Below are 121,060 nucleotides of genomic sequence, written 5' to 3'. Positions count from 1 at the left end.
CAGGAGAAGGGGGCAGTAAGGTGCAGGGTTGGGTTTTGCCCCACTGCCTCCTTGGTTTCTCTCCCAGGCTTGGGAAGCAGCAATTCAGGTCTTGCTTTTCTTGTCCATGTTGCTGGCAACAATACATTGCTGAGGAAATTATTACAGAGAGTGGGGGCTGCTGTGGGCTGAGTGTGGGGGGGCCGGCGCAGCCCGGAGCGACGGGCACCGGGCGTCCTGGGGCCGGCGCGGCCCGGAGCGACGGGCACCGGGCGTCCTGGGGCCGGCGCGGCCCGGAGCGACGGGCACCGGGCGTCCTGGGGCCGGCGCGGCCCGGAGCGATGGGGACCGGGTGTCCTGGGGCCGGCGCGGCCCGGAGCGATGGGGACCGGGTGTCCTGGGGCCGGCGCGGCCTGGAGCGACGGGCACGGGGCACGTTGGGACGGCCCATCCCAGCGCCCTGGCGAGGAATGTGCTGTAAGAGAAACTGGCCCTGTGACAGGGAGGCCCTTTAAATATGAGAAGCCACGACGTCTAATGCTCCTAACTGTTCCATGACTCACAGCTACACCCACCTCTGCCCATCCTGCTGTGCCCCAGCACCCCTGTGGAGCTGCAAGGGCTGAGTCACTGGGCATGCAGTGGTGGGGGCTGGCTCCAGCTGCACTGGGATTGACACCCTGGTTTTGCCCAGCACCCATGCGCTGTGTGGCACGGTGTGACTCTGCCCTGGCCAGCAGATGAGCATTTCTCCAGACAGCAGGGTCACGGCTAGGCAAGGATTCCCTCCCTCTTGGCTGTACCAAATTCTCCCACTGCAGGGAATATGATCTGGTCTGTGGACTCCTGTCCGTGGTCTCTCATCCCCTCCCTCCCCCTCGCCTAGGCTGCCAGTGCTTCGCTCATTCTGCCCCCCAAACTCCAGGGCAGTGAACCCCCCAACTAGCAGAGGCTTGCCCCAAACCTTCCCATCCCTGGCCACCTGCTTTAGTGCTCTCCAGAGAGACTCCTCTTCCAGGCCTGTTTGGAGCCACAATGCTACCCAGTGACCACTGCAGGAATCCCCAGGATGTTGGGGGGACCTTCCTTGGGGAATCCCACCATCTGCTGGGGAATCCCACTCTTAGCATCACCAAACTCCCCTTCGCTGTCTGTCCCCTCTCCTCCCCTCTTCTCATAGGAAGAGCCGAGAATAGAACCCAGGAGTCCTGGTGCCGCTGTCTCTTACTGTAAGCATATATCCCATATCCCTCCCTCAGCCCCCTTCCCCCAATCCTCTGCTTGAGCAGTTCCCCTCACAATGTTCCTCCCTCTGTAATTGAGAAATCTGGCAGGACTAGCAAAGAGCCCTGTTGCTTCCAAAGACAATGGCAGTGGGCATGGGCCTTCCTTGGAGGATCATGAATATCCATCCAAGGGTTAGCGCTTCTTCTCATGCGCCATTCCTGGGCTCCTGGGAGTGGGGCAGGGAGTTTAGGAACCTGGCCATTCATTCAGGGGTTGCAGAGGGTGCAGGCCAGGAGAAAGCACAGAGTGCTGCATGTGTGGATCCCGTGCAGGTGTGACACATGGGGAGCTGTGCGTGAATCCTGGGTGGGGGATCATACAGGGACATACTTTCTGCCTGCCCACCCCACTGCACAAAAGCCAGAAGCAGGGAGCCAGAAGCAGCATAAAACTCTCATGCTCTTTGTTGAGGCTTCCCTTCATCGACCTCGCAGCACTTCAGAAAGGTGGTTAAGTCGCATTATCCCCATTTTACAGATGGGGAGACTGAGGCACTCAGCTGGGACGTGACTTGTGCGCAGCCAGCAGGTCTGTGGTAGAAATGGGCAGAGCATATTTCCTGCCTGCCCCTCCCATGTCTCACCCCCTTGGCCACGCTGCCCCCGGACCAAGATTTCCAAAAGTGATTCGGGACTCCGGGTGCCCAACTTCAGACACCTTACAGGGGCCTGATCTGCTGAGTGCTGTCTGGTAATCGGGCTCCTTTAATGTGTCTAACGCTGAGCACCTCAAATCACTAGTCCCTCGGGTCCTTTCCCATCCGACACTGCATTGCAACAGTGGGGAATGTTTTCAAGGCCCACTTTGGAGTCCCATTGACTTTCAACAGGACTTTACCCCCTGAGGTGCCGATCCTCAAAGGGATTGAAGCGCCTGACTCCCACACACTTCCCGCTGAGGCTCTGGGCTTTGGAAAACATTCCCGCTCCAGGTGCCTGCTCCAGTTGGCTGCTCACTCCGTGGCAGGGCCGTCGGAGGAATGTGGCGCGTACAATGACGTGTCCAGTGCTGACACCCACCCACATTCCACAACGGCAAAGCCACTCCCAGCAGGGACTTCTGACCCCTGGACAGGAGATAAGCTGCAGGTGGGTGATAACGTTTCCAATCTCCGTGGAGTCAGGAGCTATAAAAGAAGGATAATTACCCACCGGTATGAAATGAGAGAGTCATATAAGAATTCAGCGGAGCATAAACTCTTGGGAACTGCAGCTCCATTGGATTTCGGTTCCCAGTGCACGGGTCCAATCCATCCCTGGAGTCAATCACCTTACACCTGCTGACCGAGGGACTCTATGAGCAGGTCAGTGTCCGTGCAGTGAAAAGCCTGTGGGAGCCATTCAGACCTGCTAGAAGCAGAGGTGGCTTCAGTGCCAGTGCATTGCCCCAGCTTTCTCCAGGTGTTGAATTTGACCCTTTCACCTGGGGGCAGGGGCTTCCCAGAAGCTCTGCAGAAATGGCTTCCGAACGCGTCTGAAATAGCTCCAGGGAGTCTTCTGCTCGGAGCAGATGTCCTGCACCAGTCACGCAGTAGGAAGGGCTGCAGCTACCATTGCCAGAGAGGGGGTGTTATAGTTAGAGTAGGGGACTGAGAGTCAGGACTCCTGGGTTCTCGTTCAGGGAAGGGAATGGGGGGTAGTGATTAGGAGCGGGACTCAGCTCTGGGAGGAGAGTGGGGTCTAGTGGTTAGAGCAAGAGATGAGCCTTCCTGGGTTCCATTCCATACCCTAGTATCTTGCGCTAATCTGTCAGTCTATTTCCCCCACTATAAAATGGGGTGTCATAATATTTACCTAACCTCCAGCTGTATTTGTAAAGCACTCAGCTCCCGGGAGGAACGGCTGTGCAAAGTTCTCTAGTGGCTGGCAGAGCCCTTCCTCACATAACTCAAACATGAGGCTTGTTGCTTCTTCATGCCTGACGCGTTTAAACCCCATGCAATGGCTAGCCTTAGCAGGTGACACCATATTACTGACCGCAGCGACGTCACAGCTGGGAGAGATGCGGCCGCATCAGAGCAGCCCTTTCATTGAGCTGTACAAGGCATTACAGGATTCAGTGGCTGAAAGCTGAAGCTGCAGGCCAGAAATAAGTGGAAATATTTAAAAGTGAGGGGCATTAATCATTGAAACAACTGACCTACGGCGCTGGGGGATCCTCCAGCGCTTGAAGTCTTTATATCAAGACAGGGTATCTTTCCAGGAGTTGCTGGGTGAGTTTCTCTGGCTTGGGTTATACAGCTGGTCACACTAGGTGATCCTAAGGGTCTCTGATGGTGTCAAGACAGGGGCGTAGCCAGGTGGAGGGAACAGGGGGAGTGAGAAAAAAAAAGGTGCCACCCGCTGCGGCGCTTTTACTGATGGGGTGGCGCTCCGGATCTTCGGCAGTACTTCGGTGGCGGGACCTTCACTTGTTCCGCGGGTCTTTGGCGGTACTTCGGTGGCGGGACCTTCACTCGCTCCGCGGCTCTTTGGCGGTACTTCGGCGGCGGGACCTTCACTCGCTCCGCGGGTCTGTGGCGGTACTTCGGCGGCGGGACCTTCACTCGCTCCGCGGGTCTTTGGCGGTACTTCGGCGGCGGGACCTTCACTCGCTCCGCGGGTCTGTGGCGGTACTTCGGCGGCGGGACCTTCACTCGCTCCGCGGCTCTTTGGCGGTACTTTGGCGGTGGGACCTTCACTCGCTCCGTGGCTCTTTGGTGGTACTTCGGCGGCGGGACCTTCACTCGCTCCGTGGCTCTTTGGCGGTACTTTGGCGGCGGGACCTTCACTCGCTCCGCGGGTCTGTGGCGGTACTTCAGCGGCGGGACCTTCACTCTCTCCGCGGGTCTTTCGTGGTACTTCGGCGATGAAGCTTCAGTGCCGCCGAAGACACTCAGAGCTAGTGAAGGGCCCGCCGCTGAAGTGCCGCCGAAGACCCGGAGCGCCGCCCCCATCAGTAAAAGCGCCACAGTGGGTGGCGCCTTTTTTTTTGCTCCTGGGTGAGTAAAATTAAAAAGGCGCCACTTGTGCTCGGTGGGGGAGCGGCCGCTGCCCCCCCCCCCAGCTACGCTACTGCGTCACGAGCCCATGAACCTTTAGTCAAGGTTGTGAAGAGATGTTGTGAAGGCCAAGACTATAACAGGGTTCAATAAAGAACTAGATAATTCATGGAGGACAGGTCCTTCAATGGCGATTAGCCAGGATGGGCAGGGATGGTGTCCCTAGCCTCTGTTTGCCAGAAGCTGGGAATGGGTGACAGGGGATGGATCACTGGATGATTCCCTGTTCTGTTCATTCCCTCTGGGGCACCTGGCACTGGCCACTGTCTGCAGACAGGATACTGGGTTAGATGGACCTTTGGGGTGACCCTAGGGTGACCAGATGTCCTGATTTTATAGGGAGAGTCCCAATATTTGGGGCTTTTTCTTGTATAGATGTCTATTACCCCCCCACCCCCCGTCTCGATTTTTCACACTTGCTGTCTGGTCACCCTAGGTGACCCCGTATGGCCGCTCTTACGTTCTTCTTATGTTCAAGGTGCAATATACTTACTTTGAGCCTGATGCAAAACCTCCTGAAGCTATTTCTATTAACTTCAGTGGGCACTGGATCAGGGTTTTACTTGATACATGTAATCCTGTCTCCTTCTAGTGTCCCCAGCTACTATAACAGCTGGCTACTTACTACCCCTGGATGGAGCGTCCCCTTTAGCTCAAATGGAGAACTCTGGTTTTGGTGCTGAACGGTTCGATTCCTGCTAACGTGCGAGGCAAGGCTTGTTACATAGATACATTGGAATCCCAGCCATGCCCCAGTACATAAATGAACGCACTGCGTAGATATCTATGGAGCACCCCATCCCTGAGACCTCTGTGCTCCACTAACCGAGCCAGGATGCAATATAGCTCCTGCAACGACAAGGGAGGTAACTGCTCTACAGTCATCGGAGGATCAGCATAGACTCTCCTGCTGCTGTCGCCACCTTCAGCAGGTTTCATAATGAACAATTGGCATGAGACGGCATAAAAGCCAAGGTCAAGGGCTGGAATCTATTTCTGTTTTGCACGATACTTGGGTTAAAGTTCACTGCATTTTATGAGCCGTTGAACTGTGTTTATGAGCCGCACCCTTTCGATCATTTCAAATATATATCCTAGTTGCTGGCACTTATCTTTCCCTGGCTCGAGAGGGGGAAATCAGCGAGAGCTATAAAATGTGAACGCTAAATGACGTGCTTTTTCCATCCACAGTTTCATTCCCCTTTGCTGTCTGAGCTTGGTTGTCTTTCCCTGCCTAGGTCTTCTCTAAATACGATCCCCTCCCCTGGTGGGATTCTGTGGCCTGCGTTGTGCAGGAGGTCAGACTAGATGATCATAATGGTCCCTTCTGACCTTAAAGTCTATGAGTCTATGATTTTATGATTTCTGAACATCCTGTGTTCATAACACACCCATGGGCTAACATAATCATTGTGCTAAGCACCACAGCCACAGATAACTTTACAGCAGTAGAACGCAGATCCTCCTGCTCCAGACACACAGGTCTGTAGCACTGAGCTAAAGGAGAATCCCTTGTGCCAGCAATGTAGAGCCTATGACACATAGTTGAGCAGTCCTGATTCTCTCCAGTAGAAGGCAGTGATGCTACATACACACCAGCCACTTCCTCAGTATGTTTTCATCATATGGTGCCCCAAAATACCTTCCACAGCATTATGTGGGTTATGGCAGCTGTCACCAGGTGCCGCTGTTCCAAGTTCTGAGTGTGCGAGCAAGTTTTGAGTCTTAAGAAGATATGTACTGTTGTTGTTAGTTTTGGCTTATGCAAGGTTTTTGTGTAGGGGCAGCTTCAGGCGAGAAGGGGCTGTGAGAGCAGCACAAGAATTTGCTGCCTGCTGTGGACTCTGATTTTAGGCAATTCTTGATGCAGAGTTGCTCCCAGGGAAGCAGACATTAGTGTTGGGTTGAGATTCCTGGAGGATTCCCCTGCATGCTCTTTGACCACCTCTGTTTGGGAACTGCTGTATATGTGTAAATAAGACAAGTTACGCTTAGAATAGATCCATATTCTGCATTGCTGATTTTGCCTCCACTAGGAAGCTGACCTGCATGGCCCTGGACATCAGCTGCTGATCAGCAGAGGAGTAACTCTGGGATCAGAATGGAACACTGGTGTCAGGAGAATGAGCAGCATTTTCATACTCATTTGTGACTTCTGCTCCTTGTGTTTCTCTCTAACATGTGACTTCTCTCCCGCTTTAGGGACAGCAAAACGTCTTTCATGCGGAAGGCCTTCAGGTGTATGAGGAACCCGCAATTAACCCCATAGGTGAACTGCAGCTCAGAGTCCAGGAAGACGCTTCTGAAGAGTTGACTGAGGAATCGCCCCAGGAAATGGACAGAGTCACCAGAAACCTGATCTTCCATATCCCTCACACAACTCCTGAATGCAACACTCACCAAGGCAGCTCGTCTGCAGAACTGAGAGCCGAGAGCAGCGATGACATGTTTGCTCCCTACAGCCAGGGCAACCGGACGGCTGAAAATGGCCACGACTGGAGACCCAGCTATCTGCCAGAAGACAGCTCTGAATTAGCAACAAATTCCCTGGCTGCTGGAAGGGATCTCTGGACTCCACCTCCAGACAGAGAGTCCAAACTAGAGCTCGTGAAGTCGGGGATGTTGTATGATGTCAGGGCTTATAAAGAGGAGAGGAAGCCATCCAAGCTGTACTCGGATGATGAAGAAGAGCTGAATTACCCGCTCACCCATTTGGACATCTCTCCTGAGAAAGCAAAAGAGCTCGAAGAGGAGAGGAAGGAGGTCATCCAAAGCCAGGTGGTGAGGAGAAGCTCCACCATGGCTGAGAAGCGGAACTCCGTGGAGGAGCTGGATTCTCTAAGCACAGGCTCAGCTGGTAGGCATGAGGCTAAGCAGGGAGGAGGCTATGCCACCAGCTTTGCCCTTTGCTTTGATAGCCCTTCCCCAGCGCAAGTGAGGACGCCCGTCGACCCTGAAAACATAGACAGGGAGCAGATCAACTTTGCCGCTGCCCGGCAACAGTTCCTCACGCTGGAAAAGACTAACCCGCGCCTCCTCTTCAGCCCAAGGCAGCAAGTTATGTCTCCAAAGCCAGAATCAACTCAGAACACCTGTGAGGGAGAGTGGCACAGCGCTGAGGCTGTGGTGAAGATGTTTATGGACTATGACGATGCCAATGCACCCAGCCAGAGAGAGATCAACGGGTATGATGTGGTGTACAAGACACCCATGGCTGAGGAGCTGTATGCTCCCAAAAAGGCTGGTATAGAAAGGGAAGATCCCAACGGGAGAATGGCCAGCTTGACCAAAGCATCTTCCAGAGATGACCTGGACTCCGGCTTGGGTGAAATGTCCAATGAGTCCAGCGCAGGTTACATTAGCGATGGAAGCATGTCCAATGAGGTCTTCGACACTCAGCTGGATTTCAAAGCCAGCAACCAGGATCCCGCCAAAGAGCTGAAGGCCAGGAATGAGACGCCCATTGAACGGGAAATCCGCTTGGCAATGGAGAGGGAGGAAAGCCTACGGAAAGAGAGAGGGATCCAGAGACAGAGCAGCAGCAACGAGCTGGTGGAAATCCAGACCAAGCCCCTCCTCTCCACATCTCTATTTTCCTCCAGGAAAGTGAAAGACAAAGGCCGTGTTTCCTTCTACGTCCAGAGGGAGATCGAGCAGGAAACCAAGCGGGAAGAAGATCTGAAGAAGGAAGGGAGGCTACTGGGGATGTATGATAAGGGGACGCAGCAGGAACTGGGTGAGCGCAAGAAAGTGTTCGAGCAGGAGGATGCCTTCCCGGCCCCACACAAAACAGCGTTTGCAAAGAAATCAGAGGATCTAACGGGGCCCCTGAACGGCAAATTTGCAGTACAGCAAGCCATGGATGGCAGCTTCGGCCCCACGGAGAGCACCACGGATGGAAAGAGAGTCCCTAACCACAACGTGAATCTAATAAGCTTCCAGGTTTATCAGCCATATTCTACGCTGAACACCAATAAGAGAAGCATGGCGGATGAGCTGCTGTCATGCAATCAGCCGTCTGGCAGCTGCAGCAAATTGGTGGATGAGGATTCCTTCGGGGCGAGGTGCCCCAGCACTACAGAGAGGGCAGATTCCACACCGAGTCCGGAGGAGAGGGTCAAGGTGCACAAGGAATACTTTGCCACTCCGTTCTGGAAACCCAAGATCTCCTTTGTGAGTGACCAGGGGACACAGGGCCTGCTCGGAAAGGAAAAGATGCTGGAGCCAGCGGGCGCCCAGGAGGACCAGTACACCCTGAAGAAGTGCAAGCCCCAGACGTCTTGGCTGATCGAGGAGGAGATCCGGAATGCTCTGCAGAGGGAACAGGAGCTGCAGGAGCAGCGGAGGCACAGGCTGCTGACTGACAGCTTCTCTCCAGCCAGCAATGACAGCTCTGCCTGGGAGAAGGGCTTCCGGCCTCAGCTTTCATCTCAGAGTTCAGGTGAGGCGAGAGAGACAGAACTATGGGGCTTCGCTCCCCTGGGGTGACACTCACCCCGCTGCAGAGGGCCAGCGTGAGTCCTATGCACCACCAATGTCCTTATGCCCCGGGATTCTTGGTAACAGCAGGGCCCCTTTTATCTGCCCTGACTGCATAAGGGGGCCTTAGGGTGAGTGGAAACAGCCCCGGGAGGATTTTTGCCCCCCGAACACACTCAGGTGACCTCCCCGGCTGGCCCAGTTCCCAGTGTAGCAGGTGGAGCCATGGCCAAGATCTATTCTGTGCTTCCAAAGGCCCCTAGGGGACCATGGGAACCATTGGGCAGGTCCCTGCACAGTCCCAGAATTGGGGGAGCACAACCAGCCTATCTCACCTTCCCCCACCTCCCATCCTTGTCCTAAGCCCAGGAATGGAGTAACTGAGAACCAGGCCTTTAGGCTTTAGATGGTGCACACAGGTGGTGCTGGCCCCCTGAGCAGAGAGGAGTTTTTCCCTCAATGGATATCCAAGGAGCCTGCAGCTTAAGAGAAGGGCTCACAAGGGGTTATGCTCTGGGCCCAAACTGGGACCCCAGATCCTTGTTCCCCTATCCCACCCCACCGCTTCCCACGTTTGAATTCAAATCCAGAACCAAAGTTCCTGGCTCCAGCCCCATCTCCGGCGAACAGGCATCTCCCCAAGAAGCGCCTCCTGGTCTGACTCAGGCAGATGCCACGCCAGGGCACCTTCCCCTGTTTGCTCATTCCTCTCCCGTGTCAGCCTCCCACACCCCTAGGAATCCAGTCACGGCTTGCAAGCTGCCCAGCTGCGAGCAAACAAACAGAGTAAAGGTTAAAAACGCCACGTCCCCTCCACACCTCTGGGGCAAACATCCCTGAGAACGGGGGGGGGAGGGGGGCAAAGAAACTCCTCCCTGCAAGGACTTGCTCAGCTCTCCAGTAGGATCCTGTTAGCAAACAACGCCTGGTGTCTCTACTACACTTAACCCTCCTTAGGCAGGGATTCCACTCCTGCAGCACAGAGCGGCTCGATCCAAAGCCATCTGACGTCCCTGAGAGTCTTTCCGTCGATTTCAGTGGGCTTTGGATCCAGCCCTGATTGCCTGGGCGGAGGCTGTGCTGGGGTGGAGAAAGCGTAGCGGACGGTCTTAATAGAATTAGGGATGGGTCAGAGCAGGAACGTCCACCCAGGACTCCTCTGGAATCTGGGGGTGTTCAGCTGCGGTCCGAACTCTGGGCCCAGACCAAAGGAAAACTCCTGAGACCTTGCTCCTGGTTTTTATATCCTATGGGCCCAGTGACCTCTGAAAACGCACCCCCGGTATCTGCTCCCTTTGCACGTGTATCTTTCTCTTTAAGCCGCCTCGGGCATCGCTGACAGCTACTGGGTGACTGAATCCCCCGTCTCTGTCCCTGCCTCGCACCAGTCAGGGACGCCGGGGTCGGCCTCTCCACCTAACGTGCCCAGTCCCTATCAGGGCTACACGGGCAGACACGCCTCTGAAACAGCCCATGACGGTCCCACGGGGCCCCCGCGGGACGAGAAGAAGCAGCTGAAGCTGAAAGAAGACAGGAAGGTGAGCGCCCCGGGGCCGGCCTGGATCACAGGCACGTTCTAGCAGTGGGCAGGGGGTGGGAAGCATGGCCATGCAGTTGCTCAGGTATAAAAGGCCATGAAATTTTGTCGCCGTTGCGCGTGGTGCTGGCTGTGAGAGGAGAGGCTGAGCCTCCCATGCTGCCCTATGTCACCTGCCACTTGGATGGTCGGAAAAGCTGTAGGTTAAGGCACCAGGCCAGGGCTTCGGTGACCTGGGTTCTGTTCCAGGCTCTGCTGCGGATTCCCTGGGTGTGACTCAGCTCAGCTCCCTGCCTGTGAAACCTGCCTACTTCCTGGGCCTGCGGGTGCCCAGATCCTGCAGGGAGGGAGGCTGGCTAGAGGGTGCAGCAGCTGCGCTGCCTGAGGGTCTGTCTGTGTCACAATCAGAGGGGTGATTGCACACGGAGACCTACCCACGCTAGCTTTGATTTCACTAGCAATAGCAGTGAAGCTGTGGCACCCTGGGTTAGCCGCTTGAATACATCCCCAAGGGGCTGGGCGGGCTTGTACCAATGCTGCCATGTCACACCTATTGTTCTTGGAGCTAGGTAGAATCATAGAATATCTAGGGTGACCAGCTGTCCCAATCTTATAGGGACAGTCTCGATATTTGGGGCTTTTTCTTATAGAGGATCCTATTACCCCCCACCTCCTGTCCCGATTTTTCACACTTGGTATCTGGTCCCCCTAAGAATATCCGGGTTGGAAGGGACCTCAGGAAGGGATCTAGTCCAACCCCCTGCTCAAAGCAGGCCCAACCCCAACTAAATCAGAGCTAGATCAGAGCTAGCTTGGCTACGTCCACCCATGCTGCCGTCATGCCTCTGATGGCAGCGTCGACACACTCTTAGCCACAGTGGCGGTGTGGGTTCCCCTCCGCACCCAGCGAGCGCTGCGGCTGGAGCTGTGCCTGTGCCCTGTTCCTCCCCACCCACTTTGGGAGGGCTGGCAGTGGGTGGGGTCTGTGCTCCTTTCGTCTGACCCTTTTTTCCCCCTCTTGCAGTATGCGAGCATTGAAGCAAGCGATGACGTCAACGCAGAGGTAAATAGATCAGACACTTAATAAGCCTTGACTCTGGATTTCCCCTGTCTTCTCAGACCCACCTCCCTCCCCCCAAATACCCACTTGGTCCAGACCACGTCTCGGCCCCTTCTAGCCAGGAAGATTCCAATCACTGAGCAGGCCTCCGAATGTCACGTCCCGCTCCAACAGGCACTTCAGGAAAGAGAACTGTGAGGGCACCTCCGTGTGTGGCTGTGGAATGCAAAGGGCAGGGAAAGGGTTAACAGCCTCTCCTTGCACAGTGTAGCTGCTTTGTCTGGCTTTGCATGGAGGAAGTTATTCCATTGTGAGAGGAATAGAATAGAAGTTTTTTTTCTAGCCAGTCTCTCACTCCAAGGTCAGACTGTGCTAGGAGCCAGCCCCAGGCAGGGTGAAGGGAAACTCCAGTGGGTTAACACTAGTAGTGAGTTCATTAGAAATAGGCCCGATCCAAATACCCTCTAGCATTGGCGAACATCAAATGGGAATCCAGCCCCCAGAGGCCGAGAGCCTTCTTGGCCGAGTCCGGGTCTCTGAACGACTTTGGGAAGTCCTGATCTGAGTCTCAATCCAACTCTAGGTTTAGTTTTGTGAGCTCAGGCTGTGGGGAGCTTTCATTTCTTGGTCCTCATGGGCACGCATCGCAAAGGCACGTCATCCGATGGAAAAGGAATGTTACTGAAATATACCCGAAACAGACAGGGCCTTGAGTCTCTGCTGCTCTGCACCTTGTGCTGTTGTTGTCGTCTGTGCCAAAGGGATGTAAAGGGCTGCTCAGCCGGAATGGTAGCAGATTATACCCGTCGGCCACTAGTGCCAGAGACAGGGCCACCAGAGACAGGGGCAAGAGGGGCAATTTGCCCCAGGCCCCGCAGGGGCCCCCACAAGATTTTTTCGGGGCCCCTGGAGCAGGATCCTTCACTTCTTCCGCTCTGGGTAGCCATCAGCAATTCGGTGGTGGGGGGTCCTTCCGCTCCGGGACCCGCCGCCAAAGTGCCCCAAAGACCCGCGGCAGGGGATCCTTCCGGCACATTGGCGGTGGGTCCCGGGGCGGGTCTTCGGCAGCAATTTGGCGTCGGGGGCCCCCCACCGCCAAAGACCCCAGGCCTCCTGAATCCTCTGGGCAGCTCTGGTCAGAGATGGCACAAGGTGCTGGGCAGCAGTGAACCAGGCCTGAGGTGTTTGCTGCCTGTCCATGCAGTGGCTTAGGCCTGACGTACGCTGGAATGTTGCAGAGAGCTGGTCTCTGCTGGGGATGGAAAATTCTTCTCCAAACTTCATGGATTACTAAAGAGCATCTTCAAACAGCTGAATTGGGCTGACTAAACACAGCACTTAGGCAAGAAAGATGAGAGAGGGGCCTCAGGGGAGAGAGGAGTGGGCTGACAGAGACACATCCAAGAGTGAACGCTCCCGGAAAAGAAGAGGAAGGACAGTCCGGTGGTTAGTAGCCTGCAACTTGGGAGTCATGGAGTTTAAAGCCAGCGTGGACCACTAGATCATCTTGTCTAAACTCCTGTATATCACAGGCCAACACCAACACCCGCACACTAACCCAACAATCGGAATGAGGCCAAAGTATTAGAGCTTACAGGAGATTAGACTGGTACGTGCCACAAGCAGAGAAGGAGGAGCTGAGGTGCGTCAGTGCCTGAGGCCCTCACAATGGCAGGGAAATAATTAAGTGAGACTCAGAGTCAATTTCCTTTCTGCCACAGATTTCCTGCATGTCCTTGGTCAAGTCACTTTGCCTTCGTTCCACATCTGTAAAACAGGGATAATAGCACTGCCCTGCCTCATAGAGGGTGTTGGGATGATAAATACATTAGAGTGTGAAAAGCTTAGACACTACAGTGTCCAGAGGTTTATAGATACAGTCACAATTATGCTGACCTCACTTGCTGTCAGTCCGTCTGCCCTGTGCAGTAACAGTTAATAGCAGGGTGGGAAATTATTGTGATTAACCCCGTGGATGTAGAAATGTGTAACTAGCCGGTCAGTCTGGCAGATGTGCCTGCTTCAAAAGCAAAACTCCCACCGATTTCAATGGGAGCAGGCCTGGCTACCTTATCTCCGCCTTCCTCAGTAAGGGCCTGATGTTGGGGATTTTTAAAAGCAGCTTCCAACTTAATTCTCAAGTGCCCAACTTGAGTCACCACGAGTCACATTTTCCATGAGCTGTGGACGGTCAACTCTTCTGAAATCAAGACAGAAATGTGTCAAACTGGGCACTCAGAACTTAAGACAATTCAGATCAGTGTGTGCTGCTGAAAATGTTAGGGCTGAGATTCTGGGGGGAGGGTGGGAGGAAGAGAAGGTTAAGGAACAAACACAGTCTTATAAAAATAAAAAGCCAGTGCATAGGCATCAGTCTATAATTTTGTGTTTAATTTTAGATTTTAGAAAGCACCAGAGTGACTCGCCACAAGAATGCCATGGCCAAACGCTGGGAATCAGGACAGTTCTTCAACAAAGATAATGCCTGACGAAGCTCTCGCAGCCAAGGGAAGAGCAGTGACCCTGCCAGACTTTGCTTTGTATTTACATTTACTCTGCTTTGGATTCGATCTCTGCTAAGTACAAATCATCCAATTGTTTCTCCACGTGATGATTGTTAAGACTCACGGACTTCTGAAAATTGCATACGTTTAAATCTAAAAAGGCGACTGTTTAAAAATGTTAGCTTGTGCTTGTATCCCCACCTGCCAAAGGAATATTTTTAAGGTGGCGAAATGGATCACTTTAGTTTAATCTTCTCTGCAAGTAGATACAGGCAAGATGAAATGAAACGCGGACTGTAATTTAACTCCGAGCTGTGTCTCCATGGCTGGCAAAAGAAGTTATTTCTGAAGCTGTCTTTAGGTGCTTAGCTACCACGCCATTAGAACTTCCCTTGATAGAGAGATGTCTTTGGATCTTCACAAGCATCGAAATGGGAATCAGAGGAGAAGCTGATATGATCTGCGGAGATGCAGTGCTATATAAAATATATATATTAACGCTGTTGTTTATTTTGCTAATAATTTATTAAAGAGTCATACCTCCCCTCATTCTTCCCAGCCTGTCTTGTCAGTAGAGATGTTCAGGTGAAGTTGTGTTGGGGATTTGAAAGTGTGCGTGTGTTTAGGGAGAATGGCGGGAGGGGAGGGAAAAGTAGGGGAAAGCCCTTGAACTGCAGGGACAAGCTTTCCTGGAGAAAGGGGTCAGTAGGAATTCCCTGGAGGCCTCTTTGTGTCCAGCCCAAGGCATTCAAAAAGCAGAGGTGCTGCCCCACTCACAGGAGTGGGAAAATACAAGCAAACCTCAGGCTACTAACTAGGGCTGTCAAGAGATTACAAAGAATGAATCGCGCAATTAATCGCGCTGTTCAACAATAATAGAATACTATTTCTTTAAATATTTTTGGATGTTTTCTACGTTTTCAAATGTATTGATTTCAATTACAACACAGAATACAAAGTGTGCCGTGCTCACTGGATATTTATTTTTGATTACTAATATTTGCACTGTAAACAAAAAAAAGAAATAGCATTTTTCAGTTCATCTCCTACAAGTACTGTAGTGCAACCTCTTTATCATGAAAGTTGAACTTTCAAATGTAGAATTACGTACAAAAAATCACTGCATTCAAAAATAAAACAATGTAAAATTTTAGAGCCTACAAGTCCACTCATACTTCTTGTTCGGCCAATCACTCAGGCAAACAAGTTTGGTTACAATTTGCAGGAGCTAATGCTGCCGGCTTCTTGTTTAAAATGTCACCTGAAAGTGATAACAGGCGTTCACATAGCATTGTTGTAGCTGGCATCGCAAGATATTGATGTGCCAGATATGCTAAAGATTCATATGTCCCTGCATACTCCAACCACCATTCCAGAGGACATGCGTCCATGCTGATGACGGGTTCCACTCAATAACAATCCAAAGCAGAGCAGACTGATGCATGTTCATTTTCATCATCCGAGTCAGATGCCACCAGCAGAAGGTTGATTTTCATTTTTGGTGGTTTGGGGTCTGTAGTTTCTGAATCAGAGTGTTGCTCTTTTAAGACTTCTGAAATCATGGTTTACACCTCATCCCTCTCAGATTTTGGATGGCACTTGAGATTCTTAAACTTTGGGTTGACTGCTGGAGCTATCTTTAGAAATCTCACATTGGTACCTTCTTTGTGTTTTGTGAAATCTGCTGTGAAAGTGTTTTAAAACGAACATGTGCTGGGTCATCATCTGAGACTGCTATAACATGAAATGCAAGTAAAACAGAACAGGAGACATACAATTCTCCCCCAAGGGGTTCAGTCACAAATTTAATTAATGCATTTTTTTAACGCGCATCATCAGCATAGAAGCATGTCCTCTGGAAGGGTGGCCGAAGCATAAAGGGGGCATATGAATGTTTAGCATATCTGGCATGTAAATACCTTGCAACGCCGGCTACAAAAGTGCCATGCGAATGCCTGTTCTCACTTTCAGGTGACATTGTAAATAAGAAACAGACAGCAGTATCTCCTGTAAATGTAAAAACAAACTTGTTTGTCTTAGCGACTGATTGAAAAAAAAAGTGGGACTGAGTCGACCTGTAGGCTCTAAAGTTTTATGTTGTTTTGTTTGAGTGCAGTTATGTAACCAAAAAAATACATTTGTAAGTTACACTTTCACGATAAAGAGATTGCACTACACTACTTGTATGAGGTGAACTGAAAAATACTGTTTCTTTTGTTTATCATTTTTATAGTGCAAATATTTGTACTCAAAAATAATATTGTACGCTTTGTATTCTGTGTAGTAATAGAATAAATATATTTGAAAATGCAGAAAAAAATCCAAAAATATTTAATACATTTCAGTTGGTATTCTATTGTTTAACAGTGCGATTAATCACGATGAATCTTTTTAATTGTGATTAATTTTTTTTGCATTAATCGCGTGAGTTACCTGCGATTAACTGACAACCCTAATACTAACATAACTGCTGGCATGTCCATCTTCCAGAAGAAGGATCCCAGTGTGGTGGCCTGACTGTGTTATGTACATTCCACTAGGGGGCTCCAGAGCAGAAGCAAAAGCAGGATTTTCAAGAAGGTGGATGCATTTCTCGAAGCAGCCACAGTAGGGAATTCAAGGGCAATAGTAAAAAGTATCCTTACTTAGGGTGAAATTCACCTCTGTGGAGACGGCCCGGTGACAGACTCGATCTCTCACTTGGCGCTGTGTAAATGACTACACACAGCCCAGAGTAATGGAGAATGGGGCCTGTGGCCCATCCACCAAATTGTCTCACCAGGGAAGGGAGAGAGTGGAACAGGCAGGAGAATTCAAGAGAACTCCTACTGAAGCACTGGCTTGTCACCACTAGAGATTTACATCCAAATTCTGACTAGGGGTAACATTTTCAAAAGCACCCGTGTGATTTAGGGGCCTAAATCCCATTGGTTTTCAATGAGATTTAGGCTCCTAGGGCCCAGATCCTCAAAGGTATTTGTGGGCCAACTCCCTCTGAAGTCAATGGGATGTCGCTGCCTAATACCCTCCAAGAGCCTATGCAGCTTTTGAACATGGGACTCAGGCTCATGTTACCGGACATCACAAGTGAAATGAGCATGACGTTCTCATTCAAATCAACGTTGCTCCATTCTCTCAAGCCCACCATGCAGCACGACGCTGGCTCTGTTTCCGAGGCTCTGGATGGAGCTGCTTGGAGGTCAACGGTAGAAATGAATGGGGGAAGCCAATACACCATCTGCTTGGATGAGCCTTTGTCTAAGCCAGCGCTGTCAACGTCAGCTCTAAAGTCAGGCAGAAATTGACAGGGAAGAACAGACTCATGTGGCTCAGTTACATTGTGTAACCACTGAGGGCGAACATTCCCTTCTTTCACTGCCTCTTCTGCTTCTCGAGTCTTAAAAGCCGCACCCGGGAGGCCTTGTTTTATTAAAAGCCGCACACACAAAAAGAGGAAGGGAAGCTGAGTGTTGCCTGAACTTTTGGGTGTTCTGCTGCAAAGAATGAAATTGTTGTCTCCATTCTGCCCATGTTAAACTCAGCAGGGCTCAGAGTGGTAGCCGTGTTAGTCTGTACCAGCAAAAACAACGAGGAGTCCTTGTGGCACCTTAGAGGCTAACAAAATTTATTTGGGCATAAGCTTCTGTGGGCTAGAACCCACTTCATCAGATGCATGCTTGCCTCTCCTCTGAGCCAGGAATATGTGTGACCAGTAGGGGGTGTCAAGCCCTATTTATATCTTGCTCCACCACCTATTCTTCCCCACACAACAGCTAGGAAAGCACTGTGTGAATCCTGTTCCGCATTGTGTGCAGGAGGCTATGTGACAGATCTTTTCTCCATCAAATTCTTGAGCCCTGTGATTGGGAGGGAGCCCAGTCCAGTGGCTAGGGAACTAGATGGGGAATCACAAGACTTGGGTTCTTGTTCCAAGTCTACTACTGACTTGGGCAAGCCAGTTCCCCTCTCTGTGCCTCAGTTTCCACATTTGTAAAATGGGGAGAATGACACTGCCTGTGCTTTGAGATCTCTGTATGACAAAGCAGCTGTATAAAAGCTAATTTACTGTAAACATTCCCAATTTCCTTTACAGTCCAATATTATAGCATTTGTTTCCTTTTTGGATATGTGAATTATACAGACCGGAAGTACCGACAATTACTCAGAACAGTGTATCACTACAAATCCCTAATCTTCTCTGTTTAGGAGGTGGGCAGCTAACAGGTGCAGCTTGTCTGTCTGTAAGCCTATCAGTTCATTTGGGATCACAGTGTATCCTGAGAGAGAAATGACTGCATCATAGCCTTGCAGTATATGGATGACTGGCTCATTTGCAGATCAGAGGTGGAAATATTAGAAAGCTTCAACACCGCAAAGTTTTTCTTTGGAACTATTAGTAGGATGGACCACTATTTATATTTAGGGAGTCAGTGCCCTAAAAATAATTTTTGAGACATTTGTACTTCAGCCACTTTAATTTGCAACTGTGTACAACTTGGCATGCAAGCAGGTATTGCCTTTTTTAATTTAGATGAGAGCATTTCAGTGATTTGTGTTTTGTTTTTTTAAACACACACAAACTAGAGGGAATTAAATAGACTTTTCAAAAGAAAATAAGGAAGGTAAATTTAATTCTGGGCCTCATAACCCAGTCTGAGTCCCTTTAAACCTGCATCCTCATTGTTCCCCTTAAAAAGATGAACTTTCATCAGCCAATGAAACAGAAAAAAAAATCCCCTGTAATAAATTAAATTTCCTCCTGGAATTCCTCTAGCAATCCTATTAGTGGATCACAAGGATACCCAAATCACCTGTTATCCAAGTACTCTGATTCTCTACATATTGTATGTAGCTCAGAGGCTACCTCTCCTGACTGCCTGGTGTCTGATAGTTCCCCCATCCCCTCAAAAGCTTTAGGAAACCAATATGGGGATAACTGACATCACTTTCCAGTGCAGGTAACCATTTGTAAACATTCTATCTTGTGTGCACAGAAATCCCATTGATGTCAATGGACTAAGGATAGAATGTCATGCCCTAAAGAGTAATGTGGTGGAAAGTCTGGAGGTAAGAGATGGTTTGAACAGCATAATGGTTTCTTAGGTATGAGATACAGTATCTGACTTGATTTACTCTGGATAGAGCAATGGAGAACATCTGTGCAACAATCTACAAGAGAATGATGTTATTTTGGTCCCTCTGTGTATTCAGAATTGGATGTATTGACATAAACAAATGCATTCCTTTTGCTTAACTTCTTATTCCCTTTAGTCTACAGAGCTAAAACAGCTAGAAGAGTGACTTGGAATTCATTATCAGAGGGGTAGCCATGTCAGTCTATAGCCACAAAAACAATGAGGAGCCTGGTAGTACCTGAAAGACTAACTGATTTATTTGGGTCTAAGCTTTCGTGGGTAAAAACCCCACTTCAGATGACTCCATGCATCTGAAGTAGATTTTTTTACCCACAAAAGCTTATGCCCAAATAAATCGGTTAGTCTTTCAGGTGCTACTAGGCTCCTCATTGTTTTTTTTTTGTTTGTTTGTAGGGCTGGAAAGGACTTTGAGAGGTCATCAGTCCAGTCCCCTGCTCCTTGCTTACTCAGTACCAATCAGTAAATTCACTGACAGCACTGAAACTGCACAGGTGCTAAGTGGCTTAACTGGATGTGTGAATATGCTTATTTTCTCTTCTACAACAAGTAGCAATTCAGCAAATCTAAACAGAATGTGACCAAGGCATGTGAAGTGCACTCAACTAGATGTTTAGTTTAAGAGCATCATGAGGCTTGAAGAGATGTGATCTGTGACAATCTATATACAACTGCTAGCATATGGAATCAGAAGAAATAAGCTTTGTTAAATGAACCAGTGCTTCTTTCACAACCCTAGCTCCTTTTTGCTACTTCTAGGGCTCTCTTTATGCAATGTTTCCTGCACAAATTTTCTTGCCGATAGAAGTATAAATTATGAAATTCCCATAGAGGTTACTATACTGCCCCCATCACTGGTGTATCTGAGTGCCATCCAGCCATTCATTAAGTGACGTGACTGACATCTGCCACATATGGTTTGTTCTTTCTCTCATCCCATCCCCCAGGGGAGGTTTGTGTGTGCAATGTTTGAGGTTTTTTATATGAACATGCTGCTCTGTGTTTATACCGGAGAAGATAAGGTCAAAGTGCATCTTGCTCTTGGAGCAGAAGTTTGTGATGATCCTCCAAAAAAAATGAATGATCTTTGCTTTCTAGAGCCTTTCTCTAAGTTACCTGTACAGGCTGGCAGTGACTTGTAACAGCCTCCTTTGTTAAGTATTGATTTGGCTGAGAAAGGGTTAAGTGGGCTCTGATGACTCATTGCCCCACCTGGATGTAATGGAGGTAGGAGTGGCTCTAGTCAATAGGGAGCGGCTATGGAGCCTGGGGGAAAGTTTTGAGCTGCTCTTTATCTTGTTGTTGGCTTTACTTTATTAATAAAGCCAAATCCCCCTGGAAAAGGGGGAGTTTGGATTTCACACTGTGGTTGCAGAGCAATTTGGCAAAGGTCCCTGGTTACGCTGCCACGTATATAGAATCTATATATATTAATTTATGTTGATGAGATACTAAAAATGCTCCACACTCCCTTTTTTTTTTTTCTTTTCAAAACTAAAGGGGTCGAGATTCTGCCATAATGACTCTCCCATCAATACTGCAGGCTAAGCTCTATAGCATAAGAAAGTTAGGAAATAGGGGATATACCCCAAGCTCTGCCACTGATTAGTTATGTACCTTTGGGCAAGTTAGTTCAGTTCTCTCTTTCAACCCCTGTAGAAAGGGAAGAGAAATTCTTACTCAGCTTTGTAAACTACTTTGAGATCTATGGCTTAAAAGCTGCTACGTAGAGGTCTCGATGCTACAATGGGATCCACCCACACAGATCATCATGCCTACGTAGAATCCCACTGCAGTCAGATGGACTTCATATGGCTAGATTCCTTAGCGGGATCGGCTCCCGAGTACAAATAATTGTTAGATATTGACTTTTCTTCAAGTGACTGATTACTATTAAAAATAGTGATTTGAATGACAGAAAAGAAGCGATACCAGTTCTGGGTTACTGGTTTCACCTTCTTGGAACAGACTGACAGCAATGAACTAAAATTTTGTTTATTATGAAATGCCAACAATTATGACTGGACATTAAGAAAATACATCTGTTAAACAACTTTTGAACTGAATTACAGAATTTGACTACTGACTCTAATCCTCTACGGACTATGGTTATCGCACAGAGGAAAATAGCTTCTATAAAACTTTTCAGTGCTATTAACTGCATTTGGGGGGTTGGTAACTTACTAAAACACATTCAGAACTTCTTAAATGTAGTAATTTTTTCCTCATTTAGAAAAATAAGAATTGATCTAAACACTTATGTATAAAACATTCTAATTAGCTATAGATTAGTAGCTGGCAACTAGTGGTGATCTTTCATCATTCTTTTCATTCCCAAAGCCAGCTCCACCTGTTTATCTTTTTATTGTAAAGAGAGACAGATAAATTACACATTAGACCACAAGCTTGGTTTACAGCAGGATCAATTTCTCCCTGCCCCACCCCCACTGAACATACCTGTAATTCTCAACCAGGGTATTCAAACACAGGTTCTTTCAACATTAACATTACTGAGCTAATTCAGTAGAACATTAAATCCAGAATTCAGATTTAATTCATTAAATAGAATGTAAGAGTGAATTCTATGCTTGGTCTTTTCATTGATGGAAGTCCTCCATGTTGAAATGAAGGCAGTGGTCAATTTAATAACAAAACTTTGTAAGTACTTTGGGCAATCTGCTGAGAAGAGGGGTTCCCTCGCTACCTATACTAACTGCTGTCATTTTAAACAACTCCAAAACTGATTTAAAACATACTTATACCAAAATAGGCACAGCAGAAATCAAACTGGTAACTTATTTCATGGACTTTTTTTCAGATCCTTTAACTTGCTGGACGATGACTTTCATCATTTTCTCTATTTTGGTTTTTGTCAGTGATTTTCTACAGTACCATATTTGGTCCCATATGCAGCACAAAGGTTTAGGAGATAAGTAAAATGGATCGCGGTCATGATGCATATCCAGTGGCCTTCTCTTAGCATACTCCTTATAGTCCCTGACTGGACAGTTGCCTGGATTATCAGGTTTGGCATAAATACATAGAACTGACTCTTCTGTGCTTGCCTGTGTGTTCAGATCATCTTTCCACTCCAAGTACTCTAATCCCTCCTCGTTCTTTTTTAACACAATCTGCCCCCACCACAGATTTGGAGTCTGACTGTGTGTGTTTGTCCCAAAGCCTCGGATGATGTTTACAAGCATTAGGTGCAGAAATCCTTCGGGATGCATTCGACTCAGTATGCCCTTTTTACGAAGATCCTCTACATCTTTATCTGTCAGGTTTTCCAAAATATTCCAATCTCTCTCCCTCTCCTTCCGTGCTAGATTCTGGCATTTTACTTTTAAAGCTTCCTGAGATGCTGTGAACTCAGGCCCTTTAATCACATTATACTCGTATTTGTGTTCCTTGAGGTATCTGTCTATACTGCTCTGAAAGAAGAATAAAGAGTTAGCAGAAAACTCTGTGCCATTCTGCTTCCTGACTCTTGTATAGAAGGAGACTAGGTAATTATCAAGGTCTTCAGGCGGCAGTGTGAAGATCTCACGCGTTTCAGAAGGATAACGTGAAGCCAACCAGTCTCTGAACATTTTTATATCACCAATATTACGAATTCTCTTACTCTCCGACTTCTTCGATGTCTCTACAAGATAAGAGACAACTCCGTGGATAGAAAGAACTACAGAGGCTATCAAAGGCATGTAAGGCAATGCAGAGCCATGTTCACCTTCCTTTTTAAACCATTCAAACATTCTGGGACTATTATGATCCTGCTCCCTTTACGTTTTTTGTGATCGCATCCTCCCACCCATCCCACTGTTTTGTCCACCTGTTGCATCCTGTCTGACACCTCAACTGTAAGTTCTCTGGTGCGGGGAACTGTTGTCTTTGTTATTTTTCTGTGCAGTGCCTAGCACAGTAGGGTCCTGATGCTTGATTGGCATTCCTAGGTGCTAACACATCAAATATTTACAAACTCATAATTCAAAGGGAGCAGTCTTAGGCCTTAATGAAATTTTATACCACTCACTGAAATTATGAAATTCATCCCTATAGAGAGAGACATCTTAAGTTCTATGCCACACTTATGACCTCAAAATAGGGCTTAAGGTGGAACTTTAATTTGTGTGTTGGGAAGGGGGTGAATTTCACCCTGTATGATCTAAAAATTGAGGCCTAAGGCCACAATCTACAGCTCTTCCTTATGGAACTAGTCACATCACTAAGGATTGCATGATTGGACCTGAAATGTGGACTCTGAAACTGGAGCAATCCCAAAAGGGATAGCGTGTAGAAAAATTCCTCAATTTGCAACTATTGTCATGTGTATATTTTTATAGTTAAATAAGGCACAGTAGAGAGTCAAATTTTGTTCTGTTATGCTCAGGCAGTCCCCGGGAAATCAATGGGAGCTGGCCTGTGTGCAAATCTCAGGATTTGGCCCAATATTAAGCTGCACTTATTTTACATGTTTGATGTGCTGCACAAGCCATTAAGCAGAATACACTTCAAAGTGGTCTCCAGCGCAGAAGCTTCTTTATTAAAAAGGAGCTCTAGACATGAAACACAAATGTCAGCTGAAAGTTGGCTCTAGGGTCTGAGACTCAGGAAAAGCCCACCTGTTTAAAACGGAACAAGTAAAAATCTCTCTTAAAAAGGATTGCCAGGATTCCAGCAGGGTTTATTTCTCAGATTGTTATGGGGTTGTCACATCTATATAGTTCCATGTAGCCTAGGAAGAGAATCACTCAGGGTGAAATTCATCCCCTAGGCAGAGGGTCATCCCAAGGTCTATGCATTGCCTAACTCCTCAAGGTGGGATGGAAATGGCTTGAAGAGTAGGGAGAGGGAAAGCAATCTCAAAAAATAGTGGAGATTTTATTGGCACTCCTGTGAGTGGGTATCCCTGCCATCAGCTACACAGGCATACATCCTAGGGGGCTTATTGGAACCCTGCTGCTGCTGGATCTTTAGGTAGCACTTGGCAAGGAGGCCTTTTCTTTCAGATGCAGACCTCGCCACAGTCACCCTCACCTTTCCTACCTAACCTTCAAGCTGGATTACTGGTAATGTGCTCTGAGGAGGACACCTTGTTTAAGACCACTTGGGAACAGCAGCTAGTGCAGAATATAGCTGCCAACTTACGGAGTGGCATTTCCCATATGTAGCACGCTACACCGCTCAGATGAAGTTTCAGGTGAGTTTTCAAACCTGGGCAGCCTTAAATAGTTTGTGCTCCCACTTACCTTTCTCTCTCCTCCTATGACTTCACTTCCCACAGCCCATGTTTGATTGCCTTCAGGGTATGCTGCAAAGGTCCATGTGCTCTCCTGTGGGTTTTTTCCAGGTGTGAAGAGGTGGGTGCTGAGTGGGGTTCTGGAGCTGATGGCTGTGAATGTCTCTTGTTGGTAGTGAGTCATTTGGTACATAATTTTTGGTTTCATTACTATTGTTTCTGCACAGAGAATATGGATCTACAAACCTAAATATTGCTGCTGCTTTTTTATGAAAACTATTGCATGGTCTACTTGAAGAAATAAATGGGCTGTAAATCAATAAACACTGAGACTGCAAGCTAAGGCTGAGATTAAGATAAAATGGCTTATGACTCATTGTTCAGCAAACAGAATTCTTGCATAAATGTCCCCAGGTGCGTTTACAGTGGCTGTTGATGAGATACACTATCAAGTCAATTTCAAAAATACTCTAACAATATATTCACCAAGTGTAGTCATGCTGCAGAGTTTTAGTTTTGTAAGGGCTTGTCTAAACAAACCCCCTGCCTTAATCCAAATTCACTCCCAAGAGTAGACAAGCCTTAAAACACTGTTCCAGTACTCTGTTCAGTCAAGGGAGAATGATATCCAATCTTCTGCATCACAGAATCTTACAGCAGCTTTTTTCTGTCTTTACTGTACTAGCTAATTTAGCAATATGGACATCTACCCCCAACTGGATGAACTGAGACTCATTCAGGCATGTCATAAGCTCTAATAATGGTAGAGCTAATGACTATATTTCTCTTAGCTCAAGTGGCTGGGGATCCGTAACTCAAGAACTATCCATGGTCTATCATGACTTGCTGTCACTGGGACATCTCACCAGCCACAATGTGCAGTTTACTGGCAACCATGAACCCCTAAGGGGCTCTGGATCTACAACAAAATCTAGATATACATTTATTAAGTACCACCCTAAATTTTCGTATTGCTCTTGATGACCATCAGTCAGATAGGAGTCTTCACACCAAACAATGGTGGAAAATTAAATTTACAATCCCGACTTTTGGGACTGTTTGCCTGAACATTCAAAAGATGGATCTATATTTGCACCTGCATTTTTATATGCATAAAAGTCATTTGCATACAGGTCAGGTAGACATCCAGCTGCCTGATATTTTATGTGAAGCACCGTTTGCAAGCAACAAAAAAATCAGATGCAAATTTATTTGCTCTACTGAATCCTCTTTAAAAACTTGGCCCTTTGCTGCTGCTTTGATGTTTTTAATCACTAAATTAAATCAGTATGTGTGTAACTGGCACTAAAAATCCATTAGCCACACCTATGCTAAAATCACAATTGTGTTCTGGTTCATGTCTAAAATGAAGCAGATCCATTTATTAATGGTTTCTGATATTTGGCAAGAAGGACAGTTTAACAGTTTATACATACCCTGTACATCATCCATTTTTTTTTCTTGAACAAGGCAGTAACTGTCTTTAAAGGTACTATAATCACATGCCACATTTTAGTTATTCTTATGAGGAATCTTATGACATAGAGCACATTTTTACATGAGACAATGTTGACACATGCCATGAATGACAAGAAGTGAATTTTATTTTACAAATAAAAACGTCTGTCCGTTTTTATTACCAAAAAATTTTAAGATCCCAAATTATAACTGGATACACAAGACATAAAATTTTTAAATTAATTGCTTTAATATCATTAGCGCTTTTAAGAAAAGGGGTGAAATTCTGGGCTCATTGAAGTCAATGGGAATTTTGCTACTTATTTCAATGGAGCCAGAATTCCCCGGCAGTTACTGCACTAAATTATTTTAGAGATCAGTTCCTCTTTCTCTTTCCTGGGGAAACCTGAGTTCATACTCCTTGTTACAGTTTATTGCAGGGATCACATTTTAAGAGGTACAGTGTGTGGTGCTATTGTGGTAAAATCAACATTTAAAATGTTCCAACTTAGGTGGCTAGCTTTAGCAACCCAAATGTATATTATAGGGCATCTAAATAAGTGGCTTGATCTTCAGAAGTGCTGATTGCTTAAGGCTCCTATTATGTCCGTGGGAGATTAGGGTGTTCAGGATCTCTGACAATCAGGTGCTTTTATTTAGGTGCTCAGATATGGATTTAGGTGGCTAAATGGAGCTGCCCAAATTGTAATATTCTGGCTAAAAGAGACATATACTAAAAAAACCCACCCAGGAATAAAACTCCAGAAATTCTTACTTTTGTTTGAAGCCACAGGCAGATTGTCCTCAGAGTTTTCATTCTCCAGAGTAGGCAGGGCTAAAGAATTTGCAGCATTCGGTGGTCCTGGCCGTTTGTTCTCCTCGGTAGGTATTTCAGCATGGTTCCCAGCTAGTCCCATTCCTGATGTGGTGCAAGCAGACGGGCACAGCTGGAGCTGCTGATGGACAGCTCCAGTGAGTGCAGTGTCATAGAAAGCCAAGATTGTGGTGGGTTCAAACTGGGCCTTTGTTTCCGTGCTGGAGACAGGAAATGGCTTTAACTGTTCTTTGGATGCTGTTGATTGACAGGAATTCCCTGCTTTAGAGGTTTTGCTTTTGGACTTCGTAGGATGAAAAGCTGTTAACTTCAAGCAGTTGCTTTCCAGGCTCCTATGATGGCTGTCTTCTAAACTCTCCTGTAAACAGGGAATTACTGCAGCCTTTTCTTTAAAGACAGAAACTGATCTCTGGACCGTTGCTTGTTTGCTAATGACCTTACTATCTCCATGCATTTGCAGTTCCTCCTCAGTAGATGCTTCTTTATTCTGGAATACTCTTTCAGAATCACAATTACTTCTGCGTAGTTGGTCTCCTGTATCTGTTTCAAATTCTTCTTCATCAGAGATGTCTTGCAGGTCCTCCCTGCTTTCTGGCTCTTTATTACCGTGGTCAGTTTTGGCATGATAGTCTGTTGATGGAAGACTCAGCTCTGCAGCAAAGCATGACCTCATGGAGTAGCTGTCTTTCTGAGGAACTACGCCACTCTGCTTTTCTTTTGTCATTGTTGTATCAGAGATTACACAGAATGCGTCCTCTTTCTTCTGCATTATTTCGGGGGATCTGCTGCATGAGCCCATGTTAACTGAATCAGCTTTCTTTTTTTCAAAAGGTGAGGCTACCCTGTACTTCTTTTCACTTAAATTATGTTCCATTGACCAGGAGTCATAGCTTCTAGACCTCTTTTTCCGTTCTGCAGCTTCCTCCCTTTCCTCCTGGCTTCTGAAGTATAATGCCCCACAGGGCCAGTGATATGCATGTCCAGATTCACATATCCACAAAACAGAATTGTCCCTGGTGGGATTTCCCATATTCTGTATAATTTCCAAGCTTGGGATTTGACTGCATATAGTTCCATGAGTATGTGCCCAAGTCACTAAATTAGATAGATCCATGGCAACTGAGCTCACATTGTTGTACATGTCATCACAAATGTTCTCATTCTGCAAAAGGGTTAGAATTCTCTTCAGATACGTAAGAAAAACAGGATGATTTTAGCAACAGTTAGTGGGAGCTGTTCTCAATCCCATCTGTTTAAATTTTAAATATTAGAATAATTAGCTTGACAAAACTTGTGAAACTTTTCAAATGATTTGTTTGAACAGTTTCTTTGCTCAGCTGCAAGAGATGGAAGGGAATTTGTGGATGTATTTATTAACTTATTTGATGAATTTCACAATAGACACAACATATAACTTCCACGTGTATCCAATGATCTGAGCAAACTTATAGCTGAGGGGTTCTTATTCAATGAAATGGGAATTCTGAATGGAAGATGCATGTATTGGATGAAACCATTCAGGTTAGCATTCAGCCAGTTTGCCATCCTGAAAATAATTATACCCATTCAAAACTAAAAAATATTTTAATTTATAAATCATCCCCCATGCACCAAGGTGTTCAGTGGCCCTGTACAATAACTTCATAATTTTTATATAATATGTATCTAATTAAAAAAAATCAAAACTACTCACAAGGATAAACAGCAGGGAATTTTTACGTAAGAAAAAGGGCAAAGGATTTTTTTTTTGAGTTCACATAAATATATATATTTAAGCAAACACAGTTGAATGTGCAATTATCTATGAGGTCATTTAAAGTGTACTCACCATGCTGGTGTTTTTATTTGATGGAATATGCTTTCGATGGGGATTCAAGGGATAAATGTCTCCATATATTTAAGCAGTCCTTTCTTTCACAGAACCTAAAAATTAAGTATCATATATATTTTTACTTTTTTATTTTTGGAGGCAAGTTCCATTCCACTAAACTTTTCAATATTCACTGAGCACAAACTAAATGGTCCCAGTCCTGCAAATACTTCACTTATGTGAGCAGTACCATTGAGCTTAATGGGACTACACACAGGAGTTACTCATGCCAATTTAAAGGGAAACAAAATATTAATTATGAAAACAGAATTTTTAAAATTTAAACGTTCCTCTGGACTACTGGAAACCTGACCACAATAGCACTGTGATGGGTCTTGTTTAATTCTTCAAGCTGAGGAAAAAGCAGAAAAAGAAATATAAACAGTGAAAAGCATATTAAATTTTAATAATCTAACTTTTAATAAAGTTGCTAGCTACACAAGTGAGGAATTGTCTGTGTAATTCCTATTTATCCCAATAGACTTAGAAGAATCTCTTAAGTTGCACCTGTCTGTACATAGCAACAAAGAATCCTGTGGCAGCTTATAGACTAACAGATGTATTGGAGCATAAGCTTTCATGGGTGAATACTCACTTTATCTATACATAAGCTCTTTTGAAAATCCTAGCCTTAATTCATTAACACCTGTGTGGTGGGATGGAGAAGAGCATCAGTTAAAGTTACTGTTAGTACGTACATGGTGGTAGAGTTAAGAGCAGCGGTTCTCAAACTCTGGGTCAGGACCCCAAAGTGGGTCACAACCCTGTTTTAAAGGGGTCACCAGGACTGGTGTTAGACTTGCCTGGAGCTGAAGCCAAAGCCCTGACCTCACTGCTCGGGGCCAAAGCTGAAGCCTGAGCCCTACCACAGAGGGCAGAAGGCCAGGGGCTTCAGCCCTGGGCAGCAGGGCTCAGGCTATAGCCCCCCCCACACACACACACACTTGGGGTTGAAGTCCTTGGGCTTCGGCTTTGGCTCCTCCCTCCCACCCGGGGTGGTGGGGCTCAGGCTTCACTCCCTCCTCCTGGGGTCACGTAATTTTTGTTGTCAGAAGGGGGTCACGGTGTAATGAAGTTTTTGAGAACCCCTGGTCAAGAGGGTTTATTCATGAAGACAGGCTCTTCCTGTACTCCTTCCTGCCTACAATGGCTCTCCCAGACCTGAAGAAGAGCTCTGTGTAAACTTGTCTCTCTCACCAACAGAAGTTGATCCAATAAACAATATTCCCTTACCCACCTTGTCTCTACAATGGCTTCAGAGACCTACCCATCTACCCACGCTTAGGGGGGGAAACGAGCCGTTTGCTTTGATCTACCTCTGGCTCCTTGCTGAGCTCACTTGCCTGGTTTTGGGCAGCAGGGCAAACAGAGCTGGAAAACTGACATCAAGGAGTATTTGCTGGATAAAGGTAACACCCGCTCTAGGGTGTTTGGGGGCTGTTCAGGGGAACAAACCCGCACAGACACAAACCCGCTGTAGGGCTGAAGATGGTAAGCTGTCCTAGGCTCACCATAGAGGGTGGGGATGATAAGCCTCTAGGTAAGTCAGGCGTGTGTATAGACTATTTTACAAAACCTCTTCCTCTGATGCTTGGTTCCTCCTGCAAAGATTAAACAATACTTTGGGGTCAGAATGCAGCGTGGCCAGACTCCTGAAGGGGTACCGAACCCAGTCGGACTTGCTGGGTAAGCATGTGCGTAGTACCGTAGCCCACGGCCTGGTCTGAGAGCGGCAGAATTGCAGGATTCCACTGCACGCAAGCGAAAGGCGTTGAGGCCTGACAGCTGTGGGTGTGCCCTCACAGAGGGTTCAGAGGTGCAGCTAGCCCTGTAGTTGTGACACCCTATACCCATAAAAAGCAGGTAGTGGGAGGGGGTTGGGGGAGCCAGGGCCTCTGTGGGGAGGGGTTGGCAGAGACAGAGGAGATGGGGACAGGGGGGAAACTGGAGGGAGCCTGGGGCATCCTGGGGAGGTGAGAGGGTTACCAGGAGAGTGACCCTGGATGTGGGGGGAGACCCTGCCCCTGCTCCCCCTTTTTCAAACTGTTCCCTCCCCCACTCGCTGCCTGGACCCGGCCTCCTCCCCTCTGCCCCTCACCTCCCTGGCAGGGGCAGAGGCTGCCCTGCCAGCCTCCTGCACCTCCACACTGGCGTGGCTGGCTCCAGCCCAGGGAAGCGGTGGGAGAGGAGGCCAGCTCAGAGGCTTGCAATCCCCCTGTCGCAGCAGCCCCTGGCAGCCAGGAGGAGGAACTGAGGGGGAGATCACTGAGCCCAGCTGCAAGCCATTCCAGCAGGGCTCTGGGAAGGCGCCATTGGAGCTGCCACATGGGATGGATGTCATGCTGTTGGCCTGAGATTTGGCACAGACTGGGAACAGATGGGTGATAGCAGTGCAGGCTTCCCCACAATACCCTGCAAATGTGCTTCAAGTATGACCTGAAAGGAGCCCATGGAGGATGAGAGGGTAGCTCCATCTTATTCAGTCGTTGGCCTCTCCCTTGGGACTGCCCAGCAAGGGGCTTGTTAGTGCTGGCGAGGATGAGCGTTCTGTGATATATGGGCACCTGTCCACTGGGAACTGGACTGAGATCTACCAAACTGCTAACACTTTTTCTTTTCTTTTTTTTAAATTGCTGCCCAAATCCTATGGGGCTAAGCCCCTCAGAAGAGTGAGTAATAGATATACATTTTACCAATCTACAACTTCCAAATAACTTGGTTTTGATGCTCTCGCAGTGTAAGGCTCTGAACTGGCAAGGCAATGAAGCGCACATTTAAAGTTAAGCATGTGCTTAAGTCCCAGTGATTCAAAAATTAAGCATGTGCTTTGCTGAATTCAAGCTCAGGGCCTAAATGAGGGCAAGATCAAAAACAGTGAGACGTTTTAAAAGCCCCTTGTCACAAGGGGGGAGAAGGCTTTAAAAATGGCCTAAAACAATTAATCAAAAATAATGAGTGATCTTGTTCCAGATGATGGAGACTAGGGTTAATAACCCAATGACAAATACCTGAGGAACATTGAATGAATTCGCAGCAGCTCAGCAAGGTAACTACAGTTCTAACAGGAAGGGAAACAAAAGTGCCACTGATGCCTGTCTGCACCTCCCCAGCACATAACAAGGTGTCCCATTTAAAGTGACAGTGCCGGGTCAAATTCTCTCTTGCCAAGTTTATTTTACCGCCTAACAGGGAATGGGTAATAGTCAGGAGAACTCTTCCTGCTTAGGTGTGAAAAATCCTGTACGTTAGCAATGCTGTAACATTGCTCCACTGGGTCCCCTTGTAAAGCTCTTTTACACAAATGTATCTCACTAGTGTGTCTCCCCAGCTTTTCCTATGTATGGCTTTCCAATGATGATAGGGATAGCTTCAGCCTGGAATGCTGTTTCTAACAGGGTTTTTGCCTATGCTGGGCATTTGACCCACATGTAAGGCTAAGATTTTCAAAGGTGCTTGAGGGAGTTAGGTACCCATTCCTACTAAAATTCATTGGCTTCTTTGAAAAGTGCTGCCTAAAACATTTTAGCTGAAACCATGTTTAAACTGAGTCTTGTAGCACTTCAGCCAATGCACTTTGAACCCCAGGCCTGTCTTAATTTAGGGGAGGCATTACATTGAGCCCACCATGATCCTTGTCCCATTCTTGCCTTTGGGTCTGCTTCTGTTCCCATTGATGTCAGTGGGAGTTATGACACAGACTTTAGTGAATAGTTTCCCCCTAAAGGGCTGCGCTATCTGGACAGAGCAAAAGGAACTTCCACGTCAATACTTTGGCATTTACAGTTACTGTGGAACAATAGTAATAAAAACAGAAGCTTTGCCTGGTCATAAAGCATGGAGTTATTAACTTGGCAGCTGAACTTCTTGATTGCTATCATGTCCTTCTCGAAATTGGACCTTTTGATCTCCCTCTATCTATAAGCATGTCTTCCCTTTCCTGATCTCTCCTGAAAAGCCTTTTCTTTTGATACTTCGCTCCTAATAAAACTCCAGTGATCAGCTATAGTACCTTCAGAGTCCAGATCTGCTCTGATGTTGGTGTCAATCTGGAGTAACTCCATAGAAGTCAATGGGGTTACTCTGGATTTACACCAGTGTAACTGAGAGGAGAACTTTGCCTTTACAGTTAAATATTTACTAAATAAGAATGAGTCAGATCCTCACCTGGTACAAATCAGCAAAGCTTCATCAAAGCCACTAGAGCCACAACAATGTACCTCAGATAAAGATCTGGCCCGATACCTATAATTAAAAAAAAAAATCTTTATAAATAGCAGTTGCTGCTTCAGTATCTCTGTAACTGTGACTACTGGGGCATTTTAATGATATTCCAGCAAGCACTTCCATTTGATAATGGACTTCAGAGTGTGAAAACAATATTCCAAAGTTGTAAGGTAAATGCTCTCTTCAGATGAAATGAGCAGGGGTTAAAACTACTATTAAATAAACCCCACCCTCACAAGAAATGAATTTACATACATAAAAAGAATGAACCTTCTTAAATGGCTATAAGATTCTTACAGTCCTACTCTGAATAATTGAACAGTCAAGATGTCAGTTTCTTATTCGATAACTTTTTCCACTCAGTATTAAAGATGGCTGAGTGTCCCTAGCCTCTGTTTGCCAGCAGCTGGGAATGGATGACATGGCATGGATCACTGAAGCACCTGGCATTGATCTGACCCAGTATGACTGTTCTTATGTAAGATAATTTAGGCTTGGCATTTTCAAAGGGGCCTAAATGAGTTAGGCACCTAGCCTCTGTTGAATTTCAATACCAGTTTTGAAAATTTCATCCTTAAAGATTTTTTGGCCTAAATTTTCAAAAATAGCTAGTGATTTTGTGTGCGCGTTCATGCCCAATTCAACACATTTCAAAGGGGCCTGAATTTCATAGGGTAGGTGCTCAGTGCTTTCTGAAAATCTATCTACTGCAAGGTACCACAAAAACTGAGGCACCCAAAATCACCAATCACTTTTGAAAATGTGAAACTATGTGATTTATTCCATTTTCATAATTAGATGACAAAGTCGTTATGGTTCATAATACATCAAAGGTTCCTTGAGATCTCCTATAACAGACTTATAGTTTCTTTATTTGGCTATGCTTCTTGCATTTCTACAGATCTTAGAAACCTCCTTAAGTGACATTTGCTTTGGTTTTAGTTCCTTTTTCCCCTCCTTTCCTAATAGTCTTGGTTCTGTTTCTCTTTGGTCTTTTATTGTCTATTTCACAGTTTTAGTTCAAGAGGCAGGAGCAGTTCCACCTCCTGACAGGACAAAACAGGAAACTGGAACAATCCTAGTTAGAAAAAACAGGATTTAGAGCACTGTCCACTTAGTCCTATGAGGGTCAGCAGGTTCTCACTGCATGTGCCAGCTTTGGGAGACACTCTGCTGGTAAGTGCTACTCCACAGAAACCTCATTATGTGACTTTATATATTTTCATAGAATCAGGCAGTATTTTGTTTTTACTTCCTTCAGATCCCAGATCATCTTCCGCACAGTTTCCCTGAATTACATCTCCCTCTCAAGTGCCTGTTACAGAGACACTATTCTTGCAGTGCTCCCTGAGGGAATTATTATTTATTATTATTATTACTTTATTTTTTTAAGTATGACAGACACTAAAACAGATTTATGGGGGAAAATTAATTACAAATATCCAATTATATAAACAGAGCCTCATATTTTATCACACTGAGAAGGAGCATGAGGGAAACTGAAATTAATGGGGAACAAATTATGAAGCAGATTGTCAAACATTTTGACTAAAAACTCTCAAATGTAGAAAATAACTTCAAGTCCTGATCCTGCAAATGCTTACACATGTGAGTAACTCCATGAATATGAGTAGTTGCACAAGGGAGCAACTTGTGTTATGTAAAGTTACATGCAAGTTTGCAGAACTGGGGTTTTTTGCATAAGATTTTCTCTGGGCATCACTGTTGGAGTGTTAGGCCCCAGTCCTGTACTGTACATGAGCATACCTCCACAGTGCTCATTGCAGGATCGGGGCCTTACTTTGTTCTTCAGACCCATATATGCAAATAGTATCATAGAACTGGAAGGGACCTCGAGAGGTCATCTAGTCCAGTCCCCTGCACTTGAGGCAGGACCAAGTATTATTTAGACCATCCCTGACAGGTGTTTGTCCAACCTGCTCTTAAAAATCCCCAATGACAGAGATTCCACAACCTCCCTAGGCAATTTATTCCAGTGCTTAACCACTCTGACAGTTATGAAGTTTTTCCTAATGTCCAACCTAAACTGCCTTTGCTGCAATTTAAGCCTGTTGCTTCTTGTCCTATCCTCAGAGGTTAAGGAGAACAATTTTTTCTCCCTCCTCTTGTAACAGCCTTTTATGTACTTGAAATAATCCATCTTTCATCACTGAAGAACTGGAAGAGGGATGTCAGATGTCAAAAGTGCATTTCTCAAAGACATTAAAGGAGTGTTGTCAACTCACAATTTCCAAAAATCTCATGATATTTGATCTGCCTTAAAGCACCAGCTTCTAGAGTCATGTCCTCCGCTTTAATTTATTTAAATAAGCTTCAGTCCTTATGGTTGCAGAAAAACGCTTGAGCTACAAAGGCCATTAAAAAACCCAAAATGCATACTTTTTTTTTTTTTTAATCATGATTTTTGGGGCTTGACTCATGATTCTTGAATGCTGGGGTTGGTAATCCTGCCGTAGTAATTTTTTTTCTGAAAACAACAGATGCTAACTTAAATTTAAATTAAAGATGTGTTTTGTATTTAACAATTTAGGTGGCAAAGTCTTGCTGAAATTTACAGCAGAACAAACCTGTGAATTAACAGATCTTCTCCACCAGAGGCTGCTACATTGTTAATAATAATAGTGAAACCTGGGTAGGAAGAGCCAATTGATTTCAGTCCTATTTTAGGCTCACACCCAATCCAGACAGAAAGCATTCCGTTTGTGCAGGGTAGGCTGACTGAAAAGAGTGTTTACACATTTCCCTTTGGCCTAGGCCTAACAAGGAAAGCAATATCCTGATCCTGATTCCGAGAAAAATCTTACTACTAATCCATGGTCCACTCTTCTGCTAAACGTAAACTTTGCAAGAGTGAAAATACCCTCCCAAAATCTGTTCTCCATAGCTGCGCAAGAAAAAAAGCTTGCTATCTTAATGCTAAAACTACAATGCAATTCTAGGTTGACTAGTAGTGTTATTTTAGCTGAATACAGACGCGACTCCATTTATAATCCTTGTACGCAGGGGCAGCTCCAGGCCCCAGCATGCCAAGCACGTGCTTGGGGCGGCAAGCAGTGGGGGCGCTTTGCCGGCGCCGTGAGGGCGACAGGCAGGCTGCCTTCAGTGGGTTGCCTGCACCTCCTGCGGGACCAGCGGACCCTCCGCAGGCAAGCTGCCGAAGGCAGGCTGCCTGCCGTGCTTGGGGTGTCAAAATGCCTCGAGCCGCCCTTGCTTGTATGTGATGGGTTTGTATCTTAGTTCTTTTGTATCTGGCTAAAACTTGGCATAAAATTTCCTCAGTCTAAGACTGCAGATTTTGTCCCTTCAAAAAATCCCTTCTGATTTGGGATAGTGTGCATGTATATGTGTGTATATATAATGGCTATATATATACCAAGATATATAATGCCTACTATTCCCCCCCTCTCTTTTATTTATTTATATATATATATATATATATAATAAAATAAAATTTTCAAGGTATTGCTGAGCAAATTTTTTTTTTTCAAAAATTCATCTACAAATAGTGAAGTAACACAGGCCACTTCCCTATTAATCTCTTAACAAAGAAATTAAATGTTGCTTTATATTGGAGATAGCACTGGAATGTGCTTAGGTGACTAGAGTGGGAGCTGGGAGCCAGGAGCCCTGGGTTCTAGTCCCAAGAATATGCTGTGTGCCCTGGGGCAAATTACTCTTCTCCACCCCTCTCTGTGCTTCACTTTCCCTATATGCAATTTGTGGGTGATACCCTACCATTTTAAATGTAGTGCTACACGTCTACCCCGATATAACGTGACCCAATATAACACGAATTTGGATATAACACGGTAAAGCAGCACTCCGGCGGGGTGGGGCTGCATGCTCTGGTGGATCAAAGCAAGTTCGATATAACGCGGTTTCACTTATAATGCAGTAAGACAGCATTCTATCGGGCTAGAGAGTGTATTATAAAATGTAGCACTATTTAAATATAACTCTTATGGTCTGATTTTAAAGTAATTAAAGCAAGGAAATTCAATTAAAATAAATTTAAACTAAAATTAATTTAGCCTCCTAGAGAACTATTGTAGCACTATTGCATTGGCAAGGGCATCCTATTATCTGAGAAACCTGCAGTACATAGGTAATATGAAGTCAAAGACAGACATACACTGTATTTAAAGATACCATTTTGATTTTTTGGTTTCAATTGTTAGTTATGGTTTTGAAGTTTAATCTTACTGATCTATGCTTTGCCCACAGAACATGCACAAACATGTAATGGTATATACAAACTAGGAAGCCGATCTTACAAATGACAGTTGTGCAAACATACCAATTTATTGATGCAATTACCTAGTTTTGCACACACACAGATTAAGCCCTTATGATTGACCTTTCAGGCCCAATTCTGTAAGGTATTAAGTACCTCCTGCATGGTGCTATCTGTCATTATGTTCACATTATACTCATTGCCAGAGTAACTGAGCATCATAATATCCTCTTGAATGTTTAAGATGTTTTTCATTCCTTTGGCTGTTGAAGTCTGAGTGCCCCCAATTCCCACTGACTTTAGCATCTTGCAGGATCAGTCCTTTTGTCAATATTCTTTTAATGCTCTAAAGGTATTTTAATATGCAGCAGAATTGGAAATATGCACTACACTAACTTCAGATGAGTTAAAAATTCAGCATAAACTAAATAACAGCAAGGACTCTTAGCATGAGGTAAGCAGCAGCATTCACTTTCAGAGACTATCTGGAAATGTGAAAATAATTTAATGTGAATATATGGCCAGCCTCTCTTGCTTTAGACCCATTGTTTAATTTATTTATGACACAAGCCATTTCTCTTAATGCACTTCCATCTAGATAGTTTAATTATCAGACCAAAATTGGAACATTAGTTCTCAACATTTTTCAGCTGAAACATAAGCAAGTCCTCATGCCACAACAGAAAAACCGCATAGCTTTGGGAACGAAGCACCACTGTGTTTTTCCATGACATAACATCCTTCAGGAACATATGGGCCGGCAAATAGAAGACGCCCGCTGCATAATTATGGCACTGACAAACCAATTGAACCTCAACAGCTGCCACTGGGGAGGTTTAATTCATTCCTGGTATTCTTGCCTTTTAAACTTAAGTGGCACTGGAACAAACCCATCTTTGATCCAAGTAGGAAATCACTTGGAGCTTGATGTTTAATAGCACTTAAGATCTGGGAAAATGATGTCTTTATTAGCCTGTGTGACAATGCAGGACTCATGGCAGGCATGGTATACACAAGGGTTTGGTGTCTGAACTGAACTCTATTACTCTTTTGGACATACTTGAGTAAATGCGTTACTATGTCAATACCGAGATGATTACAATAATACATTGTGTTTCATTAGCACAAGCACTGAACATCCCTGACTCTGCAGGGACGCTTAAAGGAGCTACACAACTCTCACAACAGTGCCAGCTGACCGCTTCCAAACAAGGCGAAGACCTCCCTGTAGCCTGGACAATAGAACGGAGGGGCTGGGATAGACCTCCCCCAACCACAACTCCCTGTGGGGGCCACTTAATTTCTCCTTTTGTCTCCCATGGCAGCTCCACAAGGGTTACTACAGCATCAGGCTTAGAGCAGCTTCCATAGGACTTGTACAAAGAAGAGAGAGGGCACCAGGATCCCCATAGTAAATCATCAGGTGGGCATGGGAGATCACTGGCATGAGCTCCTCACCCCATCCAGGAATTTGAGTCCACCCCTGCCCTTTCTATGCCTGCCTAGCCATCCTCAGAATTACTCAGGGCAGTACAGAGCCCCAGTCTGGGGGGTACGACACACCCCTGCCATTTACTCTAGCAAAAGATGCTGTCAACATTTATCCCTAAGAGAAAGGTGATCTAACTTCATTTTGATGGAATGTACTTTTCGCACACAACATAAGGATGATACAGTGTGTTGCATTACATAATTCAATAATTTATGAGGTGCTTAGATACTATGGTAATGAGGGAGCATATAAGCACCTTTAGATAAATAGTCCTCCTCTGATGGACCATAGTACATAGCCTTGCGTGTTATGGGTGCATTATGATAAAAAGGAGAAAACCTGTTGTCTGTATCCTCTGTAACTATAATCTGATAAGGAAGGGCGGGATTTAGCCCTAATACCACAGCAATGGATTGTGCATTTGCAAGCCTTGCAACCATGTAGTTATTGAAAAGCTAATAAATCAGAGCCATAAAAAGACAAATAATGATTCAGTTAATACAGTTAGAGAGACCTTATGCTCAGAGTTCATTCATTAGAACAGTTCACCAGTCTCTGGTTGTGAAACATTAGGAAAGGTGCCAGTACTTCCCTTCTGAAAAGACAGTATCAAGTGTGTATTTTTAAAAATAAATTTCACTTCCCTCTTGCGTTTTAACAATATTCCACCTATGTACTTGAGACACCATTTTAAAAAATCCTAAATACATTATGTTTTCAAAATCTGCTTCAGAAATGCTGACAAGCAAGTGCCCAATCAAGCCATGATTGACCAAATTCATTGGTGGATTTAATTTTAAAAGAGATGGAACCAAGTTCTGCTCTTAATTAGTTCAACTAAGAACAGAATTTGGCTCATGTTCAGGGCAAATTTTGACATCTTTAGACAAGATAGTGAGTAGCTTGCAGATATATTTGTCTATAAAGACGCAAAATAAAGAAATTCTCTGTATAGGGCCCCAGTTTAATTTACATTTGCTGCATTCAGATCTTGAAATTAGCCTGTTGTAGTCATCTAGCATCTGTGTAATCCCCAATTAAACAGCAGATGCAATGGGAGGTGACCTGCTGCCACAAGCACACAGGTGATGAGCTAGCATTTCGGTGAATGATACTGCTATCTGACAGGTGAGAGATGGAGAGCCGGAAGAAATAATATATGAGCTTTAAGTCCGAGTTGTGTTACACTTCTTGGTGGCGGCCAGATGCTGTTTCATCTACCACTCTGATCACTTTCACACTGTCAGCTTGTGCATTCAAGTGTTGAAATAATTAATATACACATCTACCCCAATATAACACGACCCGATATAACACAAATTCAGATATAACACAGGAAAGTAGTGCTCCGGGGGGAGGGGGGGGGGCTGGGCTGCATGCTCCGGCAGATCAAAGCAAGTTCAATATAATGTGGTTTCACCTATAATGCAGTAAGATTTTTTGGCTCCAGAGGACAGCGTTATATTGGGGTAGAGGTGTACCTCCATGGCCTGCTCAGAGGTTTGAGGAAAACTGGGTTCTCAGAATGACTGAGAACAAACAAGCCGTAGGGTTCTGGAGATTGAGTTTCTGCAAGATACACAGAGACACTGGAATCCTAACCTGCACCAGGACTATTTTTTTTTTAAAGGAAATTGTCACCATCATTAGAGGGTACAAAAAAATATAATCGGTGTAGGGAAATGGACCAGAATGCTCTTTCATTTTTTAACAGATTTGCAGCCATGGGGAAGTGACTGAACTGTGCTAATCTTTAATTGAAGAATTGCCTCCTGATAAAATGTCTAGCAATGCACCGGTGCAAAGGCGAACAGAAAGAAGAATGATGTTTATTGCTCTGCCTTAGGATAGCACACTGAGATGTGCTTGCAAGGATGGATGTTTGTATAAATAAATGTTCATTCTTGACTGTGGAATGCAAACTATGCTGCAGGGTTGGAAACAAACCACTTTGTAAAGCTGAGGCCAGGGTAAGGGAAAGACACAGGGCTTGCAGGGAAGAAATTCACATTCATTTTTAGCAACTTAGGAGAGTTTCTCAAGCATTTTTTACATTTTTAATTATGCTGTGGAGTCTAGTCCAAGAACAAAAGTCATGCTTTTTCAGGGGACTAAAGGGTAAACAATTAAGAAACTTAATGCAGATCAACGTAATGGTGATGGTAGTGGTTGTGGGATGGGAAACCTAGCTTCAGCACAACTTCATATCTTGTGTTTTGTGGAGAAATGGACTTCACTATCCCTTGCATATGATTTGTACAATGCATCTGGAGTCCCAGGGAGTTAGGGCCCAATCCTGCAAACACTTTCTACTGGGATAGTAACTACTACTAAGAGTAGTCCAATTGCATTGAACAAGGCAAGGAATGGATGAGTTCATGCTGTTGCTATTTGATCAGAGAATTTCCTGCAAGGCTGGGAAGCAACACATTGCTGTGTTTACATTGGCCAAGTTAGGACCTGTAACTTTGCAATGGCAAAAGGCAGAAACTAAAATTTCTTTTTTTAGACAAAATATTTAATTCTGCTGAAAGGCATTTCCGCAATTTAAAAATCACAGAAGCCACAAGGTTGTTTTTTTTTATGTCCGTGATTTTCTACTAACCTTGCTAGTGCACCTTTCATGGTTATATCATTGAGAAGAGCATGATGGAATACCCACCCACCTTCCTTTTTGACAAAAGACAGGGAATTAGAAAATATTGTATATAATATACAAATATTATAGTTCCATCTGGCCTGACTTTGATTAGGTCTGGCATTGGAGCAGAATGCACTCCTATTTATGGCTGAGTAAAAATATTACTAAATAGTAAGAGAGCGGTCTTGCACGCACACACCTACTCTAAGTAGCTGAAGTATGTTTGACAGATGCCACATTTTGAGTGCTAACAAATAGAAGATAAGGGCTGCTGTGGGTACTTGTATAATATATTCAGTTTAATAGGAACTTTCATTCTATTACAGTTAATGGAAAGTCACAGAGGCAGTATCCAGCTCTTGTGCATGAATCAATCATTAAGGTTATGAATTATTCAGTGATAATCCACACAGCAGTGCTATATGCAAACTCAAAAAGGGCAGTATCCCTAACTCAACAATTCTATTGTTTAATTTCCTTCAACACACAACAGATGTATGGCAGGCGAGTAAACAAGAATATTTTTTTTTAAATCATAGGAGAAGACTTTAAAAGGAGCAAATTGCTTTGTAGCAACAAGGCATTATTTGAAAGAGTTGGGACACTGCAGGCTGGGGAGAACACTACTGTCAATTAGGTCACCATAGCAAGGCCAGCCTCTAGAATAAGACATTTTGCCCAAGGTAGCTTTCCACAACACAGTTATAGGGTTGCACTAAGATGAAAAATTGGGAAACAGTTGTGCAGGAAATTAAGGGTGTGGGGATGGAGATGAGCTGAAATTATGAAAACAAAATTAAGAGAAAAGAACAATGTCAAACAGAAGAGTTATTCTGGTCCATATCTAATATGAAAACCAATATCTCTATGAGCTGGACTAGTCAATAGCAAAATTAATTCCAGTGCACATAACCTTGCTGCCATTTATTAAAATAATCAAAAAGTCATTGGGCCAGATACCTCCTGTAATTTCATTTTCTTCAATGCCATTATCCTGTGGATGAATTTGGTACATCATATCTTTTTAAATGTCCTATTTGCATGCATTGAAAATGATTGGATGAAATTAAGAAAAAGTTTTGGTTCTCATGCACTAAGGTATAGTACCATTAAATTTGGATCTGTAGAATTATTTTAATTCCAACACACACAAAAAGGATACTGAAACCCAGACTGTAGGGGGCATGCTACTGATCCCAAAGCAACATTGTGACAATCTGGCAATATTACCCTTCATAACATTGAAATCAACATTCACAGTTCCAGCCTAACTTGGATGGGGAGTGTCTGACCAAACAATAGATCAACCCACTCAGAAACTTAGTGCTGACTGGTAGAAGAAGTTCCTGAATTCAATAGCCAGGAAATGGCTGGTTCATTCTGCACAGGAAATGAGTCACCCAAACGCATCCAAGAGGAGCAATGAAGACAGGAAAGAGCTGAAATAACATGAACTGATAAAGACTGGAATAGCATGGACCAGTGGTTTTCAACCTTTTTTCATTGGTGGACCCCTAAAATATTTTGTATCATGGTACGGACCCCTTTGGAAATCCTAGACAAAGTCTGTGGACACCACAGGTTGAAAACCATGGTTCTGTGGTAATGGCAGCCTTTTGCAGACCCCTTTAGACATAGTCTGCAGACCCCTAGGGCATAGACAGATAGCACTTTCTCAGTTTGTAATAGATTAAAGAGGGAAAGAAAAATAATCACTAGATTCTGTAGTTAAACTTGGAATTCTGTAGTTAAACTTGGAATTTTCATTTGTTCATTTTTATACATACAAATTATATCTAGGTTTGATTTGACACAGTTATCACATTAAAATCCAAAACCCAAAATTTATTATGGAAACACAGACAGACATTTCAAGAATAGTGCTTGGGTAGTACAATGCTTAAGGCCCTACTTGAATTGCGGGATGAATGTCAAAAAATTGTAGCTGAGTTGTGAACATGCCTTGGAAAATTGGAGAAAAGTAATAATGGACTTTATTATTTGGGGTAATAAAGTCCTTTATTACTTTTCCATGATTTTCTATTGTTGGGTGCCTGGGGCTGAGAGCCAGGGATCCTGCTGTCAGCCCCCCAGGGCTCAGATTGAGGGTCCAGGGCTGAGAGTGGGGACTCTTGCTGTCGGCCACCTAGGGTTGAAAGTGGGGGCCCGGGCCTGAGAGTGGGGGATTGGGGTTGACAACAGGGGCTCCGCTTTCACCCTCCAGGTGGCCAGGGCTCCCACTATCAGCCCTGCGCACGGTGGTGGCTCCCACTGTCAAAATTGTGGTGGAAGTCTAATATTGCAGAATCCACAATTTCCAAAATATTGCAAGTTAAGTTGCGCCTTTACAATGTATTAACTGATCCCTGAAAGAGATGTAGCAGGAAGTACCAGCATTGGGCTGTGCCACCAAAGCAGTTTCATTATAAAAGTCTATTTTAGGGAGTTGTTAGCCTGGTTATAAAAAATTAACTCCTCGTTGAAACTTAATATCAATATAAAGGTCTCAATTCCAAACCCAATTTATTTAGTAATACAGTGTTGCTACTTGTAAGATACAGTTACAGAATGCAAGCCCACTAATTTAATTTATTTTAATTTTTAATGCTTCTGTATCCCCAAATTGTTTGAACCGATGGGGAAAATCCGGCAGTTTCTATCTAGGTTGCTTCTGAATCCATATCTGAGAAATATGTAAAAAAACAACCAAACAAAAACGCAAGGAGTATTTTAGCAGGACTAAAAAAAACAGGAGTACTTGTGGCACCTTAGAGACTAACAAATTTATTTCAGCATGAGCTTTCGTGAGCTAAAGCTCACTTCTTCGGATGCATAGAATGGACTGACAGCAATACAAAGATACTTCTGCAACAGAAATACAACAGGGAGTGCTCTCTCCACTAGGTCCAGCCTAAGGATTTCCAGAGCTGCACTGTGATATCATTAACAATGCACAAGAGAATGTTCTGGCATCTTAAGTTGCTGCAAAAGTTGCAAATTTTGTTTAAAACAAAACAGCCATGTTAATTGTAGGCCCCTTTTAAAAAATAAGGGGACTATTTTTTGCCATTTGGCAGAATGATGGAAGTGCCTTGGGGATGATTTTTAAAAAAGTCAAAGGCCTCATTCCTTCAAACGCTTGCAAGCATGCATCTGCACTGGTGCACACCCTTCCACCCCCATTTACTACCGTGATTAGTTCCATTGATTTCAATGACACTAGTCACAGCAGTAAAGTTATACAAATACATGTTTGCAGGATCAGGACCTAAGAAACTATTATAAACAATGATGAGGATAAGGAAAAATAGAAAGTGACCATGTTTTTTCTATAACAAATTGTTTAGGATATTATTATCATTGTGTACAGTATATTTGAATGCAGACGACCTTCTTGGGGAGAGAAGAATTGTTTGTTTTCATTTATCTTGAAAAGCAGAGCAGCTGTCAGGAAAGCAAGGTCATGGGGGCTGCTTGTTTTCACAGAAAATAACTGCATGGAAAAATTACCTGCACAAAGCATTTTCAGTATGAAAACCATTTTAAAAAATTCACTGAGAGAGAGAGGCAGGGAAAGTTTCTGTGAAGAATGGGTTAAACTCAACAGAAGATAACACATACAGTAAAGGCTTAAAGGGGGGGGAGGGAAACCTGGGTGTCTCTCCCAAAGAACCTTCAACCGAGACATGAACAACCATAGGACTGGGGGTCAGGGAGAGGCTCTGTAAATCAAGCAGGGCTCCCTGCTGACTTGTACAAAAGAGGCTGAATAATGCTGGAGGTTAGCCCATTTTCAGTTGGGTGGCTGTTTTTTGTTTTTTGGTGGAGAGAAGGTGAGGCAATTCCTTTTTCCATTAAGTTTCCTAGGGAATGGATATTTTTAAAATGCATCATGTTCCTGCCAAAGAAAAATTGTATATTACCACATGGTATATTTACTAAATGCACTAATTTTCTCTGTCAAAAGAAAAAGACATGATAAAAAAATAATTTAAAAAAATTAACTGAGTAACTTTATTACCTGGGCAACACCCTTACCAGTACACACAGGACTGAACAAATGAGTAGCTGAGTAACCTAGGACACTGCAAAATCAGACTTTCTTTTATGTTGTCCACAATCAAGCGCTGTAGGAAGAAAGCTGGTAAAATATTGCTCAATCTGAAAATCTGTTTATCCGATATATTTCTGGAAATCTGAAGAGGAGTGCATGACATTAAATAACAAGTTTCAGTTACATTTCATTAATTCTTTCTGTTTTTTATAAACCACATCATGACCATGCGAAAGATGGCTTGCACAAGCAATAGGTTCGTGATGCTGAGTGCCTGTTTTTGTTCAAAATAAGTGGGATGTCTGCATATGCTCTAAATTGATTTGTTAATTTTAAAGTTGTCAGTAAATTGAGTTTATTTTGTATAATTAATCAGTGGATTTAGTGCTAATGAAATTTCCCTTGTTAATTTGTTGCTTCCACATCTTTCCATATTGTGAAATGAGGATAATAATCCTTTATTTTCCCTCATCCTTTGGATATGTTTATGCTACAAGCACTACAGTGGCACCACTGCAGTGCTGGAGTGGACACTAGAGTAATAGAAAGGGTTTTTCTGTCACTGTAATAAATCCCGCACCCTAGAGAGGTGGAAGTTGGAAGAATTCTTCCATCAACCTAGCTGTATCTACAGTAGGGGTTAGGTTGACCTAACTACATTGCATAGGACATGAAATTTTTCACAGCTCTGAGTGAAGTAACCTAGATTGACCTACATTTTAGATGTAGATCAGGCCTTTGTCATGTTAGATTGTAAACTCGCTGGCGCACAGTCTGTGCTTCTTATTTTTAGTACCTATAATAACAGGACTTTGATTTTGGTTGAGGCCATTAGGCGCTATTTAATACAAATAAGTATTAACAAGTAAGAACTTACCTTTTCCACACCTCAGGGGCAGCAATCAACATGGTGATCCATGTGTGAGGAAAAGTGATGGTATGTTCCAACACTTTCACAACTTTTTTTTACCTTTTCTTTCAATCTGGCAGCAGTAAAGCTTTAGCCTAAGAAATGCACTTATGGTATACCTGACCAATTTGCCTGAAGCTACATGGAATCAGCAGTCTGCAGGATTTGCCTCCAAATCTATGCTAGACTATTATTTTTATACATCTATATTTATATATCTTCTGTCATTACAGATCCACCAGTGGTAGCAATGACAGAATGGTTACTGTAGACAGAGTTCAGGCATTTCTACCACTGTGTCACTGGCACTCTTTTACCCATGTGCTTCCATTTTGCTACCACCAGTGAAGCTATGCTGGTGGAAGTGCAACAGTGAGAACTTTTAAAGAAAAATTTCTAGTGTGGGCCCAGCAAGAGAAGGAAACATGTCATACTAAAGGTCCTGTCTACAGGGCTATCAGAAACATGTAAGTTACAACAACCTTTCAAACACCCTTGTAACCAGTGCAGCCCTGATCCCAGGGTGGATGGAGCATTTAATTCAGTGCTGCAAAAGGGGATTTCAGTGAGCTCTGAGCCTTTACTGAAGGATGTGGCAGTGGTTAAGAAATGGGATTATTACAAATAAGAAGTGAAGGTCCGGCCCCAAATTGCTGCCAAAGACCCGGACGTGCCATCCCAAAAACGGACGGAGCGCTGCCCCTTTCTATTGGCTGCCCCAGGCACCTGCTTCCTTCGCTAGTGCCTGGAGCTGGCCCTGGTTGCGACCTACTTTGGGATCCTGATCCACAGGACCAGCTTTATGACCCGCGGGGCCCAACTGGAATACCCGGCGGCGGTCCAGGGCTTCGGCGCCACTTCGGCGACAGGGGGTCCGCTCTGGGTTTTCTGTGGCACTGAAGGACCCCCCACTGCCGAAATGCCACTGAAGACCCCCAGAGCAGGGCCCTCTTCGGCGCGGGGCCCGATTCTGGGGAATCGGTGAATCGGCTTAAAGCCGGCTCTGCTGATCCACAGTTTGAGAACCACTGAACTAACCAATGCAACCCATGATGGGTGGGGGTGGGTAACGAAAGGGGAGATTTTGATCAAGGAAGCTGATGCAACCCTGACTCTTATGAAGAGAATCCTAATGTCTGGACTGAGCAGATACTGTAGTTCTTTATCTCTTTCATAAAATATTATTGTGCTCACGGACACACAGAATAATTTTCTCCCCAAAACACCAACTCCAGTTAAAATAAAGTTGATTTTATTATATAATTATTAAAAAGTAAAATAATTTGATGTATGTGTAAACACTAATTAACTGCATTTAAAAAAAACCCAAATGATAAAATGTGCTAAATAGTTAAGTAGTTACAATGTACTTTTATATCAGGCACATGGGCCTTTTAGCTTCCTGTCCACACCGGTTGCCCAGTGAGTGAGGCCTTTTTGGGCTTCCTTGCCCACATTCACTATGGCTGCCTAGCGTGGTCTTTGGACTGTTTCCCCATATTTAAGATGGCTACCCCCTGCATGCGTATCCATATATAACAACCCAACAGGCGCGTTGGAGAGCTTGCCCATATTCAAGATGGCTGCCCACCATGTTTATTCCGTTCTTTGCCCCTATTCAAGATGGCTACCCAGTGTGGCCATTGGGCTTCCTACCCGCTCTCAAAATGGCTTCCCTTCACAATGCCGGACGTTCATCCAATCTCGCTGCGCACCCACTCTTCAGCCCGCCCCTTGCCTCCCTTGCAGCCAATAGACTTCGAGGCAGCCGCCCCACGCCCCTCCCCGTGAGGCGAGTGATCCCCGCCTGTGTCGTCAGGCCGACAACGGCGGCAGCCAATGGGGTGTTGGCGCGGGTGAGGCGGGCCGGACGGCGCCGCCATTTTGTGAGTCTATAACACGGAGCCGTTGGGTTCGTTCCTGCTATTCCGGCGCCTCCACTCCGTTCCCCGCGGGTCTCCTCTCTGTGCAATGGACGGGTGAGTTCCCGCTGGGCCGAGCCCTGCTACGGGCGGAGACAGGAGGGGAGTTGTTGGAGCCCTCACTGGGCCGTGGGCAACTCGGGACCTCCTGAGGGGGCTCGGGCGTTACCTGCGGGGGCGGCGGCGGCGGCGAGCGTGTGGGGGAAGGGTTACCTGAGACGGGTCCGTTGTGGCGGGGGGTGCCCGACTGGATCCCCTCCGTCGCCGCCGCCTCCTACTTCCGCCCCGGGCCCCTGGGTCGCCGTGCGGGGCCTCAGCAAGGGGGAGGGGCGGTCCCCCGATGCCTCCGCTCCGAAAGTGAGGCGAGGCCCGGAGAGCGTGCGGTGCCTCGCGCGGCCACCCCGGCGTTCGGAGCCGCGCGCGCTCGGAACTTCCCTGCTCTTTCTCTCTTCCCCCCCCCCTTCCAGCCGCCTCGCGCTCAGCTGCCCGGGCCTGATCGCCCCGCAGCAGTGCGTCCGGAGACATGATACTGGCTTCCTCGTCGGCGCGTGGCTGGGCCCTGCCCTGGTCCGTGCACCTGGGGGGACGCGCGCTCACCCCTTGTGGCGCCCCCTTTCCGTGCACCTAGGGAAGGGGGGTGGCTCTTCTTACCCCCCCCCCCCTTCCCCAAAATAATCCAGACTCCCCCGTGCGGTCGTGGAGTGGGAGGAGGTTTGCCATGTTTCCTGTAAATTGCCTGGGTGTGGGCCGTAGCGTCTGCTTGGGGAGGTGCCTGGGAAGCGCTGCAACATGCACCCACTCACCTTAGGAGCAGCAATCATTCAAGATTGTACCGGGCGGGGACTCTTGCAAGCGGCAAGATTGTGGCTTTGGACACACCCCGAGCTGCCTCAGTAATGGGTTACACTGCCATTGTCCTGGCCTTTCCACGAATGCTTTTTGAAGTGTAATTTGGCTTACACACGCTACGCTTTGAGGAGCTTTAATTCCTTCAGGCATAGTTCGGGAATTTATTGGAAGTATGGCTTCCCTTGCGTGCTACCTGGGCATCTCAGGGTAAGCTGTAACAACACAACAAGCCTTGTGGTAGTGTTTCCTTGCCCTTCTGGAGGTTTTCCAGATAAAATTTGTCTTGCTAATGATGTGGCTCCCGTAGTTTTGCAGGAAGCAACATTTGTATGCCTAGTAATGTTGCTTCTCTCGCTAATGACCACCCCATCTATTTTAGAGGCATTTCAAAATGTGATGCTTAATGACGATATCACTGAATAACCTTGTTAGTCAACCCAAAATATTTGGCACTTCCAAAGAGACAGTATTTAAGTATCCCAAAACCTTAAATTAGAGAGCCTAAATTAATGACTAGCTTCATAAAAAGTTTCATTTACAACTCTAGATCTGAAAGGGATCAGAGTCTGGTTCTTTATGTGAAGGCTACCTTAGTTTGCTCAGGAACTTCACTTCAGCTTGTTACAGTTTTAATGTAACTGCTCAACATGTTGAATTGGTATAAAAGTTATAGAAAAACTTTAATAATTTACAGCTGTAACTAATCTGAAAACCTCTTGTTTTTGTGGTGAGTATTCTTTCTACTACTCAGGGTAGATTGTAGGAAAGCTGGCTTAGTTATGTAAATTAAAATATTTATTTCGACAGTTGTAGCTTTTCATCCTCTGCAGTGGAAGTGACAATATGGGCTGAAGCATAAAATTTTAATTATTCCATGTCAGTTAAAGATCCCAGGACATGGTTCACTTTCCTTTCAGAGCCTAGCTGCTATTTGCTGGGCTTGTGATAAGATGTGGGGAGTTTCTTTCTTCTGGAAATTGTTCCACTTCTGCATAGCTAACTGTCCATGACCTTTCATCAGTATTTCTCATGCTTACAATCCTGCTTAGTTGCATTTTTTCTTAAATTGTTTTTGGTATAAATTGTCTTGTTAAATATGCAAGGGGGCTTGATATGGCAGAGATTGCATATTAGAAAATGGCCCAAAAGTATGTCATCCCAGATCATACTTTCAATTTTCTGTCTATTATTCCAAAGTAAATGGTGTTCTTTCTATGTGAAATTAAATTTTGCTAGAATTGGTGGCCCATACTGCTAAACTAGGAGAAAACTTGGTAACTGATTTGGTTGCCAGGACCAGTGAAACTTGCTTGAGAAACTGCTGTTTAAAAGTGTATTCAAACTGAAAATTGATGGCATACTTCTTTTTAAAAAATTGTCTAAAAGCTGTTGATGTGTTGTGTGCTATTCATGTGGCCTCAGTTATCAGATAAATATACAAAAATATTCCGGAACCGAACAGTTTTTGGCAAATAAAAAAGCTGCTCTTGCAGGATAATTTAAAATACCATTCCCTGTAAAGGCTACTTTATGTAAAACATTTCCTGTGTGTGAGGCCCTCAAGAGGAACAGGAAGCAAAAGAAATTGCTCAAGGATAACTTTGAGAGGCTTGGAACTTTAGATGCTCATTATTTTTCTGCCTCTCTGGGAGGTTTTTCTTTGATTCAGGTGTGCAAAAAGCACTCTGGCAGAAATGGTATTTTTTTTAAACTGAAGAAACACCAGTATGTTAAATAACTTTGGAGTGGTTACGTGCAGCAGCATTCAGTTGGATTTTCCACTGATGTACAGATGGGTTTAATTACTCCACTAAAGCTCTCCCCCTCAAGATGAAACAAAACCCATCTGTCTTCATTGGTGACTCTGAACACCAGTGGGATTGTAAAATCCTGTAGTCTCATTCAGAGCTTTTTTTTAAATAGCAGTCTGAGCTAGAGAAACCATAGTGTAGTTTCCTGGCATCAGCCATTGGAGTAGATTGTGACTCCAGCTGTAAAATTGCTGGGTTATGATGACATGGCAGGCTGGTTCTGAGGAAGAAGTATGAGAAGTTGAGCTGGCTTATGCTAGTACTAGGGATTGTTTAAATTGGTGAAACCTGAATGATTTTGTAGTAAGTGTGAGCAGTGTTTAATTACCTGAAAAATTACTAAAATGCAAGAGAGAGTGTAGAAAATGTAGATTGTGGCAGAATTAAATCCCTTTGAATTCTAAAATTTTTCTTGCTGCAAGTAGAGTTACTTTTTTCATATTGCTGTGCAGGACTTAGTAGAACCCAACTTTTAGCTGTTTTCTGTGATTCAGTAGTGGGTCACTGCAGACCTAGTGGCTTGTGACTGACTGCAGGATCCTCTATCATTCCAAGTATTTGTACAATGCACCCTGTACTGGGGAAGGCTGACATAAGAATTCAAGGTTCATGGCATGGTGCGTACCCTGAAGGGCTACAGGGTCAATGAGTGTCTGCTGCCCAACTTTACATCACTACTTTACCAATTTTTGGACTTCCTGCAGCCCAGTACTTTAGTTATGCTCAACCAGCGGTTCTAAAACTGTCAGGATCTCGAAGTGGGTCGCAACCCCGTTTTAATCGGGTCACCAAGGCTGGTGTTAGATTTGCTGGGGCCTGGGGCGGCAGGGCTCAGGTTACAGGCCTTCCTGCGCAGGGCTTTGGCTTTGGTCCCCACTTCCTGGGGTCGTGTACTGTCAGAAGGGGGTTGTGGTGCAATGAAGTTTGAAAAGTCCTGTGCTAGAGACCCTCAAACTTAATGAAAGAATTCTCCCTCCATCTTGAATCGTTTTACAAAAAAGGTGTAAATGTTGGTAATATGAGTATTTCATTACCCTGAACTGCGTTCTCCGTTTGGCAGACTAGTGACTCTCAATAACAGGAGTTGCTATACAAGATCTGATTAGTGGTCCATCTAGTCCAGTATCCTGTCTCTGATAGTGGCCAGTGCAATATGCTTTGGAGGAAGGTGTAAAAACCCTGCAGTAGGCAGATGTAGAATAACCTGTACCCACCACTAGTTGTCATCCAGGTCTCTAATAGTGGTCTACACAGGGATACAAAACCTGCGGCTGGCCAGGGTCAGCTGACTCAGGTTTTCAAGGCTCAGTCTCTGGGGCTGAAAAATTGCTGTGTAGATGTTTGGGCTGGGGCTGAAGTCCAAGTTCTGGGACCCAGCCTGAGTCCAAACATCTACATAGTGATTTTTAGCCCCACCAGCCTGAGTCAGGTGATCTAGGCCAGCTGTGGCTGTGCCAGGGGTGTCTTATCCCTGTGTAGATGTACCCTAACAGATTAAACCTCATGCATGAGGGCATACATCAGTGTTCTTTACAAAATTTGTTAAGCTATGTCTACACTACCACTTTCAGCGCTAAAACTTTAGCTGTTCAGGGGTGTGAAAAAACACCCCACTGAGCGACAAAAGTTGCTGAGAAGTGCCAGTATAGACAGTGCTTTATTGCCAGGAGTGACCACCCATCATTCGAGCTGGGGTATTTTATTGCCAGGAGAGCTCTCCCCTGGCGATAAAACATGTCTACACTGTACATGTCACAGCGCTGCTGTGCTGTAATGTGGGCAGGGTAGAAATACTTTTAATTATAATCACACTCAATATTCTTGATATCCATATAGCACTGGGGGTCAACAAGGTTTTGTTTTCACTAAGCACTTTTAAAAGTCATCCTGCTATTACTCTAATAACTGCTGTCACCAGTGGAGCTGCACTATGGTGGAAGGGCTACTGTAAATCAGGCACAGGCTGTTTTATTCAGGTTTAGATGAGGCAGTGGTATAAAAGCCTGTCTAGTCTACGCAAGCAGTTCCCCTGTTGCTTGCACCATTGGTATTGCATCATTCTTGGGCAAATTCTGGATGCATTACTAACCCATCTTTGTAGAGGTAGCCACCCCAAGGGTCAGCTCCCTTGAATTCTTCTGCTGAATATTTGTGCCAGCTTGATAGTCTAAGTATAAACTTTTGTTTTAAGAATGCTCTAGATATGGATTGTATGGACTATACAGGTGAATACTAGTGACTGTAGGAGAGTAATTTTGACACTCACTCTTGCTGTGACTTGGCTCAAGACACTGTTTGTCTTACATTCCTGTGAAGAATGCTGGCTTTGGTACCTGCATACTCCTTTCTATGGTTCACTGGCAAAAAGGGGAAAGTTCCATTGTTAGAAGTGGAAGAGGTGCACATTCCTAACACTTTGGGGCATTGGGTCTTCACCACAACCTAATTTTTTTTTTCTTGTATGAACTCTTTGGCTCACTTGTGAAGATGGGTGCACTTTGACTAGCTTTTTTCTTTACTGCTGGATATTTGTGGCAAACCTATGTAACTTAATCCTCTTTTCTTTTTTTCTACAGCATTGTCCAAGATATAACAGTTGGTACAAAGGTAGGCACTTCTCACTTTTTCTCTTTTTCCACTTGCTCAGCATTTGACCTAGTTTAGTGTTAGTTATAAACTTACAAAAATTAACACTTCAGTTTTAAAGCATCTGTTTCTTATAGTACATCTCAATTGTGTTTTAACCAGAAGGCATATTTAATTTTCATATGTATGACCTTGTTTTTACTCTGCTGTTGGAGGACAGAAAGGCTGTTGTCGTCAGACAAGATGTTTAAAAACAGAACGCAAATGATGTTGGTGTTCAGACAAACTTGTGTTGTATCTATATAATGGACAATACATCTTTGAAAAAGAAATTGACAGTTCATTGGATTGAGAACGCTCAACTTCATGTTTTTGTGGATCTCCTGTTCATTTGGATGTTGTGATAATCCTTTTAATGCTAAAATAAAAAGCATTTTACACATTCTTATCTTTTGGGAGTACAGTAACTATGACCTTCACCCTGCTAGTATCTGGTTTTGAAAGTGCGGCCCTAACCCTGAGACTCAAAGTGCTGACAGGAGCCTCCTTATCAATGGAGTATGATAATAGGCTGCTGTTCATAGGAGGAAACTTGGTTCCCGAGAACTGCTAAACTGGAATGTTCAGGATAGACTAGCACTCCTCAGCCTAGTTCATTGTCAGGATCATAATTGTTAGTTTAAAGAGTTAAGTTGGAAAGATTCATCAGATGTGGCAAATGTGAAAAGTTGAACTGTTGGTGAAATGATGCAGTTTGGGACAGGACTAAGAATTTAAACTGAGCTAAAGATTGATGGTGAGACAGGTAGCTTATGTTACTTCATTTATCTATTTTATATATTGTCTTAAGCACAGGGCCATTTTTGCTACATAAAATCTAAAAGCACTACAGAGTCAATCACCTTACCCCGGAGGATCTTTCCATGTAGTAGAACTTTTAGTGACTTCACTATAATTCTACTGTCCTGCTAAAATGTACTTAAAGTGCTGTAGCCATTGGAAGATCTCTAGTTATGCAAAGGAAAGCTTTTGCCCAGAAGGGTTGTGAAAGGTTAATTTTTGATATTCAAGCTCCAGTGATGGCAAGAACTTCAGGATGTGTTACTGCATTTTGGGCATGCAGTTCTTGTATGTTGCATGATTTTAATCCCTTAAGGAGGGTATGGTTTGTCGTCTAAATGGGGATTGGAAGAAGTCACGGCAGCACTTCCATTTCTAGCACAAGACAGAACTACTGTCGCTTTTATGCTGCAAGCGCGATGGGGCATGAGAGATGGGCGAGGACAAGAGGAAAATGTATACACCAGAAATAGTACCTCTTGTCAGTCAGGCACCCTACTTTTAGAAAACCAGTTCAGGTAGAAAATGACAGGAGCAAAAGAGAGGATTGAATCGCATGAACTAGGGTAAGAAGTTGTCTGCTCATAAATCTTTGGAAATTTCCCCCTATTTGGATAAGTTTAGTGTCATGCCTAAAGTAGTGTTTGAAGGGGTACCTTCCACAGCAAATAATGCAATACATTCTGTAATTACTACACCAAAATATGCCTTTGACTTTAGAATAAGTGCTTGGTTATTTACTGCTACATTTAATTTCTAACGTCTCTTATTTTTAGAGCAATGGAATGCTTGTCTTCTGTGGCCAATGCCCCTGCTTTATTATAGGCAATCTTCTAATTCAACACTAGCATGTCCAAAGGAATAGGAGTCCTTTCATTAAATCTCAAAAACCATATGACCTTGTGTGAGAATAGTTTAAGTTGAAAATAAGTTCATACTTACCTTTAAAAGAACTAACGGACAACAACATGTGCAATTGCTCTTACTAGTGTCCTCACTTCATTCTAACTTCCCGTGGTTTTTTTTTGAGTAATTGGGTTACTGAGTAGTGTGCAGAGGAAACTTTCTATACAATCTTGGAAGCATTTCAGCAGGATTTCTGTTGAAATACTTTCTGAATGAGCTCCGTTCTTTGCTGCAGCTGTTAAGTGAGATTCTTAGGGCATCCATTGTTAGCAATCACTTTATTAACTTCATTTTTTCCTCCTTTCAGAAATAGATGTTCTTTATCATTGTCCAGTAACTTACAGTAATAAAGTTGAACAGCAGTCAAGACTTTTACAACTATTGAATCTGTAAAAGATTAAAATAGGAATAAGATTCACTTGGGAATGAAAGAAGCTACACCTCTAGCATCTGCGCCTGAAAACTGTTCTGAGAGATTGTTTGCTGGCTGTGCCCCTAAATTGTTGGTATGGGTATTAGTTAAATAGAAATACCTTTTTTTAATATCAGAAGTGTTAAATGATCTCCCTCCCCTATCATCCCAAATTATATCCAGGATATGCATGAGCAGAGATGGCAGAAACCATATTCCTTTCAGTTCATTATAAGCTTGAAAGATCGTCGATTTTTAGTGACTTTTTTCCAGACTGTCTTGGTCCTTTAAGCAGCACTGTAGAGAGAATGGTAAACATCTCTTGAACTATACTGTTAGTCAATATACTGGGGAAAAAAGTGAAGACAAACCCAGCAGACTAATGTGGAAAGGTGGAAGGAGCAAAAAGCAATAGGGGAATGAAATGTTACAAGTTATTTTCCTGAAGTCTTCTTTTAGGTTGTCAGTCCTAATGTTTTAGAAGCTTACAGGCAGCTCTTGTGTGGTGTTCACACTCAGGTTCTTTAAATCAGGTGCTTAGATTAGATGGGTTTGCTGTACTTCATCCAGCCCAGCAGACACACAGTAATTGAGTAAGCATCTCCACCCTTAATCTCTTTTAGATACTTGGGTGGGCTCTTTTTTTCATTATTCAGAAGTCTTTGAAATATTGTACTTCAGTAATTTTGCTGTTGAGAACACTGAGCCGTATTTCAGTCTCGAGAATAATAGTCCTGTAATCTAATTTTATCGTGCTTTAGTGCATTGCTGGATAATCTTAAGTATTTTCTGGATCATAGTACAAGTTAGCCAGTCCAGAGGTTTAAAATATGCATATCACGTGTCCTATATGTGGGTTTCTTCGCATCTTAATATGCAGATACAGCTAGTTTAGGAAATGTATTACTGCTCTGTTGCTCACAAAGCCCTGCAATTATTGGAGACCCTGATGGAAAGTGCTTCAGCCATAAACATGTGATCTACTTAAGACTTCCTCTTTCACCTAACTGACTCACTTCCTGAAAAGAAAGGAAGAGGATGGCATTGTGGTTGAGACATTAATTTGGACTTCAAGATGGATTATTTTTCTGGCCATGTTGAAGACTCCCTGTTTGATTTTGAGTGAATTATTTAATCTCTTCATGCTTCCGTTCTCCATCTGTAAAATGGGAGTAATATAGTCTCTCCGTTTTGTTTGTTTAGATTGTAAGCACTTCAGTTTTTGTTTTGTTAGAGATTGTTTTATTAAGTGTATGCAGTGGGACTTTGATCTCAGTTGGCATTCCTAGACCTTCTAGTAATACAAATAATTAATGATGGTGATTTTACTATTTTGTGCCAATGCACCATTCTTTGGGAAGAGAATAAATGGTATTGTATTTCATAACAATGAATTACTGTAAAAATAGCTACCTATTGGATAATCCTAAACATAAAGCTCCATTGTGGATAGGCCTAAACACAAAGCTCCATAGTACCAGACCCTCAGCTATGTCTGCACTATCATTTGTCACTCAGGCGTGTGGAAAACACCCCTATGAACAACGCAAGTTTCTCTGGCATAAGCATAAGTGCTTATGTGCACAGTGCTATGTCAGCAGGAGATCTTCTCCCGCTGGCATACTTGCTGCCAGTCGTTGAGGTGGTTTTATTATGTCGACAGGTCCCGTTGGCATAAAGTGACTACACGAGTGATCTTAGTGTCACAGCTGTATCGGTATAGCTGTGTCACTGTAAGTCTGCTAGTGTAGACACATGACCTTAGAAATATACAGTTTGAAAACCAAAGTAGCATCTGCAAAGTTAACTCTTAAAATATTGTAGAACAAGTTTTGTTAGAGTATGATACAGGCTGACTGCATAGAAGTGGTTTTGTGGTCAAGCCAGGCTCTTTGCCATGGGAACAAGTAATTATGGCTTCAGGCAGTAGGCCAGGAATGTGGTGAGGAAATTCCAGTCCCCTCTTATGGCTCTAGTTCAAAGGCTGCAACAAGCTGGCTCTTGTGGACTTGCTGTTACAGGCATGATCACACATGTAAGCCACATGTGTTTAGTATGGACACAAGAAAAGCAGTATCCCAATGGCATGGTGATCAGAAATTGAGGCAAATAGCTGCATGTAACAGGAATGGTAACATGTTTTGTGGAAGGAACATAAGGAATCTAATGTCGTCTGATATGATTTTTATGTACAGCTACTTCAATTTATGGATAGATCATTCATCTTTATGAGCAAATGGAAAACTCCCTCTAATGGAGTATAGGAACCCAAATGTTGCTTTATTTGCAACAACAAATTGTACATATTACTTCAACCTGCATTAAGGGTTGTAAGCAAGAGATTCCAGGTAGCACATATTCATCTGCCAATAAATCATTGTGGAGAAGTGCCTTGAATCACATCTAAACCTTAGTTTATACTAAATTACTCATTCATTCTTTATGTAGAAATTGATTAGAATGACTTGATTCATAGCTTGCTTAAGCTCCTGCTCTGGTTACTACTATAACTTTATTTTTCCATGAGGGGATTCTTAAGAAAACCCCATGTGATGAAATGGTTAAATGAAAACATTTCTCTCTAGATCTGAAACTTGAATTTTATTTTGTAAACTAGCTGTTGTAGTTAAAAATACTTCAGACAATATTTCGTAGGCATTGAGTAATCCTCCTCACTCCTGTGATTTATCATCTCCATGAATAGGTAGGGAAACTGAAGAGGAGATATTCAGTGGCTCATCAAAGGCTACAGAAGGAGTCAGTCTGTGGTAGAATTAGAAGTAATGAGTTTTCCTGGCTCCTAGTCTTGTGATCACTGTACTTAGACCAGGATAAAGGGGCTCTATCTGAAATCTAAACTCCAAGTGATCAGTTTCTCTTCCAGCTTCATAATCACAATCTGATTTGGAGTTGGTCTTCATCTCTAACATAATGATGTTTTGTTTATAGAAATTCTGACTTAATGGTTGCCTAGTATTTACCAAAGCAGGTTTTTTACACACCTCACTATTGTGTATGTACACAGTGAAATTTTATAGAATAATTCATGTAGTCACAATGTTAAAGCTCTCCGAAGTGATCCCTTATTTTGCTAAGCAAGGTGAGTCATTCAGTTAACAATTATTTTCTGGCATGTAGAAAAGCACTAATTGTACTAAGTGTTTCCTATTAATGCTATATAAAATATAACCTTTTGGTTTTAATCACTCTCAAATAATCTTTAAACATCTTGTCGGTCACAAAGTGGTTTTAAGTTAGATAGGAAGCCTGGAACATGATATAAATGCTGAAGGCTATTAGCTGGAGCGTGTATTACCCTATAGAACAAGAAATGACTACCTTACATCACTACTTTTAGCACAGGAATTTTGGACCAGTTAAAATGGCCACACCTTTTATTCACTCAAAGGACAGGTTTGTTTTACAGGGTGTCTCCATAGTAGCTGTCAAGACTAGTTTTTGTGAGAATGAAGGTTAGGGAGAGGCAGACTAGATGAGAGGGTTGAGGAGCAGGGACTTCCTGTTAGTGCAGAAAGTCTTTAACTTATCATGGAGGTGAGACAGGAATAGAATAGGGGTTTAAATTTTAAAAGGGGGCAGAAGCAGCAAGTAGCCATGGTACCTCCGTAAAAGAGCATGACAAAAGGTATACTTTATGATGCTACAGAAAACCCTCAATAGCTGTACAAGTTGCTGTGTACTTAATCTTGTAACAGATTTTAAGCAGAAACCCTTTAAAGCTTTGGTTCACTTATGTTAACTATATACTGTTCTGCATTCAGGACCTCAAGTCAGCTTGTTTGTTGCAAGGTGTAATCTGAAGTAACTGTTAAAAAGTGACTAAAGTAGAAACTCAAGGATGTGCTAACCACCATAGCAGTGCCTAAACTAGGAAAAGGGTATTTTTAAAATTGCTAGCTAAATATATTTGAAACATCTCTTAAGATCTAATATAGGTGCAGTTTAATCTCTTTAAAGTTGGGTTAGCTGTTCAGAGTGGATCCTACAGATAACCTAGAGTTCGACTCCATTTTTAGTGTGTGTGTGTGTGGGGGGGGGGTTCTCTAGACAAGGGTACAAGTCTTAAAAATGTTTGAAATGTTTTAGCTACAATTTTTTTTTAAAAAACCAACCCTTTATCTTAATCTGCATATGCCTTAGGGTAGTATTAAATAGTGTTTCAAATGGGACTAGCGAGCGTTTAGATGTTTTTAAAAAAAAAAATCTTTTTTCCTAAAAGAATAAGCTTCATGTGGTACCACTTGTATGCCAATAACATCTCTTGAGTGCAGCCAACAGCGAAGAGGCATTACAACCACCATTGGTTTAGATTTGCTTTAAGTTATGATGCACACTTGATTATGGCTGAATTTGAAGATCACTGGAGCAGCTACAGAGAGTGCCAAGCACTTGTTTTGAGTTCAGTTGGTCAGAAAAGCCTCCAGAAACATCTAAGCTGAAGTTTAGATGTTTGACAACTGACACATGCTTTGCAATCATGGCAGCAAACCAATTTTAAAACTACTGGTCTAAAGTGTTAAATAGACTATAGATAACTTTCATGTACAGGTTGAACCTCTAGTCCAGCACCCTTGGGACCTAACCAGTGCTAAACCAGAGAATTTGCTGAACCACTGGAGGTAAATGCAGAGTGTCACAGGTCTCCATAGGCGCAGGGAGTAAGGGTGCAGGGGGGGTGCTGCAGCACACCCAGGCTTTGCGCCCAGCATGGCCCGTCACCCAGGGTCCTGGCTGCCAACCCCCTGCCTGGGGGCTCTGATGCTGGTCCTGGCAGAGGGGGGAACTTGGCTCTGGTGGATGCTTTGCACCCACTATTTTTTCCCCATGGGTGCTCCAGCGCCTATGCTGGACCAAGGAGTGCCGGATTAGAGGTGTTCAGCCTGTACAATCACCACAGTTCATTTGTAAGATCTGATGGGGCACGGATAGGTGAACTCATCCAACGTTGAGATTCCAATCTTTAGAGTTGGCACAAGATCATTTTGCACCATTTTGTCAGAAGCTGGGACTGTCCAACAAGATGGATCACTCAATAGTTGCCCTGTTTTGCCCCTTCCCTCTGAAGCATGTGGCCACTGTTAGAAGATTAGATACTGAGCTGAGTAGACTGTTAGTCTGATCCACTATGGCCATTCTGATGTTTTTAATGTTAAGTTCTGCTTCTCTTTCAATTCTGAGCTCAGGGAGGAAGTAATTCTGTATTCCAATTGTTCTTCTGGTGCATTTTCACATAAATCAGTTAACATTGCTGTTTCAGTGTGACCCAGACTGTTTTAATTTCCAGTGATGTTGATCATGTTGCCTGTAGATTAGTGGGAGGTAGGAGGGAAAGACTATGCGAATAGGAACTAGTCCCTTACTAGAGGCAATCTCCTGTATAAAATCAGGAAAATAGACATGAGATTTGCCCTAGTAATTCAGACAATTCCTTTTTGTGGGTGAACTCACTCTTGAATCTTAACTCCACAAAGAGTATTGGCATATAACAGCATCATAATTCATGTTCACGCCATTAAGCATTCATTTGTCCTGTCAACTTCTATTCTAATGTATCTGATATGTGAAATCAAGTCTCATAGATGCACATCTGGTTGAATTGTCTTATGAAAAAACTCTAGCAGTGATCTTTTTCTGGGTGGTTTTTTTTTAAGAGGGGGAAAGAGGAAGGGGTGAATCATCCTTGTTGGAAAAAAAATGTTTAGCTGAGACAACCTGGAATTTTCCTTCCTACCTCATAAAGAAGCCTCTAAAAATACACATTAAAGAGCATGTATATCCAGCAAGTGTTTCAAAATTTGTTCTTGGTAGATCGCTTTGAAAGCTCCCATAGTGGTACAGTTTTGAAGAGCTCACTGTTTTGTGTGCTATGTACTAGACCACCTGAAGCTATAGTGGCTGTTAAAATGTAAATTTAGTCTCTCATTTTACTGACGTGGATCCCTCTTGTATCTTGAAAGTCTAACTTAACCCTTCAAAAAACAGATAAATCGGTTAATTTCTCCGGGCCTATAGATAAAATTCCTGTCTGCAAGGAAAATGGCCTGTTGACAATGGCTGTCAGCCACAGTCTCCCCAGGGACCTTATCAATTAGTGTTGAAAGCTGTTTAGCTAGCATAGATATTCAGTGTGTTACAGAATGTGATAGATGGTGAAGCATGGTTTTTGTAACATTGTTTCAGCCTGCGCTATCAGCTCAAACTTTTTACATTGGACAGAGGACACCTGATTTTTTTAACTATTTTTGTTTGTAGTACCTTAGTGCACAGGAGCCCTAGTGATGCAGCAGAACTCCACTGTGCTAAGTCAGTGGTCCCCAACCTTTTCATCTGGTGGGCGCTGACAAGTGGCGTCATCGAGAGGCGTCGCTGCCGAAACACCGCAGAAATTTGGTGGCATTTTGGTGGATTCTCGACCGCTGGCCAGGATGCGGGTGCCTATAGATGCCCCCTGTGGGCACCGCGTTGGGGACCCCTGTGCTAAGTGCTCTACAAACAGAACAAAGAAATGGGCCCTGCTCCAGAGATCTTACAATCTAATTATAATTCATTTTAGTGTATATGTGACATAGGAGGAAGCTGTTGCAGGGGCATGGACTTAAATAGTCTGTCTCCCTCGTTCTCACAACAGTAATTCTGGTTCTCAGTACCACAGTCGGATGGCAGTTTCAGTTCAAGCCTTGCAGCTGGTCTGCACTTAAAAAGCTGCAGTGGCTGGTGCAGTTGTGCAAAGATGCTGCTGTGCTAATGGGATAGTGTTTCCTATTGGTATCATTAATCCACCTCTGCAAGGTGGTAGCTATGTCGACCTGAGGAGCCCTCCCATCCACATAGTGCTGTCTACTGGGATGGCGGGGGAAAGGAGTTGGTCAGTATAACTGCATTCGGGGTGAGGACTTTTCACCTCCCTGAGCGATATAGTTATGCTGATATAAGTTTATAGTGTAGACCTGGCCTTGATGTGTCTATCAATTCAGGAGTTTTGGGGTAACTTTCATACAAAGGTAAAGCACTGTGGTGCAGCAGCAAGCCTTGTGCTTTTTAAAATTGGTGTCAGTACTGTCTCATTGGCATAAATAATATAGGGAATGAGAGCTGCATGCCTGTACAAAAGGATACATTCTTCATGGTGTGTACAAGCTTGACTTCAGACATTTATGCAAGGGAAATGGAGTATGGAGATCTGAGTTGTGGCTGGTCACCGTGTTAAAGGATAAAAGCCTTAATTAGGGATTTTCTTGTGATTGTTAAATTTATCAGGTCAAACAAGTTGAATTTACCACTTGACAGTTTTCTCTACGGTGGGGGGGGGGGGAGAGGAGGTGTGTTATTCAGAGGTGCAAATGAGTTGTGCCCAACTCTCATTGAAAGTCAATAGGAATTAAGCACATGCCTGCCTTTGTGCCTTTGAACATTCCCCTCCCCGCCCCCCCCAGGATCCTAAAGAGAGGCAGCTTAACAAATGCTGTTCCTTCCATCTTCCCATACAGTTGATGGAACAGTGTAAGGCACTTCATATCCAAGGGCAGGGTGTACTGCTGCTTTGCAGTATTTACCATTGTTTGACCCAGAGTTAAATTGATTTTGTATATCTGTATTTTATACTGCTAGTAAACCAGCAGAGTAGCCTTTTTCTAATTCTTGTCATAGTTTAAACATTACCTCTGCCCCCGCTAACAGGCTGTGTAATACAATATTCTGGAAATACAGTTTTAATTCTGTGTAATAACTTGAAAATGTGGAGGAGTCCCACAATTTCATGGCCTGTCTAAATGCTTGCTAAAGCTTTATTACAGGTTTCTCTCATTAGTAGCTTTGATGTAGAACATATTGGTATTCAGGTTTTCAATTAGCTACCACCATGGAACATCACTAGGTTTAGTCTTTAAATTATTCATGACTAAACAGTCTGTCTAGCTTGGATTACTTTATATCCCTTTGGTCAGACAGAATGCAACTAATTTATTTTTTATGGGTGACTAATCTTTAAGTAGATGAAGGATTATACAGATCAGCTGAAAATTTATGGAGTTCCATAGGTGTGCTTTGAGACACATGCAAGGCCTTACCCTAAGATGTTTGTATTCATACAAGCACTCTGTCTTTGCTCAGAAACTCAAGCTAGCTAATTGGAAGTAAAATTCTAATGAAGACAAGGCAGTTTGTAATTTTCACATGAGTTAGCGGGTTGAATTAGATTGGGTTTCCCCCATAGTGTTTAACTTGACCCACTAACTTATGTGAAAAATACCAATTGCCTTGTCTTTTACCTTGAGTTAACACACACTTTTTTCTTAGTGAAGACAAGGCTTTGTCTTTATTTCACAAGAAGAGAGGAAATGGGAGCTGGCATTTGAGAATTCAAAACTATAATTTAGAATGTGTGTGAATGTTTATATATTTTATCCCACAGCAACTTCCACTTTTGGGAGTATAGACCTTCCGTTCCAAAAATTTTGAGGAAAGAATTATTTCAAGTTATATTGTACAGCTAGACTACATGGTGTGTAGGTGCATTTTATTAGATAAATGCTGCTAGAGCAACAAACCGGTTGCTATGTGTGTGGAAGACAAAAGTAGGCTGCTGCCATAGAAACACCCACAGTCAGTATTTAACCTGTTAATATTTTATGATGTAGCTAATCATCAGTGATTTTTTTGGACTACAAAGACAAGGTATACAGCTACCCTGGACAAGACTTATCAACATATTTAAATGCACTTGCTATGCTTTGTTTTCTGCAAACAACAAGAAAAGTAATATTTCAATAGCTGTAATAGAAAATATGAATTAATAGGAGTTCTTACACTAGCATTAACACCATTCCGCATGGTGTTCGGTTACTCTTCTGAAATACCAGGTGGGTAAGGGAGATGGCTTTCAGAAATTGCACTGCAAGATGAATAACATAGTGTTACCTGTCATCATAAATGTTAACTTCAGTATCTGAAGAGCTATTTGTGCAGAGATATAATCCTGGGCCTTTGGGAGAGTAGTCTGGGAACAAAATTGCAGGGTTCTTGTAAAAAGTGATGCAGCAATTAGAAGGGGAAGAATGCACTACAGTATAAGATCCACAGGAAGTAGGGCTGTTGATTGATCGCAGTTTACTTTTCAGTTAATCACAAGTTATTGTGTTTAATCACACTGTTAAAACAATAGAATACCAATTGAAATTTATAATATTTTTGGGTGTTTTCTACATTTTCAAATACATAGATTTCAATTACAATACAGAATGCAAAGTGTACTGTGCTCACTTTATATTCTTTTTTATTACAAATTATTTGCACTGTAAAAATTATAAAAGAAATATTTTTCAGTTCACGTCCTACAAGTACTGTAGTGCAATCTCTTTATCATGAAAGTGCAAGTTACAAATACATTTTTTGTTACATAACTGAACTCAAAAACAAAATGTAAAACTTTATAGAGCTGCAAGTCCACTCAGTACTACTGCTTGTTCTGCCAATTGCTAAGAGAAATAAGTTTGTTTACATTTACAGGAGATAATGCTGCTCTTTTAATTACAATGTCACCTGAAAGTGAGAACAGGCATTCCTATGATACTGTTGTAGCTGGCATTGCAAGATATTGACCTGCCAGATATGCTAAAGATTCATATGCCTCTTCATGCTTCGGCCATCGTTCCAGAGGACATACTTCCATGCTGATGACACTCGTTTAAAAAATGTGTTAATGTTATAGCAGTCTTGGATGACCCAGCATGTTGTTTGTTTAAGAACACACTGCTGATTTAACAAAACGCAAAGACAGTACCAGTGTGAGATTTCTAAAGATAGCTACAGCACTCAACCCAAGATTTAAGAATCTGAAATGCCTTCCAAAATCTGAAAGGGATGAGATGTGGAGTATGCTTTCAGAAGTCTTAAAAGAGCAACACTTTGCGTAAACTAGGGAACCAAAAAAGAAAATCAACCTTCTGCTCGTGACATCTGACTCAAACAATGAAAATGAACATGAGTTGGTTCACACTGCTTTGCATCGTTATTGAGTAGAACCCATCATCAGCATGGATGCATGTCCTCTGGAATGGTAGATGAAGCATGAAGGAACATATGAATCTTTAGCAAATCTTAATATCTTGCGAAGCGATGCCAGCGACAACAGTGTGATATAAACACCTTTTCTCACTTTCAGGTGATACTGTAAATAAGAAGCAGGCAGCATTACCTTCTGCAGGTGTAAACAAACTTGTTTGAGCAATTGACTGAACAAGAAGTAGGACTGATTGGGACTTGTGGGCTCTAAAGTTTTACATTGTTTTATTTTTGATTGCAGTTTTTTGTACATAATTGTACATTTGTAAGTTCAATGTCCATGATAGAGATTGCACTACAGTACTTGTGTAAAGTGAATTGAAAAATGTTCTTTTTTAGTCCAATATTTGTAATAAAAATAAATATAAAGTGAGCACTGTACACTTTGTATTCTGTGTTGTAATTGAAATAAAAATATTTGAAAATGTAGAAAACATCCAAAAAATTTAAATACATGGTATTCTATTGTTTAATAGTGTGATGAATCGTGCAATTTTTTGTAATCGCTTGACAGCCCTAAAAGGAAGTAAAAGGGGAATCTGTTTACTGAGCTTTTTTTAGTTATTTTGTTTTTTAAAACACATGTAGACTTCTGAGTCTTAATACTGGATGTCTGAAAATCACTCAGTGCTGGCTCTTTAAGTATAAACTGCATTCCTTGGTTCCAAAACTTAATAAATGGCTGAACCTTTCTTTGTGTTTTTTGATGGTAAGAGACTTTAAAGAGCACCAAATTGGTTGGCTGGCTTCCTGAAGTTGCTTTTTGTGGAATAATATTACTAGTACAACTCGAAGCTTATGCATAGCATATCTTGTGCTAAACTGAAAAAGGCCACTATTATTCTGAACAAGTGTATACACAGAAAGTTATACGGGTACAGTAATTCTGTAAATTTCCCCATGTAGGCAAGACAGTGTAATTGTAGTTTTCCAGTCTCTTCAGTTCTACTGCTTCATTAGCTCACATTTCCAGCTGGGAAGCTTACAAATAGACTGCTGCTTCTTTTGGTGTAAAACAGTCTTTCCCCTCTACCTTCTGGCTCTTGTCACAGCAGGCATTTAGAATGTCTTGAAGATAAGAGGGGCGTGGATTTGTGAAGTTACACTTTGATTAAAGAAACCCTGAAGTGTGGAAAACTAGCAGCAGTAAGCATTTCTTGCTTATATACACTTGACATATATTTTTAAGTGCAAGAAGAAAATGGTGTAACTCTTCAAAGTACTACAAAAGCATCATTCAGGCTGGCAGATTTGGAGGAGCCAAATTCTTTCTGCCATAGTACGAATGTTTGTTTTTCCAGTTGATAGTTTCCTAAACTTATCTCCCGCAGAGGGCAAATAAGTGGCTTATTCTTCTAGTGTTTCTATAGATATATCATGAGGACTTACTGTGTGAGCAGAACCAATTTCTGCATGCCATCAGCTTGATACTGGAGACTTCTGATTCCATAAAACCTTGCCTGGTCTGTAAATAGAAAATTTAGCAATCATGGAGATTTTTTTCCCCAAAGATACTTGGGTTAAAAGCTGGGATTTGCAAAAGCGTTTCAGGGAGTGAGGCAGTCAACCTCCCTTGGAAATTTTGAAAATCCCAACCAAAAGTCTTTTTTTTTTCTTTTTAAATAAATCTTATGACTGCCATCATAGATGGACACTTAAACAGTGAAATGTGAACCAAGATTATGCTGCTTTAGCTTGTATTGGACAATGAAAAGACACTAATTAGGTGCACTTGTTAATAACCAGTTGCAATTTGACTCCTAGTTTCTCATGCATTAGCAATGTTGCAGTGTTTAGGTATAGCAGAGGAATGTTCCTGAGAACAGATTTATTGGGATTTTTTAAATGTAATGGAACAACTTTTATCTTAAGTTTTACAAAGGTTTATTTTCATTTTTTTTAAAACACCCTCTAAATTTAAAATGGTGTAATACTTCAGTTCCAATTGCTGTGGTTCAGGGGTTCCCAAACTTTTGCAAGATGGACTGCATCTTAATAGTGAAGTTGTTCTTAATGCAGTTTATTGGTAGGAAACAACGAGAAACAACCTAGTGTGTCTAGTCCACTCTCTGCAGACCCCAACAAATGCTTTGCAGATCACCAATGACGCATAGACCACAAACTAGATCAGGTTCCCAAGTTATCTTGTGGTGTTCACCAAAGTATTGCATTTGGCTTTGGAAAGTAGTTAGCAAGTCGCCCAACAGGATATTCAACACACAGATAAAATTTATTTAGAATATAACTCCAGTTCATTTTGAGCTTCTTGTATGACCTACTTTTTTAAACCTGCTCACAGATGCAGTGAGCAGAGTGCTTTTGTCTTTGCACAGATACTGTTACTCTTTCAATTGTCACTAGATAGCTGCCATGTTAAGAGAGATTGTTTCCAGTAATTGGAGTGTGTGATGATAAAGGAGTATGGTTTCATTAAGATGTTGGAAAACAGAACAACTTCCCATTTGATTGAGGCAGAGACTATAGAAGTAGATAAACCAAGTTCTCAGTTACCAGGGGAAGTCTTTGTTGTGCAGTAATTTCATGTGTGGATCAAGATAAAAAATTGACCTACAGCTAAAAAAAAAAAGCCCTATTTGGTAATAGCCAACTTACTTATTCTGAGTTTTCAAATCTCCTATATAATTTTTTTAGACTTCAGTGTTGAGACTGTTTTGCTGTGTAGCCCTAACTCTAATTAAAATTAGAGAGATGATCAGCTTGTTCTAAAACTACCTACACCAATATGAATATAAGCCAGACTGATAGTTAATGAGTTTGAGGTTATATGCAGTTTTGCTTTTTTCTTCATAGTAAAAATAGGGTGACTAGTCAATGCTGTTTAAGTAAGATTGGCCTTGATCAATAGAAGTAAACTAGGTGGTTGAATCATTTGAATACTTATGTCAGTCACTGTCAACTGTTTCACAGATCTGTCTGGTTTCTCTGACGATGTTCTTTTGACTGATTGCAAGGTATTGGGAGATAAAGTACCAGACTGTTCAGTATTGTAATTGCATTAGTGTCAAGGGTCAGAATTGTCATAGTTGTGATCCGTGGAAAAATGTGGAATTTTTAACTGTCTCCATTAAATTTACAGTAGCAATCAGAAGTTTGTCTATGTAGTCTCACTGATAGAAACACAATTTCTGTTAATGAAAGCAACAGTAGTTTGTATCCAAACTGATTTTAAAGATCAGCTCTAGAAAGAAATTTGCATGTTGTCCCATATAGAAATGTAACTTTACAATTAGTTACTCAGAAGCTGCAGGTTGTGCCACCTTTATGTTCATTGGATAGTTACTTGCTCAACAAGTAGCCCTGCTGATTGCACAGTACCTTATGCCTTGAGTAGTCCCACTGAAAAGTGATGGTATCAGTCTGGCCCAGTGCTTTGGTAATAAATATTGTCTGTATTTCAAATAGTTTAGTCTGTTCAGCATTTTTATTAGACTAAACTTGTACATTATCCAGGTGTTTGATTCTAGTTCTCCAGGGCACTTATTTAATATGGAAATTTGGGTGCTCTTTGTTACACTCTAAACTCTAGCTCCTGAGATACAAATTAAAGGACTTAAAGGAAAATGGCAGACAAAGGGCCACAATACTTGTTGCTGAAAGTGTACATATGGACTTGGATATCTGGAGATAATTTAATAAAATAAAACATCCACTAGGTTTATAACAGGACACTATCAAATAAATGGCAAAAACTATCTGGGGAAAGACTTGTAGCATTGCATTTTCAGTCCCTGATCTGTCTTTGTAACCCGGGACTTCTCCTTGCCACTGAAAAACATGCATCATATGTCTTGTTTAGCAGAACCTCACATAGTGTGTGACTTAATGTCATACAGTAGTGTTTTTAAATGGCGTGGTTTTAGACCTTATAAGTAAGGGTTTAACTAGCAGTAGCATTTAGAGCTTTTCGACTCGTTCTTTGTAACCTAAGGCAAATATTAGGAAGGGTGGGATAGTTTAATGTTGCTGCCAGGGTGACTAGTAGTAGTATTTTTTAAACTAAAGAGTGGATGAAAATCTTGTCTGGTATAGGTAATTCTGCCGCTAGAGTTTCAGTGCCTGTTATCCTAATAGCTCAGGAAGGTATGCAGTCAAGAGGTTTTTATTCCTGGTGGTCTTCACACTTTACACCCCCCACCAAATTTATGTAGCTCTACACATTTGCTTGATTTAAAATTACATACAGGTGAATGAAAGGCCAAGTAGATCTACTGTCAAAGTATTTTCCCTTACACACTTCTGCTTGGTTTCTCTACCATCTTAATTTCTGAATTGTCCTCCTGTTCTCAAAGTACCTGAATAGAATTTAGAAAAATGCTGTCAACTTACCCTTTTCCATCTTTTTCTTTTCCAGCGGGGATCTGACGAGCTTTTCTCTACTTGTGTTACTAACGGACCCTTTATCATGAGCAGCAACTCTGCTTCTGCAGGTAAAATTGCTAGCAAAAAAAGTATAGCAACCCACGATGAGTGTTGAAGGTACAATTAGCAGGGCTACTTTATTCCACTTGCTCTTGGTTTAAAATCTCTGCTTTCATTCTCACTGCTTGTTCTGGTTAGGGTTTGTGTAAGACCATACAAAATATCTGACTAGCTGCTGTCCTACATCCTTAAAAGGCCCAGCAGCTTGAACAAAATTGGTATCACAGGACAACTGCTAAAATGGCCCTTTCAGGGATTAGACCACACAGTTCATACTATAAACCTCTGCAGTTAAGCATAAATTGATCCTTAGGTTGATTTCGGATATACACCTCTACCTCGATATAACGCTGTCCTCGGGAGCCGCCAAATCTTACCGCATTATAGGTGAAACCACGTTGTATCGAACTTGCTTTGATCTGCTACAGTGCGCAGCCCTCCCCCCCGTGCTGCTGCTTTACCGTGTTGTATCCGAATTCGTGTTTTATCGGGTCACGTTATATTGAAGTAGAGGTGTATATAGTCACCATGATGGGTATTACTGCGCAAGACTGTTTCAATATGGAGGTGAGTTCATAATCCTGCTCTAGATAAACTCATTAGTATTTGAGTGCAGAATGCTGCATTTCATGATTTGCTTTATTTGCCTCAAATTCTGCAACTTTGAGCTAACACAATCCTCCAGAATTATCTTATGTTCTGCTTAACTTCTGGTCTTTCTGCCAAGCTATATCATCTAGTGTATGTTAGTATGCAGCTAACAATGTATGGCTAGCAATCGGATGATGCAGAATCCAGCTGAGCTAAGATGAAGTCTAGAGTTGCCATATGTTTGCTGTTTGATATTGCCTATTTAAGGCATGAGCCCCTTCAAAAAGCAGCTTCACCACCAATAATACTAGTCAAAGTGAAAAGGAAAAAGCAGACTAAGTGTTTCAAACCTTAGAATAGAAATATGGGCTGTGGCATACTGTAAACATAAATGGTAAAATGGCCACTTGAGAGTTAACTTGTGATTCCATTGCTGCTAAGTCACTCAGCTCACTTATATAATTTTGAAAAAATGAGTAGAACCATGTGTCTTCATATTTGGGTTGCCTTAGACTGAGCATGGAATTTCTCTTAATTTGGTGAGTTGGAAACTGAATGTGGGAGGCAAAATGCAAGACAAAGTGGTAACCTGATGCCCTGTCTCAGATCATGTGGAACTGTAACAACCAACAATGCTTGTTCGTTCTTTTCAGCTAATGGTAATGACAGCAAAAAATTCAAAGGTGACAGTAGAAGTGCGGGAGTCCCTTCGCGAGTAATTCACGTCCGTAAACTCCCCAGTGACGTCACAGAGGCAGAAGTCATTTCTTTGGGATTACCTTTTGGCAAAGTCACCAATCTTCTAATGCTGAAAGGAAAAAATCAGGTACTGTCCCAACAATTGTAAGTGGGGATTTTATGGGAGACTTGATTGAAACCATTGTCATGGCATCAGCAAATAAGATGTATGTTGCTAATACAACTTTCACAACTGCCAGATAGTAGTTACTAAGTTCAGATACATTTTTTGTTTCAAGATTATTTTAATTTAAGAGCTATTCAAAAACACCGCCTTTTCTGACTTCAGGCGCTTCAAACACTGCTTGCATGCAGTCACTTCTCTATATTATAATTGATTGTAAAATAGAAAGCAGGAGAGTAGTTTAGACAAGACTGATGTGAGCCAGCTCTTAGTCATGCTGGCCCAGTAGCCTCTTTGGACTTCTAACTTTTGAAGTTAAAGGAGGCCTAAAAATGTAACAAATAGTCAGAGCCAAACTCCAGTTGGACAATGTAGTAGGTTAGTGCTAATTAATGGTAACCAGGAAATCCATTGTGGATTATAAATTGGAAAGCAAAGAAGCAAACAGTTTTACATTTACTGTATCACATGAAATACTTCTATACTTGCAAAAAATCAGAGAATAAAGTGTTGCTCTTTTAATTTGATATTTATACTGTATATCATAAAAGTAATGACTCACTGCACCACATCTGCGTCTTAGAAGTAGTATGAGATCATAAGAATAAGCAGATTTGAAGATTAGCAGAGAATTAGTGAGGTTCTACGTTATGTGTTAATACGTAGTGCATGTGGTTTCATGCAACACTCAGTTCAGTTTTTTAAATGCTATTTTTAAAAAGTGGGAGATTTTAGCTAGTAAATTTAAAATATACAAGAGTAAGGCCTGATTTATATCTACAAATGAAAAAAGTGAAAGTAGGCTGAAATCTGGGGTAATGCTTCAGTCTGAGCTAGTGTCACTGTCATACTTTTGGCACTGTTGGATTTGATGGTCTCTTCAGTCTGATTACTGAAATTCTTTTGCAAACTGTTTTTATAACAGATCTGTTGCCAAAAATTGCAATCTGAAGTCCTAAAAATGACCCAAGCAAATGCAGCTGGTATTTTTAACTGCATAGTGAAAACTCACTTGTTTTCAATATTTGTGTCTGTAAAAACAAGACTTAGTTGAAAACTTCTTGCAATTCTGTTGTAAAAGCAAGTGGCCTTGAAAGCTTGCATGTAAACACAGACTCCGAACACACTACTGCTGTAAATCTTCCTGAATCTCATTTAATATTCTGTATAGAAGACCTTCCATTGGTCACATCATGGTACCATTCAGCATTCAAATTGCCACCTTAATGTAAACAGCTCTGCTAATAACCGGGACATGTCGCATTTATGATCCTATGCAGGCTTTCATAGAAATGAACACTGAGGAAGCAGCCAACACCATGGTAAGTTACTACACCACAGTCACTCCAGTCCTTCGAAGCCAGCCCATCTACATTCAGTTCTCCAACCACAAGGAACTCAAAACAGACAACTCTCCAAACCAAGCAGTGAGTAGTAATTCTTTTTATTGTCCTTCAATAACAACTGCCTAGCACATAGATAGGTACCTAAAATTGACAAATTTAAGTGCTTTCATACAAATGCCAGAACTCTAAATACTAAGATGGGTGAACTTGAGTGCCTGATATTAAATGAGGATAAAACTCGGAACAATGATAATCAACAGGACATGGTAATACCAGGGTACAAAATATATAGGCATGACAGAGTAGGTCATGCCGGTGGGGGACTGGCACTGTATGTGAAAGAAAGCATAGTCAAATACAGTTTAAAAAAAAAAAAAACAACTTAAGTGAATCAAACTGTACTATAGAGACTCTCTGGATAGAAATTCTATGCTTGATTAATTTGAGTATAGCAATAGAAGTAGACAACCAACCATCTGACCAGGATGGTGATAGTGATTGTTGTTATGGGTATTAGAGAGGCTACAAAAACAGAAAAACCAATAATAAGGGGTGATTTCAACTATCCCCATATTGTTTGGGTACATGTTACCTCAGGATGGGATGCAGAGACAATTTCTAGACCACATTAACATCTACTTCTTGGAGCAGCTAATCCTGGAACCCACAAGGGGGAAAGGTAATTCTTGGTTTAGCCCTAAGTGGCACACAGGATCTGGTCCAAGATATGAATATAGCTGAACTGCTCAGTAATTGCAACCATAATGTAATTAAATTTAAGCTTCCTGGTAGAGAGGAAACTATAAAAGAAGCTTAACTTCCAAAAAGGGGAACTACACAAAAATGAAGAAGTTAGTTAAAAGGAACAGTCATTAATGAAATGCCTGCAAGCTGCATGGAAACTTTAAGCACCATAATAGAAGCTTAAACTAAATGTCGTCGTCCCCCCCCCCCAAATAATAATAAAAAAACAAGAGGACCAAACAAATGCCACCATGGCTAAGCAATAGAGTAAAAGAGGAGGTTAGAGACAGTCTTCCTTTAAAAAATTGGAAGTCAGATCCTACTGAGGAATATAGAAAGGAACATAAACTCCAGCAAATCAAGTGTAAACATATAATTAGGTAGGGCAAAAAAGAACTTGAGTATTTAGCAAAAGACACACAAACAGGAAAAAATGTTAAGAACATCAGAAGCAGGAAGCCTGCCAAACAATCAGTGGGGCCACTGGGTGATTGAGGTGCTAAAGGAGCACTCAAGGAAGACAAGGCTCTTAAGGGGAAGCCAGATGAATTCTTTGCATTGATCTTCACTGCAGAGAATGTGACTAGTAACAGAATGGCAGGTGAAATTCAGTATTGATAAATCCAGAGTAATGCACACTGGAAAACATAATCCCAGTTATACATACTAAAGGATGGGGACTAAGTTAGCTGTTATCACTCAAGAAAGATCTTGGAGTCATTGTGGATAGTTCTTTAAATCCGTCTGCTCAGGCTGCAGCTGCAGTCAAAATAATGAACAATGTTAAGAACAGTTAGGAAAGGGCTAGATAAGGCAATAAGTATTATGTCACTATATAAATCCATGGTATGTCTGCACCCTGAATACTGCATGCAGTTCTAGTTGCACATCATTTATTTATTTTTTTATATAAATATATAAATAAATAAAAAAATGGAAAAAGTACAGGGAAGGGCAACAAAAATGATTAAGGGTGAGGAACAACTTCCATTTGAGGAGATTAAAAGGAATAGGACTGTTCAGCATGGAAAAGACATTACCGGTGGAGATATGATAGAGGTCTATAAAATCATAACTGGTATGGAGAAAGTAAATAAGGAAGTGTTGTTTACGTCTTCACATAATGCAAGAACCAAAGGTCACCCTGTGACATTAATAGACAGCAGGTTTAAAACAAACTTAAGGAAATATTCATTGCCAGGGGATGTCATGAAGGCCAAAATCATCACTTAGTTCAAAAAAGAATTAGATAAGTTCCTGGGGGATAAATCCATCAATGGTTATTAGCCAAGATGGTCAGAGATGTAATCCCATTTCTAGGTGTCCCTAAATCTCTGACTGCCAGAAGCTGGGACTGGATGACAGGGATGGATCATTTGAAATTGTCCTGTTCTAGTCATTCCCTCTGAAGCATCTGGCATGGACTACTGTCAGAAGCCAGGATATTGGGCTAGATGCACCATTGGTCTGATTCAGTATGGCCGGCCATTCTTATGTTAAGTAAAGTGAACACAGATGTAATTCCGAGAGCCCAGGTATCTGATAAATAGTAATGTTGTGCATATTCCAATTTCCAGCATGTTCTATAAACAGTCTCAGAACAGGAACCCCACAAAGGGAGACTTCCTCCATTTTATGAAAGTATTTTTTTCAAGTTTCTTTTAACTTCACTGTCCTTAAAACATCAAGGATTTGTAAACTTGTTTGAACTTCCTAAATAGTTTAAAAAAAAAAAAAAAGGTTGCTCATTAATCATTGTTTTGTCAGTTTCTATAGCTTGTCAAAAGTTCAGCTCTGACTTGCCAGTTGTATTTCTTTACAGCAGAAGACACTTGAAAACACCATGACTAAGAGCCTTAATTCTAGTTTAATTCTCAGTCCTGGGGATGAGGGAGTATTCTTTGCACATTTAGAAGGGTGAAGCCCCAGTGTGTCGTGGTGTTACTTTTAGGATAGTTCTGTCTCTATGCCTTTTTCTGTTTTCCTCACTCCTGTTACATGTGTTTCTAGCATGACCCTAATAACAGTTATAAAATGAAATGTGTAATGTTACTGGTGCTGCTTGTTTGGCATGGATCCAAGTAATGATGCTAGTAATCCAGACTCTTCATCTAGGGTGTGGGTGTGCTCAGTCTGAAGTTCTTTATTATGGAATAACACAGACCTGGCATCAACAAATGTTGAACAAGATCACTTGGTTTAGGCTTTTGGGAGGGTTGGTGGAGGGGAAGCAATCACTAGTAACGGGATCATAGCAAGTATGAACTCTAGCTGTCTTTTCCTGTAAGCAGTTCATGCGTGTGAACGTCTAGTTTGCATTTTTATGTTGCAATGCTCTTGTTGGCTCTGAAGTGTGCAACCACTGCCAGAAACTTTGAAATGTACTGATACATGAACAGGCTCTTAGTTGTAAGTTTCCTTATACAAACTGCTAGTCTCCAATTGTGGTGATCAGTGTTGTGTTCTATGGTAGTTTTCAAGTGGGGAACTTGCAACAAAAAAATTAAACTTGAGTACTTCTACCCGCAGTATTATTAACCGGACAGGATGTTTCTTTCCACAGCGGGCCCAGGCAGCTCTGCAAGCAGTGAACTCTGTTCAGTCTGGAAACCTGGCACTGTCAGCCTCTGCTGCTGCAGTGGATGCAGGAATGGCAATGGCTGGCCAGAGCCCTGTCTTGAGGATCATTGTGGAAAATCTCTTCTATCCTGTCACTCTGGATGTCCTGCATCAGGTGAGCTCATGCTCAAATTTCCACTTGCAGATCAATGTGGAAGAAATGGCAACAGCAGTTCGTATGGAGCAGTGTCGCTTTATCCAAAACCACCTTCATGTGATCATCCCTTCAGTTTTTTTCTCCTTTGTCTTAGGTTAAGTCCTTGCATCCAGGAATGTTTACATCTGTAAAGCACCATGTGCATTTACAGTGATACATAAATGTGTTTTAGCAATGTAAAACACACAAGCAACTCAGAGAATCCAGATAAACTGTTGGCTGCCACATCAAAATTTTCACATTGCCAGCTGTTTTTAAAGCTGAATAGTCAATGACAAAGTAATAGCACTTCCTGTAGTATCCTCTAATTTTTAATTGCCAAGTCACATTCACAGTATTGGATTGCATTGCATTAATTTGCTAGTGTTCACTCCCCACCTGAAATCTAGTCCTGTGAAGTCTGTTGAGGTGATAGGAGTTCAAGACTTGTGGTCCAATAAACACAAGAGCATCCTTCATGCAGTGAAGCAAAAAATAAGGAATACGGAATAGGTCAAAAATTTTGTCTAGGAAAATTTTGAAGTGTAGGCAGTAGTAAGGCAGACTACACTCGGCAAAACTGTCTCAATGAGACTACTGGTAAAGTTAGGGAGTTTGTCAGTGAAATAGTGTCATGGCTTAAACCAGGAAACTTTAGTTGATGGGCATTACATACAATGCTAGTAAAATGTGCCACATTTAAATTCTTATAGATGCTGTCAACCATAACAAAAAAACTAGTGTAGCACAAGTGCAACAAAAGCATACATTTAAAGTAGAAACTTAAAAATTTTACTCTTGTGGAACTAAACCAGGCTAATTTCTTTAATTGCAAAGGGCACCAGGGACAATACTTTTGCTCTGTTCAGTGTCTTTTCAGTTTAAAATGCAAAGCTTTATTTTTGTATGTGAAGCATCCTCTTCCTTCAAACACTCATTCAGAAATACACTAAGTGCAAATACTACAACACATACTTTAACAGCACAAGTTATCCAGCTAGAAGGTGAGTTTAAAGTAATTTTGAGAAGAGCCCCACGTCAAAATAGTAGCTGGTCGTGATTCAGAGACAAAGGGAAAGGACCTAATCGTATCTTTTAAAAGGTAGCTAGTTATGCATGCATAATATTTTTCTCATGTTGGTAAGCATGCGTGCAGTGGCAAGTACAAACTGTCATAGATGTTTCTATTAGTTGGAGGAAGCATTCGGGTCTCAACAACATAAAACAGGAAAGTGGCTTTGCTTAAACATCTTTAACTCCAGTGGAAGTAAATAACTATTCAGGGAACTACTAATGTTTTTTATACAGGAAAGCTAAAATCATGCATAATACAGCTTTGGAAATTCAAATTCAGTAAGCCTTTGCAGAGATCCATTCATTAAACAATCAGAACATAGTTGAGGAATGTTTTAACACTCTGTTTCCTAAGTTACTTTTCCATTCTGATCTTAATAAAAACTAGATGAAAAGATGAAAGTGGCTTTATTTGCAGTTTCTTATTGTGAAAAGCAGAGGTACAAAGAGAAAACAACTATTAGAAACACGAGGTGAGATGGTATGCAAACTTTATCTTGCAGATTTTTTCCAAGTTTGGCACAGTGCTGAAAATAATTACATTCACCAAGAACAACCAGTTCCAGGCCCTGTTACAATATGCTGACCCTATGAGTGCTCAGCATGCCAAACTGGTGAGTACACTGGCAGCTCCACACACCTAAACTCCTTAAGGGATGACTTGTAAAAGAGAGGGTTTCAACAGATCTAGAAACAGCTGTGTCTTGCTTCTGTCGCATGGAAATGTTTATAATAGTACAGGGTCAAATCCTGCTCTTACACATGCAACTGTTTCACTGAGGTTTTCTGTGTGTAATTGGGAGAGAATTTCACCAATAAGTGCATCGAAAGTGAAATTTTAAGTGTCAGGATATTGCTATAAAATGATTTAACATGTTATCTAAGCAAGATATTTGCTCTTATTCTCACAGCTTTAAGATGTCTGAATAACTATCCAGGCTAATCAGATTTGTTGTTTAGGATAAAGGTACCTTTGACAAGGTAAAAAAGCTCTGGTTTGTTTTTCTGCAGTCTTTAGATGGGCAGAATATCTACAATGCCTGTTGCACATTGCGCATCGACTTCTCCAAACTCACAAGCCTCAATGTTAAATACAACAATGATAAGAGCAGAGATTACACACGACCAGATTTACCTTCTGGGGATAGCCAGCCCTCTCTTGATCAAACCATGGCAGCTGCTTTTGGTAAGAAAGCCCCTCTAATAATCTATTGACTTCTTCCTAAAAGTCTGTGTATTGTGGGCTTCAACATTCAGAACTTGAGTCAGGTAGTGAAGGTATCTGAGTGTTGACACCTCACAAATTGTAATTGCTCATTGCACTGTTGATTCAAACCACTTTCTGTACAGAATGAGATGTTTTGTTGTTCCCTGAACAACAATAAGTATCAATCTTTAGTGGAGTACATCTGGTTCCTCCTTTTCATTTCATAATTACCCCCTCTATAGTGAAATTAACTGTTGGCTCTGAAATTGCATTTTGCAAAGCAAAAGTTGGCAGTAACCCATTAATGCATTTTTAGCAACAGCTCCTTACTTCTGTTCAGAAGAGTTACCCCCATAGACAGTATTTGAGTCTTTTTTTTTTTTCCTGCCGGTTCGATTTGTGTGGTAACCAAGACTTCTTGTATCCAAAGTTGGATTTACTGCTTAACCAACAGATTATTCTGCATTGGATCAGTGAATTTAATCTCCATTTAGTCTCTTTGGTGGCATATAAATCTTAAGCTAATAACATGGAACACTAATATGGTTGTACTCCATTTTTTAATTTTTTTACCATGCATCTTTGATAAGCCATCTCGCTTCCCTTTACCAAGAATCCTTGCAGATGCTTGTCCATTTGCTGTGCTATTAGTGCCACCTGGTGGTCTGTCAATGATTTGGAGCGACTGGAGTTACTAGTTATATCCCTGGCTCTTTGAGAATGGTGTTATACTGAAACTGACATGACATAGGAAAAAGTAGTAGCCTTTTCAAAAGTACAAAGTAGAACAGTTTTTAATTGCTGCTTCAAAGCAGGAAAGTGTCTTCAAAGCTAAACTTGGAATAGGAAACTGGTTCTTGGCATTCAGTGGTGACACTCTTAAAAGAAATATTTAGTAGCTTTATTGGGTTTTAGAGACAGTTCTAATTTTGTGATCTGTCTAGGAGCTTAATCTGTACTCCGTTACATGCATTTCAAGACATGACTATACAAACTGGCTGTCTGAAATGGGGTTGTCTTGGCTATTGGAATTAAATTATAGACTTACTGTTTTACTCTTTCACAGGAGCTCCAGGAATAATTTCTGCCTCTCCATATGCAGGAGCTGGCTTCCCTCCTGCCTTTGCAATTCCTCAAGCAGGTACTGTATTCCAAACATTAAACTTGAATTCCTTAGGTTGCTTTGCAAATGCTGGCCATTGCTAGAGCAGTGCCTTTTTAAACGGTTTGGTCACTGAACAGCCACTTCAACCCAAGTTGTCTTAAGATCATTAGGTTAGAAAAATAAATATTAATTCCCTCTGAACTGTTAAGTCTGTGTGCTGATTGCAGGGTATGGAATGAGCTGGTCCTGTAATAAGTAGACAAAATAGGGGGATGGAAGATACTGAAGTCCTTGAATCCATCTACATGGACAAGTGTGGCTGTAGTATATGAAGTAATCAACATAGTGGGAGGGGAAAGAAGCCAAGACACACACAGTAGTCACGAGTAGTATTTTGAAAGTAAAGATAATTACATCTGTTTCTGAACTCTGTACGAAGCATAGCAAATTTGGTATGTTAGTGGCACTAGAATTTTAACTTTATAGCACGTACACGGAAGCGTCTTCTGAAACTGGAAACCACTTTCCATTCTGTTTTAATACTTTTAATTGAATAAAGTTAATATTTAAACTTAAGTGTGGTAAATAGAACTATGAACTTCAGGGATCATTGCAGATATCAAAATGATGCATATATGACTGACGTGCCAATTTTAATAAATGTCATTCTCAAACCCTTATCAGTTTTTGGGTAGTAAATATTTGTATTGAACTTCAAATAGTAGGCTAAGCACTAGGTTGGCTCCTTTTTACTATAGTAAACTATGGAATGAGTTAACAATAAACTGTAGAAACAGCATAGCTAAATGGAATTTGAGATGTCTATGGGCAAATTTAGTCATGAACCAGGTGGTCTGTTGGCCATGAATTCCTCTTTAATGTGTCATCCCTCTAAGGAGGTTGTACCTATGCCCTATAGATGATGATAATCATTTATGAAAGAAATCAACCAGTAGCTCTATCAGTACTTAAAGATTGAAAGCGCTAAATTGAAAGGACTGCAAAAAAAACCAAAAAACCTCGACAGTCTCAGAGCCTCGGTCAGCTCCAAAATCTGGTGAGGGGCGGGGGGGGTGTCCATCTCAGAGCTCAGGCTCCAGCCTGAGGGAGAACATCTCTATTTTTAGCCTTGTAGCACAAGCCCAAGTCAGTCGACCCAGGCACTGAGACTTGCTTCTACATAGGTTTTTTTTCCAGTATAGATGTACCCTTAGAGATGTATGTTTGATATTGTGAGCATCGCGTACCTACAAAGAGCACCATAGAAATGCCTGTACATAAAATTAATCCTTTCTCAGATTGAGTAATGAATAACTCGTAGGAGTGTATAATTGTTTTCATTGCATGCATGGTAACCGAATGAAGCACTTGTGGCATGCATTGGTTGGAATAGTGTTACAAATGCACTGCTTGTAGGTACCCTTCCTGCACCCACAGAATTGAGGCTTTGCACTCATACAGTTCTGCAGCCTGTGGAACATGTAAAATATTAAAACCAGCCAGATCGCATCCAGAGGCATCTGTCATGCAGCCGGCACCGCAAGAGAGCGAAATACACTGTTAGAAGAACCGATGACTATTTCCTTCTTAGTTGTGTCAGAATTGGAGGCACTTGTCATTATTAGAGTAAATGCTTTTGGACTGCGATTGGTGGGTTTGAAGTGCTCCCTTCTAGTGCAGCAGACAGACAGAGTACATGCTGTTAATTTCTTTACTGGCTAATATTCTTTAATTTCCAGGCTTGTCAGTTCCAAATGTTCACGGAGCACTTGCTCCTTTGGCTATCCCATCAGCAGCAGCTGCAGCGGCTGCAGCAGGACGGATGGGCATTCCCGGCCTCACTGGGGCAGGGAACTCCGTTCTGCTGGTTAGCAATCTGAACCCTGAGGTTAGTGGAGTTGTAATTTCACTTTTTTTCTCCTTCCAGTTACCTCTGCTTTCACTTTCTGAACACTTAAGATTGTGGTGGAACTTACTGAAAGTGAAATCTTACTGTGTCCTAAAGGAAACGGCAAAACTAGAAAAGCAGATGAAATGTGCTCTGCCAGTCTTAAATCTCAAAGCAGATCAATACTCTAGCCACTAAAAGGGAAATGGGAAGGTCTATCTTTTAAATTGAAATCTTCGCTCTTCCTTGGTTGATAGCCAAGGGTGTTGCCTGTCTGCTCTGGTCCCGTAAAGCTACAGAGTGTGTCCCTCCCTTGTTTTTTTACAATCTCCCACCCACTCCCATGGATCTTGTGTGATTTGGGTCACAGAATAGCAAAGTCCCTCCCTTCCTTCCTTGGCATGTTCTAATTTTATACATTAATTCAGAACTACAGAGAGAGTTCATTCTGCCCTCTACTCTTTCTGTTTAATGTCTTGACCCCTGCCAGCTTGGCTTCATTGTACCTCTGCAGTGTTCCCTCTGCCATGTGCTCGCACATGTATTTTTTTCCTTTCCAAGATTCCTTGAAGTTTTTCTTTATTTATGCTCTTAACTCACAAATTTACATTTTCAATTCCATTTACCTTTTCTCAGAGTTGAAAATATTTGTTTTTTTAATGAAGGCAAGTAAAATTGGAACAATCCTTCTAATAAAAAAGGATGAAATATAAAATCATTTGATAAGAATTAAATGTATTTCTATTAAGTCAACTTTTGGCTGCTTGTTGGATTGAAAGTGTAGACTATATTTCAGTTTGTGTGCATTAGAAGATAAGTCTATACTGCCTGAAAAATAATGCTTTACTATATCTGGTAAGACTGCCCATAAAACTTAATTCCTACTATGTGTAATTATAAAACTTTTATCAGTCATGTCAAAGTAACTGTAAAACCTCTTTTGCTTCAAAAGGGAAGTCTGGATGAGATAAGGAATAATCAAAATATTTAATTAATTGATTAACAAATTTAATCTATCAATTTTCAGACTATTCTTTTCACCTGACTATCATTGCTGTTTTCTTCAGGGCATGAGAATGCCAGTGGTGCGCTCAGGGGTGCTCTGATTACAGGCTAGATATTGTCCCTAGAGTGGAAATTCTTGTTATGATGCTTCAGGAGTTAACAGTGACTTCCTAAACAAAACAAATGGAGAGCCCCTTAACTGGCAAAGGGCTGGCATTATAATTTTCAGATCAATATCGTGAAATTAGGTGCACTTTGATTCCAGATGTTATGTGCTGTGCTCAGGTGTCAATGACAGGCACAGCAGAATCCATTTTTCTGTATAGGCATTTAAAATTTGGAATTTTGATTAATTTTTTGTAAACTGACTAGGCTTCTAAAGAGCCGTTTCTGAACAGTGTGAACAAATGTTTTTGCCTCAATGTAGGAATTAAGCAATTACATCATGCCTTGCATTTTTGATGGCCTCTTCACTATCCATCCAGCTTGTCTTTGGGTTAGAGAGACTTTGATACCTATAGTGAACTAACAGACTTAAACTTTTTTCACTGCTTGTATAATCAGTATTTTAGAAACTTACCTATGCAACAACTAGATAGTTAAGAGACCGTATTTCCCTGGAGTGACTCTCTCCCTCTAGTAATATGTGAAATTTCTTTCTAAATCCTAAGAGCTAAAGTGGGATAGGTAGGGAGAAGTCCAGATTTCTCCCATTTGCATTGAGTTTCCATGTTTATTGTAGACTGTGTGCGCTGGTGTTTGCCTGCAGGTTGAATTATCATTGTGCCCTGGGAGGACAGGCTCCTCCTGCTTACTGCCCTTGCTGATTAGTATTGGCACACTGACCTCTGCAGTAAGATACTTGCTTCGTTAATGTGTTGAGTATGTGGAAATCTCCGTTCCCCTCCAGTACCTGTGGTAGTGTCCCCTTACAGCAGATGCTTCTCCTTTAGCAATTCATTCTGATATATAGTTAGCAGTGGTGCAGCAGTTATTCCAGTTAATCTTTGGCTTTGGAAGCAATGATTCATGTCGAGACTGCTCTCCTTTAGTTTAGTTGCAGTGAAGTGTGCAACACGAATCATCTCCACTAAACATTCCTGTGTTAAGCAGGTACTTCAGAGTGTTGTCACGCTGTTTTTAGTTTGACGGTTAGTACAGGTTTCATTCTCTTTTAGAGGCCAAAAAAGTCTTGAATCATTCCTTTGAGAAGGACAGTTGGGATATCATTAATGTTACTGTTCTAGAAGTCACTCCGCAGTGATACTGTCTCTTACCTTCTATGTATATCTTAAGTAAAAATGCTTTTCTTTATCATTGTGTTCCACTAGGTAAAACCTATTAACTATTTCTATAAAACAAGTATTGTATGTAGAAATCTGTAAATCTGACTGATGGAACACTACATATTCCTTATGTATTTACTGACCTGTGTTTTTTGCTACTTTTTCTTTTCTCCCCCATCCCTGAATTTTTTTTTTCTTCCCCTGATCCGGAATTTCTTTGCCAACTGACTGCACGGTACTTCTGCTTCCTGTTGTTGCTTGAAACAAAAAAAAATAAAATAAAAAAAATCCCCCCTCCAAAAAACCCTGCTCTTCGGAAACCAACCTGCCCTTCAATATTAACCATCTTGAAAACTTCATCATCCATCAACCAATTTCGCCATTTCCTGCGGGGACTCTGCCCTTCCTCGTTGTGGACGATTTGTGCAACCTCGCTCTCCCCTTCGATTCCTTACCTCTTCCCTGTCCCTCCGCTGCCTTGCTCTGCTGTTCTCTAAAGAGAGTTACACCCCAATGCCTCTTTATTCTTTTCGGTATGTTATTATTCACACTTTTTATTACCTTGTTTTTCATTTATTTGAGATTACTTTTTTGATACTTCAAAAATGTACAGTTTGCAGTTTGCCATTTTTGAATGCATAATTTCATTTTTTTACATTGTTACATAGTTTGCTGTTTAGTTTAGTTTGCCTTTATTTTTATGTTCAGTTATGCATGGTTTATTGCTTTGCATGTCTTTTTTTATAGGAGTTTAAAATTTGTGGTAGCATGCTAAATTGTCCAGTTCAATCCTTTGGCAGTTAAATTTTTTTCTTTTTGCTGAAACCCAGTATCTATTTTCTTTAATGTATTGTTCCATTATTATTCTGCTGTGTATAAGTTTCTCCCCCTAAGTAGAGCAGAATAAGTAAACTTGGTTGGAATGAGACCAGTCTGGTTGTGGATGATTTTGGTGTTGAATTGATTTGTTATAAAGTTGGATGAGACTTTTCTTTTCCTGCCTAAAGACTTTTTTCCTTGTCTCCTCACTTTCTGAAGGAGTCTATGGTGATGTGCAAAGGGTGAAGATCTTATTTAATAAGAAGGAGAATGCCTTAGTTCAAATGGCTGACGGAAACCAGGCCCAGCTTGGTAAGCATGTTCTGTTGCATCACTCTGGTAGCATAGAATCCTAGAATATCCGGGTTGGAAGGGACCTCAGGTCATCTAGTTCAACCCCCTGCTCAAAGCAGGACCAATCACCAGACAGATTTTTGCCCCAGATCCCTAAATGGTCCCCTTAAGGATTGAACTCACAACCCTGGGTTTAGCAGGCCAATGCTCAAACCACTGAGCTATCCCTCCCCCCCCTGACCTGTTGTAGCAGTCTTTCATAGCACTGCTGCTTGTTTAAAGGTTTAACATCCAACTAGACCATATTGTTATGGCAGTCAAGTTAGCAATAAATCAAAATACCTCCTCCGTGGAAGAGTGATAGCAATACTAATGTTGCTCTCAAAAGGTGCAGTTGCTCTCAAAAGGTGCATAATAAGTATCCATGCGCTGAACTGCTTGCCTACATAATAGGCTGGGGTTTGGTGTTACACTCAAGTAGATATTCTTATGCTGGACAATCTGCTAATTGTAAAATGAGAATGGGCAAAGACTAAAAAGATGCAGGTTAATAAATAGTAGTAATGATAGGTGTCTTGGTGTTTGGACAGTCTGTATAGGGAAGTGGATTTGATTGAAATTCTAGGTTTGGGTTAAATGTAAGCCTTAACTAGTCTCTCAGCTTCTGTTCCCTTACGCTATATTTTAATTGTTGTAGCAATGAGTCACTTAAATGGTCAGAAGCTTAATGGGAAACCCATCCGTATCACCCTGTCTAAGCATCAGACAGTACAGCTTCCCCGTGAGGGACAGGAAGACCAAGGATTGACTAAAGACTACGGAAACTCTCCTCTACATCGTTTCAAGAAACCAGGCTCCAAAAACTTCCAGAATATCTTCCCGCCTTCTGCTACCCTTCACCTCTCCAATATCCCGTAAGTACCCATGTGAGGAATGTACATATGCTCTGAAAAAGGGACACATTGCAAGTGGAGAGGATATTGGGTACCAGGTTCTGTGGAGCATTAATTTAAGATCTGCATTCTCTGGGTTTAGCGAAGTTTGGCCACATTCATCTTAAAACGGGGACAGTCAGCTCTTGCACATGCCTAACTTGCATTATGTCAACTCATCTAGATTTCCCCACAGCAGTTGTAGTTCTAAGATCCATTTCTTTCAGGAACCTGAAGGCACCAGCTGTCCAAGTTGGTCCCCTTAGTCATCAGTCCTGGAGTAGGTTTGTTCTTCTATGGTTGGTCTTTTAGAAAATAATTTGATATTGGTAGCACTTCTTAGTGATCTGCACATGTTCATTCTACTTCAGGTGTGTATGCATCCAGTGAACTTGAGTCAGATTTTTTTCCCCTAGTAGTACCCTTGGAGTGGCACATGCGCCCTCTTCTGCCTCGCATTGCTGCTTGATGGTATAAAAGGCAGAACTACCCCCAACCCCCTCTCAGTTCCTTCTTACCATATGTGACAGTTGGAGCATTCTACCTTGCTTCTGTTTCCCTCTTTTTTTAGCATTTCTATTGTATATAGTTGGTACTCGTTAATAGTTGATAGTCCTACTGTTGTTCTAAACTAGTGATTTCCTTTTTGTACTAGTGTACTTAGTGTACACTCCTGGTTCTTGCCTGTTCGAAGTACCAACGCACGGTACCATGGTATGCTTTGGTCCCCAGGCTTCAAATCTTGAAAGATGCAAGAGGCTGATGCCTGAAGTATCTAGGAGAAGCACACATCAGGGCAGGTGCCACATCTGCACCTTATACTTTAAGCCCAGAACTAAAAAGGACTAGTCACACTAAAGCACCTCTTTATGGAAGGAGTCCCTGTTCCCATCTTCATAACCTTTCCCTTTGGGGTGGGCATCAGATGCCTCTGCTTCAGTTAGGAGCACTCCTCCAGTCATGGCAGAGTCTTGGTGCCAGACTCCTTCTCCAGTACTGAAAAAGGAGGACTACAGGACTGCACCCTGGTATTCGGCATCCAGGAAATTAAGGTCCCCAGCATGAAAGTCCAGTGAACCAGCTGGAAAGGAGAGTAGTGTCTCAGCACCAAGCACACACACTAGTGCATATATCAGTGCACCTCCGGCAGGGTCTTCAACTCCAGCAATGGGTACTGATGCCATGGAGACCAATCTCTAAGGGAGCACCTTCCTGTTGAGTGGTGCTATAGTCTGTCTCCTCTTTGCTTTGCAGCAGGAGAATCTCCCAGTGCCATCAATGTCTGAGACATATACGATAGCACCCAGTCTAAGTCTCTTGGCGCTGGCTTTGCCAGTGGTTCAAGAATCATTTTGCATGGTGCCAACAGACATTCGTGGATCTGCCAGCCCCTTGGGTTCAGTGCCAAGTACCATGGGCACCTCTGGCTACCCTGGTACTTGTACAGTGCTGTTGAATGGCAAGCCACCTATGATTTCCTTAATGCCATCCTCTCCAGATTGCTGGCACAACTCCGTGGTTTAGAGAGGCACCATGCCTGCTTGCTCGGATGACTCCAGTTCATAGTTCAAGTTGGAAGTGGAATCTTATGTCACCGTTGTAGGCAATCACTCTCCCAAGGGATTTTCACCCCTGGTATCCAGCAGAGCTTCCCCATTAGTCTGCTTCTAGGAAGCCATGGCTTGGAAGAAATTGGGCTCTGGCACCATATTAGTGGCCATATTGGAACCCATGGGGGTTTCCTCGTGTCTCCAGATCCTCTGCACATCCTCCAGTAGACATCACGAAGCTCTGCAGCAAGAGCTGCAGGAAGCCACTCCCGAGCTTGGTACCAAACATGGGCAATCTGCTTTAGTGAATCCCTCTTTGGAGCTCCACCTCAGTCATTCTTGGGTTCTGCCTCATCATCTTAGGAGGCAATAGCATGTAGTGTTTTCTCTCTTCTCCCCCCCATGCTGTTACAGGGCTCACCAGGACCTCTTAAAGAGGGTGCCTTCCTCCCTAGATGTACAGGGAGTAGTTCAGGAGGGCTCAGACAGATTAGTTCATGTCTTTGGATCTGTGGGGCCTTCACATGGCGCTCCCCATAAATGAGGTTATTTAGGTGCCCAAGTAGAAAATTCCATGTTCCCTGCCTCCTACAGCTAAAAGGACTGAGTGGAGGTATTATGAGGGTGCAGCTTGCTGCTATCTCTGCTTTATAACCTCTTGGTTGTCACATACTTTTCTCCAAACCCATGTCACTAAGGTTTTTGAAGAGGCTGGGCTGATTATATCCCCAACTAGACAGCCCTGTTCCCCCTGGACACTTAAACCTGGTGTTAACAAAACCAGTAGATCCACCTTTTGAACCTCTGGCTACCTGTTCATTGCTTCATCTGTCAGTGAAGGTAGCCTTTTTGGTAACAGTTACCTCTGCATGAAGAGTTGAAGAATTGAGAGCCCTGGTATCTGACCCACTGTAGATAGGCTTCTACAAGGACAGGAGGGTATACCTTTGCCCTCATCCAGATTTTCTCACTTCCACATCAATCACACAATATACTTACCAACTTTCTTTCCTGAACCTCATGCTCATAAGGATGAGAAGAATGTTAGGAGAGCAATAGCATTACACTTGGATAGCCCTAAACCGTTTAGGCCCCACGTTTGTGGTGGTTGTGGACAGGATGAAGGGCCTTCCAGTCTCATCCCAAAGAATTTCGTTGTGGACTTCCTCCTGTATACATTTGTAAGATGTAACTCCACCGAACAAGGTGCTAGCACTTCCAGAAAAATAACACGCAGCCTTTCTAGGTCAATTGCTTGTTCTGGACATTTGTAGAGCTGCAATTTGGTCTTCAATACATATTTCTGCTTTTCATTGTACATCTCTCAGCAGTCTAGAGATGGTGCCAGATTTGCATATATAGTCTGTCATCATTCAGATACTCTGATCCTGCTTCCAGATTGAACAGCTAGTGAGTACCCTGAAGTAGAATAGATATGTGTATCATTTCCAAAAAGAAAACTGTTACTCATGTGTCCTGTAATTGTTGTTCGTTTGAGATGTTGCATATGTCTGTTCCACCACCTACCCTCCTTCCCATCTAAAGAACTGAGGGACTCGGGAGTCGGGTGTCGACTATGCCCTTTTATGCCATCACGCAGGAGCATGAGGCAGCAGGAGGTGCATGCTCTGCCCTGTTGGGTACTGCTAAGGGGGAAATATCTAACACTAATGCACTGGCCATGCACACAGTTGAAGTGGAATTGACATGGGCAACGCATCTCAAAGAACAGTTACAGAATAGGTTTGTAACTTTTGGGGGTTTTAATAAAAAATAGAGAGTTACAGCTAAATCCCAGTGCTCCTGTGAACTTTTAGTGGTGGCAATAAGGCAAATTATAGTAACCTAGAGATCAGTTTATTTCTGAAAATCTGGCAGGGGAGAGTCCTACATAGGTCATGTTTTTGGATCTGTGATTGCTTGTCTGCTTTTATTTTGGGTGTGTTTTTCTGCCCATGGCAAACCTTAGTGGCTCACTTCTGTGTTTCAGAATGTTGCAGCATTTCAGGGGAAATATTTCCAGAGGGAGGAAAATATGTGTAATAGTGGCAAGGCAGGAGCACATAGTCACTCTGAAAAGGATGCATATGCGAGACAAGCATCAAAACTCTGCAATTCTAAATTCTAGCAATGTTACCAGAATGCTTCTCATAGTGTAAAGTAATGACTCACTCATCAGGAGTAAGGGAAATGCCATATTCCATGGGTAGCAAGAAGAAATGCTTATCCATCGTTCTGCAGTCTGACATCTTGGATGCCAGTGCGAGAACGACAGTAGAAAAGAGTTCAGGAAAGGAACTTGTAAAATATATGGTTAAGACATAAATTCCTAGTTCAGACCAGTTGACTGGTAAACTGACTGTAATTTCTTGACTTTAGACCTTCGATAACTGAAGAAGACCTTAAGATGCTGTTCTCAAGCAATGGTGGGATGGTGAAAGGATTCAAATTCTTCCAGTAAGTCTAAGATTTTAAAACTGTCCTCTTGAGAGAAAACCGGTAGAGCTAAATGAAATCTACCAGTGAGCTCTCCACAAATTTGAAGATGCTAAAAGCACTGGATAGTAACTGTCTCAGACCAGAAATTTAGCTTGGCTGAATTACTGGTTGTATGGAACTGTCATTCCTGGATATCTCTGGGTTAGGAAATGGGGGCAAGGATAATAAGTGCACGTAGAGTGCTGGAGATGAAATTTAGTCTAAGATGACTGGGTTGGTGGCTTGGATGCATGTTTTAATTGTAGAGACTACTCAGTCCTGTGGGAGGAAAGGAATAAACCTTTTAATGAGCAGTTTTGCCTGCTGAGATGTCTGTTTGGCTTTCAGCATCGGACAAGAAAACTTCTATTGAGTCAGCAAGAGTGAGGCTATACAGACACAGTACCAAACATGACCTAAAACTGACTGACTTGTCTTGGCAGGAAGGACCGTAAAATGGCTCTAATCCAGATGGGCTCTGTGGAAGAAGCCATTCAGTCACTCATCGAGCTCCATAATCATGACCTTGGTGAAAATCACCACCTGCGTGTGTCCTTCTCAAAGTCCACCATTTAAAGCTTTGGAAGGCATGAGACAGAATGGACCTGACTAAAACCTCATGGGTTCAGCCCTGACCTTAAAGGGCTGAATGCTAGGAGACAACTTCCATCATTCCAGAAAGAAAAAAAAAATGCCACTTTAAAAATGCAGCTGAAGTGACCTTAAAGACCAGAGATTTTATTTTTTTAAAGAGAAATCAGTTTACCGGTTTTTAAAAAAATTAAATCTAATTCATATTGCTAACCTTGCGGTGATGGGATAACAATCTTGATGGCTGTTCAAACAAAAAAATCACAAGTTAAAGTTTACACTTTGGAAACTGCTCTGGGAATTTTCCTCTTCCTCCCTCTGTCGCATCCCCCTCAAAAAAAAAAAAAAAAAAACCCCACAAAAACTGATCCTAACAAGCTTATCAGGTTTCACATTGATGCCTTTTTTATTTTCTTTACCCATGCAAGCCTTGGAAGACCCAGAAACCACTGTGTGAATTCACATTAGCGCCTTTGAGTCAGGATCTTGCAAAGTACATGGTGTGCGGGATATCCTAACCCACCCAGTGCAAAGGGTTTTAGGGTAATGTTTTCTAAGCTGTGCATCTGCTATCCTGTGCCTTAAATTCTTTTTATTGGGGGAAGAACATCTGAACTGTAAAGATTAGATTGGGGGAGTTGAGGAGAACAAGTGAGTTCTGGTTGTTGGATCAACTCGTAATGAAGGACAAGTAAAGCTGGCAGAGTGGATAAAGAAAATATTGGGCTTTAATTCCTTAGGCAATTGATTGTCCCACTGTCCATGAAATGTCTAATAATCTGCATAGTATCATGTATCTTCTTGCCACTTTTCTAGTCCGCATGTGGTTTTATCTCCATCTCTATACTCTTCAAGGTGGGAGTTAATTATGCTTGGTTTATTTCATTCAAACTAAGCAGAAAGGTCTGCATGGGGAAACATTCCTATGGCCTCATTATATTCCAATGTTGGTAGCAAGGTGACAGGCTCTCTTCACAAGAGCCTTGATCAAGCTATAAAATTAACCACTGTTGGAAACTTGTGAAGAAAACAAATCAGTATGAGCTTCTCTGAATTGTACATAAATCTAAACACTTGACTAGGATTTGAAGAATTATTGGCTATCCCATGGTTAGAAAGATGTTCATCTGAGTCACCTTCATGCCCCTAATTTGACAATTAACAAGACCAGTGTAGCTCCGCCATCATTCTTGTAGCATGTCTTCAGCGTTTGAGCTTTTGTTTTAATCCTTGTATTATACTTTTTGATGCAGTTGCTGTCATCTGTACCTAGCAATATTTCCAGTTGACCAAATATTCTAATCTCTTTATATGCAAAAGAAATAGTTTAAGTAACTTTTTTATAGATCAATAAGATGATATAAACGTAATCTAAATTTACTCCTTTTGTTGGTATTACCCTTGTATACTGTACTTATTTTATTCTTTTTTTGTAATTGAAACTGTAGGGCAGGAATTTAGTTTCAGGCTGAGGTCATGACTGAGGATGAGTAATGTAATGAAACAAATACAACGTGTTAAGCTAAGCAGAGCTTTTTTAAAAAGCAAAAGGTGTTCAAAGTAGTGAACACCAGTGACTTCTGATTACGACTGAGTAAATGGACCAGGCTAAAGTTTTTTTACTTTTTTTTAAACCTATAAGCCCAGATCTTTTTAAGTTATAGGAAGGAAATTTGTTAAAAGAAGTAGAATGCGGCAAGTTGGTTTTTTCCCAAATGACAAAACCACTGTTAAACTGAAATACCATTCCTCTGGCTTACAATTCTTTCCCGTGCCGTTCTGCCTTCTATTTTGTATAATCCGATGTTGCCTTACATTTCCCTTTAACATGCAACCTGTGTGGATGCAAAAATAACAATAATCTTATACTTTTTCAGGGTTTTTCTGCAAATAGTGGACCAAAGTTTGTTTTTTAATTGTCTCTCTTTGTGTTGCAAGTTATGTTTTCCTTGCCTAGCATGGAAGCTCCTGACTTGCCTGTCACTGAGGGGTTGGAAAAGTCTTAACCTTTCTTAGTTCCTCTCTGAGCTCTTGTGGTTGTGAACTATGCTGGAGAAGTGTGTGATGTCTGAGTGAGGGTTCAGCTTGGGTTGCTGGCATGAGCTTGGTAGTACTGGCCTGCCTTATCTCCATCTTCTCCTTGCTTGTGGCTGAAAGGAGTTTGAAGCCATCTTAAATGAAACAATAGTGTTGCCCACAGTTTTGAGCTGAAAAAGGACTCAGCTAACAAGTAGATGCTGGCTCCAATTACCATAGATCCTTATAAGCTTGTTACAGAAAAGTCTTATCTCCTTATCTGAAAAGCTCCAGATTTTCTTGGCCAGCATCTTGCACTCAATAGAGCAAATTAACAGTCGTTCTAGTCATTGCATCAACCAGAGTTAATTTGCTTCATCTCCCTTCCCTCAAATCAAAAACAGTAAAACAATTTCCCTTGTTGTAGCTAGGGGACACTAGCTATTGAATGTGTACCCTTGAACATGCCACAGGCAGCATTCTACCTTGAAGAGAGATCCATGTGCAACCCAAGTGGAACAGCTGCAGTTTAATTTTTAAATGCATTCAATCAACCTCACCCAAGAAACTGGGAAGAGGCTTATTGGAATGAAACCTGTTTGCTGGCTGCTAACATTGGATCGGTCAGCAAACAGACTATATATTTTGTAAGATGCAAGCAAATGAATTGAGGTGACCCCAGAACCCAGACAACTGTGGGTTTATCCTTTGGATCCCTATGTTTGCATGTAAAGAATGAGTAACAAAAGGGTGTAAATATTTATAATTTTTTTATACCTGTTGTAAGACATGAGGGGGCAGCAAAACCCAGTTTTTTATGGTGAACAGATGTATTGTATATTTTGATAACAGCTATTACAGGTTCAGTATTGTGGGAGGGTGACCACACATAACATCAAAATTCCATTGCCTCTTTCAAAGAATGTTTGTAATGCAAAAAGAATTGAAATTAAAACTATTTTATAACAAACTTTGTACCTTTCTGTAGATCTATTATTTACTGTTCAGATTGTAGAAAGCAGTTATTGGCCAGTCTGTACTTGTGCTTTCAATAAATTTCTTCTGTATTCTTTGCTTCTGATTTTCCTATCTTTTTATTGTGCTTTTTTGTTTTTGCTTCTGATTTTTCCTTCTAATGTAATTTCAGCTGCCTCATTTTATATAACTTTGACTTTCGCATACCTCTGGGCTGGTGGAGTGTTTACATTAGCATCTTTGACTACACTGAGTAAAGGGTGATAATGAGAGACAGATTAAGAACCAGAAAGGACAAATATAGCACACTTAAATAATCCACTCCAAACTCTTCACACTCCAGTCCTTCCATGTTTGAATGGGTGAAGTTCAGAGGTATGAGGTTACAGGGTCCTTAACTGATGCTCTGCCTTTGTCACATTCCAACACTTTTTACTTCATGTTCCTAAACTTTCCATATACTCTAGCTAATATCCATGGAATAACCTAACCTTCAAGTTCAACATAATACCCTTTGCAGTATTCTGCTCTAGAGATGTCTAAACTTTTGGTTAGCTTGATATCAAAGCAGTGAGTGATCCACAGCCTATGTTCTTGTCTCTAACCCAGCGAGACTCCTGTTCCAGTCACACCAATATAGCACATTTCAGAGGCAATATGAGAGAGGCTCTTAATGGTTGCATGTGATTTCAGTGTGCACCTGCACGGACAGCCAATATTCTGTGTCTCTAAGTTGATTATGACAATAACAGATAAGAATTTGTTTCTTGAACAACTCAGTGATTAACAGTTCTGGATTACCAAAGGTAAACCTTAACCAATTCATCTGGAGATCTAAAGTATAAAGTGAAAAACATTATTTCTCTTTTGTTGAGTTTACATCTCATTAAAAATGTTAGTGAATTTCCCAGAGGAAGCTGTGGTAACCCAAACACTTAAAACTAGACTGTACTCAACAAAGCTGTGTTGCTATATCGTAGACAAAATGGGTATTCTTATTTCTATGAAAGTGTGATGGGTGGCTGCTCCATTAATACATCTCGCCTAAGTTCTTTAACAATATACTTTCATCCCTGGACTCAATACAGTGACAGAAGTGCTTGAGAAAAACATGCTTTGCATTCTTTTTATTCATAGGTTCAGCGCTGTAAACAGCCAGATACTTGTCACTGCTGCTGTTGTCCATAACAGGAAGGAAGTGTTGGTGCAGCACGAGGGGGATGCATTGTTGTGCACTGGGCCTAGTAAGTGATGAAAACCCAGTTGCGTTTGACTAAACAGTCCCCAGGGAGAACAAGGATGGTAGAAGATAAGCTCATTGAACTGGGTTCAAAATATGAATTTGGGTCTCTGCAGTTTAACTGTTTTTAGTGGAGGGTTAATGAACATTAGCATTATTCCTGCCTGTGTTTGTTCTGTAGACAGATCAGTAAGACCAGCCTCCAGGGTTGCCAAGCTGACATTTTTCAGGAGCTTTAAACGTCCAATAGAAGAAAAAGATCTCCCATGTCCAGGTGTCATGGGATTTTCAGAAGCCTCATTCCCCCACCTGGCTTATGCTGAAGTGGATATGTCACACAAGCTATAAATAGCATCACCCACAAGAACCAGTGAGCTTATCACTATTCATGGAAGTAGTGTGCAAGAGAAGTTCCTGTCGATGAGGGGGTTACCAGGGCAGTAGCCCAGTGCCAAATGTCAGATTTAGTTAGACAAAACTATTCTTTTTAGTGACTTTAGGCAGAGTGGATTCTCTATCCTTGCCATCAAGTTTCCAGATGGTAAAACTGTCTCCATTCGTTACTGTCAGGAAGTCCATTATGACCTAACCTTCGCTGTAGAAGGAGGAAGTGCTCCTCAATAGCAAATGCAGCACAGCTGCTGTGTCCAGGTAATTCCAATATTTTCCCAACCCAGGCTGAGTAAATTGTGGCTGTGGTACAAAGACACACTTCTGGCCCTCGGACCACACCTGTGCTGCAGCAGGCACATATAAGCCCCCCAAGGGGTCCTGCTTTGTCCTGAAAAGTTGTTTCCTTTCTCATTTAGTTCTTCCTTCCAGTCAGTATTTCTAGAGGGCCCTTCTGCTGTGCTGTAAACCCGCCAGCCACACTTTGCAATATCTTGTTGGTCTGAGGCCTGTGTTGTTAGGGGATTCTGCCCCCATTCAGAAAATGTCCCTGAAAGGGAGGTATTGAGCTGCCTAGAGCAGACTGTGACTGCCTAGGAGGGGAGGAATCAGGGCTTGTCCTGCATTCCTGTCCTCTCAGCCTTGCACAGTAATGAATTGCTAATTATCAGCTGTCTGGTGCAGTAATTATGCCCTCCCAGATCTGCCACTCTGGGCAAAGCAAATATCGATTGAAGGGACAGGCAGGAGCATACAGTTGGGACCATATCTCCATGGAGACGGCTGCGGCTGTCAGAATGGGTGTATCCTGAGCTCCCGGCAGCTATTCCATCTTATTCCTACACACACTTCCTGTCTCTCCCTGCACATGCAGCTAAGCAGCCTGGCTCATTGCCATGGAAACTCCTTGGCTGGGGCCCAGCGCATGCACAGCTTCACAATGCAGAGAGCTGGGCCCGGAGGGTTCTTTAAAGGGCCATTTACTGATGTTTATGTAGTTTGTAGCTGTTACCTGGCACCAGCTTGACGGGTGGTCTGTCCAAAGGAGGTTGCTGAGGCCTGCTGATCTAGTGGAGGGTAGGAGAGGCAAAGAGGACAGCGCATTAACTTGAGAACAGATGTGCATTCTGCTCTGGGCATAAACCCATGTGGATCTATATGATGGGAGTTTCTATTCTAGGTTTGCTTCTAACCCCTAGAATTAGCTTTTTCCTATTCACATGCTCTTCACTGGACTGTCACTCCACCTGTAACAACGTGCAATAAGCGCCACTAGTCTCTTGTGACTTTTAGGTTGCTGAGAGTCTAAAAAGAGCTCTACGACTCCTGCACCTGCCAGGTGAGACTCCCAACACACACATTCTGCCCAGGTGAAGTATAAGACTAGGTGTGACTAAGGCTGTGAGAGATGAGGGAAAGCATGTGAGAGTTGTCATACACATGCAGTTTGTGCTAAAGCTTTGATCTAACCAGTTGCGCAATCCAAAAGGCGCAATCTCCTCCGACCACCTTGTGGTGGGCATCTCTCTCCCTGCAGTCTGAATAAACAATCAAGCACTAGTGGGAGAAACTAAGCTTCCCAAAGCATCTAGGTATGTCTTGCCTACAGTAAGGAAACTATGCAAACTTCAACCAATCAACAGGGCTGTAACTAGTGTCCTCTAAGCCTCCTTGGAGCAGTTCTACGTGATCCAGTGTTGGAAACATTGGCACCTATTCTACATGAGCACTTCCAATATTACTAATACCAGTGCAGTCGAACCCCTGTTTGCAAAGACAAAATACCCCATGGTCAACTTGTGTTGCCAAGGCCTTGCTTGTTGAAACTTTTTGAAGCTAGAAAAGCTTTATGTATCATTGTCTTAATACACCAGTGTGGAGGAAGGGTGTGGAGGCGCCAAGGCAGCGGCTAATGCAGCCTCTGGCAGCAAGATTTCCCCCCTCAGTGTCTATTGCGGATTGCGATATTGACACAAGAATAAACCTGTCTGCATCAATAACTTTCAGGAAGCACTGAGCTATGTCTTTAGAAGCGGTTAAATGCAGATGTGCCTAAAGCGCTGCTGTAGTTTACAAGCCCCTTGATGCAGGAATGAGCGCATTTCTCAGCAGGCTCTCTGCTGGTCACAAAACTCTTCACAGCACTAGCGAGAAGAAACGTCGGCATTTGAGGGGAAGTGTAACCTTTCCTTAGTGCCCCAGGTGGACTTGGCAAGGCCTGAGCAGTGTGCCGTACTAAGGTTAGACTATCTTACTGCATTCATCTTAAGAGATCCACAAGGTGACTTTTAAAACCCCCTTCTCTCATTTCTAAATGTGTAGGAGTGGCACTGGATTATTGGTTACTGTTTGTCCTACAATCTTCCACATCTGCCTTTCCTGCCACAAACTCATTATCGGTTGGTTCAGCTTTTGATTGGCTGGTCTTATTTGGTCCTTTAGTCTCTCATTTCCTAATGGTTTTAAAGAACTAAGGATGCTAATTGACAGCATAGGGTAGATTTCCAGGGTTAACCTTTCAGTACAGGCTCGTTACTCTGCAGGCTTAAAAACCTTCTGATAGGTCAGAAAACTGACCTCCCTTTTTAAGAATGACGATATGCGGATACATTTGCCAGATTAGTTTAAAAATGATACTTTCCTCTATGGCAATTCCTACAGTTTTATTGAATTCTATACCGGGAGTTGGCCTGGATCAATAAGTCTCTTCCATCTCAGTGTCTATGATTTTATGATGCAGGATTCTAAACAGCTGGAGTGTTTTTAATCCACTGCTCTTTGAGACCTTTTTTAAAAAAAAAAATCTGGTACAACAAGCATCTTTGTTAAACTGCTTTAAAAAAAAAAACAAAAACCTCATGGCTGGCTCAGCAGGAGCAATTAAACATTTCTGTGAAGCTGGGCCCCGAGGAAGGGGAGTTGTTAAAAACACATGTTGATTTCAAATGTCAGAAATGGAGGAGAGGAAAGTGTGTGTAGTGGGCGGAGGGGGGGGGTCAAACACACAGGGAAAAACTTTCAGAAATGCCTGGAAACTTTTAAACCGCATCTCAGAGGGCAAACACTCCGGCCTGGGGGCTAGGCAGGGGGTCAGACTAGACGGGGGTTCCTTAGCTGTGGTAGGTGAGCTTGAAAGTGGAACTCAAAAATCTTTCAGTATGAAGGTAACAGCAGTCCATGCTCTGCAGCGTGCCCAGGAATGTCTAGGATTCGCCAGGCCCTCTCCTGCTTGCTGTCAGTCACGTAATGGCGTGTAACTGGCTGAACATGCCAGGGTAGTGTTGCAGGTAGTGATGTGTGGAGTGCCGGGGCTGTGCGGGTGGGGGCTGTACTCTCAGCTGGGTAGTGTTCTGCTAGGTGTTCGTACTGAGCTGCACAACTCAAACTGGGTGGGGAGCAAGAGAAACTGACACCCCCGCGGTAGAAATATTGTGGGGTCTGCCCCTGCAGTATGCCCACTGTACCTAGGGAGCGTGTGAGATGGGGTAGATTGGACCCCTCAGCTGCAGGAGTGGGGTTGCTGGGAGGTAGAGGCTGGAGCTGGGCTGGGTGGGAAGGAGCAGCGGGGGGGAGGGCTGTTCCCCTTACAGGGCAGGAGCTGCTGGCAGTTGTGCAAAAGTGGGGCTGGGAAAGTCACGGAGGAGCCCAATCCTGTCACCCCATTCGAGCCCCATGACTCGAAGGACTGAGGCCGACTCCCAAGTTCCATATCCCGTCACCTGAGCACCAAGGCGCGTGTGTTCAGGGCCGGTTCAGAGCGGCTGCAAAACCTGCAGCTGCAGGGAGCCCTGAAATGAAGCACGCAGCCCCCACATCCATATAGGGTGTCACTGCAGAACAGGAGCTCCCCCTCCCTTTCCTGTAGAGGCCGCAGCCTGGCCTCTGCAAGATTGGGAGCCAGGAGGCACATGGGGAATTCCCTCCTGTCTCTGCTGAGGAGCAGGGTTGCTGTATTGCCAACCTGGAGCATTCAAAAATAAGGAATCAGGCTCCAAAAAAACCCATGAGATTACTAATGATTATTAATCATGAGATTATTAAAATTGGTTTTTTTTCTTCGCTTTCTGGTTTCTGAGCCTTTCATGTGCCCTAATTCACATTTTCAAGCTTTTTCTGTAACCCCGAGGGCTAGAAACATACTTATTGAAAGCTGAGATCCTCCTGCAAATGTCTTGATCCCCGGAGCAGGGCCTTTAAGAGACACACTAGAATTCGCAAGATTCATGAGAAAATCACAACAGCTGGCAATGCTGGAGTGGCCAGTTAGCTCTGATGGATAAAAGCCTGTTTACAAACTAAGGAAAGCTCACTGCCTGGAATTTAAACCCCTTTCTGGCTGGGTCAGCCCTGATGTGGTTTGCCCAGGTAAAGTCTCCCCTCTTCTAGCCAACGCTGGCTCACATTTAGCAGCAATCGAGATACAATTAGCAGCAACACTGAATTTAAATTGAACAAGGTAAAAAGTCGAACCATGGACGTAGTTCAGCCATCCTAACCAAAGTATATCGCCGTCATTTATGACGTACATAATTGTTCGTTGTCATTTGAGTAACACAAAAGACCTAAGTAGCAGCAACGGCTGTTTCATTGTTCCTTTTTGATGCACTTACAAAAAAACCTGAGGGGCTGAAAATCAAACGTTTTAGGCTTCCTTAGGCAACTGTTTTACAATAATCTGGACGTACTTAAGGTAAGCCTATTAAGGCTCAAAATAATTGGGCACTAAAAAATTTGCAAAGGGGATTTCAAAGATCAATGTTTAAAGAAGGCGTGGACCAGTGATGCTTGAGAATTACTGTATGTGCAATAGCCTTGACTGTGTAGAAAACAAAACCTTTTAAAAAGTTCTCTCTGGGAAGAAGTCATCATGATTTGAGAGACAAATTAATAGAGGCTTTCTGCTGTAGAAGGCAAGGGGGCAGGAAGTGGGTTGGAGAAAGCTGTGGGAGATCCATGTGACTCTCTCTCTTCACCCCTTCCCGGGGGATGCTGCAAGGTCGCTATGGGCTGTCTGGATTTTGAGTTTAAGCACTGGAGAGAGACACATGCGAGGGGGTGGGCCTCATCGCTTGGGCTGCTTTGAAAATCGCAGCTGGCGAAAGTAGGGTCCGATGGTAGGATTCAGGTGACGTGAACCTCCCTGGTGAACTTCTGAACAGACCCAACAGCAGAGGAACTCCAGCCACTGTGTATATGGAAGAATGCACCCAGCTGGATGCAGTCAGCAGGCTAGAGTACTGCCCTGGGAGAGAAGAGAGCCTGGTTCTGTTCCTGACTCTCTCACTGACCTGCTGTGTCACCTTGGGGAAATCACTTCCTCTCTCTGTGCCTGTTTCCCCACCCATTCTTGAGCTGCCTTTAGACTGAGCCTCTCAGGGCAGGGCCGGCTTTAGGAAGTGTGGGGCCCAATTCGAACATTTTTGGCGGGGCCCTGGCAGGGATGACTAAAAAAAAAAAAAGTGTAAAAAAAAAAGCCTTTCATTTCTTCCTTGCATTATTTACTTTCCATAACTATATAAATAATAAAATTATATATTATGTACATTGCTTCATATATGCTGTTGATTGGTTATTAATGACTGCCATTTCACATGTGTGGGTCACCGCCAATCCCTGGGGGTGTGCACATGTGTGGGTCCCAGCTGCTCGCTGCCCCCTCTCATTGAAGCAGGTGTGCAGGGTTACTGCCCTGGGAACTACAGGGTACCAGTGGACATGGGGCTGGCTGGAGGTAGGGTCTGGCTGCAGGCAAGGCAAGGGGTGCGGGGCTGGCTGGAGACAGGGGGGTGTAGGGTGGGCTGGCTGGCTTCAGGCAGGGGGGTGCAGCAGGGGTTGGCTGGAGACAGAGCAGGGGGTGCAGGGCTGGGTGCGGGCAGGGGTGTGTGTAGGGCTGGCTGGCTTTGGGCAGGGCCACAGGGGTGTGTGGCAGGGGTTGGCTGGAGACAGAGCAGGGGGTGCAGGGCTGGGTGCGGGCAGGGGTGTGTGTAGGGCTGGCTGGCTTTGGGCAGGGCCACAGGGGTGTGTGGCAGGGGTTGGCTGGAGACAGGGCAGGGGGTTTGGCAGGGGCTGGCTGTGGGCACGGGGTGCAGAGCTGGCTGCAGGCAGGGAGGGCAGGGCAAGGCAAGGAATGCAGCAGAGGCAGCTGGAGCCCTGGCCCTTTAAATAGCCCCGAAGACCCCCACTATCCCAGGGCTCTGGGGGCTATTTAAAGGGCCCCGGGCTCCCCTGCTTCTACCCCGCCCCGGACCTTTTAAATAGCCACGGGAGCCCTGAGGAATGCATGGGGGCAGCGGGGCTCCGGCGGCTATTTAAAGGACCGGGGTGGCAGAGGCAGCTGGAGCCCCGGCCTTTTAAATAGTCCCCGGAACCCCCTGCTACCCCAGGGCGCCAACTGGGAGAGCGGGGCTGCAGGGTAGGGCTTGCCGCACTCCGGCCGGAGCTCCAGCTGTGAGAGCGGGGCCGCGGGGCTTGCCGCGCTCCGGCCGGAGCTCCAGCTGTGAGAGCGGGGCCGCGGGGCTTGCCGCGCTCCGGCCGGAGCTCCAGCTGTGAGAGCGGGGCCGCGGGGCTTGCCGCACTCCGGCCGGAGCTCCAGCTGGGAGAGCGGGGCCGCGGGGCTTGCCGCGCTCCGGCCGGAGCTGCAGCCGGGGCCGTGGGGCTTACCACGCTCCAGCCGGAGCTGCAGCTGGGAGAGCGGGGCCGCGGGGCTTGCCGCGCTCCGGCCGGAGCTGCAGCCAGGGCCGCGGGGCTTGCCGCACTCTGGCCGGAGCTCTAGCTGTGAGAGTGGGGCCAGCGGGGCTTGCCGTGCTCCGGCTGGAGCTCCAGCTGTGAGAGCGGGGCCGCGGGGCTTGCCGTGCTCCGGCCGGAGCTCCAGCCGGGGCCGCGGGGCTGTGGGGCAGCCGCGCTCCCGCTTGCGCTTTGGTCAGGGGAGCGGGGCCACGGAAGACCCCGGAGCAGACAGACGGCAGGAGTAAGTAAAAAAAAAAAATTAAAAAGGCGCCAAAAGTGCGGGGCCCTCTTAGGCGCGGGGCCCGATTCCCAGGAATCGGGCGAATCGGCCTAAAGCCGGCCCTGTGTCAGGGCAGTGACTGTCACCATGGGGATGTCTACAGTGCAATCGGAGGGGTGAATGCAGCACGTATGGACAGAGGCAAGCTAGCTTTGATCTAGCTACTCTGAACAACTAACAATGGCAGCACAGGCTAGCTGCTCCAGGGTCGTGGACTGGGTTGTACAGTTGCAGCTTTGCTGCTGCTGTTGCTCACGCTAGCTAGATCAAAGCAATTGATTGTGTGTGTGTGTGTGTGTATGCGCGTGTGCGTGCACTTCAGTCACACTTCTCATTGCAGTGTAGGCCTACCCTTTGGATACATACAGCTCCTAGCACAGCAGCAGCCTGATTTCTGCTGGATGCTACCATATTACCAATACAATCCCAGGGGAGACACGTTTTCCCTTTCCAGTACAGATAGGTCCCTTTTCTTTTAAAACTAACTACCAAAAACAAGACTGTACTGGGTCAGACCAAAGGTCCATCCAGCTCAGTATCCTGTCTACCGACGGGCCAGTGCCAGGTGCCCCAGAGGGAATGAACAGAACAGGGAATCATCAAGTGATCCATCCCCCTTTGCTCATTCCCAGCTCCTGGCAAACAGAGGCTGGGGACACCATTCCTGCCCAGCCTGGCTAATAGCCATTGATGGACCTGTCCTCCGTGAACTTATTTAGTTCCTTTTTTTAACCCTGTTATGGTCTTGGCCTTCACCATATCTTCTGACAAGGAGTTCCATGGGTTGACTGTGCGTTGGGTGAAGAAATACTTCCTTTTGTTTGTTTTAAACCTGCTGCCTAGTCATTTCATTTGGTGACCCCTAGTTCTTGTGTCATGAGAAGTAGTAAACAACACTTCCTTAAAGCTGAAACTTTGTTCCTGAGTTTGTCTATATTAGAAATGCACTGTGTTGGAAATCAATCGTTTCACCGGAGCAACCCTCTAACATAAGCAGGCTTCAGCCAGTTTATACCTTGTTAAGTTTGCTGACCTCAGTAGATGGCTCTTCCTGCTTTAAACTAAATCAACAGAAGTGAGGTTTAAACCGATTGAAGTTCGTCAGCAACCATGTTACTTTTCTGGTATAGCCCAGCCAATACCTACATAAGAACGGCCAGACTGGGTCAGACCAAGGGTCCAGCTAGCCCAGGATCCTGTCTGCAGACAGTGGCCAATGCCAGGTGCTTCAAAGGGAACAAACAGACCAGGCAATCAGCAAGTGATGCATCCCCTGTTGCTAGGTGCTCCACCCCCTACCTGCAAGGTAGGCCAGATAATCCCTGCTCTATGCTACCAGGGGCATCATTTCGGTCAGAACGTGGTTTGTTATGATACAGAGCTGTATTTTCCATTCTCCTACACCTTGTCGGCATTTTCCACCAAGGTAAAGTGGGTGTAAATCCTACCATCCTGTGCTGGTTTCACTTTATACCCACTGTGCCCTGCTGTAAGCGGTTGCATGAGGGTTGAATGGAGAACTGGGACCTTTGTTCTCCTGTTGCCTGTTCTCCACCCCAGCCCTGCCTGAGTCTCCACGGCGCTCTCTGGTGGCAGGGGCTCTATGCCGCTTGCACCTACAGTGCCTGCCACAAAGGGGTCTGGCTCAGGGGTCTGTAGCCACTAACCGTAGGAATAAACCAGTTAGGCAGCAACAGCCTTTGAAATGCTTTAGGAAGCCCCAGGGCAGGTGTGATTTGTCTGTAGTGTTGACAACTTTTAGTGACTCTACAAGAACAAGCCAAGTTGTTTGTTGATTGAATCCTACCTGCTGGGGGGGAGGGGGAGTTAAGATGTACTGGTTGCTTCCCAAAGAGATGATCTCTGCTGGGAGGAGTTTGGGCTGGGGGAGGGGTCATTACAACAGCAGTGGCACATGGTTACTGGTGGGCTTATGGGCACTTTGTGATCAGTTATTTGTACGACCGTAATACTTAGACAAGGCAAGAGGAGGCCCCATTGTGCCGCATGCTGGGTATATACAGTGGGAGAGAGGGTCCTCGTTGGGTTGGTTGTCGAATCTCTGGGGGCAAGACAGCTAACCGGTGGGAGGGGATGCAGAAGCACAACGGGCAGACAGGGACTTGGCCCAGGACGTAGCTGTGAATGGTGGATACGAAATGCTCCCAGATCAGGATTCTCTACTCCCACAAGCAGGAACGTTGGACGTGCCGCTTCGGACAGGCCGGAATGATTGCGCAAGGGCGCAAGGCCAGAAAGAATCTGCCCTTTCCATCCTTTGACCCCCCTCATTGTGGTCTCCTTCAATCCAGCCTCGCTCTGTGAGGCTCCCAAAGGGCTCTTGGCATTTCAGTCAAAACTATTTACTGAGCACGGAGCAAGTCCCTCGCGCCAGCCTCCTACAGTCGGCCCCGTCTGCTCCAATCCGCCTGGCAGCCGGAGCAGCGCTCGTCCGCTCATGGGGTTAAGAAGAACGTCAGGGTTGATCAATGCCCCGAGGAGGTTGTCTTCATTACCTCCCCTTGCCTGAGCCAAAGGAGGCTCTCTCTCCCCTGGCTGCTGCAGCCAGTTGCGGATAGAGAGAGGGAAAAGGAGGGAGAAGGCTCCCAAGTTCACAGGCAAACGCTTTTTTGAATAAATGGAGCTAGACCCACTCCTCCAGCAGGGTGGAGCTCCTTGCAAGGTACCATGTGTCTCCCCCAGCTGGCCCCGTTTCACCCTAACTAACCGGGGAACTGGTCCCCCGGGGGTGCAAGCGAAGATGTGACTGTAGCACAGCTGTGCTCTCTCTAATGGAGCCGCTAGCCCACTAATAATAGTGGTGGCAGGGCCTTCAGCATGCGCTAGGCAGCAGAAGACAAGCTCCCCAGTGTGTGGGCTGGTTGCTAGCGCATGTTGAAGCTGACGCTGTAACACTGATGCTGCGGCTATTCCCTGCGCTACATCAAAGCTAGCACGGGCAGGCGACAATCACATCTTCCCTTGCAGCGTAGTGCCCTGAGCCTCAGAGATCCACAGGCCAGAAGGGCCCACTGAGAACCCGGCTCACCCCCTGTATACCGCAGGCCAGAGCACGTCCCTAAAATAATTCCGGGGGGGGGCTCCCTGGTCTAGTCCTCAGCTCTGGCTGGAGAAGCAATAGCAGGGAGCTCGGCCCAGGGGCAGAGTTGGTGGTTTATTGCATGACCTGCTGCCACTTCCCCTCAGCCGGGGGGAGGTGGGACTGAGGGCAGAAGAGCTGCGTGTCCCTCAAGGTGGAGGGATAATGAGAATGTCACGCACGATTCCCCAGCATGGGCTGTGCGCTTGGAGTGCCACATGGCTGTGATCTAGTGGTTGGAGCAGGAGCTGGACTCCAGTTCTATTCCCAGCTCTGGGAGGGGAGTGGGGTCTAATGGTTAAAGCAGGGGTGGGGGGAGGCCTGGTTCTATTCCCAGCTCCGGGAGGGGAGTGGGGTCTAATGGTTAAAGCAGGGGTGGGGGGAGGCCTGGTTCTAGTCCCACCTCTGGGAGCGAAGTGGGGTCTAATGGTTAAAGTGGGGGTGGGGGGAGGCCTGGTTCTAGTCCCAGCTCCGGGAGCAGAGTGGGGTCTAGGGGTCAGAGCAGGGGCCTGGAGGGCTGGACTCCTGGTTCTTTTCCCAGCGCTGGTGGCAGGGTGGCATTTGTGGCTAGAGCAGGGAGCTGGGTGTCAGGACTCCTCCCTTTGACTCCTTGCTCTGCCCGTCCCCTCCCTGTGCCTCGGTTTCCCCATCTGTAAAATGGGGATGTGAAGAATAGGGGGGGAGGGGCAGGGTGAGTTGCCTCGCTAAGGATAGCTCGGAGATCTCCGCAGCAGCAGGATTCCTGTCGCCCTGGCCCCCAAGGCACGACTCTGCCCTGGCCCCCACCGCCGTGCAGAGCATGACACTGACCCCGGCCCCCCGAGCAGCCCAGGGTCTGGGGGGAGCCAGGAGGACACATGCAGCCCGCTGAAGAGGAGGGGGGAGGAATTAAAGCAGGGGATGGCTGTTGCTATGGAAACTGCGAGGTCAGAGAAAGCATGAAGCAGTGTGTGAAACCATTAATCATTGTAATGAGGGGTGAGAACTGTTCTGGGGAGCGGGAGGGAAGCAGCATCCCATCCCCCTCCGCCTACTCCACACACCCAGAGTCCATTCAAAGCAAATAGCCCCTGTGTGTGTCTCACTCTGCCCATCAGAAGGGATCCGGGGGGTTGGGGGATTATGCCACAAACACTCTGTGTAGCTGGAAGCTCCCCCCAAAAGCACCCCCCTACCCCCAGGCTTAGCACTGGGCCTCCCCATCCCCAGCCGCTATGGTCAGTTTCACGTGCTGCAGTGGGGGAGCTGCGGAGCTCCCTGCTCCAGGTTGTCCCCGGGCGGTGCCCTGGCCACTTAGCTTCGAAATGTTTCTTTTCCGTAGCCTTGGGACTGACCTTTGAGCAGGCGAAGGATGAAGCTGTGGGGGTGGGTGGGGGGTGGTTACTCCGCTCTTGTCCAGTGTCGCACCCGGAGTAGTGGGGGGTGGCATAATTGGGGTCGGGTTGGTCTGAGCTGTTGTATGAGCTGAGACACCATGGGCCTGATATTTCAAAAGCGCTGAGCTCCCCCTCTCATAACGCCCCCCGGCCTCCCTGGGCCTTGCCGGTGCTCAGCTCCGGTGAAAATCAGGCTGAGGCAGCACCCAGTGAAGATGCTGCTTCTGGTGCCTGCGCGGGAGCTGATGCCCGGCTATGAGACACGGTTCTGCTCAGCGTTGCAAAGCCAAGCCCCATATTCCGCAGTGATTTAGGCCCCGAGTCCCATTGAAAGTCAGTGTCTAAACCACTTAGGCCTTGCAAATACCTAAATGCCTAAATACCTCTTAACAATCAGGGGGCGAACGTCTTGCACCCGCTAGCCTCGGGGCTCTCAAATTAGGCACCCAGATTCAGTGGCTGCTTTTGAAATGTTCACCCTACGTATCTATGGGCCAGCGAGCTGCCTGGCCTCCTTGGCACCTGATGTATTAGCTACGCCCCCTCCTTATCAGCAATTAAGTGACAAAGCCAAGAACTTGCTCTCCACCATCGAATCAAACAAGGCCACCGACTATCCAGTCCATTCATCCACCAGCTAAAGCATCGCTTAACTATGTACCTGATTCCCTCACCAAAAACTCACCCAACAACCAGCCAGCCGGCTCATGCAGCAGACAAGATCACAACCACGTGAGATGGTGCCCACCCACGCCATCAGGCACCACCCACAGTCCTTGCGTTAATCCTTGGGTGGCTTCTCCAGTGTGGAGAGTCAGGGTTGTGATGGTTAATCCAGATGTTTGCAAGCCTGAAGCTTTGGGATAGTTGTTGCTAAGCCAATTGGTGAGAGCAGTTTAGTATGATATTAGTTTAGTCCCTGCCAGGCTGGGGTCCGTTCTCAGGAGACATGCGTCCCACTGCCTCCAGTCCAGCTCCGAGGTTTTCTGTATTTTGGCTCATGGCCCATCTGCATTTATGCCCCCGATTCACAGTTACGGCAGCCCTACATTCGGGACAGCACCAGCTGGAGTGTGACATTGGCGTCGAGCCGCCTCTGTGCTCCCTGTGTTCTGGGGCTGTGAAAGCACCTGCCCAGACCCTAGTGTAAATTAGAGCAGCCTCAGGGCGGCTCTGATTTATGCTCTGGGCCCTGGGAAGCAGAGAATAGACCAAATGTAGGGCACGTTATCTGTGCCTCCGATCTAATCCCCCTGATCCAGGACCTGGGAGGAGAGGCCTCATCCCACTTCTACAACCGTCAGTGTGGATGCTCAGGGAGCCATTGCCACCCCTGTATGGTCCTTTTACACTGCCAGAGCGGCAGCAAGGGGCTTAGGGTAACTGAGATTAAAGCCCTGCCCACTTCCTACAGTGCTGAGCAACAGCTGGGGCTCAATACCCAGGAATAATCTTCCCCCGTGCTCACCCCATGTCATTCAGCCACCAGGCGGCTCGGGGGCTGGCCCTGGGTGGGACGTGATTGCAAACTCACGTCCCACGGTCGGACTGGGGCATCGGCGCCCATCCAGGGTGGGGGACTTGATGGACACTGGCACTGCAGGGGTGCTACACCCTGGTGCCAGAGCGGGGTCTGGCCAGTGAGGGGCTGACACTGGAGGCCAATGGGCTCGTGTTATAAGCGGCACGAACACTGGGCTGGGGGCGGCCCTGGGGAGCTCGCCCCCAAATGGAACTGGAGCTCGTTTTCTTTCTATCAGCGCTGCCCCTCTCCCCCATGCACCGAGGCACTTGGGCAGCTCTGCCAGGGAGGGGGCGGCTGCTGTGCTCACTGACTGAGTGGCATTAAAAAAATTCACATGTGCCAGTAACTCCGGAACCATCGGAATTCCCTTTTATCTCCAGGTTTTGGTACCCACCCAGGTCAAATTGTCCGAGGACAAAAATCTCTCCTGCATGTCTACCCCCATCTGTCTCTCTATCCCCATATACCCCCCCTGCATAAATCCCCATATACACCCATCCATCCATCACTCCTATCTCACTCTCTGACAGCCATGTGCTGAGCTTGTTAGACATATGGCTACATTAATGCTGGCCCAGAACTGTGATCTGATCAGATCTGGCTTCACACCCTGGGAGGGACCCAGAATAAATCGCAACCCGGCTCTACTCCCTGATGGTTTTCCACTCCCTTTATTTCCTGGCTTTGCTCGTTCCCTGTTTGCAAAGCCCCAAGGACGACGCTGGATATTGTGCGTAACAGCTAGTGCCCCCTGGGTGGAATTATAAACCGTGACAAGGGGGAGCAGATGCTCCAATGAGCCGGGGCCGGGGTCTGATTCAGTTTTTCTGCCCCGGTCTCGAGAGGAGCGTTGCGGAAACGGAGGTAGGCTGAGCGGAATTTGAATTCGTCGCTGGGAAATTCCTCTGCTCAGCCCAGCCTCTGGGACACTGAACGGAAACACCTGGGGTGGGGGCTTGCGGGCCCAGGGGGAGGGGCAGCAGAGGGTAAACACAGGGGCTGGCAAGGCAGACTTGCCCACCGCATGCAGCCATCGCTGTACTGTGCCAAAGGCTGGTCTTGTAGCTAAGGCACTGGTCTGACTCAACAGCTTGCAGTTCAATTCCTGCCCTCCCCTGAGCACTGGGGGAGGTGGGCAAGTCACTTGGACTCTGTCTGTCTATCTCAGTTCTTCAGCCATACAATGGAGGTGCTGATACTTCCTTGCCGTGGTCTATTTAGATGGCTATGGTCTGTGTCTTACACTTTGTGCAGCGCCTAGCACAATGGGGCCCTCATCTCAGCTGGGGTCTCTAGGTGCTGCTATAATACAAATATATATAGGTCACATGCACCAGTTTGTTCCCGTAGGGACAGTGTGCTGCTATCGTGCTGTTTCTGTGTACACGTCTGCAGGATGGGGGGGCTGTGTGGCTATTGTGTTATCATTAAGCTTCAGAGTTAACACCCACGGCAATGAATGCGGACTCTTCACATCTCTCTCAGAGCCACTGCCATGGTTTCTATGGCCCAGATCCTCAAAGGTATGTAGGCTCCTAACTTTCGTTTGCCTTTGAGGAGCACGGCCTCTGGGCCTGCAGACTGTCAGCGCAGCATCACCTCGCCTTGGGGGAGTTTGCTTTGCAACCAAAAGGACCAGAAACGTGTTTAAAAAACAAACGTGAAAGCTTTAAATTCTGCAGCAAATGACGGGGCTGGTAGAGCAGTGATGGTAGAGCCAGCCCAATCTGATTCCCTGGATTAACTGGGCCCTCTTGTATTCCCAGCGTTTCTTTCATCCTCAAGTGCTTTACAAACTCCTATTGCTATGAACAGTAGATGTGGGAATTGCATCTTGGCTCACTGCTGAAATGCAGCCACCTCTGGGGTAAAACACAGCAGCTGTTTAACAGTGTCCAGCAGCGCTACACAAGAGTTTAAGACAGAAAGGGAAGAATACGTTGGCCTGTCAGACAACAGAGGGGACTTCAGATGTATATGCCTTTTGTGAACATATGGAATGTGTGTGTGTGTGAGAGAGAAAGAGAGAGACAGAGAGAGAGACATCATCACTTATTTATATCACTATATCACTATATTTTATAGTACCCACCATAGAAGCTTTGACCACATTAATGGATTAAGCATTGCAACAAGCCTTGGGAAGTAGGTGAATATTGTTATCAGTAGAGAGGAAGACTGGTCCAGTGGATAGGACACTAGCCAGGGATCCAGGTTCCTTTCCCTGCTCTGCCACAGACTTCCTGTCTGGCCTTGGGCTATCCATGTGCTGCTGCGGCCTAGCTGGTGTTCTGTCTGACCCAGTTCCTGTCACTAATGCTATAAAGCAGGGCTGCATAACTGGTCCACCCTCGTATAATCGCTTCTATCTAGTCTTGAGCAGCGATGCTCGATGATGCACCAAGAGGCCTGAATGCTGGTGTCAGGATATGTTTCCGATCCTCCGGAAAATGATCTAAGCTGAGCAGACGGCTCTCAGCCACAAAGGCCTTTGAAGCCAGCGTTCATGAGCTGCCGTACCCCGATACCTGTACGCTACAGGCGCATACTCTGCGATTGCTTATGGACAGATTTGCAGGGGCTGCAGAAAAGCAGGGGCTGACAATCTGAAAAAGACAGAGGTCGGGTATCAACCAGCCTCAAGGACGCCCTAAACGAAACCGAAAGTCATAATCAGCGACGCTGTTACAGACGTCTGCTGCCTTTGTGGTGTAGTGTCAAAGGAGCTGACCCTAGACAAGCAGCTGACCAGTCGTATCAATGAAGCCAGTTCATCACCCGGCCGCCTAGCAGGCAGAGCCTGGCAGCAAGGGGGTGTTACGCTTCAAACCAAGCGAAAAGCCTGTAACGCGGGTTGAGACCTGGTCCTGCTACAGGCATCACGTTAAGCTTCTGGATACGTCTCATTTGCGAGATCTGTGCCATACTCTGCATCAGATGGCAGGGAAAAGTGACCACTAACGAGATTCTGGCCCGTAGCCACGCCACAGGGCCTGACGCCAGGCTTAGCACATCGCCGTTACATGGGGCGGGTCAGGGAGTGAGGATGGACGCCGCCGGAACGCCGTCTGGCTAGAGCCGGCCAAGTGAAACCAGGCAACCGCTTAGGGGGCGGTCAGAAGCGACGCGTCAAGACTAACTGGAACCAGGCCAAGGGATGGGTCGCGCTGGCGAGCAGCAGCCAGCGGCGGGGTTACCCAGTGCGAGATCAAGCCCCTGCTGGGTCTTGAGGCACAGAGGCTGAGTCGTATACTAGGGCAGGCTCAGCAGATGCAGGCTGTAAGCCTTTCCTCCGGCGCGAGCGAAGTGCGTCAGGTGGAACGTACCGGCTCGCACGCGTCGGCCTTTTTAGCCACAGCCGTACGCACGAGACGTAAAACCGTCGGCAGTGTCGAAAGGACAACACCGTACGTGTGCGCTCTGTCCCCCTCTAGTGGCTGGTCTGCAGAGGTTTGACTCTCTCATTGCTTCCCCCATAGGGTTTCTTAGGTCCAGCTCCACAAAGGTTTTTCAGCTCCTAACCGTCATTGGAAGGTCCTAGGTCCAGCTGTTGGCTGTCTAGGCGCACGCTCTGGTATCCAACCAAGGAGCCCACGCTGGCATGACCAAACAGAATGCTCCCAAACTGATCCAGAGTGAGGGTGATGGCATCCAAGTCACCTCTCCTCTTTGGGAGTCTGTCTGGCGATGCTCCTCAGTCATCGTTCCCCTAAGGGCCCGGGCTCTGCACTCTGCTGGTCCCCCTGCCGAGCAGCTGGCCTGCGGCAGGATTGCAGTGGGCGGTGTCCCCGCTGGAGACAGGGAGGACACTGCATCAGATTCAGCCACCAGACACTAATGCAGCTGGGAGAGTATTTGCTGCTGATCTGGTTCCTGGGAACATGATCCTGTCACCCTCGGCAGCGAGGAGAGGATCCTTGGTTTGTCCTTCCTCTCTCCGGTCAGGCTGGGAGCATGGAAGGGTGGCTGACGCGCTAGCTGTCAATAGCGATTCCCTTGGATTTCCCAGGACTAGGAAAGGGTCTGTGTGAATCAATCTTGAGTTGGAGGTTTGGGCTGCCTGATCCAAATGAAAAAGGCAGTCATGGGCTTTGGATCAGGCCTTTGGGAATGGCCATGATGTAGCCACTAGGGGGCAGGCTTCTCTCTGTCCAGAAAGCCGGAGGGTTCCTTCATGTGCTCATGTTCCAGTGGCAATGTACCCCATTAGCGGAACAACGGGGGGCACCTTTTGCCTCATGTCCATGGTCATTTAGGCAGCATCCAAGTAGTGAAGAGAGACAGAACGACTAGCTCCTTTAAGGCAGCATTGGGGTGATCTCCCCCCACACCGATCGCACTGATATCAGTGGAACTGGTGGCAGTAGTGGGATCGCTAGCATTTTTTTCCCACTCTGTTGCCTAACCCCAGGCAGCCCTACACAACCCAGTGATAAAACCCCCTGAGCCCACTCTGAGAGCAATGGTGGCAAAGGACTAGGAGGGCTTTGTGCCATCGCCCCCTGCTGGGGAGGGCTATGCCTGCACGAAGGGGATTTGGGTGGTAATCCTGACGGTAGGCTCTAGCTGCTTGCCCAGATGGGACTCAGTGCCACCACTCCCTGCGGAGACATTGCATGGGGTGGCGGAGATTGAGCAATAGACGCTGAGTGCAGCAAAACGCCCTGTGACACGAGCGATCAATGTCTGCGCAGAGGGAGGGCGCGAAGGCTGCCATTCCACCAGCCCCCCCCCGATACACAGTACTCCAGGAGCCAAGCTCCAGCCCACAGCTCCTTGCTGTTGTCATGGCAAAGTGGCAAGAAACTGCCGTGGAGCGGGCGTCTCCTGTGAGCTGTGCCGGATCTCTGGGGGTTCACGTGCTTCTGGTGCAGGGGCTCTTCCCGCCTCGGGCCTGCCTCAGCATGGTAGCCACCCGCACAGCTAATGCAGCCAGGTCGGGTGAGCAGCAGCGTCTGTGGGTGGGGTGGGTGTGTCCGCACTATTGGCATGTCATGTGCCTGTCCACGGGGACGAATGTACATTATCTGGTGCAGGGGGGAATTGTGTGTGCACGAGTAATGGTCCCAGACTAACAACCCGACAACTCTGCATTATAAGGGTGTTCAGAATCCAAGCTGAAATCCCTCCACGACGGCTGGGTCCGGGCCTGGGTTTAAGAAGGTCCCACGAGGTGACACAAGGCAGCCTGGCTCAGAGCTAGAGAACCAGAGAGAACCACAGGGTCAGGCTGCGTCTGGTCCAGCAGCCCTGCTGGTGACTCCCCCTTTATCGGCATTTCAGCCTAGTCCTGCCTCTTCCAGGCTCTGTAACAGGTGAGACCCTGGAGGGGTGGGTGGGGGTGTCCTCCACCCACCTCCAGCCCTCTGTGAATTGCAGGGCAGCAAAGGCGGGATTACGCTTTGACAGCAGCAGGAGGCAGCCACTCACCTGTCTGCTCTGTCCCCCTGCAGCCTAACCCGCTCTGCCTCTGCCCGGGGCGTCTGGCTCTCTGTGTGCTGAGCGCGTGGCATCGCAGGGCTTTGGCCAGCCCGGTTTCATAGCTGGGGCTCTCTCCCGCCTTGCTCAAACAGCGCAGGAAGGGCTACAGCGACGGGGCATCTTGCATAGCCAGCAGCCGCTACCCCTCAGAGGTTCGTGGCCATTCCTACCCCACCACCCCTGTCCAGTAGCAACCCAGGCACTCCTGGCCCCATTCCTCTCCAGCTGGACTGCTCCTTCCGCTGGCCCGACGCCCTGCTGCATGAGCTGCCCCTTTGCAAATACCCGGCGCACCCCGAACAGTCGTACAGCAGGACCTAAAACAGACGGGACCCGCCACCCTGGAGCCATCCTGGTGCAGAGGGAGGCAGCGTGGTCGGGGGGCAAGAAGCGGGAACTGGGAGGCAGGACTCCTGGGTTCTGCCTCAGCCGGTGTTGTCCCTGCTCCGTGCCTCAGTTTCCCCATCTGTAAAATGGAGACGATGACACTGACCCACTCGTCCGCTGAGGTCGCTGGCACTGGCCACAGCTGGAGGCGGCAGACAGGGCTAGATGGACTCCAGGCTGGCAGCGGCTGTGGTCCTAAAGTGCTTTGGGGATCTGTACGGAACCTGCTAAGGATAAAGCCTCAATCTGCTGCTAAAGCATCGAGCGCCGAGCTCCCCTCCCCGCCCCCGCTATGTGCCAGGTGCTGGGCTCCTTCAGCTGGGTTAAAAATAAACAACGTGCCAGATGGAGCCAATGAGCAAAACCTCCCCTCTAGTGACCAAAAAAATAGAGTGAATAATAATAAAACTAGACCCAGCCCCTCCCTGCAACCCCTGAGCACTCTGTGAACCCCCCCAGTGCCTCCCCTTCCAGCCCAGCGCCCACGTTCTGCCCGGGTGGGGTTCTCTTGCAGCTCCTTGGAGGCCAGGAGTGCAGAGGCGGCCGTGGAGAATGAGCCCAGCCCAGGGGTCAGGTGGAGCAGTGCCCCCGGGGAAGGGCTTGGGTCACATGCAGCATGTGCTCTCACAGCTGGTAGCAGGGCCCCGGACGTGGCACGCGGGGAGCCTGCTGCTGCAGTGCCCGTCAACCTCCCGAGAGCCGGGCTCTGGGCGAAGTGCTCGAGAGGCAGCAGGGTTGCTTTTCACTCACAGGCCATGGGAGCGTCTGCATCATATCTGCCTATCCCCCTGCAAGTCTGTCTGGGGAACAGCGCCGTGTCTGGCCAACCATCTAGCCACTGAGCCCCATTACAGCCTCCTCTCTGCCAGGGGCGCCGGTTCAGACTGGGGGGGGAGGAATTTTAACTGTGATTCTGAGGGCTACTTGTGCATCTGAAAAACTCCAGAGCTTTTTGCAGATAAGAATTTCAACATTAGCTACCAGGAGCACTGTGTCTAATTGCTATATTAAAAAAGAGGATTTAATACCTATTAGCCCCACTCAGCTCTAACACGAACATGTTCTCACCTCTTGTGCCAAGTCACTTAAGGAACACGGGTTTAAAAGTTGAATGTATTTTCTTTGTGACTCACTCTTGACTACAACAATTGAAGACAAATCTCAATGACTTTCTACCACTTTTTTTTTTTTTTTTTTTTTGGCAGTGCCCCACGCACGGACTAGATCATTTAACTTCGGAAACATCCTACCAGGGCAAGGCCCCCTGAGTTTATACTGCACCTGCCTGGGGCTTTAGGGGTGTTACCTCACTGCAAATAATAGACTAGAAACTGACCTTAAACAGGAGCGAAACTGACACTCTCAAGTCACTTTCACAGTATGGCCAATCCCAAATGTTCAAAAAATCATGAATCAGGCTCACCAAAAATGAGATTGGCTTTAAAATCATGAGATTATGTAAAAATAACAGATTTGGGGTTCTTTTTATTTACCTTCTGCTGTTTGTGCCTTTAGGGAGCACTGGGAGGTCCCATTTTGAAGCTTTCTCCACAGCCACGAGGACTAGAAACTTCATTTTTCTTTAAGAAAGAAGGCTGAAATCATCACAGATCCACTTGACTCCAGGAGCTGGGGCTTTAAGGAAAACAGTAATCATGGGACTCATGACAAAACCACTGTTTTTACTTCTGTTTAAAGGCTACTTACTTTCCAGGCGGCTCTTAAACACACCGCCACAGCGACTGAGCTGCAGTTTCCACAGGAGAATATTTAAACCCAAACACCAAGAAAATTCTATATTTTAAAGTCGAGAAAAAAACGGATACTTCTGAGGTATCTCAGGGCCACTGCAGGCAGGAAAGGAAAATAAACAGGCCCAGGAGCTCTGGGCAGCTCTTCCTTTAGAAAGAAAATTGGAGGGTTAAATCATCTAGTAGTTAATCAACTAAAACTTCTATTGCCATCAGTGCCTCCACTCATAGCTATAAACATCACCGTGACCATTTGCTAACATGGGTGGTCAATGACTATACGCTTCATACTTAAATATCTGAGTCATCTGAGCCAGAGTCACACAGCTTACGTGCACTGGTTCAGGGCCTGCATTTTCTGCCCTGTTCGGAACAGTGCTGAGCACAGAGCTGGTGCCCAGCGAATAAGGCAAATCATGACACTAATCGTCGACTTAAGGGACTCCGTGGATGCAGTTTCTGTGCTTTGGTCCGGAATTGGCCTGAACGCAGCTGAAACCCTAAGAATTTGAGGCATAAACACATCAGATGCTCATGCGGCCCTTTCTCACTCCTTCCTGTTCTCAAACACAGAACAAAACAAATGGGTTTCAGTTCAAACGTAAAATTGCACAGGAGCCATTGCTGTACAACCCAGCACGGGGCAGAACCAGCCACCCCTTGGGAGTTACGTGAGCGCCTCTCAGCTGCCGCTCATCCGCCAGCCTGCCTGAGCGCTGGGCTGCGTTTCATGCTGTCAGCCAAGGCATCCAGCCTGGGACCGTTTGCTGGAGCCTCAGAGACCAAGGTTTTGTTCCCCTCTAGCAGAGGCCTTTTTTTGGCGGCATGCTGAGAGAGGCTGGTCTGCTGGATAAGGAGCAAGACCTGGGTGCTACTCCCGCCCCCCCCACCCAGGGACGTCCTCTCTGACCCCAGGTCAGTGCTTTAAGGACCGAATTTCAAAGATTTTTAGGCCCCCAAAGCTGCAGCTAGGCATCTAATGGGGTTTCAAAGCACCAAACCTTCTAAGTGCATTTGAATCGCACTCGGTGCCTAAATCCTTTTGAAAATCTGGCCTTTAGTCCGTGCGGGCCTCAGTGCCCCATCTGTGCAATGGGGCTAACAGCCCTGCTCAGCTTCACTGAGGTTCAGTGCATGGCTGCATGTTTTCTGAGACCCTCCCCTCCTCCCTCTCCCTCCCGCCCCCACAGAGGGATTCCCCTTTTACAGGCTAAACTTCCAGCTCCTTAATGGAATCACCAGCCCTTCCGGAGCGTAATCGCCCTGTTTGTAAACAAGATACTGACCCCCCTTCCCCTCGCCCCAGGGGCACCTCGCCTCTGCAGAACTTACATGTCACACTCATGCTGGGCTGTAGTTAAGAGGGCCACCCCTGAAACACGGGGGGGCTCCCCCCTCCCCCCCCCAATGGCGCCCTTGCCCTCTGCCTGTCTGCACTCAGGCCTTCCACACGCCCCTTGCAGCTCCCAGCCGGAGAGCCAGGCGCGTGGGCGGGGGAGGCGGCACAGGGCTTGTCCGGAGCACGGGAATGTTTCGGCGCCGGCAAAGCCGCACGCCTCCGTCTGGGCGCCTGAGTGGGTGTGAGAGCCAGGCCGGGCCCTGCAGAGAGGTCAGGAAGGTGCTTGCTGGTGGCACCCGCCCCCGGGCCCAGCTCTGGGCTCAGTTAATCCCCCCTCCCCCCCCCCAGCTGTTTAGATTAAACCTACGCATTGATCCGCTTGCTCTGTAAGGACTAGGGGTGGGGTGTGAGGGCTGCCTCCCCCTCCCTTCCATAGGCCTCTGCACCTTCTTCCCCCCACCCTGCATTTACTGCAACCCAGCATGAGCGTCAGGCCCTGCCGGGGGCAGGCAGCACCTGGCTGGCCTTGCAAAGACACACGCCTTCACTCACAGCCACGCGCACGGCTCCACCCACGGGGCCCTGGCCCATAAACAGCTCAGCAGCTGGCTTTGGGGTAGGGTGGTTTAGCGGGTTCATAAGTCCTGTGCTCCCGCCGTGAGTGTGGGGGGTGGGTGGAGAGGAGGGGGACTTTGGGCGGGAGCCGGGGGCAGGAGAACAGCATTAGCTCGCACATGGCAGCCAGCGTCATGGATTTGTCGTGTCAGTGTTATGAGGCAGGCCTTGGGCTCTCGCTCTCTAGGGGTTTGAGCAGGGACTGGCAGCAGGACTCCTGGGTTCTTAGATCCCGGAGGCTCAGGAGAGGAGCAGGTTTTTAGTGGGTTTTAGCTGGCAGGGGCGTCCGGGTTCTACGCCCGGCTCTGGGAGGGTTGGGGCTAGTGGTCAGAGCCGGCGACAAAGCCGGGATTCCTGCGTTCTCTTCCCAGCTCTGGGAGGGGAGTGGCGCCTAGTGGTTGGGGTTGGGCACAGGCCTGGCAGTCAAGCCCCCTTGGTTTCTGGTCTTTATTTGGCCTTTGGGGACGGCGCGTCACATCTCTGTGCCTCAGTTTCTCCAGATGATCAGACTGCGCCGGCTTTGTCAAGCACTTGCACCCGCCTCTGCTGAAGGCTGCCAACAGGAACCCGCTCAGCGCCAATGTATAAATGACACGTGTGGCGCAGCGGGGGCGGCGGCAGATGCGCTAGGAGTTAAAATTAGGCCCCAAAAAGCTAAAAAATCAACTGATAATTACAGTGTGTGGGGGGGAGGAGGGACAGGGCAGGAAAGCTAAAGGAAGAGCGAGTGAAGGCTTGTGCGTTGGGCGAGGGTGGCGCTGAAGCCTGGCCCAGCCGTAGCTGCCGGCCACCTGCCTGCTAATGGAGCCCATCTCCCCGTCTGCGGGGGTGTCACTAGTTCTTTGTGGGGCTGGTGAACAAAGCTTTCCAAGCTGGGGCACGGGAGCATTGAACAGCAGCTGTGAAAGCCTTGGCGACGCGGAGTGGGCGGAAATCAGGCTCCAGCCGCCTCCGCCCCGCCGCAGCAGGCTGAGCGATCACCTAGCGCACCGTGCAATTAGCCACAGGGTGGAGGCCACCAGCTTGGTTTGGGACGAAGTGGAGGCGGGGAGAGGAAAGCGGGATGGGGGGCCCAGGGCTCGGCCACAGGAGGCTGCTAGAGGCTATTCGGGGTGGGGAGAGCCCTACCCGGAGCTGGGTCCAGCAGCTGGCTCGAGCATTGGCCAGACAATGGGATTCAAGGGAGCGGCAGGAGAGCCTGATGGAGCTGGGAGAACGTAGGCCCGGCAGCCCACACGCTGGGGATCCTGCATAGACCCCCAGAGCTGCTAGCAAGCCAGTAACACTCAGGCAGCAGCCCCGGCCCGAGTCAGAAAGGGGCGTTCCTGCCGGATAGGGGCAGCGGATGCTTTCCCAAGGACGTGTGGTCTGGGCGGGCGGGGGCACCTGGGAATCAGGGCGCCTGGGTTCTACTCCCAGCTGGAGGAAGAAAGTGGGTGGGGCTAACGGGTTAAAGCAAAGAGGAGTGGGCCTCAAGCCGCTTGGGTACCATTTGCAGCTCCGGGAGGGGAGTGGCTAGTGGGTAAAGTAGCGCCTGGGGAGGCAGGACTCCTGGGTTCTTTTCCTCCGTACTCCACTCACAGCTTCGCGCCGTGCTAGTGGAATTTCCTGCTGGCCGGTTTGCCCAGCGTTACGGTCCCTTTGCACCATGGGAGCTGGCATAACGATGCCACAGCCGTGCCCAGCATGATGCCCGTTGAGTATATAGCCAGCCTAGCCGGTGAGGCCAGGCGAGATGGGGGACTCGTGCAGGGGTTGCCTCTCTTCTGAAAGCACAGGCCACATGGCACCAGTGGTTTGGATCCACGATGCAAAAATGTCCCTTTTGAGAAACATTTTCATGCGGCCCAGGGGCAAGTCGCAGGCAGAGCGATGAGGGGCAGGGGACGACTCCATCACAGGCAGGAAATTCCCACACTGAGGCAATGGGGTTTTAACAAGGTTTCCAGTCACTTAGCTGCCGGCCAACAGACTCTGCCTTCCCCCCGCAACCAGGCGGACGTGGAGAGAGACACAGGTTCAGTCCTTTATTTCCTTACAAACACAGCAGGTTCAGCCATCGCCTGACAGATGCATTTACAGTTTGGGGATTGGCTTAGTGTTGGGGTGTCCCCCCCCTCCTGGATCCCCGGAGCGGCTCTGCTTCCTTCTAGTGCTCCCACCCTTGCAGAGCAGGGTAAGGAACGGCACAGGTTACATCTCGGCGTCAGTTTCCTACCACACCTGTAACTCCCTGCCCCAAGCTCCAGCAGCCACGAAGCTCCCTCAAAGGGGGGGACGCGCCCTGTCTCGCCCGCTGCCGGGGGACCAGGCAGGGCTCCATCCTCGCTGCTCTCCCGGGAAGTTCCCTCGCCAGCCAGAAATGTGGCTGCCCCTGAGAAATGGAAGAGCCCTGAAGGATCAGAGGAGCCCTTGTAATTGCACCAGTAGCAATGTAAGGAATCGAGGCCTGTTATTCCAGTGTGTAATTCCCCTCCCCCATCCCCCCAGCGTTAGCTCCCCGCACCCTCCTCTCCCACCTAGGACCCCCCATCTCTCTGGCGAGTGTATTTCCCCCTTATGCAACCCCCCCACCCCTCCGCATGCCTCCCATTCACCCACCTGCCTTCCAGCTCACAGCCCTCCCGCTCCCACTGCTCCTGACCAGCGAGCCGCTGTGGCTACAGAGACAGATGCCCAAAGGCTAAGCAAAGGCCACGGGGGTCTCACGCAGCTGCTGGCTAGAGCCGGGGGGGGGGGGGGGGCAACATCCATTTCCTTGTCCCTCCGCCGTCCCCCGTCCCATCGCCGTCTCCTGCCTGGGCCACACAGGGGCCCTGCTGCAAAGCCCACTAAGCCAGAGGTCGCTAGGCTGTGGATCAGGCCCCCGGCGGGTAAGGGGTGGCCAGCTTGGCTGTGGATTGGGCAGGGGAACCGGGGGCTGTTTTTCGTGGGGGGCGAACGACAACGACAAAAGCATCACGAAGACGTCCTCAAACTTTCCCGTGCTATTTAAAAAATCAATAAATAAAAATCCCACCAGCTCAGATCACAGGGCTGGTGTGAAAGCCCCCTGCCGCCCCCTCCCCCCCCGGTCGCTGTCTCGCCCCAGGGACGGCGAGACGAGAGAGAAAATTAAATCAGCGCAATCGGGTCACCCCCCTCCCAAGCCTGGGCACTCTTCCAAAGCCAGGATCCCGCCTGGGACGCCCGTGCCCTGTACCACGCTTGTGCCAGGACGGGGCGGTAAAGCGGCAGCAGGACTGAGCAGCCTGGAAGCTGCGGCAAAGCACGGAGGGTTATTTATCAACGTGTCCTCGGCTGATGGGCGGCTAAGGCAGTGCCCCTCCCCTCCCCCCGGGGAAGCTTTGTCCATCAGCCTCTTCTGACCGCCCATAGGGAGTCCATGGGGTGAGCTGCAATTGTCCCCAGGCACCTCTGTGAGACTCCGCACAGAGGGCAAGGAGTGGCCAGGCCGGCACTGACACCTGAA

The 121,060-nt window shown here is 45.2% G+C and overlaps 3 protein-coding genes across 13 annotated transcripts in view; 2 read left to right on the top strand and 1 right to left on the bottom strand.

The window, feature by feature from the left end:
- LOC120391874 (mitotic spindle positioning) overlaps nt 1-14,426 on the top strand; it is a 24,760-nt gene extending 10,334 nt beyond the window's left edge. For 3 of the 4 annotated variants that reach the window (XM_039516098.1, XM_039516096.1, XM_039516097.1), the window contains 4 exons: nt 6,509-8,747; nt 10,106-10,323; nt 11,347-11,385; nt 13,782-14,426. In XM_039516098.1, the coding sequence (XP_039372032.1) occupies nt 6,509-8,747; nt 10,106-10,323; nt 11,347-11,385; nt 13,782-13,871 (2,586 nt within the window). In that variant the 3' untranslated portion in view covers nt 13,872-14,426. Of the gene's footprint in view, nt 1-2,400; nt 2,570-6,508; nt 8,748-10,105; nt 10,324-11,346; nt 11,386-13,781 lie in introns of those variants that run through there. The other variant, XM_039516099.1, reaches the window with a different exon arrangement.
- A 6,592-nt stretch (nt 14,427-21,018) lies between these two features.
- On the bottom strand, nt 21,019-48,348 carry LOC120391697 (uncharacterized protein KIAA1958-like). Of its 7 annotated transcripts, XM_039515682.1 has the most exons (7): nt 48,150-48,348; nt 45,089-45,246; nt 32,603-32,680; nt 28,729-28,790; nt 28,397-28,491; nt 26,509-27,730; nt 21,019-22,682 (listed from the first exon to the last, which is right to left on the bottom strand). In XM_039515682.1, the coding sequence occupies exons 5-7, from the start codon at nt 28,397-28,399 to the stop codon at nt 21,835-21,837; spliced, it is 2,073 nt and encodes a 690-aa protein (XP_039371616.1). In that variant the 5' UTR covers nt 28,400-28,491; nt 28,729-28,790; nt 32,603-32,680; nt 45,089-45,246; nt 48,150-48,348; the 3' UTR covers nt 21,019-21,834. The 7 variants fall into 7 exon arrangements, with proteins under 7 accessions (XP_039371616.1, XP_039371613.1, XP_039371612.1 ...); XM_039515679.1 differs by lacking the exon at nt 28,729-28,790 and having other exon boundaries at nt 45,072-45,246; XM_039515678.1 differs by lacking the exon at nt 28,729-28,790.
- PTBP1 (polypyrimidine tract binding protein 1) lies at nt 47,842-93,373 on the top strand. Of its 2 annotated transcripts, XM_039515685.1 has the most exons (15): nt 47,842-47,993; nt 53,173-53,203; nt 69,793-69,868; nt 71,105-71,277; nt 72,594-72,740; nt 75,967-76,137; nt 77,736-77,846; nt 78,244-78,418; nt 79,506-79,580; nt 81,284-81,432; nt 84,223-84,256; nt 84,762-84,854; nt 85,534-85,750; nt 89,698-89,775; nt 90,240-93,373. In XM_039515685.1, the coding sequence occupies exons 1-15, from the start codon at nt 47,986-47,988 to the stop codon at nt 90,370-90,372; spliced, it is 1,671 nt and encodes a 556-aa protein (XP_039371619.1). In that variant the 5' UTR covers nt 47,842-47,985; the 3' UTR covers nt 90,373-93,373. The 2 variants fall into 2 exon arrangements, with proteins under 2 accessions (XP_039371619.1, XP_039371621.1); XM_039515687.1 differs by lacking the exon at nt 69,793-69,868 and having other exon boundaries at nt 47,883-47,993.
- The last annotated feature ends 27,687 nt before the right edge of the window (nt 93,374-121,060 follow it).

Source organism: Mauremys reevesii, linkage group 26 (assembly GCF_016161935.1).
Source record: "Mauremys reevesii isolate NIE-2019 linkage group 26, ASM1616193v1, whole genome shotgun sequence".
In the NCBI taxonomy this organism is placed as follows: Eukaryota; Metazoa; Chordata; order Testudines; family Geoemydidae; genus Mauremys; species Mauremys reevesii.
This window is presented reverse-complemented; position numbering and strand designations above follow the sequence as displayed.

Bases quoted from the DNA above. Each gene is read 5' to 3' on its own strand.
- PTBP1 (XM_039515685.1), top strand. The intron at 79,581-81,283 runs GTACTGTATTCC...TTTAATTTCCAG, and splicing joins CTTTGCAATTCCTCAAGCAG to GCTTGTCAGTTCCAAATGTT. The intron at 85,751-89,697 runs GTAAGTACCCAT...TCTTGACTTTAG, and splicing joins CTTCACCTCTCCAATATCCC to ACCTTCGATAACTGAAGAAG.
- LOC120391697 (XM_039515679.1), bottom strand. The intron at 22,683-26,508 runs GTAAGAATTTCT...CTTATCTTGTAG, and splicing joins GCCTGTGGCTTCAAACAAAA to AGACATCGAAGAAGTCGGAG.